We start from the raw sequence: 142564 nt of genomic DNA on the forward strand, positions 1-142564 counted from the left end.
TTTTTCATCTGTACCTTTGTTAAAATACTTCACTTTTCACAGTTTCCTTTGTATATATTGTTCATATTTACCGTTCACTTTTGTACATAGTCTTTTTAGCATCTTTGATCACTTCACAGGTGTTTTGAACTAGCTGGGTAAGCTCGTCAGTTAGCCTAGCTGGCTTCTTAAAAGCTCTGCATATATACATGATAGTAGAAGCAGCCACCTTCTCCCTGACTGGTGATTTAAATCCCTTATCCAGCAATGAAGTTGGAGCTTTACTGCTCGCTTTTAACATTTTTGGCAGCTCTTCCAATCACCGATTTGGAAAACGAGCCATATCGATGTTAGCGCCTGGTTAGCTGCCATCGCTAACAGTTATCTGTCTACAGTTATCTTGGAGATTTTCATTCACAACTGAGTTAAAATACTTCCTTTTTCACGGTTTGCTTTGTATATATTGTTAATAGTTCTCCGTAACCCTTAGCAAAAAGTAGTATACTTGAAGTTCATTTTATTAAGTATGCTTGAGTAGAAGCATAGCAAGTATACTATGGACCATGTACTTGTAGCATACTAGAAAGCATACTAATTTAATACTTCCTCGGACTAAATTGGAACATTTTAAGTTTATCAAAGTATACTTTAAGTATACTTTGATAAACAACAAATTGATAAATAATTTTAAGTTTACGGAAGTACACTTTCAATATACTCAATATACTCATCTATATACTACTAGTGTACAAAGTATATACTTCTAGTCCACATTTTAGTTTATTAACATATAAGTTGATAACAGGGGTAACACCTCAATGAAAATGTGTGTAGTGAAAAACATTTTTATTCTACTAAATTACATGTAAGCACAACTTAATGACTCCACCTTTTTCTACATCAAGACATTGTAAGGATTAGCATTTGTAATGTGACAAGCTCTATCAAGAGATTCACCATTTATTACCATACATGGCAACAGCTTGACAGACGGGAAGTCTCTCCCGGAAAACACCCCTTCACTCACGGTGCCAACATTTTTATCATCTTTGTTAATTCGACACAATTTAACCACATAACAAGGATGTGAATTAACCCGCAACCGTCTTACACATCATCTCATTCACAAACACATTCAAGAACCATAATTACACCAACAACAACAGAATACCCAAGAGTCTTTGCGCCACAGTCCACAGTATATTAAAGTACAAGTATAAACTTTAGTATTAAAGTATAAGTCTAAGTATTAATGTACTTAGTCTTAGACTATTCTTTATACTTTTCAGTTTAAGCCAAGTATACTTCACTATACTTTTCTTAAGTATATAAAATGTAGTATATAAAAAGTACACTTCAAGTAAACTGCCTCAGTTTTAGTATAAAATAAGTATACTTGTAGTACACTTGAATAAACTACTTTTTGCTAAGGGAAATGTTTGTATATGACCTTTAGGGTTTTAATCTGACAGATAAGTCATAGATGCCTTTGTACAAAAATGAAGCACTAATTACATGTATCTGCTACCATCTATCAGTCTTTATCCTTGTGAGTTAAAGATGATTTGAGCTGACAGGAAAGGTTAGAGAGCACTCACCAGTTTACCTGGGAGACGTCACGGATATTAATGATCTCTGTCATCGTCTTGAAAGAGATGGATGTGTTGGGTATTTGGCTGCACAGCCGCGCACCAGAGCCCCCCTCTGAACCCCCTCCCTCAAAGTTCGTCATGAAATATTAAGTGCAGTCATCTGCTGAGATGGTCGTCTTAATTGTCACAGCCTAAAACTTACCACATGTCTAAATAAAGGTAAGTGCTCTCCCCCTCCCAATTAATCTTCAATTAGGGGTTCTACTCTGTGCCTCTGCTTTTGTGTCTGGCAGTCTCGGCTCAGCAGGTGGGGTGTAGCTGGTTCGTGTGTGTGTTTGTGTTTGTGTGTGTGTGTGTGCGTGTGTGTGTGAGGGGTTATATGAGGATTATCAGGCTCTGAGGGGAAACAGGACAGTGATAACAGGATGCTTTCTGACACACATTCACATGACGACTGTCATGCTAACTCGCGACTATCACTTCCTGTCACATCGATTACATGGCAACACTTTGAACACAGCCAATATAAAAGCTTTAAAAGAAAGGAGCACATTATGTTGACGCTTAGAAAGAAATCGTTCCATGTGAGAAGCAGAGGGACATGGGAGGCCTCAAGCTGAGTGATTTATCAGGGATTCTCGTGACTCTGGCAGGCTTTATATAACTACCAGCTGAGGGATGCACTTTCCCATGTTGTAAGGGGTCAGGAGGCCACCCTCTGAGCACTGTGGCAGTCGCTTTTCACACAAGAATTCCAGCCCACTGTTGGGGGAGATCTAAGAGAGCATAAAAGGGGAGCGGAGAATCATACAGTACGCATCGCTTTAGCTCCTGGTGAACCCTCCGCCCACTGCCCTCTGCGCCCAGTGGCTGCGCCCCCACGGGCCGCTCTCCCCGCACCTCTCCCTGTATTGACAGAACAAGCAGTGTCTCTGTGAGAGGCAGTCACAGCCCCGATCCCCCCGCCCCCCCGCCCTCTCTCATCCCTCTCCAGCCCCACCGTCGGTGTGCTGCAAACCAGAAGCCTGAGGCGCAGGGAGCGTGTGGGATGAAGGGATGAGAGAGAAGATCAAAGCAGGAAGCATGAAAAAGCTCAAAGCACACAAGCAAGAGCTACCTCTCTGACCTCTGCCACACACACACACACACACACACACGCGCGCGCGCACACACACACACACACACGCACACACACGCACACACACGCACACACACACACACACACACACACACACAGACAGACTCTTCCTCCTGGCTAAGCAGAACGATTGGCGCCCACTCTGGCCTCTGGTTCCCCCTCATCCAGCAGCCGTGCAAAAAGGCAAAGAGGAGAGGGCACATCGCTCAGGTCGTGTGAGCCTCTCAGCAGATGGTTGGGACCTGCTGGGAAGCAGACCTGAAGTGACGCCTGTGGAGCACACACACACAATTCTAGTTTAGCTGTCCTTACAACAAACTTGAACATATGTCATTCTTTTTTTCTTTTACATTGTTACCTTTTTGTTTTTCTTAAGGTTTTAAAATGAATGTTTTTAAAGGGCCATTGTGTGGCATTTAAGGGTAGAAATGGAAAAAAAAGTCATAATAATGCTTTCATTAGTGTATAAGTACCTGAAACTGAGAATATTTCCCTTTGTTACCTTAAAATTAGCCTTTTATATCGGCAGAGAAAGCAAGTCCCCTTCTACAGAGCCCACCATTTTGCCCTGCCGTGTTTCTGCAGTAGCCCAGAGCGGACAAACCAAAAACATTTGTGTTTTTAGCGGGAGGGTGACATGAGGGGTGTTCAGTTGGTTGCAATCTGCAACCTCACCATTGCAGTAAATCACTAAATCCTATATGCACTAGACCTGAGACTGCGTGACTGTTTATTGGTATTCGGAAGGCACTTTTTTATTGTAAAAATCTGATGCAGCCCCAAGAGATGGAATTAAAAAAAACTTAAATTGAAATCATGACTGAAAAGCATCAATCAAACACATTTTTGGGCTCCCTTTTTTATTTTGTGTTAATCGTGAGGCACCGAATCATCTGCCAGATTCTCACTGGCTGCAGAGAGTTTGAAGCAAAGTTCCACAGTGGATGCTTGACCACAGTTTTACCTGCCGCCACATAAAGACGTAGTTTAGGCTCATAACGAGCCCAGTCAGACTTGCGAACTCCCCCTTGGCCCTGAGGATCCTCTCTCCATTATTCATGAGTCCTCAGGTTGGACCCTGGGAACAAGCTGAGCGAGGCCCTGTGTCAATACGAAACACTGGCCGCCACAATGGGCTCTGCCTCCAACTACACTGTTGACAGACACCAACACAAAGGAGCTGAAAGGGGTCCCCCTCCGTTCTCACACAAGCTGAAGAATGAGTCAGTGTGCTGCCGCTCAGAGCTGTGTTTGTACAGTATATACAGCTTTTGTCCATGGCCACTGTTCTCCCATCAATGGGGTCTGAAGTGTTGATGAAAACCAGGAGGGAAGGCCTTCTCTGTGGCTGCCAGTGAGAGTTCATGTTCATTAGATGGGCTCTGCGCCTGCTGGACAGCACCTGTATGTACGCAGAGCAACCCCGGGTGACAGAACAACAAGTAATCGGCTTATTGGATGGGTAAACAACATTCCATGATATATCACAGCCCACCCCTCCTTCTGTGTCCATCACATCGTTACCGGCTGTCATTGGAGCAAATGAATAATTAATGCGTTTTTTGCACCATGAAATCAAACATTGCAGCCATGTGACAGTCTCATTAAGGCCTTTCTGCGTGACATACATTGATTCCAGTTTCATATTGACGGCTGATTTTGCATAATACATCAAGTGCACATCTGCCCCCGATAAAAGGGTGGATGCACCTCAAAAGGGGTTAAAGTTATACCCACGCTCTTATAAAAAACGAGCAGGTCTCTCGAAAAACTTGAGACACTGGGACTGAATGTATGATGGCATGCAGAACCTGGTGCCAGACAAAATGTTATCTTGTGCATTGAAGGGTGGTTTAAAAAAAGGGGGACATTTCACTGCAGCCATATTCACTGTCAGCAGCTCTGTTATTTGTTAATTTATTATACAACTGGAAGAGGTTTGCTATTTTTGTCTGAACTATTTTCAGCTTATGATGGCATAAATAAGTTCTTACAAGGAGCTAAATGCCGTCATCTAAGCCTCAAATGCTTTTTTAATGGCAGCGTTTAATCACAGAACAGAGTTGCTTGCTCAAGGCTCGAGGCTCCGGTCCCGTGCATATCATTCATCAACTTCATTAAGGTAGAGAATAGTTTAAGAAAAAAACATCAACGCACCTTTAACACCATTAAACCTAACTGCTTTCTTTTGTTTGAAGGCCTTCGCCAGCCGTTTCACAACTCCCAGGCAGTGAGAAATCACTTTCAAGTGATTTTATAGACCAACACTTTGATCCCACACACCGTCTGACAGACTTTCTAGACTCAGATGTGACAGAATTGTGCGGTTGGAGGCAATCAGAGGGAGATGTAACAGCTCACTCCATTTGTATCCACTGAGGAGATACAGTTTGTCACAGGGCACTCATCTGATCTAAATCTGATTTGCTCTGAGCATCTCCAATCATTTCTGTCTGAAGACTCTCTTCCACGTTGATCTCTTTGAGACATTCAGCGCTAGCACCCGGGAGCTCTTACATCAACTCAACAGACAAGCCATGTGAGAAAAAGACTACAAGATTTATGGTTGTTTTTTTCTTTTGAGAGTTGAATGTTGATGAACGAACTAATATCACCGTCTGCATTTTGCGCTGCGCTGGGTTTCATAGAGAGTGTGTGAAATTAATGAAATCTCACCTATTATGAAGAGGTGAGTTTGTACTTGTTGACCTTGTGTTGTCCTATTATACGAAAAACCTTTAACTAGATCAGGGGAGCAATTTAAGTAGCAGATCAAGAAAATGAACTTTTATATAAGGCCTGGTGTAACGTATTACACAAGACCATTGGAAGGGAGTTAAAAACAGACATTTGGACATAAATCCACCCATGTCTGAGTGTTATAATACCGGTCTTTTAGTCTACACTGCAAATCTAAAAACATTTCCACACTTAATTTTTTGCAATTCTTATTAAATATCAAGCAATTCAATTCTGAGTGCACTGTACACTGTCAGAAAGTTGAGAAATATACAGGTGGAATAGATATAAGTACAACAATGATGAATGCTGAACTTACATTTTATTTGGAGATTTGCTTCAGCACAATTTTTGTTTAGAAAATACTCAACAGAACCTCTAAGAACTATTTTATTTGCTCTTCAAAGGCGACATCTACTGGTCAAAACCAGTATTACATTCACTGAGAATAGAATAGGTGCTGCTTGGTGGCAATTTGTGAACAGAAATGTCAAAGTTGAGTAAGCTTTAGAAAAATAACTACACAAGAATTAATTTCCAATTTAAGTTTGCATTCTGTTGTAAATGGGACAGACATTAGAGCTACATCTGAATGTGATAATAACTCTGAATGTCTTCTTCTTTTGTTCTACTATCCACTATGTCAGCCTAGATAGAGGATTTTCCTAGTCTGTAGAATATTCGGATTTGTTTTCTATGTCGGACGAAAGTAAACTAGTCCATGTTTAAAGACAGAATGTTTCATTTAGCTCAGTTAGTGGATAAAGAGATATTCACCCACAAATTTAAATGTAGTCAGTATCTGCTCACCGCCACACCAAAAGAAAGTCAGGTGAAGTTTTGCAGTCCATGATTTCTGGAGCTTTGCAGCAAAACAGTGTTTCAGCGTTACACAAGTAGATGGGGACTTGTTTTAAAATGTAAACATACAACTGAAAATACATAAAATGGTTCCATACAGCTCGGCGTGCAAAACTGCTTTTGGTTAAGCAGCTACAGTGATACAGTTTTGCTTTAAAAAGGATGTAAATAATATCTTTTCAAATCAATTTAGGATCTTGGGCCTTCCAGAGACTTGAATTACCACAATGTGTGGACCCAATGAATTCTTCTTTAGTCCCCTTCTTCTTCAGTAGTTTAGGGGAATGCTGCAACTCTGTAATGCTGAAAAGCTCCAGAATTGTTTTGTGGACTGCGAAACTTCACTTGACTTTCCATCGGCGTGATGCTGAGGAGATTATCACTGAACTTTCATTTTCACACAAACATATCCTTTAGATGCTTACCATCAATGTAGGAAGATGCTTAATGTTGGATGTGATGAAGGCACAGTCCTTAGATGTGCATAAACTGTAATGATAGAGGCAGGACTGTGCTCATATCTGGTTTGGAACTGTCTGACATGTATGGAGGTGTACTATATTTGTCCTTTAACTTTCATTATATCATTACATTATTGCTCTTTGTTATATTTGCAGTGTGTTGTAAGCCTGTGCAGTGTGTGGACCTTTTGTTGTACATATATGAGGGTTTCGTTGATGGTGACTGTACTACTCCTTGTAGAAAGAGACAGCAGGATAGAGAGGGATAACTTCAGTGCTTTCAATATTCTCCATGAGCAGCTTCACAGCCACACTTCCCAGCTCTCTCACACACACGCCACTGAACTAGCGGATCAGGACGTATGAGGGTAATTATGAGAAAATGAGGGAGGCAAATAATAACTAGCAATTTATCTGAAGACATTAACCACCTCGCGATGCCTCGATGCAGTCGGCCCTCTGGATCCACACACTGTTCACCTCTTATATAATTTACTTGTATTAGATATTCTGTCAATGCTACTTGTAGGCTGTGATTTTGTTGTTCTGTTCAGTACTTGCAGCATATATTGCACGTCTGTCTGTGCTGGCAGAGGGATGCGTCCTCAGCGTCTCTTCCTGAGGTTTCTTCCATCCTTTTTCCCTGTTAAAAGGACAGAGGATATCGTTCACTGTACAGATTGTGAATCTCATTGAGGCAATGTGCTTGTGATTTAGGGCTATATGAATCAAACTGATTTGGTCTGAGCTCAACTTCCGAAATACATTAATTGGCTTTGCAATACTTCAGAACCTCACAGTGTTTGACACATTATATGAGAGGGTACATTTCACCTGGAAAGATGAAAGTGTACATGATCTAAATTTGTTTATTTTGTTGATTTGCTAGATGTTAACTTAAATTAAGAACCCTAGATATAGAAGAAAAGATTAATCACACAAAACAACAACACATCATATTCCTTTCAATTTATTTTTTTACATTTTCTATTTGTTATCTTATATAAACATACATTATGTTAATTTGCACGACAACATAATAAACCTGGCTGCTGGAGATGTCTGTTGATGTTTCAATTAAGGGAATAAAACATGAAATATGTCTGATGCTTATTGAATCTTTCCCTGTGCAGGCGAGACATGCAGCCACACACTAAATCCCATCACGGCAAATGACTGCGGAACTCCATCCTCCTCCACACTGAAAGCTGTGGTCAGCAGACTGCAGCGATCAAACATATAATTAAAAAATCTGATTTAAAGACCCGCCCCCTGTAATCCGCTCGTTTCCGAGGCAACGCTGGCACCGGCTCCTGATTGGCGTCGCCGCGTCGAGCACGTGTCCGAGCAGCCTTCAAATATGTAGTGCGGTCCGAGCGTCGGTCCTACCGCGCTTCACACACCGAGACAGGAGACTCCGAGACATCTTTGTGTTGGTGCTGCTGCAGACCCGAGCTTCATCTTCTTCATCATGGCCGAGCAGTTTGTTGGAAACTGGACTCTGACTTCCAGCGAGAACTTTGATGAATACATGAAGGCAATTGGTAAGATTATTTTATGATTATTGTCATTAGGCTACAGGTTGATTGTTAAGGTGGCACCTTCAGGGTAAAATCAGTTGCAACGTGCAGTAGCATACTTCATCCTCCTCCTCTTCGTGTTGCAGGTGTGGGCTTCGCCACTCGCCAAATGGGCAACATGGCCAAGCCCAACCTGGTGATCAGCGTGGAGGATGCTGGGCTCATCTCCATGAAGTCCGAGACTACTTTCAAGACCACAGAGCTCAAGTTTAAGCTGAACGAAGAATTCGACGAGACCACCGCAGACGGCCGAAAAACCAAGGTGGGGGTTATCTCGCTTTGTCCTTTTCATGTACACACTTTGTTTTCTGCAGTGCTTCTTACACATACTTTTTTTTTTTTTCCCTCTTTTAAGACCATCTTCACTCTGGACAATGGCAAACTCGTGCAGCTGCAGACGTGGGATGGAAAGAAGACAACACTAGAGCGAGAGATTCAGGATGGGAAACTATCAGCTGTGAGTAATTAAGTCGTTTTGGATGATTTCTTTTTAATGTTTGCCTTGAAGAAATGCAAAGATTTCTTACATTTGATCTTTGTCTCAACAGAAATGTATCATGGATGACGTCGTGGCAGTGAGGACCTATGAGAAGGCAGCTTAATTCCCTTTTTTGTTAAAAGTTGTTCAGCCTGGACCCACTGTTCCATTTAAAAACATGCTAAATGCACTGAGCTATTGCCAAACTTGCCAATAAAGTCTGAACTGTGATACTAAAATCTGTTACTTTGCATGAGTATAATTTAAGGTGCACACTGTATCTGATACCTACTTCTTGATGAACCCCTTTTTATATTCACGGAAAAGACTAAAATGACTTCACACATTTTGCAGCAGATATGAAACTTTGCTAAAACAAAACTTCATTAAAAAAATCAGTTAATGCTAAACGCCAAACAATTTGCCTAAAATGGACAAGAACTTTAGTCACAACAGGGGGAAACACACTGACTACCAAACACAGCCATAATTGAGCTCAATATTTTCTTTCTTCAATTTGGCCACAGTGCCTCTTTAGCATGCATGCTAAGGTTGGGACACCATTTAAATACAATGGCAAGAAGCCAGTTTACAAATGTAAGCAAGTCATTCTTCTGATCTTTATAAGCTGTTGGACATGTGGCTCTACAGAAGCCTTTTGTTCCAAGAGAAGGCAGCATGTCCTGATATCAGAGCAGCCCTCTTGTGACAGGGATGTGGGTGAATGGGGGGTGGAAAGGCCAAATCCCCGCTTGGGGTCAGAGCAGTGACCCCTCATTTGCGCCAGGCCTCTTGTCTTGGATGCACAGACTTGGAGATCAAGCAAGTGCACATAATTTGTTTTAATTAGGCTTCTTTGGGGCAGTAGGTTGAGGCCAAAATTCTCTGAAAGATTTCCAGGCTTTAGCGAGTGATTGTGAACCCCGGGTGGTGCTCAGGCGACAATGAGTGCTGACTAATGAAAAGCTGATTAGTTGTCTTGAGTGCCACATTATATAAGGCCATGCCATGTGAACACACAAACGTTGTTTTAGATGTTGTACATTTGGCATTGAGAACATATTTTTTTTCATAGAAAATAAGTCTCCGGAGAGGACCTTCAGCGCCACCAAACTCATTTTAGGTTACTGAATAACCTATTGTTAAGGATTAAGCTTACTTGGGGTGGTGTGAGCGCAGGCTTTAGGAAGCAGACGTCCTTTGAAATGGCTTTGCCCCTTTTAACACAAGCGCACCATGAGCTGGTGAGTTTCTGACAAATCGTTCTGGTAAGCTTTAGCTGCTTTGTTGGAAGGACCCAGTGGCCCCAACAGAGACTGCCTAATTTATTTCAGTTTCGTCTGTGATTGAAAACAACATTTATCTTTTGGTTCCAATTAATAGTAATCGATAACACTTAAACTGCATCAAAAGTTACAAGGACCTAAAGTGATGTCCTAAACTGCTTGAGTCTGACTGCAGCTTCATGTTGTCGGCTACCAATCAGTTCTTCTTCTTCTTCTTTTTTTTTTCTTCCTTTCACTAGGAATAAACTAGGCAACAATAATTTTCAAATCATAGGCTAGTATTTTTGTAATCACAGTTGGAGCTGGCTTCTTCCAAACAAGACCCATTCTGGAGCCTTTTGCAGTGTGAAAGGTTACATAATGTGAACTTGAAGACCCCTAATGTACATCTCACTGCAGCGTCTATCTCGCAGAAATGCTGCCCCCTCGCGGCTGAATCCTGTAACAACAGGCAACGCTTGGACAGTACCACTGCATCCTCACATAGGGGTGCTGCAGTGATATTTTTTCGTGGGCAGCAGTTTGGTGAGAATTTGTCTATCTTTTGAAAACAACCTTTTTACTTATCTTAGAATAGAACTTCTTCACAACAATGATGTTTTCTGGACCAAAATGTTCGCCCTTACATGCATCTTGTTTTTTGATTTCCAGATGAAATCATCCGGAACGACGTCGTGCGTGACGCCATCATCAAACATGGCTGACAAAGAAAACACAAACATGGAAGTCGACCAGGAAAAGAATAAACCCTGTGCTAACAAAGTTGAGTCACTCGATGCCGAGGTGACCCAAAGAATAGGCAACCAGAACGATGTCGAAGGCAAGAAAAGCGCCGGTGAAAGCCGCGCCACGGCGGAATACTGCGAGCAGCTGCAGGCGTGGATGTGGCAGTACTACACTGGATATGTCAACTGGCAGAGCTGGATGGCAGCGTCAGCCATGCCCTGCCCTTATTACTTACACCCAGCGGGGAGCACGTCGACTGTTCCGCTTGATATTAACTCCCACAACTGGTATAACGGCCCGTTTGGTCCTCCGTTGTCGTCGTATCTACCTGCCGTCACCTCCACGAGCAGCCGTGCAGGTGAAGCGGCTGGCGGGGCTGCAGTGACCGCTCAGCCGCAGCAGCTGCCGCAGGAGAATGGGAACGCACAGAGGCCAGGTGAAGGCTGCTTAATTTACGATGACATTTTACTCTCCAGGTTGTTCAAATGTCGTGTTGTTGACAATCAATAAAAAATTTTTTAACGTGTATGAATCGCAGGGAGGGGTACCTGAAAGTCTTACAGTCATCCCTAATAGGGCTGGGCCACACATCGATAGATTATAACCTTAATATCAACTTTATAACGATAAGGGTATCGTTGTAAGAGACAATGAGGAAATGTTGTCTTTTCCCTGTTTTTAAAGGTTTCATTTTCACTTTACTTTACTGATCATTATTTACAAGCTGATGATTTCACCCCAGACTCAAAACAGTAAAATACGTTAAAAGAAGTGTCAACTAGTGCTTATCAATGACACTGTGATATTTTGGTTTTCTGCAGTATATATCTTGATATGACACCCCCCCCAAGAAAAAAACAGGATTTTACCAGAAAAAATGAAATGGCTCAATATAGCCAGTATACGTGATGTCACTGTTGGTGAAAGTCTAGACTGTCAAGACTGATCACACGGTTAATACTTATCAAGTGTTGCAATCTTAATGTTCAGCTTGAACACCCTGAAAACACACACACACACACACACACACACACACACACACACACACACACACTAAAATCACTAAAACATCTACAATGTGCCTCTCTTGACAGTAGATGTTCTGAAATGTGAATATCGCACACATTGTGATGCCGAAAGGATATACAGTGCATTCAGAAAGTATTCAGGCCGTCACTTTATTTACATACATTTTTTATTATGTTTCATCCTTATGCTGAAATAATTTCAATTATTATTTCCCCTCATCAGTCTACACCCAATACACCATAATGGCAAAGTGGAAACAGAATTTTAGATGTTTTTGCAAATGTATTAAACAGGAAAAACTGAGTATCATATTGACAGAAGTATTCAGTACCTTTACCTAGTTGCAGCACCTTTTGTAGCGATTACAGCATAGAGTCTTCTTGGGTATTACACGACAAGCTTTGCAACCTGGATTTGGGGATATTCTGCCATTCTTCTCTTCAGATCCTCTCAGGCTCTGTCAGGTTGGATGGGGATTGTCGGTGGAAAACCATTTTCAGGTCTTGCCAGAGATGTTCAATTGGGTTAAAGTCATGGCTGTGGCTGGGCCACTGAAGGATATTCACAGAGTCTTTTGTAGCCTTCACTAGATCTGTGCCACAACGCAATCCTGTCTCTGAGTTCTGCAGACAGTTCCTTCGACTGCATGGCTTGGTTTTTGCGCTGATATAAATTGTCAGTTTTGAGACCTTATATAGACAGTATGTGCCTTTCCAAATCATGTCCAATCAACAGGTGGACTGCTGTCAAGGTGGAGAAACATCTCAGATATTATCAAGAGAAATGGGAGGCAGCTGAGCTACATTTCAAGTGTCATACCAAAGGGTCTGAATACTTATGTCAGTGTGATATTTCAGTTTTTCCTTTTGAATACATGTGCAAACATTTATGAAATTCTGTTTCGCTTTTTCAATACGGTGTATTGAGTGTGGATTGACGAAGGGAAAATGAATTTAAACGATTTAAGCATAAGGCTGCAACATGACAAAATGTCTAAAAACATGAAGAGTACTGAACACTTTCTGAATGCATTGTATTGTGCAGCTCAAGTTGGCAACCATGGCTGTCTCACAATTTTCAAGCAGATACATGAATAGATCATTAGGAGCAGATCCAGGGTCATTTTTCCATAGTAGACAATTGACATGGATAGATTCTATTTGATGCTCCATTCAACAACTTTATATTTTTATATATAAATATCCTTAAAAAGTGGCTGTTATAACATTTATGATATTCAGTATTTACAGTCTAGATATGAAAAATGCGATTGTGAATATCTGAAATTAAGAGCACAATACACATGAATGGCAGTGTGATGTGTGATGTTTGAAGTGACGTAATATGTCCTACGAAGAATGACCTTGTGGATTTCTGTTAATGACCCTTATTGATAGGAAGAATGCCATTTTGGATATCTGCAATATATATCCAGTTTAGCTATTAAATGTTAGAATGACTAAATGTAGCCTGGTTCCAAAATCTAAACCTCCTTAGAAGCATACATTTGAATCGATTACGAACAACATGGTCGTCAATCACACAGGGCTGTAACGTTGGCTAGTTTGTCGTTTAATGTGCTTACTGTTGTTGCGTTTTTGCTATTTTTCACCAGGGCGGGAGTATAGTATTCCTTCACCTCTCCAAAGACTCATGGCTGAGATGGTGGATTTCTTCATATTGTTTTTCATCAAAGCAACCATAATCATCAGTATTATGCACCTGAGTGGAATCAAGTGAGTCTATTTCATTTCCGTTAATGAAGGTTATAAGTCATCCAGGTCATGGTGATTCCAAGACCTCTCATTCAAGAGTTCTCTTCAAGAAACGAGTCCATGTTGCCTACGATATAGTACTTACAATTATTTAATTTCTGTATGTAGTGGTGGTGAGGGTCTGTTTTTTTTTCCATCATTTAAGAAAATTGAACTTCTACTGAAGAATCATGGATACACTGGAAAGAAAAACCTAGAGAAACTCAGTAGAAACATGGAGACACCCTTTTGAGAAACAAATGGACATCTTATAAGAAACACGGAGACACGCTTTGGATTAAAATCACAGAGATAATTTCCTTTGCTTTTCAGGGATGTTTCCAAGTTCGCCATGCATTTCATAGTGGAGGAAATAGATGAGGACACATCGATGGAGGAGCTACAGAAAATGATGCTTGTTGCACTTGTGTACCGGATATTAGTGTGTTTTTATGAGGTGAGTTTTCTGCCTACATTGTCTAGATTATAATGCAGGTAACGTGAAACAAAACCAGGGGTCGCTTCCTTAACTGTCAGCTGTTTGTCTGTAAAGGTTGAAAACGCATCCATGCAGTTACAGCTCCTGTGCCATTCTCCCTACAGATTGTGTGCATTTGGGGCGCAGGGGGAGCCACTCCAGGGAAGTTTCTTATTGGACTCAGAGTTGTTACATGTGACTCATCGGTTCTGGTTCAGCCTAACAGGGTGCTTGTTGTGCCGGCAACTAATGTCTCTCTGTCTGCGTGAGTTGTCAAATTTAAAAGTTATCTGGCAACAGTTTCATAACGAATGCAGCTCACCTCATCTCTATTTTCTGTTCATCGCTGTGTCTGTCCCCCTTTACAGATCAACTGTGCGAGCCTTGAACAAGAACTTTTCCATCGCCTTCTTTTTCCCGGCTTTCATCACACTTCTGTTTTTCCAGCACAACAGGACTGTGTATGACATGGTAGCTGGTACAATTGTTGTCAAGCGCTCCAGAGTCAGATGACGCAGAAGAACACAAAAGAGAATCTAACTGTAATGCTCAGCAGGCACCGTGTGATGTTTTTGTTAAAAATGCCTGCAGAACTTAGACATGGTCTTTTCCAGGTACCATAAGAACACACAGGAGCGTTTAGATGTTTGCAGAGTTTGATACGCATCAGTATGAACTGTTTCAGTTCCCTAAGACTTGTGTTTGGTTTGTCTCAGACACGTACTGTATTTCTGCATGTATGTCTACATGCTGCTTTCCGAATCTGTCCCTGTGCCAAATTGATGTCTTCTTTCTGAAGACAGGAAAAATGAGGGTACATGCTACCTTTTCAGTAATACTCCTTTCAGATCAAGGGCAAATGTCTTGTATCACTCAGTATTTAAGTCGCTAATCATGCATTTATGAGATTATACCTTTAGTATCTCTTTGTATAAAAAAAAAAAAAAAATTGTCTTAAGAGTTGTACGCTCAGACTTTTCATTTTAGGGTTGTTGACCTTAATCTCTGCAGCAGTGATGCACCATGCTCAGCCCTCTAAGCTGCTGAAGTACTTTGGTTTAAAGGCACATTTAAATGTATTGAAGGGAAATGTAAACCTGACTCCGATTGCTCTTCCTCTACTCTGAGCTCAGCATGTGTGTGATGGTGAAGTTAATGTATGACACCTTTTATGTGATTAACTGGTTTTGTTTTTATTTTTTTTGCATTGAAGGAGATTAAATGAAACCACTAATTCCCTGCACGTTTGAGATGTCTGTCTTTTAGCAGTTTGTCTGCTGTTCAGTCATTTCCACGGCAGTTTGATACGAATTGAATTGCCTCATTATGTTTTTGTGAATTTCAGCATTAACTAATTAATGTTCCATTACATTTACCTCATGTAATGGGTGCATGTATCAGTTTATGTTGTAACTGGTACATTTTATGTTGTATGGCAGGGCTAAGTTAGGACAAAAAATCACATTCACACCCTAAAAGTATACTAGACAGAGACACAGATCAGCGACAAAGGACAAACTTGAATAAATGAGTGGAGGAACACAATAAATGTAGCTTCTACAGTGGGCATGTGGGGTCACTGATGAGTTAAACAAAGAAGAAGATGTAAATCATATTCTGTTCCTTTCAGTTAATCTCAACTAAAAGCTAGCCCTGTTTCTTCTTTTAAATCACTCAAAAAAGCACTTTTTCACTATTACGTTCTCCATTTTTTACTTGTTTTTAGTGATCGATAGCTCCCTTGTCATTATTACTCCATTACTTCATCAATTTTACTTGAACTTCTCACCATCTGTTAATGATTTCATTTTATTTCCTCCTCGTGTCTTTGTTAAGCACTTTGTAACCTGTTTTTAAAAAGTGCTATCTAATAAAGTTTTTATTGTTGTTTTGAGTATTATTATTATTATTATTATTGTTGTTGATTATTCCACTCTGATTTCTTTGTTGATGGGATTTTTCCCCAGTTAAATACAGTATAATAATATTCATAATATAATCAATTGGCCCTACAATATTATCATTGCAGTCCGTTAATTCAGTAATTTCTTATATATTATTTTCTCTCTTCTCATGTGTCCTTGAAATCCTTTAAAGTGTGAACAATTTAAGGAGAATAAATCAGAAAAGTAAAAAATGACAACTAGAGATGGGAAATTAAGTGATCGAATTCATATATTTTGTGGAAGAATAGAAATGAAAGTTCTGTTGCTATTTTTATATACATATACATATTTTTTTACTTAAAGGAGAACTTCGGTCGATTTCAACATGCAGCATTATTGCTCAAGCTACCCTTGACTAGCCAGTACCGAAAACGCGAACACTTTTGGTCCAACCGTTACAGAGCTCCTTGAACGGAGAGTTAGCATTGACAGCTAACAGCATGGGGTCAGAACTTTACACTGTGTTTTAAGCGTCTTAACATGCTCCAAATCTCACCCCAAAAGGTATGCAACATCAGCAGACACCTTACAACACAGCACTGTAGCGTTTATGACTGACAATGAATAAAAAAAGTGGTTAAAACAGTGTGTTTGTGGAAGCAGCTACATACCGTTTGTTGACATCCATGTTGTAGACCAAACTAGTCGATCCGTCGAGCGTGCGCTTACTCCCTCACTGGCAGCGACGGACACTTGAATTTTGCAGACAGAAACGTATTCCAGCATTTTCGTTTTTCTGTTCATAACGTACATGTTCATGTTACAACCTGTAATGAGCCATTAGCCTTACAATAGCCTGTTATGAGTGTATTCGCTCTGCACCGAGAGCTAGCTTGTCTGCTCATGCTAATGGTTCTTACAGAGAGCAGAGCAAAGAGTCAGTGATGATCGAAGCAGCGCTGTTACTGAAAATGGTACGAGTTTGTGCAATGCCCAATTGTGGCAATAGAATGAAGAAATATAAGAATATAAGCTTCCACCGTTTGCCTCTCTACGACCCCGAAACATCACCGTTGTGGCTGGTCGTCCTTCAAATAGACGTGCAAACTCCGTTTGAACTCTGTGCAGGTGACACACTGTGCGCTATCCTGGGACACAGTAGGTTGTATGATGTCCCACTCCTTACAGCATAGGCTTTCCTCTTCTGTATCCATTTGGACACAGCATCCACAAGAGCACCATCAGGTCGCCGATGTCCTTGGCCGTGAAGCCGCCTCTGCCTGTTCCGCTCTATGCGCCTCTCTCTCGTTCTTTAGTGCTAGTAACTCCTCATCTGTATACTCCGGTACGAACAACTATGGACTACCGTCAAATTCAATAGGTTTGTTGTCGATGTCTTTCACTTCAACATCAGACAAGCTCTCCATCGTGACTATTTCTGTAACAGCTTCGATCATCACGGACACTCTGCTCTGCTCTCTGCAAATACCATTAGCATGAGCACACAAGCTAGCTCTCGGTGCAGAGCGAATAGACTCATAACAGGCATAACATAGCTGCTTGCACAAACACACTGTTTTAACCACTTTTTTTATTCATTGTGAGTCATAAACGCTACAGTGCTGTGTTGTAAGGTGTCTGCTGATGTTGCATACCATTTTGGGTGAGATTTGGAGCATGTTAAGACGCTTAAAACACAGTGTAAAGTTCTGACCCCATGCTGTTAGCTGTCAATGCTAACTCCGTTCAAGGAGCTCTGTAATGGTTGGACCAAAAGTGTTCGCGTTTTCGGTACTGGCTAGTCAAGGGTAGCTTGAGCGATAAAGCTGCATGTTGAAATCGACTGAAGTTCTCCTTTAAGGTTACTAAATAGGCTGAACTCTGCTGTCTGCATGCTTCTCCCACACATTCAAGCCTCTCTCTTTTTACTTGTCACCTGTAAGCGTCTCGAAAGCGTTCCACTGCTCTCTCCAGAAATTCTTATTGTTGTAACACTAATTAACCAGGTTCTATGTCTCAAACCGTGGCTCGTCCTTGGACTGAGGGAATCCTGCCAGGAAAGTCCTTGAAAAGTCCTTAAATTTGATGAAGAAGAAGGTGTGGGGAACCCTACTTATGGCAGATTACTGGCCTCAGAGTGATCACGATCTTCATTGTAAGAGTTTGGCTCCATCTAGTGTGGGCTTGTTGGTCAGACGTCATATCACCTGAGCTGATGCACAATGGAGAATAAGCCCACAGCACTGTTACCCGCATGCAACCTTTTTTCGAACAAAAATGTCTCTGTGTGTAAGATTCTCGGTTATCGTCACAAAAAGATTGCGTCCGCCCAGAAACTGGAGCATTCTGTGCAAAACCAAGGGGGACGTCCGAATCAACTTCATGACATTTTCCTTTCATTCTTTAAGGTTGCCAGGCATGTCACATACACTTTGAGGTCGCTGTCGAAGCCCCAATTGTTGGCGAGTGTTGACGTGGTGATTGTGTTAGGCCCACTAAGTGGCATCTTCAGCTGACAGCCACAGATGGTACTCCCAGATTACAGAGCAACCCCTCCACCCCCCCACATGCTGCTGCCATGCACTGTGCCATTATTGTAAGCATTGGAATAATATAACTCTTAGGCGTGAAGGGCTGTATGAGGACCAGAAAAAGTGTGGGCAGACACTACCCACCACAACCATTACTGCCCCGTATACTGATGAGCGAGTGTGGCTGTATTTGGAGTAGAGGCATGTTTGTAATCTATTTTTGTATCGACAGGCTCTGGCTCGTATCCACAGAGAACGTGCAGGAGGAAGGATTTTAGGAGAGCTCAAGGGAACACTTACTACTATAATTTATGAGAGATGATTGTGTGAAACCACGGCACGTTGCAGAAACCCTCACAGCTTTTGCAGTAAAATAGCAGTCGGTTATTATAAAAAAAAACCCACAAATAATTTATGTTAATGACAGTAATGATCATCCTTGTGTCTATAAATAGGAATGTGGCTCTCACGGTGGCTGCAGTAGAATTTATTCCCTCTATTGCCACTGACTGCAAAATAAAGGCACATTTTTTTCCTACGAGCCAAACATCAAATGGCTTACTTTATTAAATTATATATTACCTCAGAGTAAGAGGGGAACTCAGACGTGAAGGAGTAAGAGGGAGTGAGCTGAAACTGCATCATCTTTCCCTGTTCTCTACGCCTGTTGTTTGATGCCACGCTCGACAAATCTAGTTCCTTTCGGCCACATGGCACGCCATACGGTATCGAGTTGGTGAGGTGTCCAGCCTGAGTTCCTGCCACCCTCTCTGGCTCTTCTAACAGGGAGTCATCTACAGGCAGCATGGAGGGCTCGCAGCTTTCTCTGACAGCCATGTGTCCGTGTGTGGACAGAGCCACGTTACAGGCCAGGGGGATGAGGTAAACAGTCTGGGCTCAACTGGATTAAAAATGCTCTCCATAGATGACACACTTGATGTCCTTAAAAGTCTTTCTATCTGCATTTGTTCTAGAAATTAACAATTAGTTGCCAAAATGGCAGCTGGCATACACACACACACACACGCACACTCACACACAGCAGCAGGCTCCAGGTGTTTGGGAAGTCGTGAAAAGGTGCCGTGAACTGAAATGCTGCTAAGTGTTGTTGTTGTGTGTCTGTGCCTCTTGGTATTCCTCTCAAGTGGAGTCAGTAATTACAGGCTGCCTGGGTTCTGCCAGAGTGGAGAGGGCTGTTGATGAGGCGGAAACCTGTTGACTGGGGAGGGATACAAACGCCTGCTCTCACACAAGAGATGTCACAGGGTGATGAAGGTAACACAGGCTCGCTAGAAAATGCATACAATTTTGGTTATTTCTATTGAGGACAATTTACATGTTTGGCTGTAAGACCCATGTTGAATATGGACTCATGTGGGGTACATAGCCTACTTTTACTCATAAGGGACTGTATGAAAATGACTGTGATTAGGGATAGTGGGTCAAAAAAGGAAGGCAGTGTTGTGTATTTTGTCTTTTTGATGAAAGGAGCATAGTCATATTGAAATATTTGCAAGAGCAGGGGAAGGTCTTTTAACTTTTTTGCTCACAAGAGATTTGTATTTATAACCTTACATATGCTGTACATATTTGCCAGCTGTACCCATAATAACAGTAATAACTGTCCAGAAGGCCCTGAAAGCTCAACGTACTGCAGATGTTATTTAGACACATTTTTGGGGGGGTTTAGTTTCCAAGCTAAAAGCGTTAGCATCTAAAGTGGGTGCAGAAGCTAAACCGTGCATCAGTGGTGTAAATAGATGTCTTTTGAAATCAATTTGGATGTTCTGTTTTTTTATCTTTTATGTTCCACAAGCTACTTCCGTTTTTTTGCATTTCTGTTTTGCTTAAAAACTCAAGAAATGATTTGTGGTTTATGAAACCTCACCCGACATTCCTTCTCTATGGGGATGAGTAGACAATGACTTAATTGACCTTTTTGGGTGAACTTAACACATGAAAATGCACAAAACATAAGTTACCTAGGACAACATTTAGAAAAAAGCTGTTAAGTGTGGCAACACAACCAACTACAAAAACACTCTGCAGTTACACATAAAACAACAGAGTATAAAAACTCCGCAAAGAGCACTGATGACAAGAGAAATAGTTTCCAGGGAACACTAAAAAGTGATGCACGCGGGCTGGACATGCTTGTTGTTGCCATGGACTGTGACTCATGAAGTTACTGAAGTCGACTATCTGGAAGTGTTGTTGGAAAACGAGCTGAACCTTTTTTTGTGTGTGGCAACAAGCGTCCGAGCCGTGCACATCACTATTTATTGTGCCCTGGAAACAGTTTCAATTATTGTCTGCTATTTGCAGCATCTCTCCATTTGCAGTGTTTGTTTATTTTTTGTTTTTTAAATGCTGCACATGTGTTGTTAAATTAATTTATGTTTTTTTTTTTTTGTATTTGCTTTTGTTTTGTCTCAAGGCAGATGGAACGTTACACTATTCTATAGTTGCCCTGACTTCTAATGAAAAATCTTGTGGATGTTGTGAAAATTATTCTTGAAATTATTATTACAAAGAGATATTAGTGAGTAGGATGTTGTAGCTCTGATCTATGTCAAGGGGTGGATCCATTTTACATTTTTCACTTTCACACAGTCCCTAAGCTTATTTACGCTGAATGTGGGAATCATATCGACAATGCATCATTTGGGGGCACTGCCGTTTACAAAGCAAATGAATTATGAATGATCTCATTTATCGAAAAGTGAAAAAACAAGAGTGAGTGTGATATGAATAAACTCATTTTCCTGAATAGTACGCTGCCTGTGCTAGGGTTAATTTTGCTGCTATAAAAATAGACGTGAATAAGAGGCGAGTACAAACTCAGGATGAGTGATGTGGAATCATAAAGAGAGACAGTGAGTGTGTATGTGTGTTGAGGGGGAGCAGCACCGCATTCATACCAGTTCCTATGACATAACATTAGGTTTCTGCATGTTTGTGTTTTCTGAATACTGTTGTCAAGACAACCATGGAGGCTGCATTGGCTACTGCGGAGAAATTCAGCTTTTTCCATCTTTCTTAGAAAATGTTGCTTCGGGGCAACACAATGTCTGATGTACATTTGCTGCACATATGTGTTTGAAGAGAAAACGAAGGGCAGAAATTAGCTTGAAATGTTTCTGCCTCCCGGTATCATCTCAGAAGTGAGTTGTCCACTTTCAACTTAGCCCCTGCAGACTCTCCAATGTCACGAGAGACTGTGTCGTGTTTCCACTTCACCACTGATTCTGACTAAGGAGGTGCCAAACACATTTGCCTGGCAACAGCTGCATTATTTCCAAAAAGATCCACACAACTCACTCAGTAGTCTACCTTTACAGAAGACAGAGAAACAAGCAAAGAGACAGCAAAGGAGTGAAAGAGATATTTGTCTCAGCACTACCGACATAGTGATGTAAAAAAGATGTCTTGATCACTCACACACAGACTGCAGGCTACTGCCCCACAAAGTCAAAACACAGCAGGGCTAAGAGTTAAAACCCAAATGTTACTGTTGTTAATGTTTGTTATACTATATGAAACATATGGCAAAAAATAATATATATACATATATATATATATATATATATATATATATATATATATATATATATATATACCAGCTAGCTATAACCCCATATATACATATATATTTATATATATATGGTTATAGCTAGCTATATATATATATGGTTATAGCTAGCTTTCTGTGATTTAAATCTGTTGTAATGCTATGAATATCTAGGTTACTGAGTTTTTCATACCAGATTAACCCAAAGCCCAAGATGATGTTCTCAGATTTCATGTTTTGCCTGGAAAGCAGAAAATCTACATTTAAAGGGCTGCGCCTCCAATTTCTCACATTAAAGTATGTTTATAGGTCTTGGGCAGTACTAATGTATATGTGAGAACAGTAGTATGAAACCTGTTGTGATTCCAGAGGAAGCTGCATGTAATCTGATATATTGCCTCCAGTGATGTCCCTCAGTGGCTACGTTGCATTGTGGTTAATGTAGGCAACAGGTTTTGAAAAGCAGCCCACTGTAACATTGCACCTTAACCCTGTTGAACTCATTATGGAATAAAGAAAACAAAAAAAAAAAGTGATCACAATCAGTACAGCAGAAATGGAGATATCACCTTTTTATTCCTGTATTCTGCTTGCTTTTCAAAACCTGGTGCCTATATAACTAACAATGCTGCTTCTGGACTGAGTGACATCACTGGAGGTAATTCATCAGATTACTTGCAGGTTCATCTGGAGCCACGAAGAGGGTTTATACTACTGTTTCTCAACTCTTAAGAAGACCAGCACTCCCAAGACCTGTAAATCGGTTTATTGTGTGAAATTGATGGTGCTACATTTTAAAGTGTTGTTGAATACAGATTTTATAACTTAGATATTTGTTATACAGTTGGTTAAGAGCATTCAAACTCCACACCACTTCAGCTTCACAGTTTCTCACCGCTCTCTGCCTCTCTCTGAGGCAGTGTTGGCAGGCACAGTGTTTTGACTCTTTAGTTGTCTGTAAGAGCCTCGTTTTTACACACACAATGTAAATACTGAATAAATGAGTTCTTGTATTGCAGCAACAAAATACTTAATTTCCAAACTTCTTTTAATATTTTACATTTACTCAAGTTGGGACTGGTTGGAAGCATATGAAGATAAGATGTTTGTTTGAATATTGTAATATGACGCTGAATCAAGGCTGGACAATACTGTTGATCTCATTTGTTATGTCTCTTTTTATCTCTGTATGTCGTTTTGTTATGATACCTTTGGAAAGATGAATTGGAAGAATGGGCTGAAAATAAAGCATGAAATGTAGAAAAAAAGAGAAGAAATATAAAATACTAACATTCTCTCATCAGCAAGTATTCATTTCCTCTCATAATTAACATAATGTTGACATAAGCACAGTACGGATCAATGTACAACATCAAAGTAGTCTGTGTGGTGCCCTCTGTTGTGTGAATGGTGTTGTTGCACCTACTGCACAGTGGGAGGAGTGGGAAGTCTTTCACTGAGGTCACTGAGGTTATTTCAATGATGGTCAGGTTCCTCACTTGAATATTCAAATCAGGCACTTAGGAAGGAAACAACACTGACACATGTTGATCGCTTGTAACTTGAACATGAGACATAGTATGTTATTAAATGTGACAGATATTAATAAGGGAGTTTTCTCAGCTTAATTGAAACCGCTAAATAGGCCTCAAGTGGACATTTATCGAAACTAAGACACAAAAAAACAAAAAACTAATTTTTCTATATGACCGTACGTTGTACTCAATACATTATTTGGTATCTTTCTGATTAATTTGGCTCATGTGTTTGAACAAACTCTACCGAGTTCCTTCAGTGGCTGCACTCCTCCCCCACAAATCACCCCCACCCAATCCTTTAGTTGCCTAAACTATGTTCTGGAGATGTGCGTAAGCAGTGGCTTGCTATTTTCAGCTGAATGAAAAGAGTCTTGGCACTTGGACTCAGGATGAAATCTGTTTTGTTCTGCTGAATTTGGCTCTCACCGCATGCACAGTATCTACATGTAACAGAGCACAGGACTGCAGTTTAATGATGTCCTGCAGTAAAACCACAACCATTTGACTCAGAAGAGTGATGTTGAATGATCTGTTTGTGGTCATGTGAAAAGAATATCATCCTTAGTTACACATTTAAAAGAAATCTCTCTGAGGACAGAACATTGTGCCTTTTGGGGGGGATGATGGAGCACATTTGTTTGTAAGATATTCATGAAACAGTGGTAATAGTGATCATTTTTTGATGTAACAGGTTGATTAGGGTGGATGCACTCCCTCACACTGAGCAGCCTCTGCCTCATCTATGAATCACACTGCACTTGTTTTGTGCAAAAAAAATATCCAACCCTGAATAAACAAAACATTTCCAAACATGCTCTTTCTGATGTAAAATGACAGACACACAGTCATAGAGCTGAAAGAAACAGACCAATTTTTCTGGGACCCTAGGAACAAAGGACATTGACCTTATAATAACCTTAAATAAGAAACTGTCCTCCGAATCTCATCCCTAAAAGTTTCAGGACAACATTTGTTGGGTTTCATAGCTTTAACCCCTTGCTTCATTCATTTCATCTTCAGACATTTTATCCAAGGACTCAGTTCAAGGTCACTTTCAACTCCAGCCAGCACTCAACAACCGCTCTATTGTAATTAATTCAAACGAAAGTCTCTCACAGATTTTAAGCCCACGGTGTGGTGTACACGCTGATCAAAATAGTGAAACCGAGTAGAAGTAATATTCACACACCTTTCACGAGTGCATGCACCCAAATAGAGAGGTAGGGTCAGTATCACCTGCCTGGTGGATTTGCTGTCCCTTTGCTCTTTTCATTAACTGCTGAATTCACTGGCTTTCAATAGGCTCTTTCAGCGTGTCATGCTACACCACCATTGAGCTACAGCCACGTTGCCACCCATCTTTCTTAATGGGGACTGGAGACTGTGGAGCTGCCTTGTTGCCATGGCAGCAAGCGCTTTCACATTCTCCCCACATAGCGTGCAGTGTGCATGTCCCCCCCCCCCCCACCCCAACAAACTGGAGCGCGCCACAGCAGAGACAGGTCTGCTCTCAGACAGGACCGAGCCAGGGTTATTTACCTCCCGCTCTGATACCAGATGCCCTCTTAATCCAACCACCCACACTCCACTTTCTGTTCTCTTTATTACTAATGCATAGTGTTTCCCATTGGCTGCTCTCACAACCTGAACTTTGCCCCAAAGCTCGCTTCTTTCTATTTCTTCAAACTATATGTAGATGCAGCAGGTTCTCAGTCATCCAGGTCTAGGATGGTGATTTTAAGTGCTGTGTTGTAGGCAACTGGACTTGTTTCAGTTAGGGGTGGGCGGATCGATCCAGATATCGATAGTATCGATACCAAGGTGAGTATTGGTATCGGATCGATACTAGCGTGATGAGATCGATATTTTTGTTGTAGTTTCTCTTCTATAAATTCAGCAAATCACTTGTATTTCTTCAGAGTTTGTGTGAACCCCCACACTCTGGTTCACTGTAACCGTAACTCAAAAATATATACTTATATTAAGATATATAACCTACCTCAAGAATATAATAACCCTTTTGTGTATCTGTTGAAGGAACATCAGTATTCCTATTTAGGCTACATGCAGATAGGTTATAGATTTAATTATTTCAAATATAATTTTCTTATTTGGCAAAAATCTTTGTCCTGAGTTTATCGTTATTATAATCATGGTCAACTAATTAATGGCAAAAGTACAAAATCATTAATTGATCAGGAATTTTCAAGTAAAAAGTATTGGTATCAGTATCGGCAATGCTGGCCCTGTATTTTTTGGTATCGGATCGATACCAAAATTTGCAGTATCGCCCACCCCTAGTTTCAGTTCCTTGAAGACATGTCACCTCTCATCCAAGAGACCTCTTCACTTCTCACTAACCAGAGGGGAGTTGCCGGCCATTAAACTCTGTGTGGGAATGTCCTTACAGACTTGATAAGGACATGTGATAGCTCCGCCGCTCCCCCCTTGCAAATGGTTTAGTCCACCTTGTAGATCTATAATTTGTCATTAAACGTCACCCAGCGGGGGGCGCCGTGACATTCCGACACCCCTCCATTGCGAAACACCACCCTTCCGAAACACCCCCACTCCGAAACACCGCTGTTCCGACCCTCCCCTCAAAACACCGCCGTTCCGAAATTAAACACCGCTGTTCCGAAATTGATTTTCAAGTTTACATTACTTCCTACATCAAACACTGCCGTCCGCTCACCGGCCGCATTCACACAACTCATCGCTTTTTATTGCTAATAGGCCTATGTCACTATCTTCATTTATTATATAGTATATTTTCGCTTGCAGCAAACACATTTAAACGTTTGTCTAATCTTTTTACACGCACTACCCGTGGTGCTGGAATCCCCACTTCCAGCCACACTCTCACAACTCTGAAATAAACTGTGGCCCATGGGTGCGATCTGCCGGGGAATGACCCCTCTGCTCGTTCGTTTTAACATGACTTGTCTTTGTGGAAGGTTAACAATGTATGAGTGGATTGAGCACTGCTGCTCAGTTTGTCTTTGAAAAAAAAAAGCAATTCAATTCATGACCACGGGCCTACACACGCAAACTGTGCGCACTCAAAGGCTGTTACATAATTACATTGAATGTAATAATGTCCTCAAACGTAATAAACCTCAAACACCTACTAATAATACTGACCGTGCGTGCAAAATCCAGCTGCTGACCCTCCGCTCCGCTGTCACACAACGGATTCCCCGTCCGCGCTCCCTCTCTCTTGCCCGAAAAATAATTTCCATGAAGAAAACATTGCCTGACATTTAAATTTAAATTCCCATTGAAAGTACAAATCTCAAGAAATCTGGATGTATTGCTCATTTGTAAACACAACACTTATCAGTCTATAGGCAAGAATCTAAAGGTTTATTAATTCAAATCATTTCAAATTCGCTTTATTGGCATGAATGCCACAACAACAATATTGCTACAAGCACCAAGAACCACGAAAAGAATACCTAGCACAGTAAATAATAATAATAATAATAATAATAATGATAATAGTAATAATAATAATAATGATAACTTTGAACATTATCACAATTAAGTTATCAATCTGCGATGTAAACAAAATGCAAACATTACAGACTTCTAACCATTTTTCTAAAAGTGTCTGTATTTTAATTGGGACTAGTTTTTATATAAATTACACAAAATGAAAAGAAAATGTGATTTGTTTTACCTATTTCAACCATAAGCGGTCATATTGACCGCACATCATTTCGCGGGATTTCATACATTTTCTCTCTTGTGTCTAACTTTGTTAGCGGTCTCCAGCTGTGCGACTGTAACACAACTTTATATGAAGAAGGACTAACACTAATAGCCTAATTGATTGTTATTTCTTACACTTACAGAACTGTTTACGACTCGAAACAATGTTATCATATATGACGTTTCTGACCAAATGTCGCGACTTCAAATGCATCAAATTCCCACATCCAGTTACGCAGGCAGCTGTCCAGGGTGCTGAACCAGGTGACAGACAAAGGCTGCACTCTGCGTTCTGATGTTTGCTGGGCAGATCTGTCCCCCTTGCTTTCTCATCCACTCTGTTGTGGGAGATCTCCCACAGAGCAAAAGTAATACACATTTTTTCTCTCCCCGCTCGGCTCGAGCCCGGCTGAACTCTGGCTTGAGCCCACTTCACCCAGGCGCGAGCCTGCAGCCCCCGCTCCTGCTGACAACAGACCGGGGGAGAAAACAGACATTCCTTTGCTCAGAACCCATATCAGGCTGTGTCTGAATATGCACGAAGATCGGTATAACGCATTGGAGCAATTTTCATACAATTTCGGATATTTAGCATGATAAAGTAATTTCAATTCAACATAGCCATTTGTCCAGCTGAAGCATAATGAGCGTTATGTCATTATTAATATGAAGTAGGCTTGTTTTGCGGTTAATCAGCCACATGATCCATTTGAACGCACAAAGGAAAAAAGGATAAATGCGCAGCCTCCGTTTCCTTTCTGATTGAGTCCGTTCGGAGTGGGGGGGTTTCGGAATGGAGGGGTTTCCCCAATAGACTTTTCGGAATAGCGCGGTCTTTGAAAAAAAGGGAAACCCCGCCATTACGATGAATTGAAGTCTATGTTCGGAACAGCGGGGTTTCGGAAAGGCGGGGTGTAACCCCCTCAGCGAGATTGCTAATGCTAACTGAGGATTTCAGGTGAGCATTTATTAAATTTATGTTTTTTTAAAAGTAAGTAGGGCTATGGAAAGTTTAAAGAGCCAAAGAAAGAAAACATTTAGAAGGTGAGCATTAGCACAACTTGCTAGCAGTGTTTCTCAGTGGTTTAATTTCGGTAAGTAACATGGCTAGCAAGCAAATATTAAGCTAGCTAGCGACGCATTAAGCAAAAATTAGCTCTACTTGTAGCAGCAGCCTCAGAGTGGATCAGGTTTGGTGGTCGCATTATTTTTTTCATGAATTGATTAATTTAGTAATTAAGTCTGTATTGCAGTTCAATAAATTATATAAAAAAAATGGCCCATACCATTGGTGGGCCCAGAGTAAGTATGTCCATTTTAAGGTCAAATTATTTCCAGTTTGAGTTTACATTTTTGTGCATTTTTATACTCATTATACATTGAGGAGGTACACGTTGTACTAGAAACAGTTTTTTTTTCCTTTTTTTTTTCAAAATATATGATCAACTTTTTAAGTATGATACATTATTACAGATTTAATACACTGTATGCTCAAGCATATATTTGCAGCTATTACGTAATGAATCACTTTTGTCACTTTATTTTAATTAATTATACTTTTACTCATAATAATAACTATAATTTTGAATGTAGGACCTCCACTTGTTATATTGTAGTGTTTTTACTGTGTGGCTGTGTTTCTTTTACTTTAGAGAATCACCCTTTCTAAAGTCTGACCCAAACTGTGTGACAGTTTTACTAATTGCTCTGAACAGGAGTTCCCTGAAATGTTTTGCCATATTATGAATGAGCTCATTAATGCAAACAACATCACCCCAAGGTAAATGGCTGCTATTTCCCATGTGCGACTGTTTGCATCATACATGCTTCCCCATCTTGTGTGTGTGAGGATCTTTGTTACATGTCTGGACATGTCTGATGCATAAGGGGAGGCTCACTTAGTCTCAGTGAGTGTATGGTGAGGATGCAGAGCAGAGTGTGGGTAATGATGCTTGGATAATTATTCACCAGACATTGAACATTTTCAAGGTAATATGATTCATCTCGTCAGATTTGTGAGGAGGCTGTGGTTGACAAAGTTCCCCCAGAACTTAAATTGGAACTTGTGTTTTGCTTTGCGGTAAAGGTCATGCAATGTTAGAACCTGCAGCAACTGGAGCCCACTTGAGTTTTCATTGTGTTTTCTGCTGAAGGCTACTGTATGAGTAAGACAGACTGCTGAGAGGCTATGTGTAGAGTCATCTGTGTGTTTGAAAATGGAGGAATGTAAGCATAATCCAGTGGTGATTTGGTAGTGAGGGAGAGTGCTGCTGCAAGTGCTTTTACCATGACTATTATTGCTTTACGAATATTACGCCCATTTATGCTGCTACTAATCTTACTCAGAGGACCAAAGCTTTCAATGGTTATTGCTTGAAAAACGACATATAACATGTTATGGTTTGGGCCACTCCCTCTCATTATGGGTGCACCACGCTGAGGAATGTTACACTTGTTGCATATCCTGTGCTCAAAAGGGAAAGAACACAGGCAAACTAGGCTAGCAAAATCCCTCTGACAGATTGAACCACAACAATAAGCATCTGGTAGTTTTCAGTAACATCTGAAAAACTGTAACTCTCAGTAAAGATGTAAGAATTCCTAATCTGTGTTTAAGACTGTACGTGAATGCTTTAGATGACAACCTGCAATGTTCAGTGTAAATCCTCCCAATTTACAGTTCAGTTTATTATGCTGTGTCACAGTAGAGCAAGTACTGGCCAATTCACAAGGGAACAAGATTTGAGGTTAGGGAACAAGAAGCGAATATTCATGGAAAGTTAAACTAATTTCTACTGTAGATGGTAAAAAAATTAGGAGAAGCAAACTACATAGTTCTTAAATAATTACGAGGAACATTCGTGCACAGATGTCCAGCAAAAATGGTATCATCATAGACCCACAGCATAACCTACATGTTCTGCTGTCTGTTGTCGTAAAGTAGTCCTACTTATGGTGTACAACATTGTCCTTTAAGGGGTTTACAGCAGCTTGAGGTGATACAAGCTTATGTGGACTGTTGCAGGTTGCACGACACAGGTCGCAGTCCGTTGTTGTTAAGGAGTACAGTAATAATGACTTTTGCTTGTAAACAGAGCAGAAATGAAAAACAGGAGTTTTCATCTAACTGCCAAGGCAGAAGTAGAAGATGATTGATTTTATCTGCTGTCACAGTCACGTGAATAGAAAACTACTTACTTACATAGCACCAGAAAAAGTCGTTGCCCAGTAATCCAGTCATGCAGCTGTTGTCATTTCCTTCACAGATCCTTCAAATCCAACAAGTCACTGGTTGCTTTGCTATTGTGTCTAAACCAAACCATGTGCACATGCAAGTAAAAGCACCAATGTGTATGTAATGTTGTCTGGTTCCCGTTTCAACTGTAACAGCAATATTAATTATCACTAATGCACCAAACATATACAGACATTTTTTTTTTTATTATGGGTTGCATGTTATCTCTTTGGTGTCCCTATTTTCCATACGCTGAAGCTGCCATTAATGGTTAAAATTGGTTGCCAGTTTCTCTGTTATTGTTGAGGCCTGTCAAAGATTGGCTGTTAAAAGTACCTGAAGTGTTATTTCTCTTGTCTCCCCAAACACCAGATTGTTGCTGAGAAGGTCACCTTGTAATATTCTTCACACTAGTAACTTCACATTATACCCATGTAGCTACATATATATATGAGTTTGTAATTTACTGGTCTGAAGTCTGGAGGAATTACACTGCATGCCGCAGGCTATAAACTAAAGTGTCAGCGACTTTTCCCAAACAGAAATGCAGGAGACGTCTTTGATCAAGCAACAGATTAGACAGTTGTGTCCTGATGCTTTTTCACTCTTGATCTACTCAGTACAGGGAACATTTGCTCCGCACAGCTACAGCTGGATTTGCAAATTCTCACAGGAGAGCTTATTTCAGCTCACTTGGCTGACATTAATTCTGACCTTCAATGTACAGTGAGACATTTTGAGGAAAGAAAACCACAATCTCTTGTAGATGCCTGTAGTGCTTCACGATGGGGTCCTGTCAGCTTTCTTTCCATTACGTCGCTGTGGGGAATGTGCGGATCCTGAGGTTTACATTGGTGTGGCAGCTTCTTTGAAAGTATTTGAGTCACAGTTGGAAGATGAAGCTGGAGCTCCCTGGCAAAGAAGAAATACAGCTCATGTTTTTTTCTTCTTCTCAAGTTCAGCAGCTGGGGAAACATGTTGTTACATCAGGGTTCAACGTGTGTGTAATAATACTTTATTGAGGTGTTTGAGTGTTTATGATGAAAAATGTAGTAGGATGCAGCCCTGGGAAAAACTATAGGAACCCTTCTGAGTTTAATACCATTCACTAGGCTCCTTGTAATAGCAGCAATGCATGATTTGTTGCATTTTCTGCGTTTTCTCCAGTCTGTAGTCCAGGTGGAGGAGACCCCCTGCTTGTCCCGTCTGTGGAGGAGCAGATAGCTAGCTGGCCTGGTGGTGACATGCTTGTCTTCAGCATGGCTCTCTCTGCTGTATGCTGCACAGGATAAGGAGGAGGCCCTCGGGTGAGGAGGGCTCTGGTGCCAAGTGGCTGGGCGGCGGAGTGTTTATCAGCGCTGCCTGCCTGCACTGAGGGAAATATCTCTGGGGAAGAGATGGGGGAGGCCTGGGGAGACCTTGTGGGGTGGCAGGTTACTTCGAATCACTTTGCAGTTGAATAGCGACTCTAATTGTAGGGCGGCTCAGATTAGGAAGAGATTTGTCTCTACAGTGAAAATGCATATGAAAAATGGACAAGAACGAAGCTGTGCATTAAAACAGCTTTGATGTGCTGCTAACACACTGAACATTTTAATCCTCTGTCAGATTGTGTTTGTGCATATGTGTTAGTGTCTCTGCATGCATGTGCCAATGTGAATATCCCAGTTATTCACATTCATGCAGTATGTCTGTCTGAGCAAAGCCTTTCTGAATCTCCAGCTCCACTCTCTCTCACTCTCTCTCTCTTTCTCTCTCCCTCCCTCACCCTCCGTCTGTTGCTCCCTCCCCCTCCTTCCCACTCTGTGTGAGCGTAGTCTGGGCGCTAAGCCAAGTAGAGTGTGTTTTTTTGAATGAATACCTGATGCGGCTGATGAGGCTGGCTGGGGGGAGGAGCTGTGTCAGTGGAGTACTGAGAGAGAAAGAGAAAGAGGAGGGAGGTAGAGAGGGAAAGGGAGAGAGGCAGAAACAGAGAGAGGAAGAGAGAGAGAGAGAAGCAGCCAGGCAGAGAGGGAGCTGGCGGTCTGGTGGCCTTGCATAACACACGTTGGAGCAGCCTTGAACGCAGGACTTGGTGTTAGCTTCAGCAGTGGGGAACTTCCTTCACCGTCAGCCCGTTGCAGGGGGAGCGTAGCCTCCAAAACCGGAGAGTCCAGAGGGGAAGGGCAGAGCTGGAGCAGCTACAGCACAGGCTCCAGGAGAGGAGAGCGGCACAAAGGAGAGATTCAGGAAGAGGAGTCCTAGGAAACACGTCTCCAACACATATACATACACACATACACACACACACTGAGAGGCAGGAAGAATCCTTGGACATGCTGTGCAAGCAGTGGCTGTGGAGAGACTGGTGAGCTATTCTTAGTACTCTAACCAGCGGAGGGGAGGAGGAGGAGGAGGAGGAGGAGGAGGAGATGTTGGGGGGGGGGGGTTGTCTCTTTTCTTCTTGATTTGTGGCACAGTAGTATTTTCTGCCCTGTTACTACACTCATGCGCTCTCACTGTCATTCTAAAGCCCCCAGAGGCGACAGTCACAGCGTTTGTCCAGAGCTGTACGATTCAACAGCACTGACCCTGTTTGGTGGGAGAGGTGCTCGCTGAGAGGGACGCCTGCCTGCGTACACATCTCGGCTCGTATTCAGTGTGATCGGTGTGTGTCGCGTAGTGATGCAGAACTCTGGAGTCATTGTGAAGACAAACAGCCTGAACCCACTGCCTGTTCTTACTGTCTGCTTTAGTCTGCCACACGGTAGGTCCGCCTCTTAAAGGCACAGGCGCCACTGTTGTACGGAGAAGGGGCAGTAAAATGGCTCTTTTTGGTATTAGGAAAAAGCAGTGCACGGTATTGATCTGCTCTGTGTTTAAAGCAGCTGTGTAAATGGGTAGAGGGGAGGTCCTGTTTATATGCAGCGAATCACACATACACGCACGTACATATTGTCCTCCACAGTACCTCCCCCCTCTGTTTCATGCCAGAGCTCAGATTGATAATGATGTTTTTGTTTTCTATATATAGCCATTTGCTGTACAGGGTTTTCACTGTGTATCTATGACTGGTCTAGCAGGTGAAACATGATGTATAGCAGTGTTGACAACAGGTTTATCCCCCATGGGTCATTGCATTAGATTTTTGCATGATTTTTTTGCACAGAAGCTACATCTCAGGACACTGTCACTTGATAATTGTGTTGCCTTTCTATCGCCTCCCTGCATCACCCTGCTGCAGAGAAATGTTATTGCTATGAAGCCGTGGATCGATCCGAGGAGTAAATAGTGGGACTGGGAGCAAGAGAGAGAAGAATCAGGGCTCAGGCGGAAGGAGTGGAGGAGCTGGCGACTGCTGCGTAAGAGAGGGGCTGTAACTCCGCTGGGGGGCCTCTCACCTGGAGACAACAGGGGAGGAGGCTGAATGAAAACATCTCATCTGGGCGCACAGTACAGTGACGGCAGAATCACACCGCTACACAAACCTACTGTTCTGGTTTGTGCAGTTTTTTTACGTGGGAGTATGAAAAAGGATCACATGCAAGGCTGGCTCTATCACTCTGTCTGAGTTGAAAAGCATCAGTGTGATGAGAGGGAACAGAGAGTGGCCTGTCCCCCCCCTCTCCCTCTGTTGTCATCCCTCCATACAAGTCTCAGAGGTGACAGTCCTGGACGAGGGCACTGACTCAGGGCTGTCTGGCTCGGTGTGACAGTCTTGAAAGCTCGTCTTTGTTTTCCATAGTATCACGTAGGCCGTATGTTTGTTGGTGTCAGTGTTCTAATAATAGGCTGATGAGAGCTGCTGAGCTGTGTGTGTGTGAGACCATGTGCAGAGAGCATTGTGTACAGGTCATGTGAGGAGAGGAAAAACACCTTTAAGAGCATCCTGCCGTATGTGCGGTATGATGTGTTTGTGTGCCATTTTTTGCGTGCAGGCTTTGTCTTGCAATGCTGCTATAGTCACAGGAGGTACTTGTGCTTCAGATGTGATGTCATTACAGTGTTGACACGGTGTTGCTGAGGTTGGGTTGTTGCCACTGAGCGATGCTGCACAGTGTAGCTCAGGCTGTAGCGGCGGCTGTGTTGCTGATCGGGGATCTCTCAGCGAGGCGGGGGCTATGGCACTCTGATGCTGCAGGCGCTGCTCAATGTGGGTCAGGAGAGGCAGCACTCTGTCTTCTCCCCATTCTCTCTCTTCCTTTCTCATTCCTAATCTTCTTTCTTCTCTCACTTCCCCCCCCTTACTCCCTTTCTTCCTTCTACACAGTTCTATCTGTCGTTTTACATTGCGTTTCTCCCTCTCCTCCCCCCCACGCTCCTCTTTCTGCTTCTGTTTCTTTCTAGCTCTGCTGTTTTCTCCTTTGTTACGTCTGGTGGATCTACCAGGCTGTATGCTTAAATGGATTGCACAGAGGTTTTCGCTGCTTTTGGATGCAGTGACCTTGTCAGAGCCTGCGTTAGAGGTAGATGCATCTAAATAGGAGCTGACCAAGGTCGCCTTCTCTGTTTTTTTTATTACCCTTTTCTGTCTTTATGTAACATGTCTGTAACTGCCTGCTGTAGTGAACCCCCCTCTGTGTAATATGAAAATACAATTTAGCACTGTCAAATCGCCCAGCTCCTCTGAGTGGAATGCAGGGGGAGAAAAATGAATGGATGGATGTGTGAGTGTGTGTCATACACTCCATCTCTGTGGTGCCTCTGGCTAATGAACAACCCAGAGTCCTGTGCGTTGACCCACAGATAAGCCTGCAGGAAAGAACAGTCAATCTGACAAAGAAATTGTGAAAAAAACGAGCTCATGCTGCATGTCACTGTTGTTAAATTAATGCATGCACTCCATGTTGTTAGTGTGTGCATGAGCTATATGAGCATGCACACATGTGGATCTAAAATATATAAGGCTGTATGTTGGGGTAGTCCTGCAGACAAACATCAGCAGTGTCTAGCTGTTTCTGTGGCTTGTTGACATAGTAGGGTACCTTCCATAGGCATCATAACTTCCAGTAACCTCCCTTGTTTCAGAACTTGTTTAACCCAGCCTTCAGTCTGAGAGGGCCCACTCATTCATTCATTGTTCGCTGTCCACTTTGTATTCCCTTGAACTTTGAAACACCACTCAAACAGCGGAAGGCCATTGTTAAAATATTTTGAAGCACTTCAGTGATAGCGACAAAGCCCCGTTAAGGCTTCTTGCAGAATGTTCCATAATCAAGTTTCAGGCCGTATTGTTTTCACTTCATTTGTTTTTACTGATGTGCCCACTGAACCAGAGTTCCTGTCTGGAGGTGGATGTTATATTTACAGTAGCCCCACTGACTCAACGCAGCTAGGGAGTGTTAAAACAAAGACAAAAGCATACGCTCCTCTGAGGCTGTTACTCCGTGCTGCTGGTATCCTTTCACTCTGCTATGCTTTCTTACCCGAGAGCCTGGAGCAAGATAACAGCCAACAGCAATGCATATACATTCACCCTGGCCTGGACACATGAGCACGCGTGCACACACACACACACACACACACACACACCCACCGCAGTTCAGGAAACTCCTGCCCTGTGTCATAAACATGAAAGAGCCTTTCTCATGTTATGTAAATGATGAAACACAACATTGCACTGCACTTTCCTGCATGTCATGCGTCAGTGCTCCTGGAAGTGTTGACAGATTGGTCCATGTAGATACTTGAGGGGCATCTCCAGAGGCTGGTCTTAGAGAAACACAGAATGGCCTACATGTTGTGTTTAAGTGCATCAGACAAACACAAATCAGAAAGTACCAGGTACCACCTTGTGGCAAAGACGAAGAACAGCACTTTCACAGACATGAAAGCAGTGACATTTTCAAGAGTGAGGTATTTTTGTGTTTGCTGTTTTGCATTTGCAGCCCTGCAGGAAGATTTTTTGAATACGGGTACAATCACAGGCTAGGGTTACTGAGGTAGACTGCTGAGATTGAATTGTATTTCAAGATAACTAAAGTCCAGTTCATTGACGAAGTTCAAATTCAGAGGCTATCTTAGAGGGATTCAAAATCTGTATTTGAATTTAATTTATTTGAATTTAATATGTAGTACATGAGTATCTGATTTGAGTTTCTCTCTTCCCTCAGATTCCTGCCGACATCGTGGAAGGGGTGGATCGGTCAGAGATGATTCCTCATGAAGTCTATGGAGCTCATTTTGTGGGCTGGAGTGACTCCATCTTCTCTGGTCTGAGATCTGGAGGTGTCCACCAGTGAACACAAAGAGAACCTGAGCCACACGGCACACAGAGAGGACGGTCCTGCATATAACAATTGGATGAGAAAGAGAGAAAGACAGGCCCAGAAGAACTCAGAAGTACTACCTGGGGGTATTAAAACCGAACTGGCACAATGAAATCCAACCAGGAGAGGAGTAATGGATGCCTGCCTCCTAAAAAGCGGGAGATCCTTGCTCTGGAGCAGAGGCCAGTGGCAGTAGCTGCCGCAACACCTCCAGCTGCAGTGGTTGCAGACAGTCCCCACACAGAGAACCTAGCATGGCTGGCGAGTGTGGCCAGTGAACGCTGCAAATCCAGGGACGCGGAGAGCCCGAGGTGTCCCATCTCCTCCACTTCTTCCTCTCCTTCCTCCACCTCAATCCCTTCCTCGACCACTCCTCTGTCTGCGGTGCCCCTGGCCTCCCTGCCTGCAGTTTACCCTGCAGCCCTTCCCCAGCAGGCTGGGACTATCCAGTTTGCTCAGCTTGGACCCAATGTTCAGTTCATCAGCTCTGGGCCCTATGCTGGCTACATCTCCTCTCACATCATCTCCACTAACGCTAGCTCTGCACCAAACAGCTCTGCTATAGGACAGCGTTCGCACCTGGAGGGTTACACCACCGCCCTCATCTCCCCCAACACCAAAGGGGATCAGCAGTTTCAAATTGGCCTCTCACCCACAGAACTGACACCCGTGTCGCTTCCCAGCTCCCCCCATGTCACCAGCCAGTACATTCATCTGGACAGCAGAACACCTTTGACTGTCAGTGGAAACCCCGTCGCTTCACCCACAACGCACCTGCAGCTCCACCCTCACACAGCCGTCCTCCCTCAAACGCTAACCCTCGCTCCATCCCAGCTGGTGGTTCAGTATGCAGATGGTCCGGCTGGAAAGAAACCAGAGGGTCATGCTAAGGGTGTGCTGAACGGGGAATTGGAGATTGTTAAACAGACGAAAGCTCCCAGTCAGCCAATGAACCATCAGCAGGTCCAGAGTTATGAGGCCAGACATATCCTCCTGCCTGCAGATTACGGCCAGAACCCTGCAGGACTTCAGACCTCCTTTATGCTGGTGGCCCAGCCCAATCATGGAGTTGAACGTGAAGCTGCCTCAAATAAGATCTCCTTTGTCCAGACCGAGAAAGGGGGCATCTGTTTGGGGAAACCAGTGTCCAGATCATCCTCTTTCACCTCTCTCTCCTCCTCAGAAGTGGTCAAGTCTGTTGCTCCCCATGCTGTCATTCAGACCACTCTGCCCTCTGAGGAGCTCCCAGCCAGTCTCTATTCCTCCACACAACCTCCCATCATTGGATATATCACCAGTGGAAATCAGCATGCTCTCAGCTACCATGCAGCACTGCCTCAGCACCTGGTCATTCCGAGTGGCCAGTCCCTCTTCATCCCAGTCAGTGGCACCAATAATGGCACCGAAATCGAGGTTACTCGTACTGTGAGCACCCTGACAGCCACCACTACCCCTCAAATATCGACCGCCATGCCACATGCCTATCTCGCCACGGCCCTGTCCAAGTGTGAGGCGCTTGGGCCAGATGGAAATCAACCACCCCCCCCCGTTGCACAGGCACCAGCGCTGCCGGTCCTGCCCTCAAACCCGCCTCCTGCAGTGGCGGCAGCTCCCTCCCCAACTCCCGCTCATGTCCCCTCTCCTGCCCCTGTTTCCATCCAAGCCTCCCCCTCCATCTCCTCTTCCTCTTCCCCTGTGGCGCTTCCTCCATTCTTCATGCGAGGCTCCATCATCCAGCTGGCCGATGGGGAGCTGAAGCGTGTGGAGGATCTCAAGACAGAGGACTTCATCCAGAGCGCTGAGATTAGCAGCGAGCTGAAGATTGACTCCAGTACTGTTGAGCGTATTGACAGTGGGCAAAGTCCTAATGCTGTGGTCATACAGTTTTCTGTGGGAGAGCTCAAGGCTCAGGTCAGTTATGCCTCGCTCATCATTCTTGTATTATTAATCATGAGTTTCATTTTTAAATCCGCTGTGTATAGAATTTGAAACCTCAAGTCTTTGGCCCTCCCTTGTGATGATATGAAAAAATACTGTAACACCCATGCATACTTAAATAAACAGTCACCAGATTTCTGTATTCTATCTGAAGGTCATGACATTGATTTTTAAGGGATGCACTAGTGATGGGCACTGTGAAGCTACCTTCATACTCACTATGGTCATCAGTTAAAGCCACAGCTGCAAAGTAAGATATGAAATCCGTCTTTGATGCAGGTTTCTAACTGACCCTTGTTCTCTCTTCTACTGTTCTCTGGCAGTACCAACACTGCTTCTTCTGTCGGCCAGAGGATGAAATAACATTTAATTGTGCGGACCATGGCTCTTTAAGGGACCAAAAGACATTACTTTCACAGATAAATTAATCCAGCAATATAACAGACCCCATGTCTGCTAACAGCTACATAGCCCAAGTGAAACTGATGCTATCTTAAGGAAGCTGATACCCACATTGATATTTTAAGTTTTCATTCAGTATGAATACATAAGGGAAGGAAGTACATAAAAAAATTTAAATAAAATACATTTGTAGGTTCTTTATGATGAAATTATTTGACATAACACATGTTTGGCATTGATTGCTGCCCCACTATTTCCTGTTTTTTTAGATGTATATGTGATAAGTCAAAATGTTATTAGCTGTGCCAATATATTGGTTGAGCTAACATATACTGCACCAATAGACAGCAGACAGTTTGAAAAGGTGTTAATAACATAAACATTGGCTACAAGTGTCCCAGTAGGTTGACAATGAGGTATAATGCACAGTACTAGGACCTGTAAACTGAAGCAGCTTAATGGAATACAGCTGTCATTGATTTTCTTGTGACATGTCAAAATGTCTTTCTGTAAAAAGGCAGCAAGCTTTTTTTTCTATAAACGTAATCTTATGCCAACAGCAGGGCTGCAAATAACAATTATTTTCACTGATTTGTCTGCTGATTAGTGAAGTCATTTTAGTCTTTGAAATACCTAAAAAATGTGAAAATGCTCATCACATTTTCCCAGAGGCCAAACTGACGTGTTCAGATTGCCTCCTTTGTTTGATCAGCAATCAAAAAACAAGACTCTCCATTTACCATAACAAATGACAAAGAAAAGCAGCAATTCCACCCTTAAAGAAGCTGGAACCAGCATTTTTCTTTATATTTCTGCTTGAAAAATGTCTGAAACAAAACAGAATAGTTACAGAAGAATTCCCTTTCAGTCGACTGTCGACTGTCTTTTCTACTATTCGTTGTAGCTGCAAAAACAGCTAGTTGCAAAACAAAGGAATTTCCAAGATGCTAAAACTCATACAAATTTGCACTAATTTCTCACTTTAAATAGTTTGGTTTCTTTTATAAATCCTCTGCACATATTTTCATCTGTATCTCGCTAAATGCTAACTGTTTCTGTTGTTCATGTGCTCATCTACAGGTGTGTGTGGAGGTGCTGGTGGAGTATCCCTTCTTTGTGTTCGGCCAGGGCTGGTCGTCCTGCTGCCCGGACCGGACCACCCAGCTGTTTGAGCTGTCCTGCGCTAAGCTGTGTGTGGGCGACGTATGTGTGTCGCTGACCCTCCGCGGCTTGAGGAACGGTTCGGTAACAGACTGTCAGCCTTTGGGGGCCAAGCTGAAGACGGGGCACCTCTCTGACTCCTGTCACAATGTGGATATCAGAAACAGTACGAGTCCAAACATTGCACACGGTAACAGTGGCCTCCTCATGAAGGCTTCCAGTGCAGACAGGCTAGAGAGGGAGAAGGTAAGCGGACCAGGACCGGGACTGGAGCCACCGCCAGGATTGGGACTGGTTCCAGGACAAGGGGAGCGGATCTACGGAGCTGGAAGTATGCTGGCAGGAGAAGTAAGACAGGAAACGGTGAAAACGGACATGCCTGCTCTTACCAAAGTACAATGTGGTGATCCAGAGAGACCCACAGTCCGCAAGAGACGCTGGTCAGCTCCAGAGCGAGACCAGACTGAGAGAGCGGAGGAGGAGCCTCCATTGACTCTGCCCAAACCCTCCTTTATCCCTCAGGAGGTTAAAATCAGCATAGAGGGCCACTCCAGTGCTGGGAGTGAAAGATGCTTGAACAAAAGAGTAGACTGTTGAGAAAACTTTAAGGAATTTTTGATTACCTGTGGTTTGCTTTGTGTTTATTCCCTCTCTTTTCTCTCCATCCAAACTACTGTAATATAGGCTGAGTTTACACCATATTTACATGTTTTCTTTATTTTCTTTCACACAAGTCTGATATCTACGATGAAGTACAGTCAAGCACCTTCATAAGTGGTATCACACACGAGATCAGTGCAATCAATGCGGAAAGCAAAAATGAATGCAGCGTGAATGTTGAGTATGAATGGCAGTCAGACACTTGAGTGTGTCACATATCATAAGCTGGATCTCCTTTGTCGCGTGGCTTAGACCTGTTGGATGCGGATGAGTTAACCATTCCTCTTATCACGCGAACAAGCACAGACCCCGATGTCAGCGTGTACAAAGCGGGTGACCATATTTTGACTCTCATTATGTTCATTTGGTTTATGAGTGTTCGGTGTTTCAATCATTGTGGCTGAGGTCTCTGCTGCCTTGTGTATCTGATGAAGTTTTTACGTTTTATTTCATTACTTTTGATTTTCATAGCATTAGAGATGTGTATGCTCCCGCAGGTGTATGTGCTTATGTGTGTGTGTTTTCTGTGTGGCTGTCAGACGGAACATAGGATTAATCTGTTTGTGTGGCTGTAGCTGTGAGCTTAGTTGTCAGTACAAACTGCAAATATCAAGACTGAAAAGGCATGAATGTAAATCACTGATTTGTCCTAAATAATGACTCATGGAGTCACCCGTGTGCTGTTTGCTACACTGACCATTTCTTTATGTGAGTGATAGCATCCCTCAAAAGAAGTTCCTCAGTCAATTGTATCTTTATAGTTAATTTGCAGAGTCTCAGAAATACTTTCAAGCACAGTGTCACTTGTTAATGTCTGTCTTAAACCCTGGCTACCATGTGCAGCATTTCAAATTCATACAAAAGGGAAAGAACAAGTTGTTTATTTCTGATAGCTGTAAATAACTGTTGAGCGGGAAAAAGCAAATAGTTGCATAATTACACAGCAGACATTGTGTAACATTAATTTGCAGTCATGTTTCTGTGAGTGTAAGTCCAGGGGCCTCATTTATAAAAAGGACTTACTGTCTGTTTTTATCTTAAGTATGACTTAAGTAGAAAACCATGTATATAAATAGTTATTTATAAAAGCTTTCTTTTTCGCATAGATGATCCTATCTCTAAGCAAAGTCTAGACTTGACTTAAGGGATTTTCCTGCTGGCGTTTGGGACCTATGCGTCCAAGTCTGTGGTGAACTTTGCACAAGTATTTTGAACGATGTGCAGCAGCGACACACCCCCAAGCTGCGTGTTTGGCTTTTGTTTGTTCACCCACTATTTAATTCACTGAGTAATATGACTTCAATATCTTCTACCATCGCTGTGATCTCGTCTTTAAAAAAGTTTGACTTTCACTTTTTGTCCATGGACATTTTTGACTAAACCCTCATCCATGTTTGTAGTGTGTAAGGGCAGATCACAAGGCACGGGCTGACATTTTAAGCTGAATTGAGATTTATAGATCACATGTGTGTAGGTTACAAATAGGAATCTTAGAACCTGCCTAATGTCTTTTATATATCAAACACAAGCACACTTCCAGAAATGATGCAAAGAAAAAGTTCAGTACAAATCATCAAGAACATTATTATAAATGAGGCCCCGTTCCTTCCGCTCCGCTTCTGTCTCTCCCAACTCCTGAGGGAAACATTTGGCCCTTTAGTTACACAATTCTCCATCCTGTTTACCAGGTATTTGCTAACTTCGTCTGTCTGTTGTTTGGTGCTGGGCAGGTAGTTTATAATGGCTTTATGGGAGCTTTTTCTTCGCCTGAAATGAAGGGTGTAAAGTTACAGATCATAAAACCAAAACAGTGAGCTGGGTAATATTTTGCTCCCTTTCACATTAAACATAAACCTCTGACCCTCTGTCAATACAAAAATACTGATTATAGCAACCTAAAATGCAAAATAACCACAAGTTAAAAAAATAGTTTAATATTTAGCTATCCCGGGAGAAAATGGTACCATCCTTATTCCACTGACCTGTCCCATTACTTTTCGTTACAGAGACTATGGCCTTAGATCTACATGTAGTTCACAGCAGCACATCGTTTCTTCGGGTTTTACCATTGAAACCTGTTTTCCTCAAAGATGGTTTAAAACATTAAACCATTTAATTTCTTAACTAGCCAAAATAAATATCCTACAGTTCATACTCAGGAACAGTGTGTATCTGTATGAGTTTGTGTGTGTGTGTGTGTGTGTGTGTGTGTGTGTGTGTTTGTGTGTGTGTTTGTGTGTGTGTGTGTGTGGGCCTGAGACAGTACGTGCATGTCCACAGTCACGTGTATGTGTGCGTTCTGAGCAGCAGCACTTTGATGAAGCATCCAGTGGCAGCGTGTTGGCTGCGGCGTCCCTGTCCCTCAGCTGTTAGACATAATCAGAATAATTAACTGACTGGTGTTTTTTTTCATCGCTTCATGTCCTCAAGGCTTATCATCGAGAGTACGCGTTATTTACCGGAGCAGGGAATGTAAACACACATCGGGCAAACTTTATTTTTGATGACAGATAGAGCTACTATACAGAGACAGAGACAGAGAGAGAGAGAGAGAGAGAGAGTTGTAGAGCTAACTAGCCAGTTAGTGTTGATCATGTACAGTAAATTGTATCCTAGAGAGTGTACAGTGTGTGTATAGATATTTTAATCCTTATGTAGCCTATGTACTGTATGTGCCACAGCGCCTCCTTCTTCAATCATTCCATCAGCTCACCAATATCAAGTGGTCCTGCTGTCGTCCTCGTCAGTTCAGGTATTGATCTAATGTTCATGAATGTGCTACAGTTCTTTGGGAACTTCTACATAATTTGGCCTCAAAAAAGATTTAATCTGACTTGCACACTGTAACATACAGTATGTGTGAGTATGATTTGCAGTTGATCACATAGCCATGAAACTTTTTATAACTCCTGAAAGGTGTGTATTGTAAAACCCAGACTGTTCTCTTTTTCTGTTCGTGTTTGACTGCTCAGGCTAAACACTGCCCAGTGACTGTTCTTCTCCAAAATGATGCGGTCTTATTTTTTCGCGCTGTTACAAAGTGGAGGTACTCTTTCATCAGTTTGTCTTTGTAGCCATTTCTCTCTCAGTGAGCTTGGCCTGTGTTTGTAATTTTTATTTTTTTTATCAGACCTGAAAAATTAAATCACAGCACAGACAAATCTACGAATTGTAGGACTGATGCTTAAAGGAATATTTCGAATTTTGGAAAATATTTTGGAAAATATTCTCATTTGCTTTCTCGCTGAGAGTTAGGTGAGAAGATTGACATTGTACTGTAGGGTGAAAATGAGGCTACAGCTAGCATAAAGACTGGAAACAGGCTCTGTCCTAAGATAACTACATCCACCTACAAACACCTCTGAAGATCACTAATTAAGAGGGCTGCACGATATGGTAAAATAAGGTAATGTTGGGTTTATTTTGACGGCTATTACGACTGCAGTGTGATTCGCAATTAGTGGGGGATAAAAAAACTATTAAAATCCTGATGAAGTGACTTTTTTGGGGCATCTGTACCAAACAAACGTGTTGTCTTACATCTGCAGGCCAAGATTTGTAGGTCAGCTCCTCCCTGCAGCTCTACAGTACTTCACTAAAAATGCTGTTTATCACACATTTTACCTTTATATTAGAAAATGTATTTCCTATGGTTTGGATATTGTAGGTGGTCATATTGTAGTTTTGATGATATTTCCGTGAACTGGGCACCCCTATTGATTAACTTGGCGGTTTCACTAAGAGGGTTAACGGACTTGGGCAGTTCCTTCGCTAGATGCAGCAACTTCTCTGAAGTCTTGTTGTCATTGCGAGTTTGTCAGGTGACCAGTGCAGTGGAGACTCCAGGGAATAGTCTAGGACATTTCACTTGCAAAAAAACCCCACATTGTACTGCACTGCATTTTAGTTTTCGAACAGATTAAGAAAACAAGACATTTAATGTAGAGCATGAGACGTATCGATCTTCTCATCAACCTTTCAGCAAATGAACAAGCGCATTGCCCAAAATGTTGAAATATTCCTTCAAAGGCCCTGCACACCCACACAGCTATTCTGGCTAATTAGGCTAAACCCAATCATCAGAAAAAATGTTGGCAGTGTACATTTCTGCAAATCCATGACTCTCGGTAGGGTTAGTCCCAGAATCCACTTGGTCAGGAAATTTGGCTTAAAATACCTGTTTTGAGTGCCACAAGTGGAGATGTCCGGATTCGCTCAAAAATATCCAGCTTTTGTTGCCACGAACACAGCTGGAAATTGTTCCGCGGTCTGCTTAAAAATATCCAATGGTGCCGGGCTGTTGAAACACAGTCACCTCTAACTCCACCATCACCTTCAGCTCCAGATATGAAAGTCAGTTCCTAAACAAGTAACACAGTGTGAAAAGAAATGTCGTAGAAATGTGGATAGGGTACGTAACCTATGACACATCCAAACATGAATGTATAAGTGTTTTTGCAGGAACTTGTGCTGCCAACATTTTATCTGGGCATATGCGCTGTTTGACTTCAGGTCAGGTTAAAGCTGAGAGGAGCTACAAATCCTCCCAGTCTTGAGAAGAGGTCTGATCAGGTGGTGCAGAAACCTGTGACCACAGGTGTGCACAGGCTTTATATTCAAAGGTGCAGTAGTGACGATATTCCAGTGTTTGCTCACAAAATAAGCTTGAGCTGGGCCCCTTAAAATCTGTCATTTTCAGAGCCTTTCTAAATAATGTTGAATATGGTGTAAGAGCACCGCTTTGTGGTGATCTATGGAATTGCACTTTGTCATATGGGGGTGGGGGTGGGGGGATGTTTTAGTCTAACTAATGTACAGCATGTCTGAGAGAACTTGTACAATAACAGTACAGCATCTCAGCGATTTGTAAATAGCCAAAGTCTTCCATTATAATGTTGGTATGACCGTGTCGCCAATGGAGAGGATGAACACTGATCCCCATGTACAGACCTTTGAAGTGAAGTTTAATTTTTCCAAAATACATCATCATTTATTTGAGAGAAATAAAGGATATCGCTTCACCTAAGATGTTTTATTTTGCACCAGCTACAAAAAAAAGGAAAAAAAAAAAAAAAAAAAAAACACCCAGGAAATTACAGGAGTAAAAGACTTTAAAAAAAAAAAAAAGATTTTGTAATTTGGGTCTGTTTGTTGAATAAATCTCAGCTAAGATACAGTATGTCCTACGTACAGTATGTAGTATGTATCAATAATGTTCCCTTATTTTGATGGTGTTGAGGTTTGCTAGTCAGAAACTGTTAAATCTTTACTTCAAATGTTCGATTTTACATTTGATCAAATATATTCAAAGAAATAAAGAGTCTAAAGAAAAAAAAAACCCAACAAAACGCAGCGTGGCTCTTTCTGTGAGAATGATGGAGACGGAGAAAGTGTGTTTGGGCAGTTCTCTGTATGTGAAGATGTACTTTGTCAGCTGTGATAAATGTTTCCGCTTGAGATATGCCTGATGGTATCTTCACCTCCGCTCTCCGACTTTTATATTTCCCACAAGAAGACTTTCATATTCTGAAAACCAGCAACGACAAGATTGAAACGGGAGGAAGAGATTGCAGAATTTCTTGCGGCAAAACAAACCAGTGCTGATTTGGCGTTTGCTATCTAGAAAATATCCTTTTCAGTCTTGCGCCCTGAATCATTTTTATTTTTGAAAGTTCCCTGCATTGTTTTTTAAGAAATGGTCCCTTTATATTCTGATCACAGGTCCTCTAAACAAGACATCTCCTTTGATAAAACCTGCAGAACGACAAACAGTTCACGGTTCAGAAAAAAAACAGTTCCTATGAGCAGCATAATTATTATTTTTTGTCACACAAAAGGTCAGGGTCTGCATGTTTAAGACAGGCACACAGGCCTCCAGCTGAAGGGTCGGAATAGATTACGCTCGCATGCAAATCCCTTTGCTTTGTGTTTCAAAATTATCGGTTTCTCCGGCCGCACTGTTAATGAAGAATAATACAATTTGCGGCTTAATAACTCATAAGTGACAAATGGTGTTTGTATTCATGCAAATATGGAAATATTAAAGACTAATGTAATATCTGCAATGGTCTGATTGTTCAAGCCCCAAGAAAGCTCCATGTTGCTGTGTCCTGCACCATTTCACCCTCTGCTACCCTCTATACACATTTTTGTACACATTATCAATGTAGTATTCATTCAGTGTGATGCACTGGAAGAGTGTGGTGGTGTGTTTATCTACAGACCTCTGTATTTTCTTATTTTTGGGGGTATTTTTAGCTGTGTTGGGACTTTTCTGGTCGTCAGTGGGTGTGTAGCCCCCAGCTAATAACAGCCAGAGGTCAGGACTGTATAAAAATGTAGCGATCAGGTTGCATCACTTTCTCCATCTCTCCCTGCTCTCCGTCTGTCACAGGGAGCTGCAGGTCAGGGCCGAGCTACACTCACGTACAAGCAGTGCAGAGAGACAAACAGCAGACAGCATGAAGCGGCTCCAGAGGGTTTAATTTCTCTGATCCACTGCTTTGTTCTCCCTCTCTTCATTCACTGTCTACCTCTTGTGACCACCACAACAACTTGCATGCTATGCCTTTAAGGAACGTTCAGATTAGGAGTAAATATCTCAACAAACTGTTGCTGAAACAAAACCTGAAAACCCCAGAAATAAGGCAAGAACTTATAACTGTCACATTGGAATAACTACAGATAAAAACTCAGCTGCCTTGAAACTGCAATTTGAAGCCTAAAGGGCAAAGTACCTCCACGACTCATTGCTTAGCAACGATTCATCTTCATCTTCACACAGCCGATCAGTTATCTTTCCTTGTCTTAAAAAAGAAGGAAGGGTCATTAAGTCACTGAATCTTGTTTTGGTGCTAGTGTAGACAGCTGTGTTGCAGTCTATTGGGAAAACCCAACAGATCTACGTTTTATGACTTCTGATGAAGAAATGAAAGAACAAACTTCAGAGTAGGTTAAGGACCGATTTTCCATCCCTCAAGTGGTTGACAGGGCTGATGATATTTTGCCAGACGGCGTAGATAAGTTGGGTTTATTGCGTTTATCCATGCATCTCCCATAGACTTCAATACAGCTGACACCACAGTCTGGCACCAAAGCAAGACTCAGTGACATAGACAAGACCTCTCTTTTAGGATCAGGTCGTCATAGTTTTTGTTCAAGTCATCACCACAAGAGGTCACTGTCCCGCTTCACACGTCTACTTCAGGCTCCAGCTCCACCAGATAGAAGTCCTGCGTATGTATTTCTACAGTGAACCACCCGGGGGAGCAAGAGTCCTTCCTCTGAGGTGGAGTCTCGAGCACAGAAAGGGAACCGACTGAAAAGATCTTGGAAAAGGGGGAATTATTACAACAATATATGACGCTATCTTTGATTTGAAACACTTTTAACACTTTGGTGTGTGAAATCCTATAACTTTTTAGAAAAATGTAATATTGGTATTAAGAGAATATCGCCAAAGCCAGTTGGGTTTGTGGGTTGATAGGTGAGATTATTTATGAGGTGTGGGCACACTGCTCCTGTAAGTATGAAAATCTGCAGCACAGAGAGAAATGTGAACATTACTACTTTAACATATTACTTAAACAGTTTCTCTACAAAGCAGGACAATGGAATGTGACATAATATACAGAGAAGGAACAACACTTTATTGTGACAAAACTTCACCCTTGATACAAAAACCAAATATGACTCAAACACGACACATGGACAGTTAAACTCAGGGTGCTGCTGACTGCTTTGTTGCGCCTGTGTGTGCACGATACATTAATATCAGATGACTGAAAGGCGATAAATGCCGTAGAGTGCGTGCTGTAGAGTACACAGTCTGCAGACTGTCTGCAGCGTGTTTTCTGATATGGACTGTTTATCTTTGCAGCAAGTTTTTGAATTCTTATCAACTGCCATGTTAGATAGACAAATCAAAACAACGGACACACGCAAGCCTTGAACTAGCAGGGCTTTAGCTCTGAAGTCCTTCTATCAACACAGCAATAAGTTAGTTTTTTGGTATTGGTCTACTCACTTTGCTCCGTTTCCAGACTTTGGTGGCGGGGCTTCACTGTAAATCTTTTGTTGCTCACGATAGTAATATCTAATACACCATTTAAATCATTTATACACATAAACAATGGAAACTTTAAGCTCTAATAAAATAATGCCAGTGTAAACAAGCTTCAGTATCTCGCAACGCTCAAATATTGCACATACATTCATAAATATACACATCTTCTTTGTGCCCTTGTGTTTATGCATATGGCTGCATCTGTAGGTGTGTGATGATTCTGTGTGGAGCTGAAAGAAAATGAGGATAAGTTAAATCAGGCGGGGACAGAGATTCAGAACCGAAAAACGGATGGCACGAGAGCCACCTATGAAACCCACTCAAACACACATATGTACAGTACCTACACAAACACACACTCTCACACTCATAGAAGCACTTGTGCGTAGATCTCAAGTCTCTTTGTGCCTCACTTACACAGACACACGAAAAAAAGTTCAGCAACAGAAAGCATTGTCTTCACAACAGAGTCCGCTCTTGTCTTCAGTTCTGGTGCTTCATCACAATGGATAAACAATGGACATGTGTGTGTGATTGAGCCTGTTAAGTGTGTTTCGGTCCCGCTGTGTCTGGTCTGAACCTCGGTCTTCGGGCTTAGTCTGTGTGGCGCTGCAGTCTTCAGTCTGTCCTTTCAGTCAGTATCATTACCAAACAGGTAGAAGACCTCTAGCCGAGAAACGCGGGGTCCGACAAATACAGATCTCAGATCTGGTTGAAGTTACTCAGAAGGTGCAACATCCCTCCCAAACCACAATCCTCCCATAAGGAGCGGCCACGGGTTGTCTTAGGCGTCTCCTGTGTGATCGGATGTCAGCTGCTCCTGGTCGGAGACATTGTCGTCGGCTGGTGGCCGCGCCCGGTCAAAGAAACCACACTGAGGGAATCACATTAACCCATTAGTGGACTAGTGGATAATTAAATTACCATAACGAATGCTGTGTATGGTGGATGAATGCGTGTTTGTGTACCTTCCACATGGCTAATGTCAGCATGGCCAGCACCAGGAGCCCCAGCAGTATGGCCAGGATGATGACCCAGAGCGGGACAGCGAACGACACATCAGGTGTCCCCCATAACACCAGGGTCCCCATCTGCAGGACAAGGAGAAACACAGTTCAGTGTTTGTCAGTGCTGATACTCGTCCTTTTTTCTCCTGTAAATGTCACCTGACACACACTCACACACACTTCTGTTATTGCCTGGATCTTACCGAGGTGGTGTGTTGAGGCAGGGCGGAGGGTTGGAGGCGGTAAGGCATGGTCGTGACCATGAAGGACACAGTAGAGTTGAGAATGTAAGGGTCGTTATGCCGCTGTAAGACAAATATTACATTATTATTTCAGTGTTATGTTGGTTTGAAAGTTACGCATTCAGGCCAAGTTTCTTTTAAAACTCCCAAACTGCTGAGGGAACAAACTTTAACCCTTAGGTTAGTTTGCTTTACACTGAAAAAGAGTCTCTGGATGAAAATGAAGAATCTGAAATCTAGTTTTGGAGTGAAAAGGGCTAGAAAAACATTTAAAAACTCTGATAAAAGGTAATAAACCTGGGGAGGAAGTAAATCATCAAGTAACGCATCGACCGAAAGATCATGAAAAATGTCGAGAGGACGGGTGAAGACACCAACCTGCAGGAAAGTGCGCGCCCACAGTCTCGAGCGGACCTTGACCACCGCGCTCTGCCCGCGATCCAAGCGGCCAACCACACACAGGATCCTCAGACAGGAGATGTTGGTGCAGTTCTAGAGAGAAACGAGAGATGCGGAGCGGAAACAGACATCACACACCTGCGTATTATTTTTGTTTTCTTGAGAGCATGTACAAATATGCGGCGGCTCACCAGGGTTTTGTCTCTGTAACTCTGAACGGCGGTGGCTCGTTTGTGGCGCTGATGAGGAGCGCTGGTGTTTCTCAGGAAACCCAATAACTCAGGTGTGTCCTGGAGGGAGGAAATCTGAGGCACACACAGAGAGACAGTTGTCAACATTGTGTGTATTTTACTTTTTTTCGTTTCAGCTCTCAGTTTTAGCTTTAAAAATTCTTTCCACAGCGCGTGTTTGGGTCTGATTATCACATATTGATGCTGGTCTGTATTGCACATGGGCTGTGATTCAGCCCAGCCAGCTAATGTAAAAAAAAGGAGATGTTGAAATTGAAGACAGGCCCGGAGAAAAAGCTTGTAAAATGAGATTTTCAAGAGATGTCATGAAATAACACAAAATCGCCAGCTGTGAAAACAATTGTGACGTTTGGCGATCGGATTCGAAGGTGATTTTATTTCCTCACTGCGGCTCACACAGCCAAGCTGACGGCAACAAGAAACAGACAACTGACAAGACTGAATAACCTGAACTCCCTCGAGTCACAGCTCACAGGTAACAGAAAGACAATACCTAAATCATTTAATTGTTTCTCCTCTGGGGAACAGCTTGATGGACTTAAAGGAGTGAAAAAGAATTGGTCCAACCAGATGTGTAGCACATGACTTCCACTTCCTCTCAATTCATTTAGGAAGCGCAGTGAGGATTTGACATGTGTGCAGAAACAAGCCACAGACTACAATAATGGAATCAGCTGGTGGTTGGAGGTGTGTAAATGTTAATAAGGAAAAAAAAGAAAGGTCATTTTTCTGACCATACAAGGAAGGTGTAAAATCATCATCTTCACAGTATGATTCACATTTCTCTCTCTCCCTCTTCACCCGCTTCCATTTACCCTTTTTAACCAACCAGATTTCACCACGATCTTCTTAAACCAATCACCACCATCGTGCCAAACTTTAAACCTGTTCTCCTCTCTGCTGCTGCTGCCAGTTGTCATTTCAGCGCGAAGCATCACGACCCTACTCTGCTGCCCACTCCTTTTCACATCCGTTCACATCTAATCCACTCTCTTCACCCAATCACCGCCACCCCCAGTATCTAGACTCCATCAGGGGAGTATCAGATGCCAGGCATGGCTTCATTACAGCCATAAAATACGATTACATCACAATTGGGGTGTAACTGCTGAAGACTATTCACATTTCTCATCTTTATTCTGCACGGGTCAATAAATACTTGTTCGCTTTTGATAGGTCTCTCCTAATTGAAATAACAGTGACCGGGCTGTGTGTCAGTCGGTCCGCAGAAACGATCAAATCAGGAAGAAAATGCGGAAAAAAGGCTTTTAAACACACAAACTCTGTGTGTCCAACTCGTTCTGTTTTCATATATGATTACAGCTCGCAGCGTTTCATTCTTTGACATGATTATGTACTTTTTTGAAATAACTTCATGTTTTCTTTTTGAATTGCTTCACAGATGACATCATAGATATAGGAAACTAGTTCAGCTCTAATTTCTGCTAATCAGCGTAATCCCCCCTCGTTCTCGAGCCAACTGGCAAAGAACAACGGGCACAATTATGTTTGAAATAAGCGGGTATAAATGACAGAGAGGTGGACGGATGAATAAGCCGCACGCAATATAATAAATATGTCTGAAATTGCAGTCGGTCCGGTGGTTGTATGGTAACAACCGAGAAAGGTAAATTGGTAGTTGGAATTACTATCAATCATATTCATTTTCACTATTATAATGTCCTTAATTATATATTTGAGTTCTGAAGTGAATATGTCTGCATGCATATGTTTATGTAGTGTATTGTCGTGGTACCTGAAGGCCGAGTGGGTTGAGGCTGGTGTTCGTCCTGCAGCTAATTAGTCCGTCAGTTTGAATCTCCATGGCATACAGCAGATTCTCGTCACGGAAGTGGGCGGGCCAGCCGACCTGGAGCTCCGCCTGCTGAATGCTGCTGGGGCCAGAGTTATGGAGCTGGAGACAAAGACAGGGAACAGAGAAAAAATAACAGCAGAAAGTTGTCAGTTTTGTGCTCTCCTCTGTCTTATTAGCAGGTCTCAAGTGACTGAGGCTATAATCCGGTTATCATAACTGTGGGATGATGACACAGACCACCTGCGTTCCAGTGAAGATAACAGTGAGACTGCTGGCTTCAGTCAGCAGGGACTGAAATACAAGACGAGTCAAACCTGCAGCATCACCTGGCTCATCAGGATAAATGAGTTATGAGCTTAAATTAACCATCAATTCAATAAATCCTCTTTTTTTTTCCCACCCTGACCTGTATTCTCTCACTCTTTCTCACACACACAATCATTAACGCTGAAGCAAGTCATCCAAACAGGACATGATCCTGGTGCTGCAGGGCAGGAATTCTGCAAGAGCGAAAAAAAAAAAAAGGAAAAAAAAAGAAAAGAAACTCCATCCTCTCTAACTAGAAGCAGCTGCCAACTGGGAAAAGTACCGCAAATGAAAATCATTATCAGCTGCAGGACAGGCCAGACACTGCTGCACTCGGGTTCAATGAAGCGGTCGTCCCTTTAAAACAAAAAGAAATCACATGTGCGGCGCACGGAGGCACACACACACACGCGCGCATACACCCCTATTGTAAAGTGTCGCCAGTCTGTCTGCCATCCTCCCTCCTTCTATCTGTTTGTCTCTACCTCTGTTTGACCTTGTTTTTCCCTCTCGATGATTATAACTCATTACACTGTGTCCAGACCTGAGAACAATCCCCCCCCCTTGCATCCTTATCCCTCTTTGCCTTGCTCCCTTCTCCCTTCTCCGTCCCCCCCTTCCTCTCTTTTCCCGCCTTCACAGCAGTAATTACTCCTGAGCTACAGACCTTTGATCAACCAGAGGCCATTCCTTTATAGAGCTACTGTTTTTACTGTGTGTGTGTGTGTTACCATTTTCCTCCACTTTGCTGGCGCCTAATTTACAACGTCCCACACCTATTTTTCAGTTCTTTTCATCTTTAGAGACCAAGACTAGAACAACAACAAAAACAAAACAAACCAGACTTTTTTGTCCTCTCTGAGCACACCTTCTGTGTTTTCGCTTTAAGGCGTGCGCTTACCTCGTAGATGTGTGTTACTTGTGGCCCCACGTCGTCCTCCTTGACAGGCTTCTCTTTGGGTTCCCAGCGTGGGAATGGCAGCACCACCTGAGAGGGATGGGACACCCTGAGGAGAGGAGAGACAGCTCGGTGATACTGATCCCTGTACACATCGATGGGTTCAGAGGTCCATCTAATCGTAATACACACTGACCACATGCATGTTGACTTTTGGTCATTCCCTTAAGTGTTTAGTCTGGCTGTGGCAGAGGGTTACTATAAGTACACCATCAATCCTTCATGGCTTGAAATCAAGCACAGGTCGCAAATTTGGTTCTAAATGTACAACAACTTAGGAACGTACCTATTTTATTTTGGTAACTCGACGCCTTTTTCCACCAACATGGCCGTTCTGGTTCCTCACACTTAGTTTTGAACAACTCCAACAAAATAGTTTTAGAACACAAGAAGCTGGAACCAGAACTAGGAGGTTTCCTTGACCTAAGGCAGTCTTTTTCAGTCCTGTTCCTGGGGGCCTGCATGTTTTAGATGTGTCCCTGCTCCAACACACCTGATTCATATGAATGGGTTATTATCAGGCTCCAGCAGAGCTTGCTGTGTGGTGGTGCCTTGGGGCCTCCAGGCACAGGATTGAAAACACTGACATAAGGTTTGTACCAAAGTAGGCATATAATATTCTGCAGATCATTGTCATTATATAATGCCCTCTGTTGATGGCGCGTCCTTGTTTACGTTGTTTCCACTCAAAACCAGCTGAGACGCGGCCTGGTTGGTTAGACACAAAGGTTTCTTGATCGGAGGTGCTTCAAGAACCAGAGCTGATTTGGTGGAAAATGGATAAAAGATGACTAAAGCCTCATATATGCGGGTCTGCAATGCTATGTCAGCCAGATATACACTCAGTGGACGCTTTACTAGGTACACCTGTACAATCTGTAGTTATTTAGTAGAACAGCTCTGACTACTTTTACAGCGTTTCATCAGTTTACAGATTTTGTTGACATTTATAGAAGTGTGTTAATTTAATTGCATGTTTATTACTGAGGTCATAGTTATGGGTGGTGCTGTACTCAACTTCATGTACTGAGAGCTGTTTCTAATAAATCGTCCTTTATATTTACATACGTGAGGCGGTCAGAATGTGAGAACCACCTCTGGATATAATGCAGCCCAGTAACTATGACCTCATTGCTAAAACACATAATTGAATCAACACCTCTATGAGAGTGCCAACCAAAACTTGGATTGCATTGGTTTGTACAGGTGTATCTAATAAAGGGACCACTGAGTGTAAGTGCGTCTTTAAAGATCAGACAACAGTTGAATCTTAAAGGCTGATACGATAAAGGTAGTTTCGAGGAGGATTAATTTGCCGATATTAACCCAAACCCAGACCCCATTCCCCACATGAATGTTTTTCAAAGCTGTCGGAGATGAATACACAATGTTTGACTTCATTAAATATGGATAAATTAATAAATAAATGACTAAACGTGGATCACTAAACATCAAACTCAAAGTATCAAATACCAAAATAACTCAAATGGCACTCGGAAGAGCACATGCCTCCACCAAATCCAAACAATCCCCCTTCAAGCCTATTCCAGTATCGAACTTGATGGCCCTGTATCACTCTAAACTACCCATAAATGCTCAACCATGATTTCTTTTTTTTTTTTGGCCTTTTATTGGCTTTAATTGATAGTACAGCTGAAGATATGACAGGAAACGGGATGAGAGAGAGGGGGAGTGACATACGGCAAAGGGCGCCCAGGCCGGGACTTGAACCTGGGGCCGCCGCAGCGAGGACAAAGCCTCTGCACGTGGGACGCCCGCTCTACCAACTGAGCTAAACGGCGCCCCAACCATGATTTTTTTCATTAAGATCCAGATCCAGTGTCGCAATGTTAAAGGAAGTGAAAGTAAATGGGGTCTATCCATCCAAGTTTTGATGGAAATCTGTTAAGTAGTTTTTGTGTAAGAAACCCACCAGCCAACAAACGGACGTGGGTGAAAACAGAACCTCCTTGGCGGAGGTCGATATATATAAATAGGTGATGTTGTGACACATGACCGGCGGAAACTGTGCAGCCATTGGTGGCTATTGTAGCAAAGTTGGTAAAGCATCCTTTCCGCGCTGATTAAAAGGCCGAACCGATTAATTAGTCACCCTCCACAAAAAACACTTGGAACATTTGGAATTTCCCTGGTTTGGAAACTGCTGAAAAGCTGATTCTGCCGCATTTGATGACACCATTGTGAAGACCTGATTGTAGTCTGACATACGTGGGCAAACTTGTTTATGCCCCCATCTAGAATGCCGGATGGGCACAGCTGAGTCAGGACAGCTTCACAGGAACTCGTCTCTCTCATCCCCGGTCTTCGTCTGTTTGTATGTCCGAATGACCACACCCAAAAGGACGTCATTCAGGGACCCAAGCTTTGAAGTGTGTGCGTGTGTTTGTGTGGGTATCAGTGGGCATCCGAGAACATGTCAAAGGCTCACAAGTCTCCCATGTGCTCATGATTAGTTCAAATTTATTTCTCGAACTGTGTTTCCATGCTGTTTTCCATCTGTATGTAAACAGACTCCACAAATTTAAACATCTCAAAAGGGGGCTGTAATATCCTGCAAAACACCCCAAATTTTTGGGCTAAAACCAGATCAATTGGGCCTTTGTGAAGCCGACATGGCAACAAAGACTTTTGTAACTGTTTCTCGGAGAGGACGCCACACTCTCACATGCAAAGATGCTTGACTCACCCGCGCAAATTGAGTTGAGCCACGGCAACGATGGACAGATTCAGGCTGACTGGGTTGCTGTCGGAGTTATCTTTGTTGGAGCTGTGGAGAGATTCACAACGTGTTTAGATAAAATCTAGAGGCATAAAATGAAACACACGTTGCCCCGACTGCACTCTATGTTCTGTATCTGTGTTGAAACACAGGAGGACGCAGACGCTCATGACAAAACTGTTTCTATGTTCAGCTGACTCCTAGAAGAATTTCTCTGGCAGACGGCTTGGCCAACATTTTACTGTCTGTGTCTAGTGGTGTGTCGTATTGAAAAGCGGCACAATGAAGCAAACAGTGAACATGTTGTGTAGCGCTCGTCTCCTCTCTGGAGTTTCCTCTGGGCCATCTGTCTTCTTCTTGCCTCTGCGGTTAGTTTCATCAAACCACAGACAGCGACGTGATCAGGACAGACACAGAACTTATTTACATGGCTCAGAAGAAAGACAAACAGCTCTTTGTGCGTATGTGCTTGAGTGTGTGTGGACGTGGGGGGGAGGAAAGGACGGGGGGTGTGCGTGAGAGCTGGTTGGGTGTGTCACCTGTGGATCTGGAGGTCGAAGCTGATCTTCGGTCCCGCGTCTTCCAGCCTTTGGACAGAAAACCGCAAACCAACAGACAGCTGGGAAAAACACAAAAAAGAGAGAGAATGTTTTAAAAAAAATAAAATGTGATGGTAGAAAAGAGGAGGACAGAAATGAGATGCATCTGTACATAAAAGGGGACATCATGTTTAAAGTGTCTGGTAATAGACAGTAAAATCCCTGCTAACTAGTGCCTCTTCTGTCACATGTAGGAGGACAATCAGGTCTGTGTGTCTGTGTGAGTGTGTGTGTGTGTGTGTGTGTTGCAGAAATCTTAAATCAGAGAAAATCCAGACTACACACTTAAAAGCCACAGTTACGGCTCTTGTCTCTCCCCAGTTTAAATCCCATGTCCTCCGGGCTAACTCAAAACATGTGACGGACTTAGTTCATCATCCACTGTACGACAACTGTGTGTATCTGTGTGTGTATCTGTGCGCGCATGTGCGACTCTACTAAACAACAGGTCAAACACATGGTCCAGAGAGGGACCTGACAGCATGCAGACCGGCGCTTCACGAGGCAGGCCTGCGGGGGGGGATGGGGGGGATGTGGGCGGGGGTGCGGGACTACAAAGTCGAGCCATCTTTACGGGACACATTAGAGAGAGGCTGGAGAGGAGCCAGAGAGATCTGAAGAGACAGACACCAAATGAGTACGAGTCGCTCACAGAGAAGACGTCACTATCAGCTATGATACTCCCTGTCACAGACGAGGAGATGTCTGGAGAGGTCAACTGTGCCTCTTAAAATCTGTCTTTTGGAGCATCGCGCCCCCGCCCTTTAAGGTGGCTGTTAAACGTTTGTAGCTTCGTCCTTTAGAGAGACCAGCAGCTGTGGTCAGCTTGGATTTATGTTGGTTACATTTTCACGGCGGAGAAAATAAACAAAACATACGCAGAAACGTTCTCAAAGTGATACTGGCCGATTCTCCGCTGTCCGTCTGTATGCTTAGTTTATTCCAAATAATTATCATTTGGCCACATTATGGCTGAAAACGCTGCTTCTGTGTTGGGTGGCTGCCGTCCTTGAAGCTGCAAAGCTTTTGCCACAAGCAGCGTATTTTAGCCGCAATATTTTGGCAAAAGAGTGATCCTTTGTAACAATGCTGAGAGACATGGTTTACGCTAAAGCGGTGGTTTAAGAAGTTTCTGAAGGGATTGTAAGCCTTTTTTTTGTCAGCCATACAAAGTTGTCACCATTGAACAAACAACAATTCAGCTGACAGCTGAGGCTGTGTTTAGATGGGGAATGAAAATACAAACTTTTAACAGCCACATACAAGCCTACAGAGGCTGTTTGGTCCTCAAACCAGTTTCATATAGTAGAGTTTGTTTTCTAATATTTTGATCGAATTGGTCAACTGTTTCCCACACATACATTTTACTAGGGCAAGCCACCCAAACACCTTAACACCTGACCCATTAAGCAGTTTTTACTTTACTTATCTTTTTATCCATCCAAGAGAATGCTGCTGAGGAGAGGAGGCTGATTCTTACATATTGTAATTAGTAATTACCTTTAACTTGAGTAAAATTACTGATTTATCTGGGTTTGAACACAACACAACAAAATGCATAATAAAGGTCTCGTCATTTTTAGTCATTTTAATACAAAGATATTGCATATTATATCTTTAAACGCTAACATTTTGTGAAACAGCAACTTTGCAGCAAAAGTTTTGTCAAAATATGCTTAATTTTTGTTAATGCCACCCGGGCTTACTGAACTACAATGAGGTCAAAAAGAAACGAAAACGAAAAGAAAAACACTGAAAGTCATCCAGACAGGTCAAAACCAGCTCTCCCTCAGGCATGTACCTCCTACACTGATCACCCTGCTCAGTGAGGCACTGCAGCTGTGTCATGTGGCACAAGGAATGAACTCCAGTGATGAGAACTCTTCAGTTGCTCAGTATAACCAGAGTCAGTATGGGGGTGCGTGTAGCAATGTTCTGCATAAGCTCATGGATTCCTAGACGTCCAACGGGGCAAGGGGAGAGTTAAATATGGGAAACATCTGGATGGCTGGGGAGCACACAACCACACACACACACACACACACACACACACACACACACACATTCTGTCCCATTCACATGCCTTGTTTTGCTCTCCTCCCCCAACAGTGAAACATGACCACATAATTGATTTATCAGAGCGCCATGTGTCACCTCCAGAGCTCAAACGCACCTCTGCGTCGGCCTTGACACCTTTGGGAAAACCCCACACTTGCAGTAACACCCACACTTGCAGTAACACCCACACTTGATCACATCCATGCACTAAGGCACATGTGACATGCTTCGTGGTGCACACTGTCCGTACACCGGCACGGTCGGATTTCATGTAGGAAGGGACCACTCTTTACTTTACAAAGCCTTGCCTTCCTGCATGTGTCAGCCATCCGAGAGCTAAATGGATTATTATCACACACTGCATACGCACTTATGCGCGCACACACGTACACACTGTGTGTGAAGCAGAGTCGGGGGAGTCAAAGTGTGCGGAATGAGGGGTCAAGGTGATGATCAGTAATCACTGGAAACCATCAATCAGTGTGAATTAAACCTGATGATTGACAGTCAGAGCTTCTTCGCATGCACATTGTAGAGGGAAGTTTTAATGAAACGTGTGTGTGTGTGTGTGTGTTTTACGGGTGCAGCTACAGATTATTTTCATTGTCAATTAATCTGTCGATTGATGTCCTCAAATCTTGTTATGTCCACAACCTAAAGATATTCAATTTAATGTCATAGAGGAGGAAATACACTAGAAAATGTGATTAATCGATTATCAAAATAGTTGTTTAATTTGAAAGAAACATTATGAAAATGTTTAGGTTCAAACCTTTTTTTTGGGTGACTATTAGAACAGGTTTACATTTAATGCTCTAAAAACATCAGTTTCCTCATATTGGCCAGTGCTGCAGCTCCGTAATCCCCCTCTGTCTGAAACGCTCTGTTTTAGCTCCTGTCACTTTAAACCTCCCCTCCTTCCTGAAGTCTCCTCTGATTGGTCAGCACACACATGCCTGAATCAGCACTACTAACAACAGCAACAACAGAGCAGCTGTGCCAAATCAATTCTTATGTGCCAAACTAGCCACGAGTCATAATGTATGACTCTGTGATGTGATGAAGTGTGATGTCACAAAGTCACAGACTTAAAGACGGGACTACTGACGAGGCGTTTGTGACTTTTTCAATTTTCAAGAGAAAGACTAAAAAGCATTATAGGTCTCCGATATAGCCACGCATTGATTAATCATTGCAGCTCCAGTGTGTTTGTGCTTTTGTGTGTCACAACTCACTTCTGTCCCAGCCACCATCGGGTTCCCGAGGTCACACACCACCATCCTGGACTCATTGACCATCTTGTACTCGCAGTTAAGCTGAGACTGGGACTAGAGAGGAGAAAAAAAGAGACAAAGGCGAGTACAGCAAATGAGATGACGAGGCAAGAGTGGAGGAAAGTGACAAATGTGGGGCATTGAGAGTCAAGAAGGGGAAGAAAAGAACAAGGGAGGCAAGTTTAACAGCATCAAAAGGGTGAAGAGGGTGAGGGAGTGAGAATGAGAGGGAGGGATGGAGGGAGGGAGGCTGGAGAGGAGGAGTGATGAATGCTCTGACAGTAACAACCTCATCAATCAAACAGCCCCATTACACACTCATTAGCGCACACACACACACACACACACACATAGATTGACCATATCCATTTCCGTGGTCACTAATGCAGCTTGTAAATCATAATGGGGGCTTTTGGGCGGTTGCCAGTAAAACAAAGCCTGCTGATAGACTCGCTTTTAATCACTCCAAACAAACACAAGACACAACAGGATGTGATGTCGTACTGTAACTGCAGCCTCAAATAGCTCACTTCCTCATTTCGAAATGGCCTCAATACTATATGTCAATTTTCAGTGTCCATCCGACTGACCCTCAATGTCAGACACATTGATTTTTAGACAAATGTGTGTGTGTGTATTTACCTCCATGCTGCGCTTCACTCCAATATAGTCGGCCTCTGGTGGGATCAGTGTGTGGAGCTCAGTCTCATAGGCTCCCTCTCCTCGGTTAGCCGCAGTAATGGTCAGCAAGACCAGATTGTCGTCTCCAATCACCAGCTCTGAGCGGTCCCTGTGTTTGTGAGTGTGTGTGTGTGTGTTTTTTTTATTTAAAAAAAGAGAACAGAGAGCAGAGAAAATAAATCATTCAGTCATGTAGAGGACACAGGAAATAAAGCACTTTGCTGCTGTCACTGACAAGAGAAATTCAGTTTATAATTTTTAAGATTGGTTCATGTGCTCTACTTCATGGAATGCAACATCCCCCCCCCCCCCCCCCCCCCCAACCAAGAATAACCCCAAAAATGTGTGTGTCCGAGTGTGTGTGTCAGCCAGTGGAGGGTGACAGGATGTTTGTACAACTCTGTCATGGAGATACGGTACAGCTGGAAACACTATAGAGAGGAGGCTAATTCACACACACCACATGGTGAATTGAACTATAATGTGAGCAGCTCAAGTGTAAACTTTGCTCATTGTGTGAGGACTAACAGACACACTCTCTTTGGTTTAGCTGCATGTGCGTTTGTGTCTATGTGTGTGTCTGCGATTGGTGTACGAAGTGTCGACTGTTTACAGGTTGAGGTCAGAGGCCGCGGCCGTGTCAGTCTTACATGGTGGCGGAGAGCTGGAGGTCGGGGATGCAAACGTTGTCGTCGCCGCAGTCCAGGAGAATGTAGGCCTGCGAGGAAGAGGGGGTAAACAAGGGGGGGTCCATGAGCAGAGTTTTCAGGTACACTGGATATCATCATGAAACCAAGAATAGAAGTAAACACACTGGGGACACACCAGGATACAGGTGTTGTACACACACACACACAGACACATAGCATGCACTCTAGAGTTCTGCTAGAGTTCAGCACAATCAGTTTGGGGTTTTGTTGTGGCAGGCTTCAGGCGGAGGTTGGTTTTGGTTTTTACCTCCGCCAAGAAGGCTATTTTCTTACCGTCCGTTTGTTTGTAGGCAGGATTCCACAAAAACTACTGACGGGATGGAGGATGGGTCTCAGCCCAGAATAGATCCTGTTCTGGGTGCAGATTTTGATAAAGGGACTGATCAGACATCACTTTCTTAGCAAGATAGGGTGGGGTTTTTCTTTTGTTTTTTTTTTACATTTCTTAGGAAATAATGCATGAATCTTGCTTGAAAGGATCAAGTGTATATAGGCGGCTTGAATATATAATTAAGTGTAATTTGCTGCAGATTGTAGATCTGATGATCTTAAATTATGGTTAAGAATTTATGAGTGCTACAGGGCTGTCATGATTGACATTTCATTACGCTTGATTGAATTAAAGGGGACCAAAGCCTAAAAATGTGAAGGAAGTGTTTCATATATTCTTCCTCATGTTTGCTTGACAAATCACTTTTAGCTGGCCTAAAGCCAAAGTTTTTGTGTGCAGTTCCCTCGATGACTGACCAGCAGTCTGAATTATGCTCCTGTGCACAAGATTTTCTTCATGTTAAGATCTTGGTTCTAATAGTTTGACCAGTTAAGTTTTGCCAGAGGAATGACAAAATTGAGCGTGGTAGGTATGACCAGGTAATGCAGATGATCTTTTTATTTTGTAGTTTTTCACTTACTTTTTTTTTTTTACTAGGCAAGCAGATCCATCAAATAATGAGTGAAATATAACATCAGGTTTAATTTATGGCTCAAGTTTGGCAGTATGTGCTTAGAGTTTGGCTCAGTCTAGTTGAGTCAAGTCAGCTTTATTTATACAGCCCAATAAATCTCACAGGTTTTTTTTCCCGCAAGTGGTTTGAGAAACTCCAGCTAATGACACCACCTAAACTTAAGCCCTCTGTGGATAAAGACAAACTCCTCAACAGAAACCCTTTAACGGGGAAGAACATGGGAGAAACTGCAGGAAAAGCAACAGAGGAGGGATTCCAGTCCCAGGACGGTCAAACATGCACTAGATGTGCAGTATTATGCTTATTGTATAATTCATACACTCACATGCTCTTGAAGGAAGGTGCTGCTGTAATGGTTGAGGACAGGTGGAAGGTCTTGGCCATGAGAGGGTGGAGCCAAGCTGTAGTTCAGTGCCAGTGAGATGGGGGTCAATTTATCCCTGAACTCATCATCCTCCTGATAGAGTGACAGAAAGTTTAAATAGTAGATGTTGGTGAATTACAAAACATCAGGCAAAGCTCTTGAATCTATGTTTGCACATGTGTGATTTGCTCACTTTCAGGTAAATGGTGTATCTCCGGCATGCACGCGGCCGGTTGTGACCCAGCGTCAGGATCCCTGTTCGCTGAGGCTGCTGGGTGTCCAGGAACGAAACCCTCTTAACGCTGCCTCTGGTGCCTTTCAACCAATCCAGCTGCAGCTCCGCTCTGAGGTCTGGACAGGAGAAACGAGGCAGAGGTGGATGGATGGAGAGGTGAGAGGAAAACATGACAATGAATTCCAGTCAATCAGCCACTCCCTCACCGCTGAATCTGTCCAGTCCCTTTATGAGTGTTATTTTCCATTATTTATGAAGTAAGGAGACGTTCGTAGGCGTTTTGCTCCACGGAGCATCATTAGACAGTGGAAACAATGTACTTGACACCTCCACTGTCTGTCTGCCTACCCTATTCTTGTTTCCAACCTCCCTCCCTCGTTTGTTCTCTATTCTGATCGGAGTGGCTGAGCCACAGTTTCACAGCAGGAAACTCTAATGAGATGTACAATGGAGCTGGCTCTGACTACTGTCCCACCCTCTGTACTTTGTACAGTGTGAACAGCTGCTTACCTACAGAGTTGGGGATCCCCACTCCACTCACTGCTGCACACACATCCACCTTCAGACTGGAGGGAGAACATTTAGGGCAGATAAAGAGAGAAGAGAGAGGAAAGGGATAACTTTTAGCATGTTTTGCTGATCAACATATTAAATGTCTGTTCACACACATTCACGATGACAAAGTCAACAAATAACACAGCTGCTAAAATATGTATCCAATCGTAAGGTCATAAAGTCCTTTCTTGATACCGAATCTAGCAATAATTCATACAGAATATATGCCATACAATTTAAGGATGGCTACGTGAACAAAGTGTTTTCTCAAAAGATTGGACGAGAAGGCAAGAACGAGTATTACATTTGTCTTTATTGTGATTGTGACTGTTGTCATTGAAGCAGCTACAAAGATCTTTTAGTTAAATATTGATTCTGTGTTAATTCTGATTAAATACTGATATGAGCACCACTGCCTCACGTCTTAAAGGTCCTGTTTGTAAGATGGTAAAACTGACGCTTTGGGTTTCCCAACTCGTCAGATACTGACGCTTTAGGATTGAAGGTCGTGTCGGCCACCATCTGAAAGCTACAGTATCTGACGAGTTGGGAAACCAAAAGCGTCAGTTTTACCATCTTACAAACAGGAGCTTTAAAGATTGTGATCTGACTAGCATATTTGTTTTGGAAGCACATGGAAGAAAGATGCTACTTGCTTTGATTTGTATTTTCTAATTAGATTTATTTTTTTTTTTAACAGCTGTTTGTGTGATGCATTGAAGTCATTTTAATGGGGGTTAGGGTTAATTGATCAATGCCATTGTCACTCAGAACAGAATCACAAGGGGTGGTGGTTGAAACTCTCCCCCTATGAAATGGGACATCAATTCAAGAGATTCATACATCATCAATAGTCATCGATGGTGTTTACATAAGCAGACGCTATCGGTCATTTCCAATATGCCGTCTTCAGCTGTGGTGATTTTTCTGTGGCAGCCCTGGTATTACTACAATGTTATTTGCCATTTAACTGATGGAAACTAAATTTACAACAAATATTAAGTGCTGGTTGTAGCGGCGACTTATTTGGAAGACATCATGAATGCACACGCTCTAATCATGTCATTATTTCATTCATTCCATGCAGGTGTTTCGACCACACTCTTGCGTCATATTTGTATGCATGCTAGAAGCAAAAAACACAAACTAGACGGTATGATTAACTAAATAAACTGCCCATACTAGAGCCACTTCTTCCTTCCTGCACTCCAGGGCGCAGTGGGAAACACCGCTGAGGGCCCGCGAGCCCCTCAATTAGACACACAGACATGGGAGACTGGGAAACATGTCTGCATTTCCTCTGTTTATGTATGTGTGAGTGTTTGTGTGAGTTCATGTGTGTGTGTGTGTTATCACCTCTTTAATCAAGAACAGGAAAGTGACTCCCACACAGGGAGCTCCGCACTGTTAATATCCACTAATCGTAGAGAGCTTACAGACGCAACGCTCCTGATTCGCCACAGAAGACTCAGCAGTTTGAGGCATGAGGCAAACGACTTCATGTGATTATTGTTTGTTTGGTTTCAGCTCACAAACCCCAACATACAAAAAGCAGATGTTGTGGATGCGTGTATGTTTGTTAATAATTAGGATTCCCCATTAGATGACACAATGATGATGAGCTAGTTCCCCCCCGCGCTCCTCATGTGTGTGATGCAGATGTGAGTTTATGGGTGTGTGATAAATACAGGTTTCTATTTTAAAAATTGCTCCCTAAAGTCATGCAGACCTCTCCATTTGGTTGCACGCCTGTTTTAATAAGTGTTGCATGTAAGCATGTGCATGTTTTTTTATTGTTTTTTTGGGTGGGTTCGCACAAGTGTGACTCTAATAAGCACTGTATGTCAAACTTAAGTGTATGTAGCGCAGAAATGACCCACATTTTACTCACAACAGCTCCGGCCTCGGTTAGTCATTACTGTACGTAATTTCCCCCAAAATGCATCTGTGCCCCGCCGCCCTCCTTTCACGCTGCTGGTCGACCCTCCCTGCAAACATGCACACATAAATCCCCTCCCCTACAACCCCCGGGCCCACTTAATGAGTGAGGATTGTAAATTCAAGGCTGGTCATCAAGTAGTCGTCCCTCCTTCTCCACGACTCTTTCGTCCTTCCATCCAGCCCCATGTGCAACACATGTATCACCATTGCATTAGAGTCAGGAAGCTAAACGTTGCAGAAAACCAATGCCCTAGCAATCTCTGAAAAACCCATCAGGACATTTAAACCCGCAGTAACTGATTTTTGGGCCACTTGGGGGCAGCATAAACAAGCTATGACTACAATCTAACATATCATCATCAGATATGTTGAACATATTTGCAAACTGTTACAACATTCAATCTTGGAAAGAATCATAACCACTGGACCAAGTAGAAATGTAATTCCTGGCTACTGCCTTTGCCTGGATTAGGAAAAAAGACGCTCAGCCCCACTCTCCCCACTATAAAGGCTTAAAATGAGCCAGAAATACTGAAAGAAATATTCTGATATTTTTAAACCTGGGCCCAATAATTCCAGGTGTTTACTGTGTAAATGATTCACACTTACCAAAAGTTTTGAATCGGTCCAGTAGATCTCCCCAACCAGCAGCCATAATACGGCTGCAATGTAATCCTTTGGGGCAACTCAGATCGTGAAAGGTACGCAAGTGCTTGTTTTAGCCTGAAGTTGTTTTCTGGCAACAGCACAGAAATAATTCCCGGGGAGAGACCGTTTAAGTTAATAATAAGATCCTTTTTGTAATTGCAGCAAGAATTAATTTCCAAATTCACGGTTGACTATTTAACTGATTTCATTGATGCAATGCATGTCAGGCAACAACCAATACAACTCACCTCATGAGAGTTCAGAGTGAGACGTGTGTTTCTGGTTACAAAAAGGATGTTATTATGTATCAAATGTCTATGTCCAAAGGAATCATGTATGTATTATTGTCAGACCCAACAACATCAGCCTGTCAGTGGATAGACATGTGGACGTAACTTTGATGGTCGTAGTTGCCCCAAAGGATTACATTTCAGCCATTGTAACCGTCCAACTGAGGACATCTACTGGACTGAGTCCAAACCTTTTGGTAAGTATGAATCATTTACACACCCGAACATGTAAATATAAGTCCCAGGTTTTAAAAGAACACCAGAAATACCAGTTTTTAAGAGCAAAATCAGATGCTTAACCCCTGACTCAAATGTAATGTTAATACATTAGAGGCCCAGTCTAGGCCTACCTCCCATCACGCGTCTCTCCAGCTCTCACCGCAGGGAAATAACTAAAATGTCCAAAAATGTTCACCCCTCTGAAACGTAAGGGCCTCAGACATCCTTTAATTCTACGGGCTGCAGTGGGACTCTCTGCATGTGTGTCCTATATGTCCTATCTGATCCCGTACCTCTGACCAAAACTTTATGGCGGTTTATTTAAATAAGCCAAGTTTTGTTTTGACAGAATTCCACAGTTTAGGACTCTCTGTCAATCCGACCCAAATCCTGTTCCCTTTTCACTCACTGCCAACACTCACACACCACTAAAGCGCACACACAGACACCATGGTGGCGACTAGCCGAGCACACTTCTCCCGTCCAGATACTACAGCGGTTCAAGCCCCAGTAAGTTAAGACCAACAATAGACTGTGGTGAAACAGCAGGAGAGTCGAGACTCCCCTCCTTCAGTCCCCCTTGACTAAACCAAAACCCCAATACTGTTCAAAGCCAGCCTGCTACCCACAGGAACAATAACATAATCAAAATAGAATCATGCAGTATCATATTAATTGCAGGGGCCCATAAATCTGACTTTCCAGGTTATACGAGCACGCCTTCTCAGTGTGCTTCTAAATTATTGCATTAGACACACAGACAAACAGACCTCGGCTGATGGTAGACGTCGAGAGCTCAGGGGTGAAATATCTGTCACATCTGTCACTGTGTGTGTGTGATTTGTGAGAGTGTATACGTTATGCTGCATACCACTTCATGATACAGTATACAGCCGTGAGATTTCTGGTGCAGCTCTGGGGTTCAGAGCCGCAGCGGGCCTCATTAGTCTCGTGTTTGTTTAAGACCTTGATCCCTTTCACTTGAATTCACCTGCGCGCACACACAAACAAACACACACACACACACACACACACACACACACACACACACACACACACACACACACACACACACACACACACACACGTCTCTACAACAAATTCATTTTAAGAAGTATCTTGAGTGTGGTTGCTGGAAAGGTTTCTAGACTAAGTATACTGCACTTGAAGATTTCACTTTAAATTTTTGAATGACTTTGAGTCTGGTATTGACGGGCACTATTGTCCCACAATGCAATGCCAAACAGAAGTGCTGGAGCGATATGCAGCTGGTAAAAATTACAACCAATTGCGGACTGTGGTGAGGAGCTGGAGGAACATTTTAGTAAACAAAAAGAAAATCAAATAAATTCTTGTCTTTCTTTGTGTCAGTGGTGCATTAGTCAGTATTTCTTTTTCACCAAGTTTTTTTTTCTAAGCTTATTTTGATTTTATTCAAACTGGCCACAGACAAGTTTTTTGCCTGAATGTATACTTAATAAGTTAATGCAGAAGTCACAACGTAATGGCTATAAAATATTGACACCATTTGCATTTAGACATGCATTTAGACTGGTTGCCTATAAACTCTGCTTTTACTATGCTGTTCTGTCTCACACCAGGCACGAAATATCACAGGAAAATTTGCTTCACATCTCCATTACAGAGTGAATAAACTCATATTTTGTCCTGTGTTGTTGGTAGTTGCAACTCTGAGGAAAATGAAAAGCGATCCGGTTGTCCGTGCAGCAGAGGTGCCAACAATAAGATAGCTTGGAAACACTAAGGAAGGAAAAATAATTGTTCACTTTAGCCTCATAAAGCCCTGGTGAGTTTTGAATCTCTTTTTCAAGAGAGATTAAGGGGGGCAGCATTAAAACATGGTTACAACAATAAATATCGAAAACACTCTGTTTAAACAGGCCGAAGCCAATCCTTTAAAGGCGACATATCATGTTCATTTTGAGGTTCATAATATTATATACACTTACTACTAGAATAGGTTGGCTTTAATGCCCAAAAAACCCCATCAGTGTTCTCATAATGTCCAGTGCTGCAGCAGTATGAACTGCTGTCACACACGCTGTCTCTTTAAGGCCCTCCCTTCCCAAAGACCAAGTCTGCTCTGATTGGTCAGCTTACACATGCCTAAGCCAGCACCACTAACAACAACAGAGCGGCTGTGCTATATCAATTCTTTCGTGCCAAAGTAGCTGCTAGGCATTAAATAATGCACATGTGTGACATGGTGACATAGTGTGATGTCACAAAGTTGTGGCATTAGTGGCAGTGCTGGCCAGCCCAACCTACATAAAAATATAAACAAAAAACATGAAAGTCTAGAGGGGAATGCCCAATGTCCGCTACTTGGACAATAAATCAAACAAATGCCCCTTCTGGGTATGACAAACAAATGCCTCCTACAAGCACCAGGGAAATAAAATGTCAAACTGGAGGTGTATAGGGGCTTGGATTTTAAGGGGCTCCCAAATAAACACAGTTTACTCACTAGAAAGATGTGGACAGCCAAGAAAACCCAAAAGGGCCTAAGCAGTCTAAGGGGACCGACTCAGACTGAGGGTGCGAGCCCTCTTGTCATACCACCGTGATTGGCTGGGAGGGAAATGCCCCAAGCTGCTTCCACTCCCCAATCATGAGTCAAGTCGCTTCATCCTGTGCACAGGTGATCTGAATCTTCTGCAATTAGGTTTAGGCTACAAAGTCACTGAATGAAAGGCGGTAATACTGATGAGGCGTTTCAGGAGCGCTGTTTTCTGTGGGAGAGAGAAGCTTCTGTTGGTGTAGACTTTGACCTTTGCAAATATCAAGACCTTTTACATACACAAGGACTGATATATACAGTGAAACCATTAACAAAACGATACAACTTCCTTTAATTGCCCCCTGGGGACAAATCAATTGAATTGAATTGAACTCAAAAGCCTAATATTGGACAGGTGAGGAGGAACCAGCCCAATGAGAAAATTACATATGAAAGTAAAGCAGTATACACACACACACATATATATATATATATATATATATATATATATATATATTATATAATGTATTGTTTGAAAGTTGTGGATGCATGTGATCACACAACACAACTGTGGACCATGATGCAGTCATGGGCTGTATTGAAGAATGCGGTGTAGGTGTGAGAGGGAATTTACTAGTTTCTTTGGAATTAGATGTTCTTACCAGGTGACCATAATATCTGTCTGGGGCAGGTGACACTGTCGGTCATCAGGGTTCAGGATTCTGGGAGTCAAGATCATTTCAGCTTCCACGGACACTACAGCTCGAGACCTACACACAAGCAAACACACACGCATGACACTTTCTGACATGACGAAACTGAAAAAGGAAACGCGCAAAAGGTTAATATGAGACAGAACACATTCTTACCTGTACACCGACACCTCGCCTGAGCCGAACGCCCCCACTATCAGATCTGTAGAGAGAGAGAGAGAGAGAGAGAGAGAGAGAGAGAGAGAGAGAGAGAGAGAGAGAGAGAGTGAGAGAGTGTGTGTGTGTGAGAGAGAGAGACGGGAAATAGAGAGCTTCAAAGAATGCCACAGATGGGACTGATTTCAAGGTCTCCAGCAATCTTCATCAAACACAGACTTCTCACTTAATACACACACACCCACAGACACACACACACACACACACAGTGACATTACATTGACTCTCTGACATTTCTTTCTTATCCTTTCACACATGACCCACTTCAGACTAAATTCATAAACACAACACAAGTTTATGTGTGTGCTTGTACACGTGTGTGTGTGTGTGTGTGTATTCACATGTTTGTGTGTTTTTCTGCCAGACATGCGGGGGACCCTACGCTCCATTCCAGCGCCATCAGAAAGCCGACATCGCTCCAATCACATTCTGATAAACAACATTTCCCAACAGCCTGCGTAGGAATGGCTCCTAATTGTAAGCAGCAGCAGATCTCCTCTATATTAGAATTTTTTATATGTTTTCATGGGTTTTGTGATGAACACACACTTTTAATTGGCTGCGGAGTTTAAAATAGAGCACAAATTTAATGGCTGTGGTAAGGGGACACATACCAATGAAAGCCGCACACACACAAACACAGACACACACACACACACACACTAGCGCTGATTAAAACAAGGTGAAACTGAAGAGAGGCACTTAATGGATACAAACCACCACTGCCAGATGCAGCAAGACTGTGTGATCCTGAGAAACACAGAATAACCTCATGCTGCTCACAGAGAAGCTGATTATTCTTTTCATGATCAATCAATCTGTTATTATTCTTTATGATTAACTGATTAAGTGTTTGGCCTATAAAACAATAGAATAGTAAAGAATGGCAATTTCCCAGACTCCAAAATCTAGTTGGGTTAGAAAACCTCACATGATGTGAAGAAAGGGAATGTTTTTTTGACTTAATTATCAAAATCCTTTTCCTGTTATATAACTCTGCTTTCGCTGTCAGTGAAACCTGCTGCAGGGAATATTGGTCTGAGCTATGGTGGAAGTGTAATCTTGTAGACTTTGCTTGTCATTTGCTGTGTCTTTCCTCTCCTGCGCACTTAAGAAGAAAGGGACTAATTGAATCTGAGCGAGGCACATCTGTTTCTGCCTTCGGCTGCAGTCACTGAGTCCCCCTGAAACCACAACATTAAACATTTAGGCCCTGTCCCTGTTCCCCTGGGGTGTGCTATGTCGCTATGCGAATGTGTGGCGTTGTGTGTGTGTGTGCGTACTGTATCGAAAAGCCTGCAGTGAGAAAGGACCTCAAGATGTGGATTTTGTGAGGTACGGAAAAGGGGGAAAAAGAGCGCAGGAGAGGGAGGAGGAGGGAATGATAGAACGAAGAGGAGGGCAGAGGATAGAGCACTTGGCCTTTAAACCGCAATCTGTGAAAGCCATCAGAAGCAAGGTGTGTTTCCAGAGACCGCCTCGCTCCCAGTCCACATTCCTACGTCCATCCCGAAATCCAACTCCTGCCATAGGTGTGTGTTTTCAACACAGTGGTTGTCTGTATCCCTCAGCCTGACTCCTTTGTTTGCTCTCAAAACCGCCACATGACATGAGGCTGATTTGAGGACCGGGCATCTCTGGGGTTAAGTGTGTGTGAGAGTGTGAGTGCGTGCATGGCTGCGCCGAGGGCTAAATCAAATAACAGTCCACTTTCCTTTTCATGTCAATCCCATTTCCTTACACACAGGAAAGCTTGCCTGCCACTGTTGATTTGAGGTTAGCGTGTGCGCGTGTGTCTATAGAGACAGACAGAAAACCCTACCCACACACCAGTGCATACACTCCACTCATTGATAGGTGCAGGTTCAGTGTTGGTAACCGAGCTGCGGCAGCCGATGGTGTCTGTCCTGAGCTGTGAAAACACAACCTCCATCCAGAGTTTAGACATACTGTCAAGCTGTCACTGGCTGCCTGTTTGGCTGCAGGAGACTGGCCTTAATGACGAAATGCCAAAGGTCAATGGCACTCAGTGGAGAGGGAGGCAGTTTTGGGAGAGAAAAGGAGGATTTCTTTCTTTTTGGATGCATGTGTGGGATTTTTCAGGCTGTTCAGTAACTTGCCAGCTATGATACATATTTTGAATTCTATGCTAACACTACTTTTTTATACTGAAAAGCACATTTTTCGCAGTGCAGACAGGCGGAATAAGCTGTTCCAGATTGGAATTTGTTAGGCTTGACTAACATTTTGTTTAAAGGTATGTTTATGATATGATATGTTTATGATGAAAAATCTTGCAAGAAAAAGGTACAAATTGTGTCACCTTTTACTGATTCTAACCTGAAAGTACATCCAGAATGGGTTGAAAATACAGATGGTCACTAAATCTAAGAGTAAACAAGAACCAGTCATACATTTTACACCTACTTACCAACCTAATGACCCCTCACCACCACACACATCCAAATCACCCACCCTGACACGTCTCTACGTCTTTAACTCTCTCAGCTAGTCGCTTTGATTGACAGGTAAAACATTGTCAGTTTTTGAACTTTGACCCCTCGAGTGAACCTGAAATGCACCAGAGGCAATTTGACCCCCTCTTACGATACACAGCCGACCCTAACCTTAACTCCAGCCTTTAGCCTGAGCCACACGCCGCTTCTCTGCCTCCACTGAGTCAGTGAAACATCAACTCAGGGCTGCTTTCAACTCATGCTCACGACCAAAGAGGCATGCTTTTGAATTTAAGTTGTGTTAAATTGTAGAAGCCAATCGTCTGCTTTATCACGGCCAAGCCAGGAAACATATATCAGCCCATTGTGCTGTGCGGGGCGGTGTTGCCTAGAAGTCTGCTGTGTGGTGACTTACTGAAAAAGAGTTTTGTGGACTTTAAATGTCGGTGTCTCTCTTTGTTCTGGTGCTGCCTTTCTTCGTCTTACTTTGCCTTTTCTACCTTTCATTTAGTTTTCCGCTGTGAGCTATCAAGTAAAAACACACGTGTTCGACGTAATCCTTGAGAACAGAACAGTCCATTAAAGCTAAAATTGGAGCTTAATCATCATCCTTCCCTCTCTCTGTGCGCTCCTGCAGTAGACTAATGACATTTAACGTCAGTGGCAGCATATGGCGCTCGAGCAGGCCTCCCAGACGCCCGCTCAGTCCTCTCATAATTCTGATCAAACGTCTCCGGCTCCTTTGAACAGTGTGACTTTACTACTGTGCTAACGACACTCCGTGTGTGTGTGTGCCTGTGTGTGTGTGTGTCTGTGAGCTTCACTTCCGCCAGCCCGCTCCCTAATGACAGGCGACACAAGCGCTGCACCGCTTGTGTGTGTGTGTGCACATGTTTATACAGTGTGTGTGTGTGTGTTGGCTGAAAAGCTCTGCCACCCGTGAGTTTCTACTCACTCCCTCCTCCCAGAAGGGCCTCCACCAAACCTGTAACCCCTGTGTGTGTGTTTACTGTGCGATGTTTTTGAATCCGGGATCTCGGATTTGCAGCGGGTCTAGCTTTGACCTGGAGCCTGGCGCGCGCTCAAGAAAATACTCTCCGGCCGCCAATGAAACTGATCACACGCCGCACATGTGAGGTGTGTGTACTCCTGTGTGTGTAATTTCCCTTGATATCCTGTTTGTGGAATGAAGGAATATGTTATTGTAGCCGAATGAGAAGGAAAAAGAGGGAAGGGAGTGGGGGGCAAAGAAAAGAAAAGAGAAAAGAAAAGAAAAGAAAAGGTAAAACTAAACAAATTCTCCTTTTCAGCCTAATCTGTGGAAGCACAGAGCCAGAGCAATGCTGAGAGGAGACTGGCTCTAAATTAGGGAGAAAATTAGGTAGTAAAACAGTGGTTTAACAAACCTGCCTTGCTTCCAGTGGTTTTTTGCTTCTGAACTGAAAACTCACGTATATAAACAGCCTCACACTTAAAAAAAAAAGAAAAGAAAATCCCCTCCTTTTCAGGTCTCGTGTGATTGAAGTAAGGTTTCTAATGTGCTCTGTGAAGTCAGAAGGTGGAGGTGTCTGGTAAAGTCAGTAGGCGGGAGCTGCTTGGATGTAATTTGATTGAGCGCTGCTTTGTCTGCTCGCAGTTTCGGGGATTTGGGCTTAGGCTTGAATGTCACGCGGATAATGCAGCATTATACTTTTTTCTCTCAATCTTGTATTTTCTCTCCTTTCTGGAGCACTGTAAATCCCCAAAGAATGGATGCAGCAGCGGTTCATTGGCGTGCATCCCTATACCCCCTTCCTCTGACTGATGACTTTACCAGAGAAGAGGAGGGAAAGCAGCACAGGAGAACATGAGGATGGTAGCGGAGGAGTGCATGCATGGGGGGGAACGATGAAATGTGGAGGTCAGGAACGAAGAGGAGGGAGGCTGTAATGAGAGGAGCTGGAAGGAAAGTGGAGAGGAGAAGGAATGTGAGTTTGAGAAAGAATTTTGATTATAACGTGGGGAGCTGAGTAGAGAGGGATTGACTTGTTGAGTGCGAGTGTTTACCAGGATACTGGTTGTTGTCCAGGTCCTGGCCTCCTCGCAGAGTGAATCCAAATCCAGGCAAGCCGCCTCTGGGGGTCCGGGCTGCTCTCAGCTCCTGGCTCAGCGTCAGGCCTTGCGTGGACACATCTCTGTTACCGTTGAAGATCAATACTCTGCCTCCACGCTCCTCGCCTCCGAACGGACAGCCCACTGCCACGTCTGACAGATGACACAAGAAGGGATGGTTTAGACATCAGCGGGGTTAAGGTCCCTCTGAGACAGGGAAACATGCAGGTAGAAGGAAAAGAGCTTGACTTCCATTTACCTGCACTCTGGGACCATGACAGCATGGTCCTTCACCTCTTTCCTTAATTTCCATTCGCTTAAATTATCTTTAAATCGTTCTTTTTCTGCTCGGGGTTACTGTTAAGGTCATTGCGGTAACTTTTTGTTACTTTATATTGCTCCGCAGGGGAAACATTTGGTTAAATATCACCTAATTATAAGTGAGCAAATGGGTAGGCTGGCTCGTCTGGATTGGTCGTAGACATTTCAGGAAATAAAGTTATCTGCTTTCTTACGGAGAGTTAGAAGAGGAGCTAGATACCGGTCTCAGCGTTTGTCCATCAAATATGAAGCTGTGGACTGGCTAGCAGTGGGTTAGCTTAGTATAAAAACTGGAACCAGGGAAAAACCAGAAAAAATATCTGCTTACCAGCACCTCTAAACTTGAATAAGTGTACAGCCAAGCAGCTTGGAGGCTTTTTTTATCTAAACTTGGACAATACCTTTAAGATGACTGAGCTCGAGGACAGATGATGATGGTAGCCTATCGATCTTCTCATGTAATTCCTGGCAGCGGGGTTAACAATGTGTAAGCGTATGTATTCCCAAAGATGTTAAAGCCCCTGGAAGTAGGCTATTAGGAAAAGTTAAACACTCCAAAACTCAGCTAATCTGGAATGTGTGCGTCCAGCGGATTTGCTAGACAACGGTCTGGAAAAACAAGCAAAGACACCCCCTTTATTTTCATCAGATCTCATCAAATTCTCATCAGGTCCAATGTTTCCCTCATGGGTGTACGGAAATACGCGGAATCACTTTTTCTTCCAGCGGAGAGCTCTTGTTAAATCGATCTAATCTATTCTAACTTTCCCTCTAATCCAATATTGCTGTTTTTGTGTAAGACGCAGTTGCTCACAGCAAGAAAATGAAAGAGAAAGCAGGTCTTCATGGACTTCCTTCGGACATGATGCAGGCATGTAGTTGTTGAACAACAGTGCACCCGACAACACAGACATGAAAACAGAGATACAACCCTTGAGCACCTGTCCTGACATGAAAAGTAACACTGAACTCTTTAACCTTTTAATGTCCACACATCGCACTGTCCTGCACACAAGTATCGCCCAGTACTGTAACTGTCCGAACACCTCTAGACATCCTGTTTGTCTCTGGACCCCCTCTTACTCAGCCTAAACAAGTAGTTCCACATGAAGCAGATTGTGGGGTAGGGAGGATAAATGCAACCATGTGTGTATGCAAGTGTATACATGTGCTCATCTGTGCGCATGTGCGCCTGTGAGCCTGTGTGTCTATGCGTGGGTACGTGTACGTAACCGAATGACTATGTTAGAAGCAACATACTTCAAAAAAAGTCTTCAAGTAATGTGAAAGTCACTCACGGGCATTGCTCAACAGCATCCCACACAACGCAGACATCCGCAGGGAAAAATGCGGAACACCCACTGTGATCACTGAGACCAGCGCTATAGGAGATCGTCGCTCGCAGACAGAAAGAGGCTGACACTGTGTGAGCGATGGTGACAGAGAGCCAGTGTTGGTTGGTAGATATTAAAAAACAAAAAAAAGCCACATGGCAAATTGAATTAAGCTAAATCGCGTGGTTTCAGCTGACACTTAACAGAGCCACGAGGATGAGCAGGAATTGGCAGAGTTCTGCAGAAAAAGAGGGAGTGATGAGGTCCCTGCAGACAGAAAAGGGATCTGCTAGTGATTAAATCACAACGGGGCACAGGTACACTTCAACGCAGACGTTTGACATTAGCAAAAAAATAAGCTGCTGAAACCTCTGATCACAGTATTTCCTTGGTGACGACCATAACGTAATGCCGGATAATGAAATCATGCACAGTCATGGAGCAGGTCTGGCGGAGAGGCTCCGTGTCCTCTCAGGTCACGTCACCACCCCTCAGAGACCGTCGCATCCTGACAGCCGATCCTGATTTATGTTTGTGCTCAGAGAAAGCTTCAGTATTGATCCAATGGTTATTGATCTGCTGGTTAAAGGGTTTAAAGGGGTGGGACACGCATTAACACATGCAGTCCATGAATAAATAAAACTCAAAACAGTGCGCTTGATGTCATACGAGCTCCATATGTGCTTCAGTTCATTCATTTTTTAAGGGCAGCAGGCCTGAGCTTTATGGAGCATTTGTGCTACAGGCTGCATGCGTTGTGTGTATGTGTGTGTGTGTGTGTGTGCATGAGCGTGCGCATGTGTGTGTCCAATCAATGTGAGGATAAAACAAACACACTGAAGAGGAATGAACCCAGGGCTGCAGGACAGAAACTCCCAGATGATTTTATCTCAGTGCACATCTGGTGAGTTAAAAATAACTCCAACACACACTTACGCACACATGGCCGTAACCCTTATCAACACAGGAGGGAACAAGTTCACACAGACAACCTTTCATCGGCGCACTTCCTGATTGGCTGAAGAGCTTTGAGTTTTCTCATGCCGCGGCATCCGTAAGGATTTTCCCAAGTCTGAGACAAAACAGTCCGAGAGGCACGGGAAACACAGAAAAAGATATGTCTGTCGGGTTCACCTGGAAACACAAGCTCCATATGGCCGGACAAGGGTCGTGCTAAATTTCCTCATCTCTTCTCTCTTTGTTTCCTCTCTCATCTTGTCTATTTTTGTTTCTCAGATGAATTTCATCTGGCTCAATTTCCTTTTTATCTCATCTTTCTCCTTTTTGTTCTTCCTTCATTCTCCGAGCATACCGTTGTATCCGTCCTGGTTGATGTCTCCAAGGGGTGCTATAGCCGTGCCGAAGCGCCCGAAGACGAGTGTCCCGGTGAGGGCAACAGGTTTGGTGAAGGTGAGCGGGGCCGTCTGCAGGTACAGGTACACCCTCCCCACCTCTCTTGGCTTGCTCTCCATCTCCCTCTCCATGTAGAGGGGCGCCCCGACCAGCACATCGTCGGTCCTGGGGAGACAAGTTTCAGTTCTCAGAGGACAAAAGACGTGGAGAGAGCGTATGTGTCTGGAGTGACGTGAGAGCTCTAGGCTTACCCGTCTCCATTCAGGTCAGTGACAGCCACCGAGTAGCCAAAATAGGAGGCCATCTGAAGGACAGAGAAAGAAGGAGCTTGGGTATATTCAACCGTAAACTCAATATGGTATGATTTTCCTCTAATTTCATTTTCATCCCCATGCAAATGGAAGTGGGAGAAGGGTGCAGGAGTAGGTATGTGACCATGCAGTCTAAATGGGATGTGTTGGCGCTCCTACCTGCTCCCCCGTAAAGTTCTGGATGAAGGTCAGATTGGTGGAGTTGATCATCGCCACCTAAAACAAGCACACAGACTGTAAGATGCAATCCGGCTCGACGACATTAAAAAACAAAAGACTTTGTTCTCGCAGCAGTCCAGGATCAAACATGGCCAAGCAGTCTGACAAACAGGCACATGAAGAATGCAGGGAAAGAAAAAAAAAAAAGAAAGAAGCATAAACCGCATAAAAAGCTTTTATTCTACAGAAACCTCTTTCTTTCCCCTGCCCTCCCCCAACCATCATCGTCTGTGTGCCTCTACCATTTCCCCCCTCATCTTTCTCTCCTTCCCCCCATCCTAACCCCGGTCGTGGGGAGCGACGGAGGAGGGTTGGGGGGGGGCTGAGAATTCCTTCATAAGACCTAAAATAACAACCACATGGAGACAGCCGGGGGCTACGCGTACACACACACACACGCACACACACACACATGCAAGATACAAGTCGACCCAATCGCAGATGTCTCAAAGACACATTGAACGGGGATAGACTTACGAACACAGACAGATGAACACAAATATTGAATCAGAGTGCTCTGAGTTGTCACAGATTGGTCACAGAAGAAACCTGATCGCGGATGACGGCCTCTAACGCGGCCTACCTGCATCCCTCATAACACGCCTCATGCTGCGAGCTACGAGCCCCCCTCCTCTGTGACACTCGCGGTGCACTGTCTGTACAGGAAGGAGCATGCTAGCATCAGCTACAACGTTCAGACAGAAACTGCTGCAGTGTGTGTGTGCGAAGAGTGTGATGAGTCTCGCGGTTGCACTGCAGGTTAGGGTTAGGGGTCAGGCTTGTGTGGAGAAGGGTTAGTGGGGTTAGGTGGGGTCACCGCCCTCCACATGCAGCGGAAGCCGTGTGTCATTAGGGAGGATTGACACAGTCAGCCCCGGGGACATGTTCCCATAAGAGAACACAAGGCGCACCACAGTTTACACACACTGCATTGCTGCACACACTGTATTTGCATGTAGATGCACGTGCATGGTAAAAGCTGTTATCCCATATGAAGCAGTACAAGCAGACGAGTCTAGAGGCCTTTACTTCTGATCCCTTCTGCGCTTCTTATCTCACACAGACTGCCACATATCCGTACATCTTGAAATGTCAGGATCACAGCATGCAGATGGGAGCAACAGAGTAAAGGCAAAACAAAAACAATACGTTTCACCATAAGCCACCAAAACAGCTTAAAACTTCCTTTTGCATGGATTCTACACATCTCTGGAAACATTCCTGGAGGAACAGAGACCATTCTTCCAAAATATGTTGCCTAATTTGGTGTTTTGACAAAAAGTGCTGTTGAACACGCTCAGTCAAAAATCTCCCATATGGGTTAAGAGTTTGCAAAGGCCATGACATACAGTTAACACTATTTTTTTCAGACTGCTCAAACCACTTTGGTTACTTGATTCTCTACATTCATTATGCTTGAAAAGAAGAGAGTCTTTTTTTGTTGACCTAGGAGGAAAAACTCCCATGTGAGCCCTTTTTGTAGAATTTTGCTTTAAGACTTTCAAATCTCACAAGAAGTTTGTGTTTAATTTAGCATAAAAGTATCTCAATACCCTTAATAAAACACACAGGAACCTAAAAAGTAAAAATTTTACCAGTGATGGAATTTAACCAGGTGCATTAACTCAAGTATTTTGCTTAAGAACAATTTTGAGATACTTGTGATTTACTTAAGTACTTTTTTCTTCACTGATTCTATTAATTTCTGAATGCTGCATCAGGGCCAAAGTAGCCAAAAAAACAAAACACTGACTCTGATCACACTCCCACTGTTAAATTTATCAGATACGATAATCGGCCAGACCCATTGCGCACAGAATAAACATACATGTAGATATATGTATGATTTACTTTTGACTTTTGATATTTCAATGCATTCGATATCAGATACTTTAAGATGTTTACTGAAGTACTATTCGTGTAGCTGACTTTTACCAAAGTAATATTTTGACACAATATATTGACTTTTACTCAAGTATGACTTTTGGGTACTTTTTACAACACTGCAGTCCAGTGAGATGAAGGGACTCTTTTTTAGACATCACATCCTATTTCACAAATAAGATGTGAAATCCTCACAAGTGAATTTTCACTTGTTCTACTGACAGATTGTTCTAGTGTGTTTTTTCCCACTGTATACTCACATATCCAAAGTTCTGTGCTCCTCTTGGGACTCCAGCTATCAGCTCTGGGAAACATAAAGATAATGAAAGACTTAAATTAGCGCGTGTCAATGTGTGAGAAAAGGGGCTTGACAGTGGTTTGTCTCAAAAAGGCGCAAACCCTAAAAATCCCCGCCCCAGCCCACCCTGTCTGAAGGGCCAAGTGTCGCTGAAGGCACACTGAGTGATCGGGTGCTCAAGCGCTGGTCGTGTATTGATAGATGAGTGCGGCGCTGTGAACTTATAGGGACGATCTGAAGGACCCACCCAGAGAGAGAAGACAGACCCCCCCCCCCCCCCCCGCGCTTCCTCCCCTCCGGCTCTACCCAAAAGACTCGACCACGATCCCATAAACCAGCACTTCCCAGCTCCATCTTTGCCCAGAATTCCCAGTTACGACCAGTTCTCTGGTCTGAAGAGGGTTTTGGGGGAACAAGACCACAACAAGCTCAGTACCACAACACAACACAACAGCGGGCATGTGTAACCTCTTATGGCTTGCTTTAAGATTCTCTGACATGTGTTGTGCCGGAGGCGGCTCAGGGCCCTTTTTTTTGCGGGGTTGGTATGGGGGTATGTAAACTTAAAGATCCCACTAAATGGTGATTAGCAGAGAGGCTCTGATAGACAGGAAATTATGAATGGGAAGCCGGAGTGGCTTTGAGGAGGCATGCAGGGTCTCATGCTCGTGTTTGAAGGGGAAGTCATAAAACAATAGTTGTAGAAGATGTTGTAGCCTGACTGTGGTGGGACCATTGTTCTTTAATAAAAGAGCCGTGCTTTCATGTTGGCTGTGTGTTTCATCTGCTGGCAAACTGTTGGCATGGCACTGAACGTCAGCAGCACCTGAATCAAAATGCTGTGCCGCTGGCAAGACACCCAAAAAAGAAATATAAAAACAAAATGATTTGTATGAATTTATTTCGGCCTCTCGCTTGAAAGGTTCAACAGAGATGAACTCGGGGGCTCTTCCCCCCACCTGCACGTCTTTAATAAAATGATGGAGTGTGGCGTGCATGTCTCTCTTTCCACCTAATATTTCAAGTCGGCGAGAGACTCCGGACCCACTCTGGATCTGAAGGGGCCTGCCACTAATCATTCTAATCAGTCAAAGTGAAGGAGAGGAAATCCCTTTATCAGTGGTTCCTGAAGTCCTGTCCCCTCAGGGTCGCGACCCAGACATGCAGAGACAGTTCTCATTACTGCACTCGGAGTTCAGACCGAGGCACTGTCACACAGCTGTCCACTCCTTATCCCCAAACACCCCTTCACAGTGCTCCCTCCTGGCATCCAGCTGGCGAGAGCGGTGTGTGACTGCGACTGTGTTCGCTGGTGTCGGTAGCGAGCGTGGTTTAGTTGTAATGAATTGTGGGCTTTTCTCACCTTGTTCAGAGTCTCCTGTAAACTCTCCCACCGCCACAGAGTATCCTAGAGAGAGAAATGGGTTGCACGTGAAGGTAATTAACTCTTGGTAAACTGTAAGTGACGCCTGCGATGTCATTTCTGATCCTTATTTAGATCAACACAGTTGTCTCAGCGTGTGGTTGCGCGTGTGTTTGTTTTGTAAATGCATGTTACCAAGGTAGCTGTCGTCGTGTGTGTCCTCCGCGGCTCTGGTGTGTTTCTCTCCTGGAACGCGTCTCAGCACCGCCTTCAAAGAGTAGCCGTTCAGTATCTCAGCTATCCCCGCTGTCATTACCTGACCTGCACACACACACACACACACACACACACATACACACACAGGGATAAATACGTAGAGAAAAACAAACAACTCAGGGTGAGAGAGTCACATCTGTTCGGCTCGGACCCCGTGAAGGGAGCACCGCTGCCCTCTGCGATAGAAACCTGCTGGACCGCCTGCACGCAGAGCTAACGACACGTACAATCCTCCCCGAGGAAAGCTAAAACACACATTGCTGGCAGAGGGCTAGCTGTTTCCTTTTCAAAAAAACCTTAAAGAAAAGAAAACGCCTGTCCTCTCCGTAGCCTGGATTCTGAATTATAGGTGAGCGCGCACAAACAACGCCCTTCCTCTAGTGTTGAACAAGAGGTCAAGCAAACAAATGATTTTATCTACGTTTGCCCTCAACCCCCCATAAATCCTCCTTAATGTGTGTGTGCGTGTCGTGGCAGGGATGGGAAACGTGCCCTCTCAAACCCCTCTCCTCTCTCTATGAGTTTATCTCCCAGAATAACATATCACCGCCTCAGCTCATCGTTTAAACGTCCATCTGATTAATGAGACGGCCTCATAAGCCACAGCTGCTAATTTGAAACGTCCTTTACACCCAGAGATAACAAGACTGTATATAAAAGTGCTTTCTTTTAAATGATGACTCAGGCCGAAGGCTGCGGATAATCGTTGTGTATTAGAGGCCATAAAATCCAGGCTGAGTGCTTTTATAAACATTCGGAGGAAGTGTTTTAACTGGAGGCAGCCAGCCTTGCCACGATGAGGGCACGGAGCGGGAGCAGTCCATTAGGCCGTCTGTGATGCCTGTCTAGTGCGGTCTTGTACGCTGGGGCTTTCATTCTTCCACCATATGTCATAACAGCGCCGATGCCAAAGCAATAACCCCCCAAAAAATCATATAAATTTGTGCAACGGTTATGAAATATCCATCAAGGAGCCACTCTCTAAAAACACACACTCTCTCTCGCTGAATCTTTTTTTTTTCTGGACAAATGAAGTGCGTCGGAGTGACGGACAATGACGGGAAAGAGACATTAGCTTGTGCAGCTGATTAGTGAGTGTCTCCAGCTGCAGAGCTCTAAATTTGGATCCCCTCACACACCTGGAGCCGGGGGAGTATCGCTCCACTCCACCAGCTGAACTCTGACACACTCTAGCTGTGTCTACACCTATTAAGACACTCCATCCCTCTGCTTAGACTCGGCCCCGCACATCCCAGCGAGCGAGCTGACCCCAGCGCTGCTTTTATCAAGCAGGGGATCCATCTTTCTTCCGTCTTCCCTCTCCGTGTCTGACTCACTCCCTCACTTCTCAACTTTCCCTGCAACGTGTTTCTGTCATCTCCTTAACAATCCTCCATCACTCCCGTTGTCCTCCCTGCTCTCGCCGTTTAAATCCTCCCCCACCTCTCTCCCCGTCCTTCTCAACTGTGTGGCGTCTCCCACAAAAGCTTTTTTTTTTTTCCAAGCCCCTCTGCGCTTTATCAGGGGGCAGAGGGGCAGTTTCTCCACACTCCATTACGCCCTGATCAGCTCATTACAGAGCCCAAACACCCACTTCCTGCTCCCTGACGGAGAGTGGCATGAAGTAAAGGAGCGAGAGAAGTGGGGGGAAAAGTTAAGGAAACAGCAAAGACAGAGAAAGGGACACGTTTTCTTTCCACTTTTTCCTTCGTATAAGACGCCTGTAATGAAATTGAAGATTTGGCAAAGCACGTCTGCGTGCATGTGTTCGTACGTGGGCCGATCCAACTGTTAAACTCATCTGTCATTTGAACACCTTCCAAACTATGAAATCACCGCAAGAGAGAAGAGACAACAACACAGGTTTACACACTGTTGCCGGGGTTACCTTGCCAGTAAAAGCTTCCAGGTCCTCCTACCACCAGCATTCCTTCCTGGAATAAACACAAATTAGCTAAGGTTAGTCATGTGACGGATGTGACAGATGTGTCAGCCGTGAGCATGTGTTTGTGTGAGACTACAGGGGGGTAAATAACATATGCGTGCACATATGATTCCTGCTGTCATGCCTGTTGATGTCCTGTGGAGAATGACAGCTTCCTGTACAGGAGGGTAGAGTTGGACTACGAGACAGAGATCAAAGTTCACATTGACTATACAGTGAAAGAATGTCCATGTGTGTATGTGTGTTTGGTCTATTGTGTTCAGAGGCGATGGGTCACATCAGGAGTGGAGGCTCCTCGAGGGACGCGTGCGCTCTCATCTTCCCCGTGTCCATAAATCTCTAAAGGGGAGTGCTTGAAGGAAACTCTCTGTTTGCACTTCGAGAATTGGGCAGGGGGGGATACTGCTGTGGACTTTACCTTGGTGAAGTCCACGCTGAAGCCAGCCTGGCAGAACCCCTGTCCCTCTGGGTCTGGATCGTCTGAAAAAACACAACAGTCATTCAAACACGAGGACCGGCATCTTGATCGTAAAAAAAAAAAAAGAAAAAAGAAAAAACATTTTCTGGAACAAAGCACTCAACTAACATTGCAGAGAGCATTACCCCTATCAGATGAAACAATTACACAACTTGCAACAGTGGAAGAAAAAAAAAGCATAAAAATGTAGAAAAGGCTGAGGTGTGTTTCTGTTTAAATCACTGCACCAAACTGTGCATGAACACGCAAAACGTATGTGCTCATAACAGATTGTTCTTCATTTCAGCGGCACCCTGAGGTGAAACTTAATGATGCAAGACTCCACACGTGCACATATAAACAAAGTGTGAGTTATAGAAGGAGTCGCAGCGGCATAGATTCATGTCGACGGGCCGGCGATTAACAAATCTCTCCTCTGCAGCGTTATTCGCCTCTTGAGAACAATCGAGTTTACAAGGTGATTATTCCAGTCTTGATTGGTCAAAACCGACATGAACAACAAAAATGGAGATCCTTAACAACTATTAGCAGCAGGGAGTGTGAGTTAGAATGTGTGTGTTTATGTGAGGGGGATTTTTATGCAGAGGGGGTGATGGAGTCGGACGATAAGGGCTGCGTTTGATCTGCTTTTTATGATGTGCCACCTGATAGCCTCCATTTCTCCTTATCGTACTCTGCTGGTGCCCTTATATCAAAGCACAAGGTGCGAGGGGTCGCAGGAAGAAAGTAGGAGAGAAAGATGAAAAAAACCAAAAAACTGGAGATTAAGTTGGTGGGGGGGGGCAGGGAGCCAGAAAATCCCATGAATCCCATTAATAGAACCGATGACAGAAAGAAGAGGACCAGAGAGAGAAACAGATACAGCGAGGGAGACGGGATATCAGGTTGCTGTGGCAACTTGTAAAACATTAGGTGAGGTAATATATCAGAAAAGCTGCTCGGTGCCTGAGTTACATAAAGAAATACACATTTCCCCCACAGGAGATAGTCTTGGTTGTCTTTGGCCAGGTTTTGAGACATCTAGCTTTGAGATTTCTGCCAAATAAAAAAGAAGAGAATGACATTCTGTTTATGAAAGCACAAATGACTTTAAAACATGCTATTCGGGGTTTTCATTTGGACTATTTATGTCATGGTCTGGGCTTTTTTTTATTTTGGTTTTTGCTGACCTCCTGTTTGTTTTGTCGTTATATCCTCTTGTGTCTCGTTGTCACTCTCTACTTCCTGCTCACCTGTGTTCCTGTGCTCCCACCCTGCCTGTCTCACATCAGCCTCATTAGCACTGATAACTGTTCTTAGTGTCTATCCACCGGCACCTCATCCCCTGGTTAGTTTAGTTTGTATTTAAGCCTGTGTTGTTCCCTCACTCTTCATTGGTTTGCCTGCGTTCGTACACATATCTCCTGTGCTCCTCTGCCTGTTCGCCCGTCTTTATATGTTCCCTGTGTTCCTGATTTGTTCCCTGTGGTTTTCTACTTCGTGTTCAGTTTTTGTATTACTTCTTTGGTATTTCCCTTTGCCTGCTTTTTTGTTGCCGGTTTTTGCCTACAACCATTTTCTTGTTTGCACATCTGTATTTTAGATTTTTGCAGGTTTTTTTTTTGCATTGCCTTTTTGCTTTAATTGTGACAATTTCCTCAGTAGATGATAGTTTGAAACGAAGATGTGGATTATCCTGAGTAATGGGCTGAACCCATAGTGGGGCAGAGTCAGATATATCAAAACCTGGACCACTAATATCACAAAAAATTTAAAAAAAGGGTTTTATTGTGTGTAATTTGGGTGAACTGACCCTTTAAACTTTTAAACTTGACCCTTTATCAAGCTTAGACATGATTTTTTTAGAGGCTGACATAAAAATCAGCGCACTGTATTTAAACATTATGCCATATTATGACATTACCCTGATGAAAGATATAGTACATTAAAATAAAGGAACACTCTAACTACGGTAAATTTATGGTCAGTGACAGCAGCGGGAGAAGAAGAAAAAAAACAGAGGCAAGGAGATTTGGACGCCAGTAAGAAAAAGATGGAGACGGGGCTGCGGGGTGACTCACTGGTCCTGCAGGGTGAGTACTCTGCGTAGGCGCTGAAGTTCTGGACGGCCACATAGCAGGTCCCCACGGGGTCCTTCTCCCCGCTCAGCTTCACCGTCCGCCAGTGGTAGAGAGGAGCACATGCCTAAAAAACAAACGACAAGAAATACTGACCTAAATGGCAAATAAAAGTTGTGTGTAAGCTATAACTCTCAAGCATTAAGATAATGCCGATGAAACCTATCTGTTATTATCAGACATGACGTCAACTCACCACCACTTTTCCTTTGTGCGTCCTAACTGATGCGCCAAACCACTGGTGGGACTTAAACTCCAGAGGCTCTCTGGTGCCGTTTACCTTTATCATTCTGTTATCTGGGGGGAGACAGAGAGAAAAAGAGAGAGAGGGACGGGAAGTGGAAAAGACAGTAAAAATAAAAAGCGAATGAAAGAGACGTTTCATAATGGTGCCAGTAAAAAGCTGATATTGCCTGTGGTAATGTGGACCCGGGCCTGTAGCTCTGCCTGTGTGAGCGGAAAGCATTTGTCCTTGATAAGCAAAGAACAAACAGCGTCGTCTTAAACAGGCCTGTAACCAACATCAAAACACCATTTGCCCCCCCGGAAACAGACATTTGTCACGATGCCTCTTCCCTCAGTCAAAGCCTTTCCCCGTAAAATGTAACAACACTTGAGATACTTACACACATACACAGGCCCAGACACACATTATGAGCATTTCCAAGCCCACTCAGAATAAAGTGTCAGATTTGGTGTGCATGTGTGTTTCCGCTCTGTTGTGGATACTTTCCAGCGTTATTAAAGACCAGCTGGTGCTCTTTAGGGCCGTGCAGACCCCTCACTATTAAACACCTTCCTTCAGCACATGCTCACACACTAAAATAGGCACTCAGAGGCAGACAATAAATGCGTAAAGGCAGGTGTACAGTGGATTTCTCATTCTTGCTAGTGCTGCAGCTCTGTAGCTCTGTGTTGCTGCTAGGCATAAACTAGCAAATGTGTGACACGGCGACGTAGTGTTATGTCACAAAGTCACAGAATCAAAGGCGGGACTACTGAAGTCAGACCTTTTTAACTTTCAAGATCTTTTACACGCACAAGAACATCTATAACACACTGAAGGAAGGGAAAGTTCAGTGTTAATATTTCCATCTTCTCTGAGGGAGTTTGTTATAGAGTTTATTTGACTCTTAACCTCTTTCTTGTCACCATCATCATTTACAGGATGTGTGGTAGGCCTAACCTCGTTCAGCTTCTGTATTTTTCATGCTTTAATATAAATCAATCCGATATCTAATGAAAACCCACGACTTTATAGAGTAATAAAGCCCATCGCTCTAATCTAAAGCAGCATCAGGGACCTAAAGGTTAAAGAAACAGGCTCATGAGTTGAAAGGAGTCCTTCTTAAGTGTGTAAACTGTGGGTGAAGGTAGTGAATGAAGAATATACTCTGGCAGACACACCAAAACTGTGTTCGCTCGAGCTCTGAGGCCACAGCAGAGGACAGAGAAATGAGCAAGAAGAAATATAGATACTTTTTAAAAATAATTCTGTGTGTCTTCTCTCATTCATGCATTTTTTTTTCATTCTGGCCAAGTAACAAGTACGTACTCTGACTCTTATCATGCACATGCAATCACTAATGTGAACCTATCACCATATCAATCTCTATCTCAACCCCCACTGCTACAGCGGCATGACTTGGCACATCTGCGTAACGTCACTGAAGCCACACACGCACGCACACACACACACACACACACACACAAACACACACACACACACAGTAACACACATAATAAGGTACGTGTGAAGCTGATGTAAGGATATTAGCCGACACAGTGCACACAGATGGTCACCACTTGTGCTGATATATTGTACAGTGTGTGTGTGCGTGTGTGTGTCTTTGTCGGTTCATACCTGCAATAAAGCATCTGCTGTAACTCTAGAAATATCCACCGTGGCCACTGTCATCAATCACCTCGCGCATACCCACTCATTCCGGTGAATAGGTGCACACATACACGACCGTGCACGCATTTGTTCGCTATGTTTACCCTTATCTCCTCCAAACCTGAAATTTCTCCTAAAGCACTTCACACTTAAACTAAGCCCTCTGTGAAAAGGAACCTGTGATTAACTCAAGGGAGGGCACAGAAAATGGACCTCACGTTGGTGGTTTTTACTCTCATCTGCATGAAGCTCGCTTTAGTTCAGACAGAGAAATGTGCTTATGTGCCTGCATCAGCTGATCGGCTATCAGCTGTTTCCTTCATGCTTCCTCATTAGCAGGAGTGTGTGTGCAGCTCCGTCCACAAGGGACACGTTTTAAATGGAGGTTGCCCCCAGGAGGATTCTGGTGACTTTTTATCCATCATTTTGTGCCTTTTCTGTATATCTTCGTGTGGAAATATTTTTATTTATGCTAAGGTGAACACTTCATTCAGTTTAGAATGTGACGTAATATGATGCTTTGAGGCAAGAAGTTCATCAACATTACAGTCCTCTACTACTTTCATGTATAAATGCACGTGGTCTAAATATTGAGGGGGAGCCTGTTCCCTCCATAATGCCAATGTCTATTAGGCTTGTATATGGGATATTCAATATTATGTAATATCACAATATATATCACAATATCGAACAGCTGTGTGACTGCTTCTGACTGTATCTTAATTTCTAGTTTTAAATCATGACAGTGTTATTTCTCACCTGACTTGCTCTCTTGACTTTAGAGGAAATGGAACCAGTGACAAAATTGATGCTAATAATTTTGCAGGCTATTCTGTCGTGTTTGTGAGTCATTTTTTTCACTAAATTTCAGATTTAAAAGTTCTTATTTATTTTAATTTTGTAACTTAAAAGTGCAGCATGTGCTGCTTCAAAGGCAGCCGTAAAAATAGAATGACACATCAACCTCTCAGTTCATCATTTTTTCATAAAATTCATGCTACTAATCAACATAAAACACTACTAATAATAATTTTTCTTTCACGATATTTGGGTGAAACAACATCATGATATCAAATCTTGGATATCGCCCAGGCCTAACATCCATCCACAGCTAAATCTTTCTCCACATGTGTTGAGCTTTCGATATCATTGACTCTGCTTCAATCTTATCTTCATCTGTGTTTACAACTCTCTCTGATTTCCCTGTCAGATAAATTAGTTCTCCTCATAGACTCATTTTAATTGGCCGCAGAATAAAAACCCTCAAAGAGTGGAACCGCTTCCACCAGAGTTAACTGTGTGATAAAAGGTCAGTTCCTCCTCCGTCTCTCCTTTGACGATGATAGAAACCCTCACAAAGAGAGAGAGAGGGAGAGAGAGGGAGAGGGAGATGGAGAGAGAGAGAGAAAGAGAGAGAGAGAGAGAGAGAGAGAGAGAGAGAGAGAGAGAGAAGGAGACAGGGATACATTTTCAAGATCTAATAAAAAGCAGACCTCACCCAATCCCCCTTTCCTCGGAAGGGGAGCTAAATTCCCATGTGCATACACTTTACCCCCCCTTCCTCTCCCACCACCTCTCTCTCTCTCTCTCTCTCTCTCTCTCTCTCTCTCTCTCTCTCTCTCTCTCTCTCTCTCATTTTCCCACTTGTTCTCTCTCTCTAACAACTTGGATGGAAAAGTGTGCATCAGCGATGCTGGACGCACAAACACAGGCTGATTGGACTCGTATCCTTGATGATAACGTATTGAAAACGATGAACGACATGACGTATAGGCTTGTACCAGCCACCTCTTCTGTCGGATGAGGCTGATGAGGCCCACATGTCCTCTTATCGCCTCTCTTTCATGCAGCAAACATGTGTGCCAACTCATACACATACCAGACGCGCAGGTTATGAAACTCCAGTGGGTCCAAATGGAAGAACATCTGGGGCAACCTATGATTTTAAGAGGGATCCACTTGGACTTCAGCGCAATGAACGCTTGTTAAATTTCATTTCTGTTATTCACTGAAAATACTCCCCATAAAACGGGGACATTGTTGAGCATATGTCTCGCAGTCCGTCCAGACATAATAGAAAAGTTATTCATGTCCATGTCCTGTGAAATCCTTTAAAACAGGAGCCTGTAAGGAGCATATTTACACCCAGTGGGGCCCCAGGAGAGCTGCCATGAATTCATTTTGAACCCTGACATGCAGAAAATGAAAGAAAGTCAGGTTACTTACTGGAATTGTCAAAAGGAATCTGCCTGCAGCTGTCAGGGAGTCCGGGCCAGGGGCAGTAGTAGACGGCCCCAGCCTCCACGATGCCCGGCTGGGAGGTGTTCGCCTTGGGAGCCCCCACCAACACATTGATCCTGGAGGGGTGAGGAGAGTGTGAAGTCAGCGGCTCATTCATACATCTCGGTTTCTTTACTCTTTCATTATTCTACTTTGCCTCCCCTGTGTCTTGTGCAGCTACAGATATGATGAAGCCTCATTTATTTTCATTGAAATGTATTTTTTCTTCTCATATTGCATCATTTGGATTCAATTCTCTTCCACTGACACTACAATAGAGAACTTCAGGCAGCTCTAACCACATGTACATAACTCCTGCCGGACCCCTAATGGGACAGCTTCAGCCCTGATGGTGCCACTCACGTGTTGCTGTCGCTGGAAGCCTGGTAGAAGTCCACAGAATAGCCGAAATAGCTCCCATCGGGTCCCCTGTAAACCGTAGGATGCTCTGCGTAAATGTTGAAACCCCAAACTCCATCGAGCGCCGAAAGCAGCCCGAGAATAAACATCCCAGCGGAGGAAACGCTGTCCCACACACGCTCCATCCTCAAAGAACAGCCGGCTGCACACTATTACCCCCCTGAAAAAAGCGAGAGGGAACTGGGACAGAGGGAGAGAGAGAGAGTTTCCTCCGTGCAGGTGAGGTAGGCTTGTCCCTGGTTAAGTCCGCCAACTGGATGTCACTGGATCACTGAGCTCGGCTCTGCTGCGCTCACTCCCCCCCCCCCCCCCCCCCAAAATAAAGTACTGCCTCCTGACACCCTGAAACCACCAGGTCGGTCCAGAGTCTCAGCTACAGGACTACACAGCCGCGCCCCCGCCTTCTGCATAAAAAACTTTACCCCCTACACACACACACACACACACACACGCACGCACGCACACACACACACACACATACACACACACACACACACTTACTCACACACACATTACAAGGCACAGACCACATCTGAGCGCGCTACGGGGCTGGCGCGTCACAGCTCCTTTTATGGCACAGACAAACCTTCCGTGGCGATTTGGAAACTTCACCCTGAAAACAATAAGTAATGTTAAAGTGAGATTAATTAAAAAAAAAAAAAAAAAAACCCTCTCTCATATCACTCCAGGGAGACGCGCGCCCACACATACGCGCGCGCTCACAGACTAATTGGCGCGCACGCACACGTAAGATTAATAGATCCTAAATAAAACCGCTCCATCCTTTATGTTGGCAACTCCATCCAAGCCATACCGTTTAAAGAGCGACTCCATTTCCTTCCGTAGAGAATAATCTCTTGTAATTATGTCAGTCATTATTATGGCAGGAATCTCTTGAGCTGCGCAAGTTTGGGGAGTTTGGCCCTCCTCGGCGTTTCACTCAACGCTGGCCGGTTTCTCCCCTCCCCACCCTTAAACCTCCGAGGTAACATACTTCGTTCCTGCTGAAAATCATATCCTGTAATGTAAAAACTGTTTCACGGAGGTGACAGGCCAGACCGAGCTGTTATTTAGCGCAGCACGCTTGTGTAAACTCGTTTCTATGTGCGTGTGTGGCGCGCAGAGAGGGGAGAGAGATGAATGTGGCACCAGCCCACAGCCGCATCTGGGGAGGCTTGTTCGAATTAAAGGATAAGTTCACCCAAAATTCGGACATGAGCTACATCATCAACATTTCTGGAAGCTTCACTGCAAAACGACGTTGAAGCATTGTCCCAAACAACTGAAGTCGATTGGGACTTGTTTTAAAATGTATTAAAACAATGAAAATAAAACTAACAGAAACAAAACATTAAATGGCTCCATACAGCCAAGCAGACACTGTTCAAATCTACAGAAGCCCCGCGATCCCAAATTGATTTAAAAAGTTGTTATTTACACCCTCCCTTATGGTGCTTTCAGCTTAGCTTCTACAGGCTGATTACAGCTTTAAAGGTGCACTGTGTACTTTTAGGAGAAGACATTTTAATAAGAAGAGAAATTTCTTCAATGACTGATTTTCTATACTAAACAAGGTGGCGAACCCTGACACCTTTCTAGCATCAAACAATGTTCCAGGTTCCTTCTATTCTTCTGAGAACAGCTTGTTTATCCAGTTATGGAAAAATGCATTTATTATTTACTCATTAATATCATACATATTAAGATTCTGAGTTTAAAATTCTACTCCAAAAAACATGTTTTTAAAATCAGAATGGGATCTCTGTGCTTCCAGAGACTGCCATTTGGAGCCATTTTATGTTTTTTTCCTCCTGGTTGTTCTTAATGTTTTTAAACAAGTCTCCATCTACTTCAGTTGTCTGCAGCATCGCTGATTTTGCAGTGAAGCTCCTTGTGAACTACAAAATGTCACCCACCAACCAAGCAGCTCATGACCAAATTTAAATTTTTTGGGCTTTATATGGCTTTATTGACTGGACAAATTGAGATATGACAGGAAACAGGATGAGAGAGGGGGGGAGTGACACGCAGGAAAGGGCCTCAGGCCAGGACTCAGTCCAGGAGCTGCTGCAGCGAGGACAAAGCCTCTGCACATGGGACGCCCACTCCACCAACTGAGCCAAACGGCGCCTCGGGTGAACTTATTCTTTAAACGTATCTTTATGTTTTATTCTGGAGTGGCCGACGTCCTCAAACCGTGCTTGTATGTGTGTGTGAATGATGGCAGGAAAGGAAGAAGTGATAGGCGGAGAGATGCAGAGAATATGAAAAGGAACCACTACCATCAGCTGCCACGTATAACCCAAGTTATTGAAGAATGAAACTCCACAAGCAGCCTTACAGAGTAACAAAACTGCAGTGGAGCAGCACTACGGCCAGTGTGTGTTTTCTGTCAGCAGACTTGATGAGAACCAGGTGAAAAGGTGAGTAAAAGAGCGTACGAGACGAACCCAAACCTTGACCTGCCAGACGGAGATGTTTCTGGCCTCCATGCCCTCTACCTGCCCTGCTCTCCACCTTCAGCACATTTCCTTCCACTCATCCATCAAGTCATCAATTCATCCATCCAGTTTCCTTCGTTGCTTTACTTGATTAGTGCAAAGTTACTTCACCTTGACACATCTCTGTGATGCTTTCCTGCAGCAATGAAGTGTGTGTGTGTGTGTGTGTGAGAGAGAGAGAGAGAGAGAGGGGGGGGGGAAGAGAGTGAGGGCAGGGCCTGTTTTTCCTCAGCTGTTTCTATGTAAATTAAGACGAACAGAGGAAAAAAGTCGACAAAACATGAGCATGGAGGAGACAGATGTGTTCCTGTACTTCCCTCTCACCGACTGAAGAAGAAAGAGGCGGTGGTGGTGATGGAGAGATGGAGGCAGCAGGCAGACGCATTTCTGTTCTTCTGCCCCATTTGGCTTTACTGCGGCGGTGTTGTGACGCCAGGTAAAAAGCGTCTTAATGCGGTTTCAGCTTGTCTGTAATGATTTCCTCCGCCGTCTTAGACCCAATAATTCTCACAGATATCCCATTTCCAGGAATACACACGTTTGCTCACATGTTGCCCGGGTTAAGGTCTGATCTCAGATTTACCGCGGATCATTCGGGATTGATTGCTTCACAGCAGTGCTTTATATGCTACACCCTGTGCCCACGTTCCTCTTCTCCCTTCGCGAACTCATAAAAAGAGTTAAGCAGATTGTTGTGTCAGATTAGGCCCACATCCTTTATCCATTAGACAAATCCATTAGACACACCTGCAGCCAATATCGAAGCACTCCTGTGAATAGATGCATAGGGGAGCAAGGATATCTATAAAAACACAGTCAAACGCATAAACACGGAACTCTTGTCCCGAGCCAGAACAGGGTACTTAAAGGCCAGTTCACCCCGACAAAAAAAAAACCAAACATATTTTCCCTGTTAGTTGCAGCTCTAATTATCCATCTACATTGTTTTAGTGTGAGTTGAAGAAATTGGCTGAGAGATGTCTGCCCTCTCCATGGTGGAATGGTAATATTGGCTGTTCTCTATCTAGAAGCAGTGAAAGGATAACGACTTGTCAGATTTCCTGTTTAGACGGCGTGCGACCTGGAGCACAGCAGTACCACGGATGAGCATCTCGCTCCAAGTGTGATGTCAGAGCAAGATGGCCGCCGTGTTTGGATGGTCAATAGTCCATTCCAACCGTTATCATTCAACCACAAATTACTGCTGTTTGATAGTGTTACATGATACGATAGGAAATGCATAGATCTGTTCTTAATATCTTGGACACATTTATTCGAGCTTGGAAGTAAAACACACTGGAGCTAATCAAAAGGTAGCCTAATGTAAGCTAGGAGGTGTTTGATGCTTATGTATTATCAATAATGCAGTTTTACCTGAAACTATGACGCTCCCAGATTTAACCCAATGACTTTTCAGTTGCTACTCAACCGCTAAGTGGTGAAATTATAACAATTTGTCAGATTCCCTACGATTATACGACCTGCAACCTGCAACTCAAGCAGCACAACATTATCCCGGCATTCAAACTTCCCACTAGCATGATGTCAGAGGTCGCCGATGACATCCCACACTGTCGGGAGCTTGAGCCTCTTGTTCATTAGTATGCATACTTCCTTCTGCAAAGTAATACAGACAGAAACCAGTTCTAACATGAAACGGTTTACAACTTATGTGGATAATCTTGAGTGACCAGGCCATAATTTCTGAAGAGACATCATTGTTGACTTTCCAGTTTGTTTTTAATCTATTTTTCGATGCTGAGAACAATGCAAGCTGAGTGCCATTTAGTTTTATTAGGGAAGGCTTATCTCTATAAGCCAGTATCTCCAAAATCTGACAACTCCCACCAAAACCTCCTAGATGCATTAATAGCACTAGGGTGAAGAGGTAAAATAAGTGCTTTTATTTTTATTTTGGGGTGAACTGTCCCTTTAAAGTGCTTTTCTTCCAGCACCTGCTATGTCCTTACACCCTGATGCGTAAGGCCAATTTAATTTGTTTTCTTTTAGGAAATAGTGATGATGAGGAAAGTTGCAGCCTTCATTTTAAGACTCTGTTGTCAGAGAGGTACTTAAGTCACCATCAGTGTCCTGGAGATTCAGTGAATTACTGATTTAGAGTCTCCAGGGAGACGACACACATAAGTTAGTGCGTGATTTAGTGAGGAGAGGATCCAGACAGACCTTGGACATCCTGAAACCTGAGGTTGTCCTGTTTTGGGGGTCAGGAGGACATAATATTTATGAGTAAAAAACACACAAACACACACACACACACACACACACACACAACACAGAGGAGAGAGGGGACATCTTCCAATTTAAAGCTACTGAACGACATGATATTTGAACAAAAAAAGTGTTTATTCCAGAGCCTTTGAGTGTCTTAATAAATACATGAGCACTTGGCCGACCATCTTAGTGTGGTGCATGAAGCACACACACATACATACATACATACAGACAAAGCACCTAAACCAGATCCATCTTCATCAAAACACTAAGGAAACCTCCTGTTCCCATCTCCAGCTTTCTGTGTCCGCGTTGGTCCCTTTACACTGTAAACTTTGTAAAGTGGGGGTGTGTGTGTGTGTGTGTGTGTGTGTGTGTATGTATGTGTGAGTCTGTTTGTGTTCTCATATGTGGAAGGCTTTGGTAGGTTTTCCCTCAAACAGTCCTATAGCTGGATTAACAGTAGTGTTTCACAGTCGGCTGGCTGTACACGTGGTTCGGACCAAACCACTTCTGCTCTCTAAACATTTTCTATCTATCTACTGCTAAAACTGTAGCAGAGGTGTCGGCACAGAGCAGAGCTGTAAAAATAAACAGTCATTCATTTTTTGTTTTTCTTTAAATAATCACAACATCCTGCGTGTCAATAACAAGCCATGGTGAACAGACAATAGCATGAATTGTCAAAGGTGAGTTTGCATTTTTGAGGAATGTGTGAGCGAGGACGAGGGGATGGATCTCAGGCATGTTTTTTGTTTAGTCCACGGACGTGTTCGTCTCAGTCTCTCATGTGCATTTTGTGTTTTCTTCTCATTCGTTGTGTCAGTCGTTTGTAATCTGCTGGCTTTTTAAGGGTCAGCGTGCGGAGGGGAAGCCGGAGAGGCGTGACACACAGGATGTGTCGGTGCTAGTTCAGAGAAGGGGAGCGGTCGGTGGTCCACAGCAGCTCGATGTAGGGCCACTTGGTCTGTAGGCAGCGCTTGACTGGAGTGTCGTCCGTCCGAACCATAGGGTCCTCAAAACCTAGCACCAAGGATGTCCCTTCCACATACTCCACCTGAGAACACACACACACACACACACACACACACACACAATGAGTAAACACACAAATCGAAACACTTCAGGCAAACTTTGGCAGGCTTTATGAAGAAATTTGCATTTTGTGCAATTTGGAGAGCAACGCCACTGTTGTAAATACAAATCCCAGGTCTGTCACACTTTGTCAGACGTGATGAAGGTCCTAACTACAAACAAAACTCATTGCATCATATAACAGTGTTATGTGTTGAAAACGTGTATGTAACGCTGTGATCCGACCCTCTCACTGAAGTTACACAGTGCAGAAATAAGTGATCAGCTTATTACAAGACACTGAGCCATCAACATGATTCTAAAGCTGTTATTCTAAGGTAAAAAAAGTTACATTCTGTTGTTTTAACTCCATTGATCTCTCTTCCTCTGGAGGGGTCAGAGGTGAGATGCAAGGAATGGATGCCAGGATACAACACACACACACACACACACACCTACCAGCTGCAGGGGAGCACTGTCAGCAGGTCTGTTTTTCCCATCTGGAGCTATGGGAATGGAATTGCCTTCACAACCTTATAGGCGCCATGCTGCCCAGTGCATATGTGCGCATGTGTGTGTGTGTGTGTGTGTGTGTGTGTGTGTGTGTGTGTGTGTGTGTGTGTGTAGGCGTGTGCTTTACCATGGGCACACATGTGGTGCCACTGCTCGATTTTCAGGTGGCTGTATGGAAAAAAAGCTGCTGTACAGACTAGACAAAGTTGACGAATGAAGAAAGCGATATCCCTGAGTAACAGGTTTCTGCACAGCCACCAACTACATCCACTGACAATCATCCATCAAACTAAGCCTGCTTAATAGGCCTGTGTTTGACCATTTATCATGGCGAGGCTGCTGACAGTGGCCTCCGCGCTGAAATGACTTGGAGAAATAGGAGGCTAAGCCAGGGGTTTCTGGATGGATGGACATGCTATTAAGCTCGCAATAGCTACTGTTTATTCTGGAGTGGCCGGACGCCTCCAACTGTGTGTGTATGTGTGTGTGAATGATGACAGGAAAAGACGAAGTAATAGGCGGCGAGACGGAGAGAATATGAAACGGAACCACCGCCATCAGCTGCTATGAATAACCCCGAATGTGAAGAGTGTCTTACCCTCTCGTTGTGGTTGGACTGTTTAAGTCCGTTGTAGTGGTAGACGGGAAACGAGTCTGGGATTCCTGAGTCCTGAAACACAGTCGGGGGGGGGGGGCAGAGTGAAAAACATGCAATGTTGTTGGAGAGTCTCTGGGCGAACTGTTCTCACAGGGATGGAGACGCACAGAGGCAGAACATTTTTTAACCCAAAAGTCACACACACATCTCCGCCCGCAACGAAAAGCTTAACATCGAATCCCACACGTTAAAGCTGAAAGTGCGTGTTTGTGCGCTGAAGCAAAACTAAACTCCAATTACCAGAAAGCAGCCAACACCAGGAAAACGTCTTTACAATGACATTGAGCCAAAACACCTCCCGTGGACTTTGGCTTAAAAGGTACAGAATGCTAATAGGGTGTGTTGTCTGAGAGCGTGTCCAGCTTCTCGTGTTTATATGCCTATATGTGAAACATAAACCCTCACCCCAATCCCACGTGTGTCTGAGTGTGTGTGTCCACTTGGCTAATGGTAGTATAATTTCTTTGCGGCTTGGGGGCCATTGCTCTGGCGAGTCCCTAAAGCCCTGATCACTTTAACACAGCTCCCCTCTATCTCTCCCTCTCTTGTCTTCCTCATAAAAAGGCGTCTTTAGCGCTCGCTCTAAGCTTCTTGTGAACACGCATATATTTCACATGAGACACCGCAGGAATGTTTTTGGCGTAAAAACCTTTGATTTGCTCAAACAGCACACCACATATTCTTGGGAAATAAGACATTAGCGTCAGCCGGACAGCGTGTGTGTATGACTATTTTGTCCATGCGTTTCAACTGTTGGGAGGCATTTGTCACATTGTGTGCATGTGTTTGTTTGAGGCAGAAGTGCACCTCTGCGCACACACACACACACACACACACATACCTGATCAGGGAAAAACTCCAACAGGAACGGGCCCAGAAGAATTATGCCCAAACTTTCCGGATCCAGTTTACCCTTCACCAGACTGACACTGACAAGGAACAGAGACAGAAAGCAGAGGAAATACCAGTAAATAAAAAGTGAGCAGAGGAAAACAGATCCAGAAATCCGCAGAGAAAACAGAAAGAACATGCAGGTCAAAAAAAAAAAAAGAGAGGGGCTGGAAGGAGCCAGAAGATCAGTGAAAGAATAACAGTCTGTGACGTTTTCTGCATGAAAATCCAGATTTAAGATCACATCATCACTCAAGTGGAGAGTTATGATGCGTGTTTTGGTGAGTACGTGCATGTTTCATGAATACTGTGGTACAACTAAATATACCTCTTTCCAGACATTCCTACGTGTTAGATCAGTGTTATCATTATTCCTCCATGATAACAAAAATCTGGTCAGATTGCCCTTTTAAGGTATTGGGGAGAGAAGCGAGGTTTAAACCGAGACACAGAGGGAAGGCAGTGATTGTTCCTCCATCTATCAATTTTTTTTACAAACAGCACATGCAGCAGGAGGGATACAGAGCAGACAGTGACACTGCTGAAGTGTGACTGAGCAACACTTTAAATCCTTAAAAAGATCTTTCAGATGAGCGGCTCTAATACCAGCCTTGTGCTCCCTTTGCAGGCGAAGTGAGAACAGAGAACATCTTCTCAGGGATCAATGAAGGATCTCATTCTTATCAACAAGTGGTTGTGTGTTGATGGTCATCAGGGGAAGTAGCTGTTTATGGTGGATTTGCACGCTATTCACTGCATGACTGTCTATGACTTCATCATATAAAATTGGTTTACAGATAAGATGATGGAGCATGCCACAGTTACTGGCTGCGCCCAATCCTTTCTCCTGTTTGTGTTATAGTGCAACCAGCTGATGTTTGTCTGGACTGGTGTATATCTCTCATTTGTAACTGTGCATAATCTTCTTGAAGAAATGTTGAATATTTATCACTTAATGTTGTGTTCATTTCACTGTACAATTGAATTTTGAGTTTCCTGCAGACACAAGTGAGTCTCACAATGCAGGATCAACTGAGAGAGAGAAGAGGACCGCCACAGGTCACATGACATGGCCGCAGCTCGCTTAGAGGCAGGACAGGCACAGTTTGGACCAACTCCAGAGAAGGTCCACGGATTTGTTCAACTTGCGGCAGTAAAACTAATGGAAATGCAAAAGGCTGCGGCCAAAAGTGCCAACAGAAAAGCCCCATTTATGGACTTGTGTGTTGTAATAATACCCAAGGGAGTGAGGACATGTCTTTGTGTTCTTGGCAAACTGAAATTATTATTATTATTGATTAATTCAGGTTTTTGTTGACATCAGGTGCGGCTGTCCAGTTTCCAGAATAATAGAGAGATTATCTAACTGTTTAATCAAATGGTCTAAAATTGCTTCAGACTGCAGGACAAGCTTCATGAATTCACATTTTTTTTTAACAATATGTCATATAAGTAAGATTTACTATCTGAAACACTACAAAACCAATGTAGTCAAATCGAATCTATCATTCCTTGAGGCTGCATCCTAACATATACTAAGAACAGTAGGTGTCCACAAAGTTGGTTAACCACAAATGATAGCAGCTGATGGTCATAGGTCATATGATATGTAGAAATACTCACTGGCAACTTCAGAACAGTTTAAAGATGAATAATGAAAGTCTTTGATTTATTTCTCCTACATAATCCTATTAATCAGTTCTATACAAACCACTAAAAATGTTGCTTTTTTCACATGGTGGAATCCCTGCAATAAGTCTCTCACTGTGTGGTAAAGAATGAAACTCGCCTGTTTGCACTGGGAGTCTCCTCCCAGTTTGCTGTGTTGTGTTGTGATGTGTCGCCCATCTGGGGGTCTGCTGAGCAGATTAGTGGTCCACTGACTTGGCCGGGCCCACGGCTGTGGCCTTAAGGCTTACTGTTCCTCAGATGAGAACGTGCTTCTGTTTGAAGCGGCACTTTAAAGCGTTTCCTCCCTCTCTCAGCCTTTCTTCCTGCTGTTAATGATCTCCCTCTCAGCCTCTGTTTCGGACTTTATTTCTTTCTTTCTGCCTCAGCTTTTATAGTGGGCGCTCTCTGGTCTAATGTTATAGTAGCCTGGTAGTGAAACATGAGCACGGGGCTGCTGACCTGGCCTGGCTGTGACTTAGGAGGTAGAACTTTAGAAGCTCTACAGGTGCCACACACACACACACACACACACACACACACACACACACACACACACACACACACACACACACACACACACACACACACACACACACACACACACACACACACGCACACGCACGCACACGCACACACACACACACACACTCGCTCAGAAAGCCTTGAACATGCAAGCACTTACTACTCAGGCTCTGAGACAAGGTCAAGGGCTTTCATCACGTCCTCCAACAGAGACTCCGGGATGAAGCCATTATCTGGAGAGAGAGAGGGAGGGAGAGAGACACAAAAAGAGACTCATGCACTGGCTGACCCCGAGAAAACATAAAATATGGGCTTCAGTTGAAAACTAGGGGAAGCCTTCACCCACACACATATGGCACAAGCAGTGTTTACATCACTGGCCCTGGGGAATGAACTCATCGAACACAACTTAACGCACGCGAACACGCACACACACACACACCCATATACACACACACACACACACACACACACACACACACACACACACACACACACACACACACACACACACACACACACACACACGCACACACACCTTGTCCTTTCTCTCTGACCTACATTCCATGGCTGTGATGATTGCTTTACCTGCGAGTAGAAGCTTTAAATGCTAACATGTGTTTTTGCCCGAAAGAGCATTTGTGTGTGTGTGTGTGTGTCCGGGCACTTGTCTCATTTAAACACGCGAGCCTGCGTGGCCTCTTGTTTAGACACATACACAATCCCCAGGCGTGCTGTGAGAAAGATTAACAGATGCGCGCTCCACTTGTCCGCTCCTGAGCAACTCAATCTTGCCTCTTCAATGCCAGATGTTGTTGTCTCAGCGTGACAACTGACAGTTTGACAGCCAGGGCACACACACACCCACACTCTACACAGGGACAACGACAAACACAAAATATTAAAGACTGGGCTGAGAGCGTGGGTAGCTCAGTGTGTATGTCTGGTGAGTCACTGTAGTGCGTGTGAATGCGTCTGGCGCCCGTTTTCCACAACACAGGGAGCTGTGCTGACTCTACACATGACACAGACAGATTTATGGCCCTTTTACGCACCACTCAACTGGCTATGGCATATGTGTATACACTGCAGTGTGTGTCATGTATCATACATCCTCCTTGGGTGTGTGTATTATACGCGTGCATTTATGCCTGCGTGGGTTTGTGTGTCTTTGCACAACCGTATGTGTGTGAAAAGACCATATGGGTCACAGAATGTCGTGGCAGAAGAGAGCTTCAGCGGATTCGAGAATGTACAAAGCGGTATTTCGTGCAACAGGAAAAGACGGATGAAGAACAAGGAAAAAAACAAAGACAGACAATGGAATAGACGTGTTTGTTGTCAGACGGGACCGCATTGCACCACACACACTCAAACGGATCTCCACAAATCAACATGTTGTTCCTACAAGCTGGATGGTTAATTACATAGCTTATGGTGGCAGAGAGGAGCACACTTCATTTCACAATAAAAACACATAAATATGAAGGTATTTGTTACGATGGGTGATTTAGTCAGGTCCTCAGCTGCGACATAGATACCTCTAACTGTGTCATGTAACATGCTCATGTCTTGAGTGGGATCTCCCTCCTCCCCTTGTCTCCACAGCAGAAGAAAACATTCCACAGCAGATGCAAGCACTAAATGTTTAATGTCTACTCTCATCCCTGTCTCTAAGTGCTCATGAATACACACAAACATCACACACTATAATCTCGAGACTGCATAAATAAATGCTCCAGACTTTCAGTCCATCTGACATGAGAATCTGTCTTCTCTTCAACTTTCCATCATCACTGTGTCCCTCTCCAGCCCTGTTCACATTTGGCATCGTCTCCCGAATGATCACATCAGAAGTGGACAGCTCTATGTACAGGTGTGAACACCCCCAAGACACATTTGGGATCCAATCATTCCAACAATGTTCGGAGCTGGTCTGGGACTCGTGACATTCTTTTAGCAGTGTTTATTGACATGCGTTCTGGCCCACATCAAAGGACTGCATGTTCAACCGACCTCCTCCAAGAAACAACACGAAGAAGCCACAACAACAATAACAATGGATTAAACACGTCTGATTTCTTTTTGGTCCACTGTAATGTAAATTACTAGTTGGGCTTACCATTTGCGTTAACAAATGTCTGCTGAAAACACTGGCAGGTAACAGTGTTTTCAGCAGACGGCTACGGCAGCAAGCACACGGCAAATTCTAAATAACTGGCATTCTTTAAATTCAGCATTAAATACAATACATTTAGATGTTTCTTTCCTTGTAACAAATGTCATGGCATTGCTGTAAAAGCCTGTCTGTTTTCATGTATAAAGTGTGGTCTGTCTGCTTCCGTGTCTAAAGTGCACTGTACCTCCCAGCATCTATTTCAACTGATGTCACCATTTAAACAATATTTAATAAAGAATGTAACATTATGGTGGTAAACGTGAAATCTAACCAATACAGTAAACAGTAACTAATATAGGCTACATCTTTGCGGAGAAAGTCACCAGACTTAACTTTGAGCGTTGTTGCATAAAAAACTTTGTGAAACGCTGTCTACAGTAGGACTACTTGGTCCTACATGTTATTTCGTTCTTTCTTTGTGTAAAAATGTTATCTTTTTGTTCCAGTGACGTAGGCGTGTATGTATGCATATAGAGTGGGAAAGTGAGATCCGCTCACAAGATGCATTTTGAGACACATTTAACTCCTGGGGTGAATTGACGGGCTTGAAGCTATCCACTTGTGATCGGATCACTCAGGATGGATAGTCAAACCAAATGTAAACAGCCTCTCTGTGTCCTTCCCCTTTACCCCAGTCACCTCGAAGTGACAACAAATTGGGTTAAGGAGAGGGAGGAGGAGGAGGAGGGAAGGAGAGGGATCGTTGACTCAGCTGTAAGAGGAGCTGAGCTCACCAACCTCGGCAACAACAGTGGAGATGAGAGGAGCGAAACAGCCCCTCGTTCTGCCTGCAGAGGAAAATAATGGAGACAAGGAACAAGACAGAAGAGGCGAGGAGGGCAGTGGAGGTTATAAATGCATCTGCTCAACCAGGAAGAAGAGGAGAGAAAGACAACATGGCCAGGATAGTGTTCACTCAGTGTGTGTGTAGCTGTGGTAGAGTGAAAGTTTGGTCACACATCTGTGTGCCAGGTATTTCATAAAGCTGGTGTACTAATGAGCAAATAAACTATGACTATGTCTATAAAAACAAGTGTGCAGGGGGTGAAGGGCGGGAGATGTGAATCACTGGCAACATTATGGGCACAATATATGTAATACAGACACTTGTTCATTACCTTCAGGATCAAATGACTGGAAGACCCTCCTTGCCTGCTCTGATGGAGACTCTGGACCTACCAGGGACATCTCCTATAGGGAGGGAGAAGCAGAAAGAAGGAAGAGAAAAGAGAGGAGGATAAGGTGCATTAAAACATGAAGAAGTTAAACTTAAAAGTGACCACGTAGAGATCTGTGACTAAAGCAAAGAGACAGGGGGTTCCAGTAAGACAGCGAACAAAATGAGAGCAGGGAGGGGAGGAAGAATTAGATCACATTATGGGAAAATGTGGCTTAGTCAGTGTTGAAACATTAGAACATCATGAAGCAGCAAACATCTCGATCTACTAACAACTACCAGACTTTGATTGGTCTTGACTATATTTTGCAGCAGTTATGCGCACATTCTACAGTGAAGAAACATGCAGTACCACCCACTGCAGAAGTGTGTGATGCCCTGCCATTTTACATTGTACACGTATGTGGTGTGTGTGCATGTGTGTGTGTGACGATGTGTAATCTAAAAGGACTAGCGCAATCATGGGAGTTCATTGGGTTATTAACTGATCTGCTGATAAAGTTAGACGGCTTATTTTCAGTACAAACACACAATCAGGAAATCGGGTCTTACATATACTGCCCGTGATTAATGGCGAGCTCTACAGTGTTTGTTTGTTGGTGACGTTTCCAAAGAGCCATGTTGGCCGGGAGTATAGAAATGAGGGGGTGTGCATTAGCATGTACAAGAGGCGATGGCCCTTTCGCATAGCCTACAACGTACATGTTGATTAAATGGCTCTGTATCGCTAAGGGCATTACTTTTCAAACAAAGTGCTTGTCAGATCATCTATGAGCATATGCCCCCCACCCAGCTTGCAGCTGGAAACCTGCATTTAGCAGTTTTGTTCTTTTTTCCAATTTTCACATGACTACTTCTATGTGCAAGAATGCTGAGGAACAACTGACTGAAGGTGTGCACAGTAAACCTGATGTATAAGAATATAATTGCGTTGAAACAATAAGAAAAGGCAAAAGACAAAGTTGGCTCACCCTGGATTTTGCTGGTTTGCGGTTGGACGACACATTGAACTACCGAGTTTGTTTTCAACAAAGAGACCTGAGACAGACCTCATGGGACAGGAACGTCTTCCCACGTCCGCTCTAATCTTATATTTTTAAGCATTATCAGATCTTGAGAGGAGCTCTCAGCAAGTTAAACAGCTGGATAATCATCAGTTTCTGATAAGCAACAAAGCAAGCAAACAATGATAAGGAGAATGAATGAAGAAGAATCTTATTTCCTTGAATACATTTCGTATGAATAACAACACGAAAAAAAGCTCAGAGAAGATACCCGGAATATTTTTCTTAGAGAGAATGAAATGAGATACTTCTCAAAAAGATGGCTTTTTAGCCTTAGCTGTCATAAACACATGCAAAGTGTGTAGGCGAGAGTCAGAGGGTTCTCACTGTTCTTCCATTAGAGAGAAGGGAGGGAGTGTATTTATGACAACAAAGTGCTGGACAAACACACACTGTTTTCAGAGAACAAATGAACCCTGCTCATCTCCTTTAGGCTGGCCTTTATTAAAGCTTGAGCCTCGGATCCACGCAGGCTGCTAGGGTTTCATGGTCTACTTATTACTGTATTCAGGGTTTACTCAGGCAGAGAGAAAGAGGGAGAGAAGGAGGCAGGGAAAGAGGACAGAGGGGTTCAGGGGGACACATCGAGAAGAGATGACTCCCAGCTGCCGGCTCTTCAGATGCAAAGAAAAACAGGCTCACACGCGCTCACACACTATTCTGTCACACAGAGTGACGTGATGTGTTAACATTACGGGCTCCATAAATCTGATGGTACATTTATCATTAGATGGATATGTCTGTTTCACTTACAGGGGTGGACAAGGGTCATTTTGCTGTCTCAGGAGGAATAAAGTGGTAAAATGGTTCCTTAGCAGTCGACACACTCACTAAATGTAGGATTAACAGTGAGGTATGTATCATGTAACATGAACTGTTTTGAGAAGCTGTAACTTAAACTTATATGACAATAAAAGAACAGTATACCTGGACTAAGTTAACATGTGTATCTCTTCCTAAAGTGATGAGAAGCTTAATCGATCTTGGTCCGCCATATACAATCCTGCAGCTGTAGGGTCCAGTGTGCCTTGTGAACCACAGCTCAGTGAACTCAGTTTATTGTCTTCCAGAGCAGGATGGACACAGTCTGTGTAAATCACCTGCCAATACCACAGCAACTGGATGTCAACACTTTACTGGAAGACAAACGCTCGGAAGTGGTCATCAACTATTATTGCCAGTCTATACGCACTAATATAAGGCTAACGAGCGGTGGAAAAGAATAGAAAAGACAATGACTCACATGAGCATAAGATCATGCACACAGAAATTACATGACTGTGTGCATGTGTGATGACAGGTCTGCCTGGCTGTCTTTGATCTGTGTTTTATTAGAGGCCTGAGGAAGATGCTGCTGAGTTGGAAAACATGTCATGGAGCTAACACACTCCGCAGGGAAGGCGTGTGCGAGTTTGTTTTTGTGCCTCATCGTTTCTTTCCTCTCAATCCCACTGTGTAGCAGTATGTGTTAGGGTGTGTGTGTGTGTGTGTGTGAAATGAGAGAATCTGTGCAGTAATAATTAGGCCTATCCCTTCCCAAAATGTGTTTGCTTATACTGGAAAACAAGCTGTTATTAAATTCTCTAAATCTGCACAAATATTCATGCTCATGTAGAGATACAGCACAATGACACTGAGAGCACTGATGCCAGGTCCTTTTGTAAGTGTGCGTTTTGATTTAAAGGAGCACATTCCAATCCCCACAGAACGACCTTAACGGAGCAACAACAAGCTACCCTACATAGGAACAAAGCAAGAACAACACACACACACATGCACGCTCCACCCCGAGGACTTAAATACACAAAGTGATGCAGAACATTTGCTCTGAGTAAAACCAGAATACGGTGAGAACAAAAAACATGTCTTCTTTAAGAGCCAACAATTCCAAATGACTGAAAGGTTTTGAGGTGAGCGGGAGCGTTTGTGTCTGACAGTACTAAAGTCACATCCATCTGGCTCTCCTGAGTGTATTATACAATATGTGTGTGAGCTCCCATTTTTTTAATGAAGTTCTGAATATCTGTTGTCTTTTTTTATGCGTTGTCACCCTAAAAAAAATGTTTAAAGTCCTCAATTTGAATAAACTGATTCATTGGATGAAATGGAGTGCCGAGCAATGCAAATGGAAAATATGACACTCCAAATAAAAAAGGGGGCACAATGTCATCAGCGTAAACTACTGCTAACTTTTGCTGGGGTTGGCTAGCAAGATCAGTCAACTGTTCAGCTGGTGGTGGTGTTCACTGATCCTGCCCAGACTGGGAGCTCGGAGTCAGAGGCACCTGGCAGGTACTGGTGTTGATTCTACTGGACCACTTAAGGTTCAAATTGGCAAGGGGCTAACTGGTTAGCATGCTAACTTCAGTAGATATCTGTATATCATGATAAGATACACAGATGTTGTGATATGATGTCAAAGCTGTTATTTCTTCATATTCTGTTAATTATTTCAGTTAATTTGTATTGTTTGAAAACTAAAATTCTTACATATTGAACCTTGAAGCAAACACAAAAGGCTCATTCCTAGCTCGTCAACACTTTGGGGGATGATGGCTGGGGCTGAAATTTACACAGTCAACAATTGTTCTCCATAATTGCTGACTCAGCGCATTTGTGCGGCAAGTGGTGGGGCAAACACTTTTTCTTTTTGGACTGGACTGAAAATGTTATTGTTGAAACACTAAACGGCAACAAATATAAATTGAAGCAGACCATTTCTTCAGACAAAAACATGCTGCAAGGTTGGATCATAAGAGTGGAGAACAATCCTGTGCAGACACCACTGCAATCTAATTTTACAAAACGACATGCCAAAAAAGGAAAAAAAAAAAAAATTCAATAAAATAACTTGCCCCTCCAGATTTTCTGCATCACACCCTCCTAGAGCAGATAGAGGACCAAGCTCAGCTGATATTCGTGTAACCTTTCATATTCGCGAAACTCTCCTGACCACTGCCTCAACCTTCACCTCTGGCAATCTGCCCTTGAGTTGCTCTCTCCTCACTAGACTTTGTGGCTCTCTTGGGTTGACAACTCATCCCTTGTGGGCCTTTTTCCTCTCTCGCCCTTTTTCATGCCCAGTCTCCCCCCCCCCCCCCCCCTTTTTTTTTACCTGCCTTTTCCTGTGCTAAGTAGGTACTCCTGTTTTGGAGTATTTCCTGCCCTTCCACCCTTGACTTTTTCTTCCATTCTTCCTTCCCCCCTTTCATCCTTTATCTCATCATGCAGGTAGGCACTTCAGGATAGACAGCTAAGCATAGTACTTTTCTAGAGTTACTCTCTTTCCCTCCGGTCCAGCCAAAGGGCTATTGTCTGTGCTGAGAGGCTCTGAGTGGCCATAGAGTGCGTCTGAAGGGATCGGTTTTCGAGACAACAAAGCAGAGGTCTCGGACAGTGTCTCCTGCCTTGTTCTTAGCAGGCAGCAACAGCCTCACTACATGACATGCTGAGGAGGGAACTGAGGAGGGAGTCTGTGTGGGAGGGCTTGTCATGTAGAGTATGTGTGTGTGCTTGTTATGTGTGTGTTTGCTTCACCTTAACTAGCCTGCGTCCCATGTGATTACCAGTCCAGAAACAATGGTAAACCAATCTCTCTCACTGCATGAAGAGTGCAAGCAGTTTCTACTGTATGTTTGTGTCTCAGTGTGTGTTTCAGGTGTGACAGATGGGACAAAGTAATGATTAATGGTGCTGTCATGGATATGAAAGACGATGTCTCACCAGAAAAGAGAGGAGACACTGGAGGATATTACATAGCATAATGATGGGTCCTATAACAGCAAGCTACACACAAGGGAGAAGGAAGAATAATGCAGCACACACACACTGTCACAGACAGCTTTTCATCACATTACAATGGCCCTTTGGTCTGACCTGACACAGATTATTAATGACTGTTAATGTACGCCGCTTTGTTATTTGGTGTTTGTCTGTGGCCCGCACCCTCTGATCACATTAAGAACAGAAAGTTATCCTCTTTAACAGAAAGCACAAAAGTCTTATGTTCTGTTACGTGGATCAGAAAACCCATCAGTATCTAGTATGACCACAATTTGCCTCATATAGTGCCACACATCTCCTGCGCATAGAGTTGAATATGTTGTTGATTATAGCCTGTGGAATGTTGGTCCAATCCTCTTCTATGGCTGTACAAAGCTGCTGGATGTTGCCAGGAAGCTGCTGTCGAACATGTGGAGCAGAGCAACCAGAGCATCCCAAATACGCTGAGAGGCTGAATGCAGTCCATGCAAGAACTGGGGTGTTTTTTTTTTCAGCTTCCAGAAATCTGGAAATACTAGATCCTTGTGACACGAGGCTGTTCATCACAATGCTGCAAAATGAAGCGATGGTGGCGGATGGATAGCATGGCAATGGGCCTCAAGATCTCACCAAGGTATCTGTGCATTCAAGTTGCCATCAATGAAACGCACATGTTTATTATTGATAGATTGTGCCTGCCTATAACATGACCCATACACTTCTCCAAAGTGCCAGATGCCAACAAAGGTGAGTATTTGCCAACAGTAGTCAGTGATGACAACAAACTGCAGTTAGGTCAAGAACCCCGGTGAGGACAATGAGTACGGAGATGAGATTCCCTGAGACACTCTCTGGCAGTTTGTGCAGAAATAAATTGAATCTGCAAGCCAACTGTTGCATCAGCTGTCCAGGTGGCTTGTCTCTGACATTCTTGCAGGTGAAGAGGCTGGGTGTGGAGTTCTTGGGCTGACTTGATTACACATGGTCTGCTGTGTAACCAACACTGAAGATGGCTGACGGTAATCAAATGAACATTCAGTTCACTGGTAACAGCTCTGGGGGACATTCTTGCAGTCAGCATGCCATTTGCATCTTGGCAAAGAAGATGTGCTCACTAAAACATTTTTAATAAATCTGTGTTAAAAAAATGAGAGAAAAAAATATTTTCTGTGCGTTTAAAGTCTTTTATGAATCTTTTACTTCAACTTGTGAAAAACGGGAGTTGTGCTTATATTTTTGTTGAGTGTAATGTACAGTATCTAAAGTGTACAAAGAGTTGGTCTCATGCAATGCATAACAACACACAAGACTTTCCTGTTTCCTGGATTATTTTATACATTCTTATTTCTATTTTAAATACAATCTAAAGTCAAGGGTATCTTACTAGCTATGACACCTGTGCAAATTCCATTGACAGAAGAGGGCAGTGGGATGCAGTCAAAAGCTCTGGAAAAGGGTTGCAAGCTATTCTCGAGTTTGGAATGTTTTTATTACACAATGTTATTGATTCCTAGAAAATATGATGCTTTTCAGCAATATAGCCCGAGCATATTGGCAATGTCTTCCATTTACTGTGGTTATGCCAATAAAGCGTCACTGAAGGAAACTGACCTACATTTACTGTGTCTGCACACTTTAAATTCTCCCTGCTCCCTACCAGTCCTTGAAGGACATCTCGCATGTGTGTGCAGACAGAAGCAGGAGTCTTAAGGGACACTGAGCGCCGCAGCGGCTGCTTTCCCTCCTAGTAAATCACTGACCCAGAACACGACTACTGTACACATACACGCACAAAAACACACATGTAACTCCCTGGAGAAGCAGAGACACAGCCTGTGAACCTCATCACTCAGTGAGGAGAGTAAAGAGCGATGAGAAATGTCACTGGAGGATCGCTGCCCCCCTCCCGCCTTCCTGAGTGACCACTGCACCATTCTTTAAAGTGCATCCTTCCTTTCTACTTCCTTTCTTCCCCTTTCCTTCCAATGAGGGACCAATAATCTGAAGAGGTTGGCTGAGGAACACTGGCGAATCCTTTCCTTGGGCCACTGAGCTACTGTACACTGGAGTGGGTAGTTACTTCAAAGAGAAAAGCAGGAAAAGGAAGGAAGAAAGAATCCTTTTTTAAACATACTGCATGATACGTCTCATCAATCATCCCATCCCTCTTCTCCTTCACTCTCTGTCTGTCTTCTTTTCTCTCCTTCCTCTGGCGTCTCAGGAACTCTTGTCCAAAAACAGATCCCATTACATGCCATTATATACACTCAGCCACTTTCTCACATGCACACACACACATTAATACAACGGAGGACAGACAGAGAGAGTTTGGGGGGTGTTGTGGGTAGGAATCAGAGATGGTGGAATGGCCTTTGTGTAGGCAGATTAGATAAAAACACTAATGCTATTAAGCTGATGGTCTGAAAGCTACAGTGACACACTGACAGCGACTCGGGGGAATACACACCCGTCCCCAATGGCAGACAGAAGGAGCCGCTGAAACATCAGAGGCAGGGATCAAATTTGCTGCTTTTGTGGAGATGGCTCTATATCGGACCTAAAAGCCACATAACTAGGTAGCGTGTATTTTTGTATCACGATGCCTGGGAAATCTCAGTGCTTCAAATTAACTCTAAACATCACTGAGGTCCACTAGCAGAGTACCCTTGCCCCACATCTTACCCCTTCAACTCTGGCTCAAAGCTTTGGAGCCAGAATGGTGTAGCGTCAGTGCATATACGTCAGTGCATATGCCTGTGTGTGTGTAAGTATGTTCCAAACCTCCAGTGGGACAAATGGATCCAGATGGGAACTCTGGAATCACATTCCCTCCAGGAATCCATCCACCTGAAGCCTCACACACACACACACACACACACACACGCGCGCGCGCATGCACGCACACGCGCACACAGAGCACCACTGCTAATCAGGATAAAGTTCCCTGTGCTCTGGAATGTGTGTGAGTGTGTGTATATGTGAACATGTCACCAGTGCCGGGGGAGTTGGAACTATTGGTAAGTCATCAGCACATGGATGACGACTTTGAGTCATCACTGAGCCAACACATGACTCACTTGCCTAGCAGGCTTGAGCTGAATGCATGTAACTGAGCTTTTAATCAATGGTATATTAAGGGTGTGGCGTCATGATGGAGGTGATTGCCGGGGATTTTTCTGCATCTCTGGTGCCGTTTTCACAACAGCAGGGAGAATCGATTCGCTACAACCAAACCGGAAAGCTTTAGTGTGCGGGCTACAGCAATGTATTATGTTACATGATCACTGATGGAGATAATAAACATGTTTGTTTGAGTACAAAACTGTGTGTGTGTGTGTGCCTACATGTGCACACATCCTCACTAGCATGAAAATCTGATGATTCATACTTCTAACAAAGAGCCTAAGTTTCTCTCATTGTCACAACCACATCGTTGACCCCAATTAGGCAGTGCATTCTCAACATACATGTGCATGCATATATGAACAGTGTTAATCTGAGTTGCTGATGTCGGCACAGAATGTCTTCATCCTTTTTCCAGGAAGTTCCGATGTTTCTACCTGCCTTTTCACCACATGCTCCTGGTTCCAGTTTTGTTTCCAAACTTTTTGACAAATTTTCCTTTTGCCCGAAAGCTATCTACTCTGATATATTATTTTCTGATGGCTCAAGGGTGGATTTTCTGCAGCACAAAATGTAACAGATTTGTCAACAAGCAGCCATTCATTGCACTGCACTTTAGCCCTGGGTATTACTATAACATGAGTGTGGATGGAATTTTGTTTAGTGATACTGAAATTTAAACAACAGCCAAATTTCCAACAACTAACAAACCAGACACTGGGCAAGTGATCAAACCAACAACCTGCTGTCCATGTAGTTAAGTACTAAAACAGGGGAACAACCCAGACAAACATTAAGGGAGACTAAAACCTCACTCCTTTCGAGACAGGTGTCTTTCCTCTTTCTTGTTTTAGATTTTTCCTCTTAGCTCTTATCATCTTTACTTAGATTCAAATATCCAATAATCCTATATTCATCAAAATGTCAGACAATCAACAGTTTGTCGTCTAGTTCCTTGCTATATCTCTCTCTTTATCTTACTACCCTGTTCTTAATATTTCTTCAGATACAATGGAAACTCAAACACGATGAGGCTAAAGGAGATGCTTGTGATTTAGTTCCTGGGTGCCGTTTCTGGGACTCCTTAGTTCCTGGGACAACTTTGTATAACAAAATACAAGTGCCAGGACAGAAAAATGTTTGATCCATATTGTTGAAATTAGCCTGACAGTGAAGGTAGACAGAAGTATGCTGGAAATGGAGGCTTTCCATGGAGTCCAAATTCGGCAGTTTACATCATGGTCATATATCAAGAACCCCACTTTGTTTAGTTGATCACAGATGGTTGAGAAACTAAAATCGTGTTTCTGTGTGCAAGAGAGTGAGAGAAAGAAGGCATGTAGATGCGTGTGTGTGTGTGCGTCTGCACTTGTTAAGTTTGGAAGCATAGCGTTTTTCCCCTCAATGCTGGATAGGTGAAAAGCCAAGAAACAGTACTGGCCATATATGACTAGCTCCACTTCTCATTTTTCCCTCCCCTCCCCTTCGCCGTCTCTTTTTCCCCCACACTGCTATCTGACCTGCACTTTATTAAATCTTATAAGCACTGTCCATATTTTGGTTTTTCTAACCTGCTGTGTGGACTGGCTTGTGTTACAAGCTGTGTGTCTGAAGAGGGAAATATGTGTTTGGTTGCTTATGAAGTGAGTTGTACTTGCCTTGGTGAAAAACACAGAGAGGTGAGTTTCGCTGCCAAGGATCCAAATAGGGAACTTTGGAGACTTAAGGAATGCCCCGACCTGAAACACACACACACACAAACACAGAAAAGGAATGCGTCAAAAAATGTGTGTTTATTTTCAACTGCTCAGTGTACACCTTTTTCACAAAGTACACCAATATCTGAATAGGGATTACATTTCACAGTACATGACGAGCATATTACTTCTCTGGATCCTCAACAAAAGGGTCAATTAAATGCATGTTATCAATGATAATATTCCACTCTTATTCACAATAACAATTAAGTATGTGTATATATGAGCAGACATATCCTTATACAATATGAGTTGGTCTCCCAAATCAATATTTACAGCCCTCTGGTTACTTTGGCAACCATCTACTTGCTATTACCTTATTATGGCTGCTTACTTTGCCTATTTACAGAGTTCATGTCTCAGCTCTAGCTTTTTTGGGCTTGCTTATGTTGGCAATGATAAATAAATAAATAGCCAAGATCCATGTTTTCCACAATGACTAAAATATGTCACATCACAAGCATTTAAAAAATTATTTTGTGGTCTATTTTTAGTAAATGTGTGTTTCTGTACAAGTGTGCCAGAGAATAAGTGTAAAGAGAGAAAGTAGGGAGTTCACAGTTGGTCTGTTGGGATTGTTCCTTCCAAACATGTTTTCACATGGGAGCTCCTACTGTGGCTTGGGTTTAAATATTAGATATGTCTCACATCATAAGTGCAGAAGTAACAGAGAGCAATTATATCTGCATTTGTATTCCTCTCACTCTCTGATCTTACAGTATTCAATGGGTGGGTGCCCATCTCTATTCATAGAACATCTTGAGTAGACAAAATAAACAAAAAACAAACACAAATCGTGTGTATTTTCCATGACCACTCATCAGACAATTTGTAAAGAGAACATGCATATATCTGTACCTTGCAGTAGCGTAGTGACTCCATAAGCGTGAGGAAACCAACAGATGCTTGTTTATGAATACCATGCAGTTCTAAAAAGCAGGGAGAAAAAAAGAACATCAAAATGAGAATATGTTAAATTACATCAAACTGGCACTAATTCTTGCCTTTTGTACAGTGCTGTGGGAAATAAGAATGATTGCCCTCTGATGGATATGGTTTAAATCCGGGGCCACAAAATTAAGCTCTGTGAGTGTGGTATGTGTGTTAATGATTCTGTTGTGTGAATATGGCATGTTTGTGTGAATGCAGTAACTTCAATGAAGTCTTACTCATGCCAGAGCACTCCCTGTCTCCATCCCAGACATTCGAGACAGCGTGGCCAGTTACAAGGAGGTTCACCAGGCTCTGACTGAAAAGGCAGATAAAAAGGGAGACATCAGTAGTTCCTGAGACAACATAAGGTATGCTGTACCCCTTTATTGCACAAAAAAAGGACCTTGCAGTAATGTGTCATTTTCTTTGTCGGCCTAACCGATAAGACCATGGGACAGTATGATGGGAAGTGTTGTTATACCTGCCATGGCCATGCACAGGGTCTATGAGAGGCTCCATTGTGTCCTGGATCTCGTTTCTTATATTCTCTATGCCCTGCACAGACAGGACAGGAAAAGAGAAGCCTACATTTAATTTTTGTGGGTTTAAAGATTGATGTAACACACAGGAAAAAAATACCTGAAATGATGAGACACAATGATCATGACTATTAAAAAAATTAAATATAATGTGTTTTGAGTTTGAAAAAAAAAAGAAAGTTTTATTTTGCTTTGTTCAAGTTACTTAATAAACATGACACAACATCGACATACTCATCATTTCCAATCAGTATTTAATATCTTCCTCCATATCTCTTTTCCTTTACCTTGGTGAGGATGACAGAGTACAGGAAAAGCAAGACTCCACAGCACCCCCTCCAGGTGTGGTAGAGAGACAGCACCTCCTCTTTGAGACCAGACACTGACATTACAGTCCGCTTACTGCCAGAGGAGAACAAAAACATCAGGTTGATCAATGCCACAATCTAAAGACTTAAAAGGATTTTGAGGGGGGAGGGGGTTGGGCTCAATGAGACTGATGGATTAACTGTATCTGTCATTTCGGGTGAAAAAAGATGACTTTCACAATAAGCTGGAAATCAATCAAATGCATCTAAGGACAAAACAAATGATCTGGAGCCTCTATTTGGAGTCACGCCCCTGTTTCGCTTCACCTCGGAGAGCTTGCTAGTTAATTTGTCTGTCTTAGTTCAGTGTGCACTTCTTCACTGTGAGTCAGCACTGTTTTTTGCTGACTCTGTTCTCAGCTGCCAGTACGCCTGTGTGATGAAATTTAAATATTTCTCTGGCAAACGCAGCCTTGCATTCATTTAGTCTTTGCGAGTGTGACAGGCAGTTTGTGTGCGAGAAAGGTAGTGCGAGGTAGTTTTTTTTTATTAGGCAATCAGTGAAAGTGCTGAGTCAGCAACTTGTGCGCAGAGTGAAAAAGCTCATTCGACGTGAAAGCCAATTCTCTCAGACTAGATGAATCAAATATCACCTCTCCCCTCCCTTCCGCTGATACTATCTTCTGAGATATATGGAGTTCTCTATCGCAGCACTGCATGCTGGCTATTGTAATGCAAGGATTTGTGAGGACGTAATCTCTCCGGAGACACACAGTATTATTTATGTCAAGATTATCTTCATTGAGGAAGAGACAGTCATGGGGATTAGATGCAAGGTGTTAGCTGTGGTGAGAATATTAAAATTGTCACTTACTGAAGAACACTGTGAAATCTCTCAAAGCCAAGTTCCTCAGCAGCCAAAGCAGCTAGGCACAAGGAAACACACACGCTGAGGTATCACAGCATGACACAGAAAAACTCCACAATGTCGAACGGTTAGTCATTAAAAGTTACTATTATTGTCATCGATGGTAAAAACTAGGCTTGTGTGAATGAGTGCGCATTCGTACGTTTGTGCGTTGTTATTCTGAATGTGCGTTTGACGTGGGAATATGACAGGTGTAGGACTCACTGGGTTGCTGCTCCTGTGGTGGCTGGCTGCTTGCCGGCTCTGGCATGTCCTGTGTTTGCGACTGTGACTGTGTCTGCGTGTTGGTATGTGTGCTTGGATGTGGGCTCTGTCCCTTGGCCCAAGTCACCAGGCAGAACCCTGTGGAGGGGCTGGCACAAGCGGACTCCAAGATTTCACTCAGAGTGGAACACAGTGCTGTTTTCTGTTCCTCCTCTAACAGACACAAGCATAAAACATGCATGATTTAACAAGACATTAGAGATAGCCGGATGATACAGAAGCTCTAAAGCTGGTCTCACTTCTGTGTAGCGGGCTGTTTGGAAACATCACCATTTGGAGCTTGTGTTGAATAAAGAATTTCACAGGACTGCGCTCCATTCAATTTGACAGCTTTTCAAAGTTTTAAACTACTGTAAGTGGCTGACACATAAAAAGAGGGGAGAATAATTTAGGGATTATCACTCTCCAGTCACATCATATTGTGACTCAAGAAATACCAAATAAATATCAACTACACTTTTTGACAGCACAGGATAATGTGATTGCAACATACTGCACAATAACATCTATATTTACCGTAATGCAGAACTTCCAAACACAGGTATTCAGATTTAATAACACAGCGGCTGCTAGGACATTTATTGCACACATGAGACTAAACTATGAGTGCCAGTAAGGTGTGGTGGTGCCTCAGCCACAGTCTTAAAGTGCTGCCATAAGTTTTACAAGCCACCAGATGTCACTGTGTTTGCTGAGTTTGAAGCCCCTAAGCTTCAAATCTTTTTATGGTACAAATAGAACAAAAGCTCCAAAGCTTTACAAGGCACCATCCACTCTTGAATGCAGGGCATACAACAGTATAAAAACGATGGTTTGGATTTTTTGCGGGACAATCTACCTGACATCTGTCTCCAGTTGGAACTTTCTCTGCTGAAGAGGATGTTCTTTAAGAGGAAAGCCTGCAAAGAAAAACAAACTCGGTCTCAAAATTTGCAATAAAATATTTCATGGTCCAATATGCTACACTTACTACATATTGTTTGTCCATAGTCCACCCTCACAGTGAAGACTTTGATCTTATGAATATATGATTGACCCTTTTGTTCTGTCAGTTAACCAACAATTCATATACATGCAAGACTCAAACGATGACGCATATATAAGTCAAGTATAAAAGAAGACTCACTCTAAAATCCCCCAGTGACCCTATAAAAGGTGCACGCTGTAGAGTGATGCAGACTAAATTGCCCCATTATTTACCATACAATTTTAAGTACTTCCACCTAATGCTCTGGTGGAGGTCTGTGAGGGCCCAGTACTTAGGGAGAATGCTGCAAATTGAGACTTTGCACCTATAGCAAGGAGTTTTAAATTCAACCATACCTGGACAGGTGCGATGACAGCACACGGGCCTCCTTCAAACTGCTCCAGTGCTGTGTGCTCATTCTCACTGAAAACAAATCCTGTAATGAGGATAAAGTGAAATGTTGGGTCAACAGAGTGCATGCACTGGTCATTTCCAAGGTCAGAGTGAATAAAGGATAAACTCTAGAGCAGAAATGAATATGTACAGTATTCACACCAATCACATGTCCAACAGAAGGGTTTGACCTTCAGTTAAAGAGGATGAGCAAAAAACTACTGTTGAAATCTGAATACACTTGGCTCTCCACTGCACATAGGTCAAAATCTCTGTAACATATATTATATCTTCTCTGTTCATTCACATCATCACACTGAGACAAAACACCATTACCTTGGGTCCATCTACGGAAGATAGAGGCAGACACTCCACCACTGGAGGGTCTCCCCCAAACCAAATCCACCACCTCTTTATTTAGCTCCGACATGACAACTTTTCCTGTCGGTGGATCCACGGCCACTCCTTCTATAGTCCAACAGCCACGAGGGGACAAGACAGCTCCGTTGAGGCTAACTTGCCAGCTCTTTCCGCGGTTTATAGTCCACTTCTCTGGCCAGGTCGAGCCTGTGGCATTGGCCACAAGCTACCTGTGTGGCACGATACAGTCTGACTCTACTGGCTGGCAGCAAACTGGCGGGTAGGAATGACATTAACGTTGTCACAATAGCCTGCAAAGTAAAGGGACAGAAACATCAGTTAATGTTACTATCTACAAGATAGCACGACTTTTCATCTAAGGCGACAATGGCGCGACATAACGTTAGCTAGTTTATACACCAATGTAATGCGAAAAACTAGCTCGTATAAAGCTAGCCGTTAACGTCAATAACAGTTTGCTGCAGTAAAAGTACTGACAGCAGGATAACAGGTAGCTATGTTTTTTGCGGCGCTGATACCTTGTTGTCAAAAACCGTATCAAAGGTAGGTGTAAAGAGCTGAGTTGGCTTGATAATGTCAGCAGTTAGCATTAGCTTTACTACTAGCAGCTAATCTTTCATTGCTTTGTCATTCAATTACTTCTCGCAGCACAGCGATGTCGATAACTGTCGTATGAGTTCATACTCTTTGTCACTGGTTAGATAACATACAAGCTTAATTACCTTAATAGACAGTAGAGTAATTGGATTCCGTGTTGATTTGATATTGTGGCAGCAATTTCACTATCACCAGCGTCTCTGTCATTCGTTTATTTACAAGAGAATTGTGAAAAAAAGAAAAGAGGAAAAAAAACTGCCATACATTTTACGTGAGTGCCCATTGGTTGAAATCCAGAAAGTTCCAGATGCGTCAAGGGGTACAGCTTTAACGCGTTATCTGAATGGTCCGCAGGCCTGTCAATCAACAGAAGCACCCGCCCACAAACAGAACCGTTTAATTAATTTAAAGCCCGCCTTAAGTTATCAGCACCTTGAAGAAATAAATTATAACCCGTGGAGCTTTATAGTTCCTTTAGTGTGAAAGCATACATTTAAAACGCAATGGATAACGAAGCCGGACCGTTTAAATGTAAAATTTCCGGTGTTTTATTGGAAAGTAAAGGTTATTTTAGTACCGTCAATGTTTTGTCCACTACCACTTTCCGTAGCATCCACCCAGTCATTATTTTGAGCATGCGCAGTACATCCTTTTCAGCTCAACTACACTTGCCTACACGCGTGTGTAACATTCACACTTTGGGAAAAGTCTGTTTTGAAGACAGAAATTTGAGTTATAAGAAGTATATTTCAGCACTATGGGAGGACAGGCAAAGGGCAAAAAGAAAAGCAAGCCGAAGAAGAAAGACAACCGCCCAAACAGAGGTAAGTTTCTCCAGTGGCTCAACATTTTGCTAGTTATTTACAGTATGTAACGTCAATCTTTTAGACAACAGTTAGTCAAAATTAACGCTGTTTCACGTTGCTTTCAACTGGCAAGAGGAAACTAACCATGACTCTGAATTGCTCTGATCACGTAAGAATCAGGTATTGTTGGATTGACACCCCAGGAAAGAATGAAAGTAAGAATGCACGAGAAAGCCAAGAAGAAGACAGCTGAGAAGTACTCTGTGCAACAACTACTAGAAAAGGTAACATTGACCAGATTTATCCATAACGAAGATCACGATCCAGAAATGTCATGCATATGAAAATATTATATATATGTTTTAATTCTGATCATCTACTGTGTGTTTGTTGTCCCACGTGATCTTCTGCTGCACAGACAGAGGAATGCATGGACACTTTTGACTTTGAGATGGCTGGTCTTTTCTGCCAACGAGCTCTGGATGTGGAGTCCGACAACCTGCAAGCTCTGGACATGCTGGGACACATCTGCTCTGAACTAGGAAACACACAGAAAGCCAAGGAAATATCCTTTATTCAGACCCCCTTTTCTTGTTTTGTATTTTGTCAGTAATTCAGTTCATTTAATTTAAACCCTTTCATATTTCCATGCTGTTTAATGGTTGTTTCCTCCTTGACCGATTCTCTTTAAGCTTTTCTGCGTGCAGTTGAGCTGAGCCCAGATGAAGGCCACAGTAAATACATGTACCTGGGACAAATCCACACAGGTCAGGAGGCTGTGGACTACTACACTAAAGGAATACAAGTCCTGCTTTCTGCACTGGAGAAACAATCACAGACCACAGTGAGCACACACACACACACACACACACACACACACACAGATTCAGTTTATGGTTTAGATAGTTATAAACTCTACATCAACTTCTAGAAATTTGATTCCGCCTAGCTGTTAATGAAAGTGTAATCTTCTGCATCCTCACCAGAGGGGGCTGTTGGTTTATCTATCTATCTATCTATCTGTCTATCTATCTATCTATCTATCTATCTATCTATCTATCTATCTATCTATCTATCTATCTATCTAATCAATAGTAGTGGACATTCTCGCGGTGTCTCCTTAATCGTACACAAATTATGACTATTCTTTTAGTCTATACCAATGAAACTAATCACACATAAAGGTCAGGTTGTCAGAGAGCACCTCATTACATGCCTGTCACAACCCATATTTTATACTAAGAATGTAAACTAACTAGAAGTCAAGTGGCAATTCTCTGTTTACAAATGTTTCTATTCTGAAGCCCCATCATGGTTGTCAAATATAACAATCTAATAGAATAGAAAACTTCCTTGAAAAAGTCAGTAAAAGGAAACCCATAAGCCTCTCCTCCCCTCCCTCTCTCTCAATGCTGTTTAAGTCTTTTAATCTACACAACCTAACTCTGCCATCCGCTGCCAGATTTCTTCAGATTCTTTAAGCCTGTCCTTGAGTACTGATCTGATCCGCTCCAAAGTATCTCTTAATGCAGTCAGCTGGTGTTCGAATGACAATGTTTCCGTGTTTATCCAGAACATCAGCACAAAAGTTTCCTTGCATTAAGTATGGCATCGCACAAGAAATGTTGCAGGGTTGTCTGGAGTTTAGTGAATATTTCAGCTCACAGAGCACATCATTGTGATGTTACGTTTAATAAAGTGTGAAATTAGACTAAGATTTAACTTGCAGGAAAAAAGCATGGCAAATGAGAAAATATAACGGGGATGTGACAATGGTAACAATGGTTGAGTTTTCAGGTGTTACATTATTTCTCTGATTGACTAGGAGTCAGTTATTGACTTCTCTTTACTAGTTGTCTAACCTACATTATTGTTGTCATGTTAAATAACTTGTGTACAGTATTTAGAAGAAACTAGGATCAAAATATTTACTCAATAGCCTTCTAATTTTTCGAGCAAATGTTATATGTAACAAGGAATAGGCATGAGATATTCTGTGTAATTTTAAATCTTCATAGGCATTTTTCACAGCAGACATTTTTACGTGTTGTAGTAGAAAAAGCAGGTGTGACTAATAACCTTAGAAATGGCTCTAGTCTAGTAAAGAGTCCCAGTAAGCCATGGAAGTGTAAGAATGAGCCAGCATGTACAATACCAGGACTCCCAAACTAAAGATGCTAAATAGAATTTTAGCCATCATTGATTTTATTATTTTCATCTGTGCTTTTCAGACTGTGATATGTCCAAAAGTCTGCTGTGAAAAAGGCCAAATCAGATGCACATTCTTTGGAAAATATGTAACGCATAATAAGATATGTTAATATGTTAATAAGATGTGACTCACGAATAGTGAAAATTATACATTTTGTTTTACTGAAAAAACTATAAAAATCAAAATGATGTGATATTTGTTGGGGTCGTGGTTTTTTTACATCTGGAGAACAGTTATTTTTTTTTATGCCACGGCATCACTGCAGCACTGCAGAACTACAGTATACCACTTCTTTGTCTCATTGTACCTTGTTAAATAGCAGCTTCTGCCAATTGGTTTTTGCATTTATGTTGTGATTGTGAGTAGATTTTGATTTATTGTGCAGCCCTGCTTTATTGTTAATAAAAACAATCTGGATGCCATGCTCACATGGTTGATGTATTATGGTTGGTAGCACCTTTCAGGACATCTGCCCTCTCTGCTTTTTAAGCAGGCTCAGGCCGGAGCTGCTGCCCCACCAGATAAGGACCCTCAGCTCCCCACAGCGAAGGATGTTTGCATAGCCTACTGCTCCATCGCCGAGATTTACCTTGCAGACCTCTGGTACTGGAGCACACAGAGTTATGACCTTGACACTTATAACCCCATGTTAGTGTTTTGGTAATGAGTTGAGCTTTGTCTTTCTTTGTGCGTGTGTGCATTTGCGTGCTTGCATGTAGCATGGAAGAGGGAGCTGCAGACAAGTGCAGAGGGTTCATTGAGAGAGCATTACAGTATCACTATGACAACCCTGAGGCTCTACAGCTCATGGCCAGCTACCTGTTCAGCACAGAGAGAAACGAGGTCAGTGTACACACACACACACACACACACACACACACACATACACACACACACAAGGAGTAAGGATGAATTATCACCACATTAAAGCGGGAATCTGCTGAGTTAATTATTCTGGGCAAATTGAATTGTATGCCATTAATCAGCAGATGGACACATACATTAACACGCACACACACCGACAGGTCATGCCAATAGGAATGTTAATTACTGGACAGATCATTGAGGTCATATAGTCATCTGATAAAAAGAGAGAGGTGAGCAGCGTATTGGACTCAATTTGAAAAGGAAGCCACGAGAACTTTGTGGTATGAATCTTCTGACAATGAGTTTGGAAAAATGTCTGAATATATTCTTTTTTAACTCATTTTAAATTTTTAGAGCCTAGACACATTCAAATATTGCTTCGTTACCAACTGATGGGCAGACAACATTTAAGACAAAACCTTCTTTTTCACCTTATGTGAGAAACTTATGTGGTGCATGCTTGAAAATACCCACAACTAGTACCATTTTTTTTTTCTTTGTTAAGAATGTAGAAGTGGTAAAATTCTACACACTGAGTTATTCCAGTCACTACAGAATCTTCGAGTTGAATAAAAAAAAAAATTCCAATGATTATGTTGTAGAACAGAATGTGCCACTAATGTAGCAGTAAAATCCAGTACAAGTGTTGATGTCAAGCCTGGCCATTTTTTAGTTTAAAAGACACAATGACATTCTTCCTTTTGTTTTCAAGGGACCCACTGTATACAGACCGTAATTGAAAGATGTCAGCACAACCTAAACGAATAAACACAGCTTAAGAAATTAATAATTTATTGTTTGTGGTCTTAAAACTGAAAAAAAAAAAAAAAAAAATCAGAAAGATCCTGTTAACGTAAAGTGGATCTGTAGTACCAGCTGTAAGCTGTAGGTGTCAGGCTGGCTCCAGTCACTCTTAACTGCATCACACATCCAGCAACAGCCTCTCTTGGAATTCTCCTGTAATAATTCTGAAAAACAAAACAAAAATTGACCTCAAATTAATCTACAGGTCATGGTAATACTATAAATAATTCAAAATCCAACCTTTGAAAGCTAAACTCATGTTTTAAACTCAACAAATGCCAGCTCTTTACTCAATGTCTTCATCTGTGTGTTTGTGTTTAGTTCAACAGTCATACGCCCATCTGTGAATTTACACATGTATGCATTTTGCTGTCTTCAGGAAGGCAAGGAATACCTGTTGAAGAGTGTAGGATTGTGGCTACCTGCCCAGAAACAGAGTGCAGCCTCCTCCAGCACAGAGGAAGACACGCAGGTGAGTAGGAGCTGTGCTTGGTATTTCTCTGACAGCAACCAGCCCTCATAAGATCCCGGTTTATTTATAAAGCACTTTCAACTAACGGGATTGTCACAGTGCGCTTTGCAGTGAGCACAAACATAAGGACACCAGTAGAGATAAAAAGTCAGAGATAATGAAAGGGGGGGGGGGGGGGATAATAAAAAATAAAAGATGGAACAAATACTTCACAAACCTGTGTGCTTGTGTGTATGTATGTTAAGAGAGAGCAGTTATGAAAGAGCAAAGCAACACCAGGAGAGTCTATGAAGGATAAGTAAGCAAATTAAAGGGAATTTCCCAGAGAGAAAGGGTTGGTTGTAATGTCAAAGTCAGGATGCGTTTTAAATAACATCAAATAAATGGTACCTGAGTCCGCATTCAAATCAGGAGAAAATGTGATAGAAGAGGGTGCTGATTTGAGACAAAAGTCCCAGTGGCACCTCTGTTACGACTCTTATCTCCAGGAGCAGGTTGATCTGAACTCAGCCTGCAGACACTTTCGCTGTGATTAACAGCCATGTAGTCGCAGAATGTTTTGTACCTTGAAATTGGATTGCGTTATTATCAGACAAAAGGAAGAAATATGTTTGTGGATGCTTGTGCGAACACTCACTGTAGCGGTGGCGGTGCTGTCCCCCTTTTCTCCAGAACGAGGTCCCTCCTTACGAGTCCCGCATCACCACGGCCAAACTGCTCCTCGAGTGCGAGGAATATGAGGTAAACTGTTGTGTGTCGTGCCCTGTGTGTGCGTATGTTTCATTGCGAGGGGGCTGCTTGCCATTCGCATGTATGTGTGTGTGTGTGTGTGTGTGTGTGTGTGTGTTTTTGAGTGCATGTGTGCTTTCCGTTCTGGTGAATAGCGCTGAAGGTGAGAAGGCCATGGCTAGTCTTTATCCCCTCCAGAGTTCTGTGTCAATAATTGAAGAGTGGTATTTACAGAGAGGGACAGGGGTAAAGGGGGGTGCACAGGGGTGGAGCTAAGTGAAGAAGGAAATAAAAGGAAGTAGGCTTCAGTGTGATGAATTGCCGCCATATCTGTGAGACTGCACACGTCTAAATCAATCATCAATTTCCAGTATTAATGACCGTGATTTCACTGGTGCTAAAACCCCGAACAGTCATTAACGCTTGAAGTAATTTTCTGTGATTACTGCCTCACCAGCAGCGGTTAAGCTATTTTCTGTTGTGATGCAGTGATTAATTTGTAGTCATTCTTGTTGAGTGGTTTATGGCTATCACTGACAGGAAATGAGAACAGTGTCCTGCCCTGTCAGGTATATCAGTAAAATGACAACGTCTCGGTCCATGGTTTCTGACATGTCATTTGTCTTCATCCTCCTGTTGGTGTCATCAACCCCCAAACACAAACTGCACACATTACAGAATACATCAAAACAGGAATATTTTGCTGGGTGCGCATGTACACACCCATGCACAAGTTTGGTCATATTTGCTTTTAGCCATCAGCTATGTGAAAGTTTCTGACGGAAATTGAGCCTAACGGTGACAGTAGAGCAGAAGTTATTTTCTGTCCGTCTCTCCCAGACTGGGACTTAGCCAGATTTGATAAGAACATCCTCTCTCTTCTCTTTCATTCCTCCACTCCTCTGTCACACACACATTTTTGGTGCTCACTAGCTATTCTCTCCCTGTGGACTGTGAATCTATTCACAACTCTAAACTCTGTGTAAAGTTGTGTGCTTCCAGTCTGTAAACTCATCAGTTTGAAGGCTACCTCCTCAGCAGGGTGCCAGAATGAGACCATTTGTCTTTTTTTTTCTTTCCCCTACTGAATGTTTTGTTTGTGCCAAACTGAGCCAAGGCTTTGAAAATTCATTTAATATATTTGCCAAAGACACATATTATTTTTTTGTGTTTTCTAAAGCTGCATAGAGTATTCAACTATTTCTGGTTTATAAGGGTTATAAATAATAAAAGTAGTGGAGAACTGAGAATGTGCCAAAAAGCACTTGTCCGTCACTGTTGGAGATTAAGCTCTTTGTCTGATGAGTGCAGTTGGGCACTGCACATTCACATTATCATGTGGTTTGAGTTTGAATTGGAGTAAACTGGGCATTTGCCAAAATAAAAATGTCATGCTGTGATCACTTTGGCTAAATTATCGAGAGTGTATGATATTATCTCACAAGTTACTGGGAAAAAAATCCCCTGTGGTGCACGGTGAGGATTGGATGGATCCCCCCATTATTCCCAGAGAATAAGTGTTGAAAAAATGCCATGTCTCGCAATGTGAAAGAAAGTGAGATGAAAAAAATCATCGATCCTTCCCTTTTATTTGCATTAAAAGTTAATTGGGTCTATTCTGGGCTGAGACCCATCCTCCATCCAAGTTTTGTGGAAATCGTTTCAGTGGGTTTTTGTGTAATCCTGCTGACAAACCAAGAAACAGATGGAGGTGAGGACAGAACTTCCTTGGTAGAGTTAAAAATGGCAATAAGGTCGTTTCCCCCGTTAATGGTAGATAGACGTCGTCTCATCGTTTATAATCATTTAATTAGGTGCCAGTCTAAACAAGAACATCACACATTAAACATGTGACCTTTGCTTGCCTGAAATAGCAGCCCTGCTCCTTTTTCCTAGAAGGTTTCTTAGGGTTTGTTCAATTAAGGCAAATTATCTTCATCTCATGACATTAATGGAGGTGGTCACTTATTCAGAGCCAGTGGGCATTTTCTGCAATGGAAATGATAAACCTAAAGTTGGAAAGCGTGCCATAACGTTGCAAACTTTTTTAAAAGAGAGCTCCCCTTTCACTTTTTTAGTTTGCGTGCATGTGAAAAGCCAGCCCCTTTTTGTGATACTGGGGTCAAGGACATCAACTGATGATTTAAGCAAAGTAATTGTCTCATGTTCTTTGTTGTCAAAATAATTTGGATTGAAAAAAACTGCAGGCTAATTAGTTCTTGAAAACATCGGTTTCACGGCTGCTGTTCTTCTTCTCAGTCTTCTGTTTCAGCGAGACGTGGATCAGTTAATTTGGAAGGAAAAATCCCTTTGATTGTTTTTGAGGGAGACACTTGAATCCGCGCCAAATGTGTTTGTGATTTCTGTCGCTGTAATGGAAATGTGTCGAAAGCACATGACGGCCGTGAAGTAATGACTGTCCAGCAGCCAGTTTCTGTAGCGCTGAACGACTTGTTAATTCAAAGATTGGTTGATGGAGGGAAGATTAATGGACAGCAGCTTTAATGGTTGATTAATTGTTTTTATATATTTATATATTTGCTCTAATATCGGATAATTTGCTGCTTTTCTTTGTTTTATGTCAGTCTCAATCAAATTTTGCTTTGGGTAATGGAGTGTTGGTTGTATAAAAAAAGCAGTATGACAGAAGCACTGTGGGTAGATTGCAACTTTTTTCTCCTATTTTATAGACTATACCTGTGCTGAAATGATTTTGGTTCAGTTGATTAATCAATAAGTCAGTCAATTGTTCGCTGTAAGTAATATGTTAAGCAAAACACCAGAGCTGCAATGACGATAATGTCTAAACGTTTGACCGAGATGAATCAGTTTATCTAGCTTCTTAATTTTCTGATTTCTTTAATCATCTATGATAGTAAACTGAATATCTTTGGGTTGTGGACAAAACAAGACATTTGAAGAAAATCCCCTTTTTATTTGTAGTCCTAAATTCATTCTCTATTGCTTGTTTATAATGACTTGTTGTTATTTCATGTTTTCCTGAAAAACAGATGTGCTTCCTGATAACAGCGCGGCCCTCTGAAAACCCTGTTTTTCTCACCGTCACACACAAACACACAGACGCACGTATCACCATCATCATCATCACCCATCATCACCACTAATTCACTTGCCATGTAGCAGACAGACAGCCAGACAGGCACCCTCCCCTGACAGCCATTAAGGTGTCTGTTTGGCGTAGTTGTCACAGCGGCTGATGGTTAGTTACTTGCTGTTGTCACTCTTGTTTGCTTTCATGTTATTCATTGAACATTTTCTGTTCGTAAATTTAGTTCAGGATGGAGCGCAGCATGTACTTTCCAATGTTGCAGCTTGCAAGTACAGTTAGCACTGACATCCTCAGGATTTATCTGCTGAAGTGTAGACGTCCCTGTTTGTACGTGTGCCTGTGTGTGTGTGTGTGTGTGTGTGTGTGTGTGTGTGTGTGTGTGTGTGTGTTTGTGTGTGTCTGTCTGCATGGCTTTCTGTGTGTTAGAGATACGGCTTGCCCTCGCTTGTAAAGTGATTTGTCTTCCTCCTGTCTCTGCTGTGCGCTTCGGTAAAATGATTCTGTTAAACAAAATTGCCTGAAGATTACACACACACACACACGCACACACACGCACACAAACTGCACGCACACACAATGGCCATTATAAATGAGTTCCTCCCCAGTGTACTGCTTTTTTTTTCTTTAACAGGTCTTGAAATAAAGAGGACAGTGTGTACATTGCATTTTTGGTGTGTGTGTATGTGTGTGCGCCTTTGCAGTGCACTATGGACCAGTTTTGCATTGTTTATTAAGATACTTATTTTGCACACTTCCTCCCAGTTTTCTCACTTTTTCCTTCGTAGTACCCCCTCTCTTCCCCTTATCTTCACAGAATATTAATCTTGTTGTTGTTTAGAGCTTGAAGCGGCTTCGGAATCTCTGAATCTTTAATCACTCGCCCCTGGGTTGACCAGTGTAGTTAGGAAGGAGTACAGTTGGAGACGATATAATGGTTCGTTGCGCATTTATCCTGGCTCCCAGATATCTCTTGTTCTATTTTTGTCGCTCCAAAACTGCCTGTTCTATCAGTTGTTTAATACCCAGACAGATTCTTTACTCCTATCTCTTATATCTAGTGCTTGGCTCGAATTACTGTCTGTGTGCATGCGTGTGTCTGTCACATTGGTGTGATACAGTGAAAGTCAAGTAGATAATTCAGAGGCTGGGCATGAATCCATTCATCATCTTTTGGGATTAGGTGGTTTTGTTTGTGTATTTTTAATCAGTCATTAATTAATTAAGGACAATGGGTTTTCAGCTGATAATTGGTCTAGCAATCAATCAACTGACTCCCCGGCATGCACATCTGCACACTGTTAACGAGTTTCTCTCAATTAACCTGACTCTCCCTCAGTCTACTTGAGCACCTGACCTCTTTATCGCCACCGGAAACCGTAGTCTTCAAGAAAAGCAAAGAAGAGCAGCGGGGGGAAAAATTGAGAAGCGCTGCAGCTAATAAGACTGCCTTAACAAGAAACAAGTGCTGCTTGTTGTGCTCACTGTGGGTGTAGCTTTGTTAGATTGTGTGACTGTGCAGCTGTGCATGTGTGTGCGTGAATGCACGGGTATGTGCATGTCTTTTATTCTTGCCCTTCACCATGGGTGATTGGCTAACAGTCGCCTCCAACCTGAAGTTGACAAAAATCAATATATCATCACCTGGGGCCTCTCTCAAACACAACACACACTGACACTCACACACTGACACACACACGCGCACACACACACACCGAATCCGCAAGGAGAGAGGCAGAGCAATACAAACATACAGCCTACTTTAGTCAAGGTCTGTTTTCTCTAATAGAAACTTCCCACAGAAACTAACCCCAGACAGTTGCGCACTATGGCATAGGTCACGTAACATTTAACTCCTTGGAGAGCTCAAACTCCAAATTATGGCTGGATATTTACACGTAAACATAAAAACTTTATTGTCTAAAAACGTTTTGGAAAAGTGGTAATTATGAATCATCCCAAGCATTACTTTCTACACCGTGTTCTTTAAAACCGTATAGTTTACATTTTTGGCAATAATTGATAACATATATAAAGATACCAATATATCTGTGATCGGCCCATATTGGGTTGCTGATTTATCAGTCAGGCTCTAATCTTTGAAACCTCCCTTAAAGAACTGCTTCAAAGTAATATTGTAGGGGTGAATAGTGCTACTTTCACAAAGTATTAACAGAATATGGTTTTTGATAAATGATCATCAGTCAGAATCAGAATCAGAATTCCTTTATTTGTCTCGCAAAGAGGGACATTTCAGTGTCAGTAATGTGGGTATAATGACTAAGAGGGTAAAGGCAAGTGTTAGAAAGTGTTGAATAGTCTGTTGAGTTCAGAAAATAACATCATTTTACAGTGATGCAGCCTTTAAAACCAAGAAAAGACAGCACTTATGTCATGTCACGATATAATGCGAAATAAATCAAAAATCTTAGACAATATAGATGTGTTGACCAGCCTTACCTCAAAAAAGTAACTCTTCTATGATTTCAGTCATTTGAAATGCATATTTACGGCACAGTAAATCACATCAAATCATCAACAACTGGAAAGGCTGTGCTGAGGAGTGGAGTGTGTACTATGAATATGTTGACTGTTGTCAGTAAATGGATTAAAAGGGCTATCGAACAGAGGAACTAATGTGATTATTGATTGTGCGATAAGCAGTGGCGAGTGTGTCTATCGACGGCCATGTCTGTTGTCTTGTTGGTATCGACGGTGGTGTATATGGGAGGCTGGCCTCGTGGGCGCTTATCAGGCCCTCTGATCACCCTGATTGATCGTGCTGCCTGGGAGATGAACAACACCGTGCCCGTTGTGTTTCTTAGTTCGCTGGGTCGAAGCTGTGTTAGAACTGTGACCATGAGTGTGTACTGATGAACTTGTTAAACCTAAAAAAGCAATTGTCTGGTGTGATGATTCCACGTCATACTTCAGTGTTTTAACCCTCCATTTCTCTCGTTCTCTGCATTAGATGGCGGTCGATGTGTTGGAGGATCTTCTGGAGGAGGATGATGAAGTTGTCCAGGTAAGCGGTGAAGTGAAAGCCCAGCTGTTTTCGCCTTGTGAAAAACGTGTTGGTTGGCTTTCTTCCCTGTTCTTATTTTGTATTTTTTAATTTGCAGGTGTCAAAATGCAAAGCAGTTTTGTGCCTCTGAAAATACTTTTTCATTAGTTTATAATCCATGAAAAATGGCAACAGAAAAATGGTGTGTGGGTGAAAGTGTGGATGAGGTTGATGCAGCTGTCAGTCGTCATTTCTAGAAATAACAACTCCTAAAATCTGCATATTTCTTCAATTGTCTTAAAAAAACCACTAGCTTCAACAGTTTGCCAGAGCAAAAGAAAACTAAATCTTATAACTGACATGAAATTAGTTGACTTGAACCAATGTCAGACTGAATGCACAAAATCTAAAATGGCAGTTCAGCCTGATTATTCTTCTAGTCTGCCCCGACGATTCTTGAACAAACTGTGTTCTGTGGGATGTGTGCCTACGTGTGATACTTCCCAATGCTCAGGAGTAAATGATGTCTATTCATGAGTCTCCTTGCAGGCAGTTTAGTTTTTGTGATACAGTAGCCCATACTGGATCAGATCAACATGTAGGTCAATCTCTTATCACCCAGAGATGGCAAAAGTACAAGTTCAGATTAGGGCTGGGTATTTCCTACAACCTCACGATATGATTAGTATCCCAATACGGGGGCTACGATACGATATGTATTGTGATACACGTAAATTTTGACAAATGACAATATCCTTTACACAATTAACAACACGATGCCCACGATGGCATATACTGACATCTGGGTTGGTAAAGTGTCAAAAAAGTGAAAAAAATAAGGAAATAAGAAATTACAGGCAGAGACAAGAGACAAGCACACCCTTTCTCCCTATTCAAGTCTCCTTAACTATCAATTTCCATCCTTTATGTTGTTTCGCCTTGTTATGTTTGCCCTGCGTGATATGACTTGATATGTTGAAATCCGTCTTGTGATGTTGGGAAGGGCGGTGTGCAATGACAGACTCACACAAGAAACGAATATCGTTAATTCCCTTCAAATACGCTAAAAATTTAATTAACGAGCCTGTTTTGTAAATGAAAGCAGTTGAAAGTGCAGATTTTTGTGTTAAAAATGAGAAAATAAAAGTTAAAACTTGTCAGGATATAACCTGAATAATCGTAAAAACGTATTTGTACTGTGTTTCTTCCCACTTCTCTCATAACCCCAGTGGGACAGACAAAGCCTCAACAGGAGCACTTAGCTCCTTCTGCTGAGCCACTGTTTATGCGTGTGCACAAAGAAGTGCCCACACACCCACACCTTTGCATTACTTGCTCACACACGCAGTACAACTGAGCAGTTGAATGCCTATTAGAGAGTGGCATAAATGGCAGTATTTTCTGTGCTTTAGTTGGAACTATGAGCTGTCAGCTTGCTCCAAATCCCTACTGTTAGTGGCAGAGGAAGTAAAGGTGTGCCACTGACTGTCAGATAGAAGAGCACAGCAGCGTTTCTCTCTCTCTCTCTCTCTCTCTCTCTCTCTCTCTCTCTCTCTCTCTCTCTCTCTCTCTCTCTCTCTCTCTCTCTCTCTCTCTCTCTCTCTCTCTCTCTCCCCTACTCCCCCCCTCTCTCTCCCCTACTCCCCCCTCAGGCTCAGCCTCCCACACACACCCCTCAGCTGACAGATTGAGAGCAATCATCGGGGGGCTGAACTTTTAAACTCGCTCCAGAGATGCACAGCTGTGACACTTGATTTGAGCGGGCCTACAGCCGATCACACATGCATACAGTCACCAGTCGTAATGGTCAGAAAGTGTTTTGTCGGATCATATCACACTTGCGCAGCTAGAGTCGTGTTAGTGATGTCAGAAGTGTATGACAGACACGTTACTCTCCCTCTCTCCCCCATTCTGTGTCTTCCTCTCTTTCTTATTTCCTCTCTTAAGTGCGGTAGATAAGTTGTTAGCTCTCGCCTCCGTCTCCTTGCTGTTGTGTATCTCAAAGTTGGAACCTTACTTATAAAATGTTAAGTCTGCACAAACAGCTGAGCTAGTTCCTTGCAAATCTTGTTTCAAAGGTATTCCGTTCATTCATGTTGCTTTTGTTCTTCTTTCAGCGGCACCATATGGGAACTAAGATGTGCCTCCACTTTGAAATGACAATAGTCCCAGTGATTTGATTGACAGACGCAGCATTTATTTTATGATGTGTGCTTCCGTCTGGGGTTGTAGAAGGGTACAGTGGATTTTCTGAAGTTCTTAATTAGTTAACTTTCTCATGTTTTAATTTTTGAGTGCAGATGCACAAGCTATCTTTACCACATGCACAAATTCTTCACAGTGGACCATCTGTAGAGAATTTTTCCAGCCTTGTTCTCGCTGATTTTGAAGACATTCTCATTTTTGGAGAAGTTAAGAATTAAAGCGACCCAATTTCACTCTTTCTCCCCTGAATATACACATATTTACATCAGGACAGATTTCTTTTCTGGGTTCTGCATTCACAGAAACTGTTTCAGTGATAAAAATGTCACACTGCTGGTTCTGCAACATTACTACATTATCCAGTGCTGCTGCTGTTCTGATAAGTATAGCTGCAGGGGGTAGCCTCCCACTCAGCATGCTGAGCGGCAATTCTGAATTCAGTGTGGCGTGCCTTGATGTGTTTGTTAGCTAAATGGTTGATTTGGCAGAGGTGGAGGCCTCTACTGCCTCTGCCCTCACTGAATAATGAATAGAGCTAATATTTGTATCTTGGTGCTTGAGGAACAGTGGAAAGATGATCTTTGGCCCAAGATGAGAGGCACATACACACCTCCAAGTTCACTGGGAGTTGAACGTGATTGTGTTGTGGAAGAGCAAGTAAAGAACAGTGTATGTGATTATGTAGGAGACAGAATGAGCGATAATGGAAAAGAAGGAGGACGAGCTGATTTCGTTGTCTTTCTGCATAATAACTCGTAGTTAAACGTATGCTTCCACTTGCTGTTTGAACTCTTGAGCAACTGGATTATCTCAAAATATTCAAACAAATATTATTGTTTTCTTTGAACATATTCAGATGCCAAGTTATGATGTGTCAGCCAGGCCCTGAACACGTACCTCTACATGGTGCTCTCTTGAATTGAGCGGTGCTCACACGTCTGGTGTCAGAACCTTGCTAAGTGTGGTACTGTTGCAACAGAAGAGGCTAAATTATTGCCAAATAGCTGAGAATACATCAAGCCAGTGTTGTGCATGAAATTTGAACAGTTTTGGCGAACACACACTACTAAGTTAAATGAAAGACAGCTAACCCACTGGAGCGACACAAGATCATGATCTGGCTATTCTGTGTTGGCCCAATCTGATGCAGTCGTTCATGCATAATGTTGCGTAAATGAGGCAGGACTCTGGAAAAAAAGCCAGTTACACACTACATTGGTGGATCTAAAGTGTGTATTTAAAATAATAGTGATGGTACTATTAGTGTCCTTGTGAAAGTGTGGCAGTTGAACCTCAATGATGCTTCAAGAAAGTCCTTCATCAAAAGCTTGATGGTGTAAATGAGTATTGCACGGACTGAAGTGTGTGTTTGCTTTTCTTGTTGCCATTATAGCTGCAATATATGCTAAATATGATATAACCTGCCATCAAGACACAGTATTCACACTTGTCTCTAATACAGTATTGTGTTGTCACCTGGAAAATGCAAGCAGTTCATATTCAAATTGTCCCTCTCATGGTCCATTAAGTAGCAGCAGCATAATGAACAAATCATGCATATGCATCAATATGCAGCAGTAATCAAACTAACTGTTAGTATTTATAGATGTTGGTCTGTGGTTATTATGTCCGGATACACTGCTGACATTCACATCTCATTATCAGGTGATGGTGCCATTTCTAAACATGTGCCATTTCCACAACCACCATATTCACACCTTTTAGCTTGACTAAAAATATTGTTTTACTTTAGAACATTTCTTTTGTATTAAAAAGTTATAAAAAAAATGGACAATTGCAGAGAGTTAATATCTGAGGAGGTTGCTGCTGATTTAGGTCTTACTTGTTCTAGAGCAGATACGGTGCGAAGCTGAAGCTACAAGGACGATTTAGAACATCACTGAAACACAGGCCACCCGTATGGAACCAGAAAATCAGAGTCAAGGCTCTCGTGTACTTGTAAGCACTAGGGCTGAACCCAAATATTTGACTGTGAGAATTTTTTTTTTTTGTTTGCTAAATCAATAAAGACAAACTGCAAAATTGCTGTCATGTCAGAAAAGGTGCATACTGGTAAATGGGGCCTCATTTAACCAAACCTGTCTTTATTACAAGCATGCATTGAACACACCCAAAACTTTTGGTTCTTAAAAGAATTCTTAAAAATAATCACCTTTCAAACCAAAAGACACGTTGTAGCTTTATGTCATCTATCTCAGCCGAGCTCCTACTGAAACTTTGAACATTTGCTGTTGATCACTACCAAAGATCCCAAGCTCAAAATATTGTTTTCTGGACAAGCCTTTGTTAGTACTAATCCTGCATTTTGAGACAGGACCCAAGAATGTGGTTCTTCTGTTCCTCCATGATTTCTATTGAGGTAGAAAGACGTGGAGAATATTGATAAATATTCCCTATTTTAATTTAATTGCCAAACTAGCATTGTTCACAGCGCAACCTGTAAGCATGATATTATTTGAAATGCAAAGAAGATATTTGCCTCTGGGTATTTTTTCCCATTTAATCAAATTATGATTCGGTATATGTTTCAATAAAGTAATTACATCTTTTGCTGTAGAAAGATTTAAAACAAATTGCTAGTGACAGATGGTCAAGTCACGGTGTTTAATTCAATGTAGATCTACAGTATGTGCACACGTGCATTTACATTCATGCAGCATTTGTAAATGAGGACAATATACTGTGTGTCAGGTTCGGATCAGGATGACAGTTATGTGAGTGATAGATCGCTCGTGTGTGTGCGTGTGTGTGTGTGTGTGTGTGTGTGTTTCAATGTTTTATGTGTGGAACCTGTTTGTCAAAGACAGACATGGGATTTCATGCAGACATGCTCCGTGAGGGTTACAAATCTGTTTCCCCTGTCACAGCTCACTTACTGCAACAAAGAACATTTTCTCTCCGTCTGAATCTCTGTGCCTCACGCCCACACCTAACCCGCCTCCCTTTTTCTGTGCCTCCCAGGTGTGGTATCTCTCCGGCTGGGTGTGCTACCTCCAGTTGGAGAAGGCGAAAGAGCAGCAAGAAAGAGAGGGAAGAGAGGTGGCAGAGGAGGAGACGGAGGAGTGGAAGGCATTGAAGGAGGCGGCCAGAACGTACCTGACCAACGCAAAGAAGGTAAATCGGGTCACGAAGACTGCCCACAAACAGAACTATCACTGCTATTTGTTGATGAAGATACAGGATAGTTGTGTTTCAGCTCTTATACGAGTATGGTTGACTAAATCTGGACTTATTTATACTTTGCGGCATTATTTCCATTGTAGGACACTTCATACCTCTGCTCCACTACATTGCAGAGAACAACGTTGTCCTTTTACTCTTAAACATTTATTTGAAAGCCTAGTTAGCCAGTTAACAACTAATTATTTGGTTTTCCTTCATACTAAAATGCTAATGATAAGAAACGAAATAATTTTTATGTTTGACAGAATAATAAGATGTAATTGTCACCTCTAAGAGTTTGTGATTGGCAGTTCTCACTATTATTACAATCTAAAATATGAAAGGAACAAGAAAACAAATCAAGAAAATAATCGGCAAATTCATCAATGATTAAAACCATTAATTGCAGCCAGTTATACAATGGTAAGAAACTAACTAGCCTCAACCAATGAGAAAGGGTTAAAAAAGTAATGCTTCAGAAATAATGATCTACTGATATAACAGTGTAACAGTCACAGGGGTTATACAGCTCTGTTTTAAGTACTCTTAGTTTGGTATTTAAAGCACATTTTTCTGGGAAAAAGGTACTTTTACTGATTCTTTTTACTTGAATGCAGGAATTTAACCTGTTATGGATTATTTTATAATGTCGTATTGGTACCTTTTACTTAAGTAAGTATTTCACTGCTGGAAAAAAGCACAACACTATGCATTGAAAAGACACATATTTTTGAAATTGGAGCTACATGACCAGAGTAAACAGAGATGAAGGGCTGTAGTAGTCCCTAATGATCAAAAGTTAAAAAACCTACCACAACCAGAATCCACTGCGCTGCACTGAAAACCATTCACTGAGGGGTTCTATGAGTTGGGCAATACTTGATTTATGCTTGGAGTCAGTTTTGAAGCAAGAAACAGAAAGACGGCCAGCAAGCGCTAAACAAGATTGTGGTTTACATTAGATCAGCGCTGCTTACTGTTTTACAGTTTAATGAGTTTTTTCAGCCTCTGTTTTGACAGTAAAAAACAATATAGCGGTGACTTACTAAATATGTTTCTGAAAGCATGTCAGGTGAGAAATAGTCAATGTAGTAACATAACCTTGGTTTATTGTTTATCAGAACTACCTTGTTTAGACAGTTCGAGTGGATTTTGATGACGCCCCTCACTCATGATCCAACCATAATCTTTGTGTCTGTGGATAAAACAGCTGTAGTTGATACACAGCCCTAGAACCCTTTATTACACTGCCAACATTGTAGTGATGCAATGCTGGTTGAGAATTGGCAAAGTTCATGTTTAAGTAAAGGGTGTGAATATTTCTTATGCTGCTGTGCACAGTGACCATGGGTACAGATAGTTACATGCAGCACATTGTCACAATTGACAGGACTGATAAGAACCAGTTCTTGTCAGAGAAGGAGCACTTGCAGCTCTGTGAACATGAGAGGATCCAAACTAAGCTCCATTGTTGCCACAGAAATGTCTTTCTGTAGGATCTCAAAGAGGTTTAAATATACCCCTGTCTTTCTCCTATTCCCTCTCTCACACACACACACCCACATGCACACACTTGGAGTGATGTGTCTCATTCATTCTGTCAGGGAGCTATGCCTCTATGCAGCAATGATTCATGTTAGTCTAAAATCCAATAGGCTTGTAAATCAGACAGCACAGACTGAGGGATGGCAGGCCCCACCTATGATTTTTTTTTCCCTCTCTTTACTTTCTTCTCCTTTTCACCTCCCCACACAACTACCCCCACCCCCTTCCTCTCCTCGCTGCCTCGTCGTGTCCTTCTACGGATGAGGAGGAGCAGCAGAGTGGCGATATATTGATGTCTGTCTCTCTGGCCAGCGGTGTAGTGACAGGCCTGTCTAACCAGCTTCCACTGGGGATGTCCACAACTGAGACAGGAGTGTGGTGGGCTTTGAGCTGCCAAGAGGGAGAATGTAAGAACCCGTGGGATGGAAAATAAAGGCAACATAGGCACATAGAGTTTTAACTGCCAGCTTTGTGGCGAGTTAATAAAGGAATAAAAACAAATTGGGAAAAAAAAAGGAATTGAGAAACGGAGAGAATTGAGTACTATTTTTGTACGGAGAGAACGACTGCATAGGAATAAAAAGGTGAAAGAATTGGGCGAGGCGTCAGAGCGTGACAAGTAAACAACATAGCTGTTTCTTTGTAGAGTGAGTGAAGCAACAGGTGCAGAATAATGCGAAAGGTAAATGAAGACCTTGAAAAGGTGAGGTGAAATGCGGAGAGAGAGAAAACAGCCCCCCTCTTGATGCACTTAATTCTTCAGCTTGGCACTTTTGGCCGTAAGTGTGTGAGCATTACACACAGATCTACAATCCGTAGTCGAGATTCTCCCTTGTTTATATCAGAGCTTTGTTTCTGAGCGTCACTGTGAGTGTTAATTATTAATGATGAGTCAGTCTGCTAGTTTAAAATGGGCTCCAACATGGAAATGAGGCCTCAAAGCCCAACGGCTTGTTTTGGCGCCAGTCCACTTCTCTGCATACTTTATGACTTTGGTGTGTGTGTGCGCGTGCGTGTGTGTGTGCACGTGAGACAGTGAGAGAAAGCATGTGGCTATGCGTAGGCGCACCTTATGTGGATGCACATATTTAATTATGGTTGTGTGTGCCAAGTTGCATATCTAATTATTTGTTAAGATATGTCTCCATTATTCATTTCTTCTGTGATCGATACACACACATGCACGCTGGCGCACACGCACACCCACCGCTGAGATGCTCTAAAAAGGAGTGATAGGGAAGAATGGATGGCTTGAGAGGACAAGAAAGAGGTATGGGAGAGGAGCAGGACTGGGAGAATGAAAAGGGAGGTGAGGAAGGGAACAGATTGGATGTGGGGTGTGTGTGTGTGTAGTTGTGCGGGTGCAGAGGCTGTAGCTGGTGAATAGTGGCGAGGGTAAAATCAATAGTAAACCGGACGTGAAATGGAATTTGAGTCTCAGCCAGATAGGGTGCGATTGAGGAAGGATCTGCAGTGTATGCACAGAGGACTATGTTATATATGTGTGTGCATGTGTCTGTATGTGTGTGTATGTGAGTGTGCACAAAGGCGGCTAGGGCAAATGGAGGTCAAAAGCTTTACTATTTGATGTGGCTGAAAGGGTATCCCATGAGCAGGGATTGTGGGGTAGAGTTGGACCGAGGTGAGCTTGTCATGTAATTTTAATGCCTTTCCTTACCAAGGATGTGACTGGAGGACTGAAGTGTTAAGTTGTGTGTGTGTGTGTGTGTGTGTGTGTGTGTCTGAGTGTGTGTGTGTGCGGTAGTTTGCGGTCAGCCCTCTTGAGACCTCCAGCGACATGTCCTGTTCACACTCAAGAAGGTCTAATCTCAGCCAGTGTCACACCCTTGCCAGCGAAGAGGAATGTGTATGTTTGTTTGACAGAGTGAGACAAAGAAGTTAAGAAGAAGGAAACATGTTGATATATAAACCAGGTCAAGGTGTGTTTTTCAGAAACTGTACCTTTTTAAAATAAGCCGTCAGGACCTCTGTCAGCAATCTTAGCCATCGACCTGGACTCTGATCTGGATATGATCTGATGTCGCCCAACTGCTCTACCTGAACTCTCCATGATTTATGTTATTTTCTGGTGTGGCAAAAGTAACTTCTACCTGCCGCTAACTGTAGTAGCTGCTGGCTAGTTTGTTCAGTCTGCCATGCAGTTAGTGGTCCCAGCTGACTCTCTCTAATGAACACCTCTTCCTCCTAGCAGTCCAAAGCTCCTGTGTTAGATGTGTAAACATCCACAATTCCCCTGTTCTCTGGGATCCCACTCCAAGCAGAGTGAGCTGAGCAGACTGCTAGCTGCATAGCTAACAGAGCTAACTAGCTAAAGGCATCTGTCCATCAGAAAATCATTATTTTCCCATCTAAGTTATGTGGCTGTCATATGCCATGGCGTGCAACGGCAAGAGGTTAAGGCAGTGCTTATAAGTGTTTTCATATCAACAAATATCATCAACACAGATACCGATACATCTGTGATGGCCAATTTCCACCTATAATATTGGCCAACAGACAAATCGGTCTTTTTTGAACTGTGAATCATGGAAAGCTACACAGGTGTAGTAGGCCCCCTTTAACCAGTAGGCTTTTAGCAGGGGGGGTGCCACAATCTGAGCCACATATGGGACGACTGACCATGTACATAAGAGTCTATTCTTGATTAGAATCTCTTTGTTCACTTTTTCTCCTACTGTCTCTCTATGTGAGTCCTGTCAAAATGTAATAATTCTTAATAATTACTCAAATTCGGGTCCGGATAGGATAACATCTGGTATTTTGGTCATTTTCGCTAACAAGAGGGGGGTTGCCTCCCCCCTCATCCCCCCCAAACCACCTACTGCTTTTTAATAATTACTGCTCTCTGACTAATGAAGAGATGTACCGCAGGAGTGAATTGTCTTGTCTACAGAAGGGATGGGGAGAGCAGGAGGGGTGCTTGAGAGGAGGGCAAGATTGTGGCACTATTCTGCCAAAATGGCACGTTACACAAGTACAACTATGAAGAGGTATTTATCTCCTTGACAGGAAGGTCATTTGGTGAGACCGCAGCAAAAGAAAGCCAAAGATGGAGTGTAGGAGAGTAAAATGGTCAGGAGACAAGCCTGGAAAATGAGGGCATTAGGAATTGAAATGAAAGAAGAGGTGAAATGAAAAGGGAAGTTAAGCATAGATGTGAACAGAAGGTGAACAATGATGGAATGATTATGCTTTTACCACATAATCAGCCCATCTTTATTCTGCATATGAGTTGGAGAAAAAGGTTCCTGCTAGGAAATGATGGGAAAAGAATCGATTTTGGTCTAAAGGGTACATTAGTGCTTATTATTCCACTTTTCTCCATAGCATATTGGGACAAATACACTCTTACAGATAATCTATGCTGGTGCATACTATAGACGGAACCAAAGAAATCGAGGAAAGGGAGAGAAA

The 142564-nt window shown here is 42.9% G+C and overlaps 6 protein-coding genes across 10 annotated transcripts in view; 4 read left to right on the top strand and 2 right to left on the bottom strand.

Moving 5' to 3' along the window:
• The first annotated feature begins 8132 nt into the window (after positions 1-8132).
• fabp4b (fatty acid binding protein 4b) lies at positions 8133-9067 on the top strand. Its single transcript, XM_030392760.1, has 4 exons — positions 8133-8314; positions 8437-8612; positions 8706-8807; positions 8899-9067. Exons 1-4 carry the CDS (start codon positions 8242-8244, stop codon positions 8950-8952), a joined length of 405 nt encoding a protein of 134 aa, XP_030248620.1. The 5' UTR covers positions 8133-8241; the 3' UTR covers positions 8953-9067.
• A 1503-nt stretch (positions 9068-10570) lies between these two features.
• On the top strand, positions 10571-15992 carry LOC115568155 (protein FAM8A1-like). Its single transcript, XM_030395269.1, has 6 exons — positions 10571-10639; positions 10766-11276; positions 13485-13605; positions 13957-14080; positions 14227-14366; positions 14470-15992. Exons 2-6 carry the CDS (start codon positions 10766-10768, stop codon positions 14612-14614), a joined length of 1041 nt encoding a protein of 346 aa, XP_030251129.1. The 5' UTR covers positions 10571-10639; the 3' UTR covers positions 14615-15992.
• Positions 15993-32439: 16447 nt separating this feature from the next.
• LOC115567569 (ataxin-1-like) lies at positions 32440-47045 on the top strand. 4 transcript variants are annotated; one of them, XM_030394283.1, is made up of 3 exons: positions 32440-32923; positions 36669-38735; positions 40245-47045. In XM_030394283.1, the coding sequence occupies exons 2-3, from the start codon at positions 36933-36935 to the stop codon at positions 40920-40922; spliced, it is 2481 nt and encodes an 826-aa protein (XP_030250143.1). In that variant the 5' UTR covers positions 32440-32923; positions 36669-36932; the 3' UTR covers positions 40923-47045. The 4 variants fall into 4 exon arrangements, with proteins under 4 accessions (XP_030250143.1, XP_030250144.1, XP_030250145.1 ...); XM_030394284.1 differs by lacking the exon at positions 32440-32923 and adding an exon at positions 33031-33322; XM_030394285.1 differs by lacking the exon at positions 32440-32923 and adding an exon at positions 33391-34054.
• A 1568-nt stretch (positions 47046-48613) lies between these two features.
• Positions 48614-92103, bottom strand: itga8 (integrin, alpha 8). The gene is made up of 30 exons (XM_030394282.1): positions 91745-92103; positions 91328-91458; positions 87401-87501; positions 87148-87271; positions 85028-85089; positions 84553-84598; positions 82584-82709; positions 82389-82433; positions 80988-81031; positions 78784-78840; positions 78565-78617; positions 78273-78478; positions 75261-75458; positions 70699-70744; positions 70492-70599; positions 64166-64221; positions 63614-63771; positions 63382-63513; positions 62032-62099; positions 61343-61490; positions 60662-60754; positions 57309-57388; positions 56737-56817; positions 53973-54078; positions 52706-52864; positions 50890-51003; positions 50678-50791; positions 50261-50362; positions 50019-50141; positions 48614-49924 (listed from the first exon to the last, which is right to left on the bottom strand). The coding sequence occupies exons 1-30, from the start codon at positions 91924-91926 to the stop codon at positions 49835-49837; spliced, it is 3153 nt and encodes a 1050-aa protein (XP_030250142.1). The 5' UTR covers positions 91927-92103; the 3' UTR covers positions 48614-49834.
• Positions 92104-96645: 4542 nt separating this feature from the next.
• On the bottom strand, positions 96646-120516 carry mindy3 (MINDY lysine 48 deubiquitinase 3). Its single transcript, XM_030394287.1, has 16 exons — positions 120361-120516; positions 119594-119928; positions 119221-119300; positions 118736-118796; positions 117838-118050; positions 117580-117631; positions 116685-116799; positions 116340-116413; positions 116095-116174; positions 115784-115854; positions 114827-114907; positions 105161-105233; positions 102024-102096; positions 99621-99708; positions 98720-98791; positions 96646-97591 (listed from the first exon to the last, which is right to left on the bottom strand). Exons 2-16 carry the CDS (start codon positions 119685-119687, stop codon positions 97442-97444), a joined length of 1377 nt encoding a protein of 458 aa, XP_030250147.1. The 5' UTR covers positions 119688-119928; positions 120361-120516; the 3' UTR covers positions 96646-97441.
• A 264-nt stretch (positions 120517-120780) lies between these two features.
• LOC115567572 (probable assembly chaperone of rpl4) overlaps positions 120781-142564 on the top strand; it is a 28216-nt gene continuing 6432 nt past the window's right edge. Inside the window, exons 1-10 of one of the 2 annotated variants that reach the window (XM_030394290.1) lie at positions 120781-121059; positions 121216-121325; positions 121460-121606; positions 121733-121885; positions 123747-123856; positions 123973-124096; positions 125304-125396; positions 126069-126137; positions 132164-132217; positions 137384-137536. In XM_030394290.1, coding sequence (XP_030250150.1) covers positions 120993-121059; positions 121216-121325; positions 121460-121606; positions 121733-121885; positions 123747-123856; positions 123973-124096; positions 125304-125396; positions 126069-126137; positions 132164-132217; positions 137384-137536 — 1080 coding nt within the window. In that variant the 5' untranslated portion in view covers positions 120781-120992. Of the gene's footprint in view, positions 121060-121215; positions 121326-121459; positions 121607-121732; positions 121886-123743; positions 123857-123972; positions 124097-125303; positions 125397-126068; positions 126138-132163; positions 132218-137383; positions 137537-142564 lie in introns of both variants that reach the window. The other variant, XM_030394289.1, reaches the window with a different exon arrangement.

This window comes from Sparus aurata, chromosome 17 (assembly GCF_900880675.1).
Source record: "Sparus aurata chromosome 17, fSpaAur1.1, whole genome shotgun sequence".
NCBI classification, from domain to species: Eukaryota; Metazoa; Chordata; class Actinopteri; order Spariformes; family Sparidae; genus Sparus; species Sparus aurata.

What these genes read in the sequence shown, in the direction of transcription:
- fabp4b (XM_030392760.1), top strand. Translation starts at nt 8,242, where the DNA reads ATGGCCGAGCAGTTTGTTGGAAACTGGACTCTGACTTCCAGCGAGAAC. An exon ending in TGAATACATGAAGGCAATTG is followed by an intron (nt 8,315 to 8,436) that starts GTAAGATTATTT and finishes TTCGTGTTGCAG; the next exon opens with GTGTGGGCTTCGCCACTCGC. An exon ending in CAGACGGCCGAAAAACCAAG is followed by an intron (nt 8,613 to 8,705) that starts GTGGGGGTTATC and finishes CCCTCTTTTAAG; the next exon opens with ACCATCTTCACTCTGGACAA.
- LOC115568155 (XM_030395269.1), top strand. Translation starts at nt 10,766, where the DNA reads ATGAAATCATCCGGAACGACGTCGTGCGTGACGCCATCATCAAACATG. An exon ending in TGGGAACGCACAGAGGCCAG is followed by an intron (nt 11,277 to 13,484) that starts GTGAAGGCTGCT and finishes ATTTTTCACCAG; the next exon opens with GGCGGGAGTATAGTATTCCT. An exon ending in ATGCACCTGAGTGGAATCAA is followed by an intron (nt 13,606 to 13,956) that starts GTGAGTCTATTT and finishes TTTGCTTTTCAG; the next exon opens with GGATGTTTCCAAGTTCGCCA.
- LOC115567569 (XM_030394283.1), top strand. Translation starts at nt 36,933, where the DNA reads ATGAAATCCAACCAGGAGAGGAGTAATGGATGCCTGCCTCCTAAAAAG. An exon ending in TGGGAGAGCTCAAGGCTCAG is followed by an intron (nt 38,736 to 40,244) that starts GTCAGTTATGCC and finishes GCTCATCTACAG; the next exon opens with GTGTGTGTGGAGGTGCTGGT.
- itga8 (XM_030394282.1), bottom strand. Translation starts at nt 91,926, where the DNA reads ATGGAGCGTGTGTGGGACAGCGTTTCCTCCGCTGGGATGTTTATTCTC. An exon ending in AGAACTTTACGGGGGAGCAG is followed by an intron (nt 78,618 to 78,783) that starts GTAGGAGCGCCA and finishes TCTGTCCTTCAG; the next exon opens with ATGGCCTCCTATTTTGGCTA. An exon ending in GGCGAGGTGTCGGTGTACAG is followed by an intron (nt 70,600 to 70,698) that starts GTAAGAATGTGT and finishes GCTTGTGTGTAG; the next exon opens with GTCTCGAGCTGTAGTGTCCG.
- mindy3 (XM_030394287.1), bottom strand. Translation starts at nt 119,687, where the DNA reads ATGTCGGAGCTAAATAAAGAGGTGGTGGATTTGGTTTGGGGGAGACCC. An exon ending in CTGTCATCGCACCTGTCCAG is followed by an intron (nt 118,797 to 119,220) that starts GTATGGTTGAAT and finishes TTTTCTTTGCAG; the next exon opens with GCTTTCCTCTTAAAGAACAT. An exon ending in AGATTTCACAGTGTTCTTCA is followed by an intron (nt 116,800 to 117,579) that starts GTAAGTGACAAT and finishes CTCCTCTGGCAG; the next exon opens with TAAGCGGACTGTAATGTCAG.